The sequence below is a fragment of the Nothoprocta perdicaria genome, unplaced genomic scaffold (genome assembly GCF_003342845.1).
Source record: "Nothoprocta perdicaria isolate Ctin4 unplaced genomic scaffold, notPer1 scaffold_52, whole genome shotgun sequence".
In the NCBI taxonomy this organism is placed as follows: domain Eukaryota; kingdom Metazoa; phylum Chordata; class Aves; order Tinamiformes; family Tinamidae; genus Nothoprocta; species Nothoprocta perdicaria.
The window spans coordinates 2,529,740-2,663,105 of NW_020455777.1; the positions used below are offsets into that span (position 1 = coordinate 2,529,740).

Genomic DNA, 133,366 nt, shown 5'->3' on the forward strand with positions numbered 1-133,366 from the left:
GTCCGTTATCCCTCCCCGCACAGAGGGAATAAGTAACCGCCCCGGGAAACACGCACCCCGGCGTGATGGCCGGCAGGGGCCCCGGCTTTATCGCTGTGCTCTGCGGGGTTCGTAGCTGTGTGGTGCCACCGCGGCAGCGACCGGTKTCAGCTCGGCCTCCAGACCAACACATTTCCTGAGAGTTCTGGAAAGAAAAAAAAAAATGTCGATTACTCAGAAACTAAAGTTTTCTGGTATGTTGCTGCTGCACAACTCACGTGGATAGACCGTATCGGCTCCTCTAAATGTCATTTTAAAGCAGTGCGGGCACAAGGTTGTTCAGGCAGGTCTGAGCAGGGCGAAAGCTGCGGTGCCTCCGGTTAGTGTTTTTGCCAGGCTGATTCATGGGTATTTATGTGGTAATAAGGCTTTTAAGTTATACTGGCTGGCTGTTTTTGAATAAAGTGCTTAATTTTCATGAATACAAATAGACTCCTCTTTGGTGTCACATCCATCCTTAGTAAGTAGGGCCAAATGCTTGGGTGTTAYTTTGCACTATAAGTCTGGCTTAAACCCTTCTCAAGAAGTAGAGATATTTACAAATACTTAACAAGAAACTTACAAGTAAAACCCAAGGTGTCCCATCGTGGTGACTGCTCTCATCTAACCATCTGAACCCATTTATTTTAGTCATTTGACGATTACATTTGCTTTTTGCAATAGTGGAAAAGATGAGGTGTTTGTTTCATTAAAATTTTTAAGTGCACAATTATATTCCATCTGTATTCTGAGACAGAGTCACATTCTGTAATGACCCTAATTGGGTAGGGGATTTGTCACTTACTGTCATATAACTGAACAAAATACGTACACTCTTTTTCTCTGTGCTTCTCTATAGTGTGTCATGTTGACTTTTTTTTTTCTCTAGTAGCAGTTAATGAAATAAGTTTTCCTGAATTATGTGCTGTGTGCTGTTTGACGTAGAAAGCACCTCTATTACATACATCAAAATCTAGCTATTGTAAAGACAACAGCACCTTGATGAATTGGGAAAACATATTTATAAATAAAGATGAATTATTAGAGAGGAGCAAATTAGATATTTTCAGAAAGGTATCTAGTAAATTCTTGGATGCTTTGGCTCCATGATTTTGTTTTGCTGGCTATTGATGGCTGGAATATACCACATTCCAAGAAACATTGCCTTATATTAGCTAACAAAAAAAAAAAAAAAAGGAAGTGATCATGCAAAAAATATTGTTTAACAGATGCACCTCAATGATAATTGAATTTATTCTGATTGGAGTAGTGTGATTGCTGAACTTGTAAGATTAAATCTCTCCTATTTTAGGATGAGATTATACAGATCAGACACGCTAGTTCTTACCCGTGTTGATTAATGGACTATATTTAYACAAATTCTAGTTGCCTTAATGCCCAGTGTCAAAAGTGATGTAATTCCAGCTTGGAAATATGCTGGAAATATCAGTTCTATGATAGGACTTGATAGATAAATTCTCCTGCTGAATCAAGACAGGTAAATATATAGTGTCGAACTCGATGGTGAATTTTGTAAATCAGTGCATTTTACAGAGAATACTGGTAGAGATGAGATGAACAAAGCCTTTGCAAATGTATTTGTAAGCAATAATATCTGCAAAATTAGTTTGCCAGTTGTTTTTTGTTTGTTAGTTTAATATGCACAATATAAGTACATGCTTCACAATGCTGTTTTGTATTGTTTCTCATATTARGAAAATACTTATTTTTAGACTGTACTGTATGCCTGATTTAAGGCATGCTAATTTATTATCAAGAATGAGTGAGGTAAGATCTTCAATTTACAGTATCAAGTCTGTGGACCAGTTTGTTGATTAAAGGTGTTAATTGCTTTAAATAGGATGATGAATTCAGAGGAAGAAGCGGGTAGTGTGTTGAACTACTATTAATTCAGAACTGAAAATGCCAGCAGGTAAGATTATTTGTGTTGATTTCTAATATGTATTTTATAATCAGGACTAGATGCAAGTGATAGGAATTACTTCTGACTATAAGTTTGTAATATTACATTGGCTTAGTTTTGAGACAGTATTATAAGCTAATTTTTAAGGTGTGTTTAATTTCTTTGGGAGAGCATGGGGAGGAGGAGGAATTTTGCTTCCAATAGTAGACATGTAATAGCTGAAGATTCAGGAGCCATTTTTAGCAATACACAAAGTTACATTTTTCCTTTCTTTGGCTCCGGGAGGAGCCGGAGTGCTTCCCACTTGAAGCATTGGCCCCGTGCTCATGGCAGCCTCACGATCCCCTTGCCTGAGCTCCGGCTAAGGCCGAGTCTGTGGGCGCCCCTGCCCGTTCCTGCCCTGTCTCCGGGAGCGGCCGCTGCCCCTCTCCTCTGCCTTGCAGCCCTGCCARGAGCCCCGCGCTGCCCTTGCCAGCCTGGAGCCCTCACCTCCAGCAGCGCTGTTTGCGTGCTGGCTTTGCCCAGTGTTGTGCCTGAGTTATTCTCCTGAAGCTTGCTTACACTGCCACGGAAAATTCTTGACGGAGTTCAAAATGAATTTCTTAGTATTTTTTTCCTAATAAAGTAATTGTGGTATATTTCAGTTTTAAAGCATGGTTAGGCACTGGTTTAACTGTCGTAATTATTCAGCAGTCAATCACAGTCTAGCTTCTTTTTACAGTTGAAAGTGAGGCAAAGGCAAAAACCAAAGTTCGCTTTGAGGAAATTTTCAGAAGCCATGCTGGCCTAACGGAGAAAAAGAAATCAAAGAAAAAGAAGTTTAACTCTCAAGAGGACATTGTGGTGAGTTTGGACACATCTAAATTTTGTTTGGGAACATTTTTGGAAATGTTTGGCAATATTCAGGAAAAATATTTTTGTAAACATTTACAAAAATAAAATATAAAGTATTCATATGCACATCATTTATTGTCAGTGTGGTTTTTATTTTTATTTTTTTATTTTTTGTTCAATAGAAAGACATCCTGGTATTTCGGAGGTATGCCAGAGTTATTCAGAGTATAATGTTAGTAAAGAGTAAACGGCGCATGCAGGTTTGTGCATATTAAGTCTGTAACCATGAGCTTCGGTACATCTCTTAAAGTTACTGGGATAAGAACAAGAATTTACAAACCTTATTAAACAACATCTGGAGCTATATGCTTTTTTATTATTTATTTTGATCTCAGCATTATTATACACGTGTTAATTTTTGTTGGTCCCATTGTGGTTAAATGTGTACTTAGGCAATACCCCTCTCTGAAGAGTTGTTCCAAAKATTTGGTCTGCAGTGTATTAACTTGCCGGTTAGACATGATTATATGAATCTGACTTTATATCATTAGATTTCTGTTTGTGCTTTGTCTCAGATTAAAAGAGCCCCAAATGTGTCCTACAGTATGGTTCATCTTTCTCTTGAGCACAAGAATAACTGTTTAGTAAGATCTCTAATGGTGATTCATAATATTTGAGATTAAAAAAGATTACTTGACAAATGGACTTTTTTATTTTCCTCCTGTTAATATTTATATTTTCAATCTTTTCTTTGTTACATCTATACATGATATTGGAAGAGAATATACATTTTATTATCTAATGTTTGCTTAAGACCCAGAGTTACATTTTCTATAACATCAGAAATTAACATTTTATTACATACAGCTGCATTTGCATAGTTGCAAAATACTTCTTAGTGTTGTACCTGATATTAACTTGAGCTAGAGAATTCTAAGTTGATATTTGCCTCAATATCTTTTCTTTTAATTTTGTATGTCTTTCAGTATGCAACATAATGTCCAAAATACATAATGTCCAAAATACAGCATAAAAAAAGTCAAAGGTTTTCTTGTTGTTGTTGTTATTGCTTTGCTGGCATATATGTAAGTACAGGGATAAATTCCTCCATAGTTAGATTTATTTCTTTGTTGAAACATGCATTTTTAATCTATTTTTTTTAAGTATGATGTAAATGTCTTTGAACATATAATTGCATGTTCATATCCAACTGCATATCACTCAGATCTGAACATTACTTTGGTTTTAAAACTGGCTTTCCAGAAGAGACTTTCATTTGAAGTCGTGGTGAACGGAATCAAAAGTGAATGATGAGCACACACATGAAGAATTGTTCTGGAATTTGCATTAGTCAGTATGGAGGCCTAACTTTTATTCCGGTTTTGTTGTAGCTGTAGATTTATTACAATTAAAACATTAAAACCTCAAGAACTTAGAAATTGTCTGCATTGAAACCTGATGCTTCCCATTTGGAACATTTAATTAAAGTCTGGCAAAATTGTCATACGTACGGTTGATACTTTCTATGTGGGTGTTTACATTCCAGTAGGAATTTCAGAAAAAGTTTAAGCGAGGATGTAAGAAAGTGCTTAAGCATTTCTTAGTCGTAACTAAACGTTGCGTGTGGGAGGAGATGATGGTGTCTTGCTGATTCTGTTTTGGTTTGATCATATAGTTCAGTTGATTCATATAGTTCAGACTCTGTAGTGTTTCACACACCTTGAAAATACCTGAAATCTCTCGGTAATGGTTGTCCTCATGTCCCATGCACACGTCTAGCCTTGCTTAAATTAACAAGTGTTCCCCRTCATGGTCCATCAGCAACTTCAAACCTGATTCTGGAAGTGCAGGAGCTCACTCTGATTCTAAACTACGAGAGTGGGAGTAATGGGGCTGCGCTCCCTGCGTCCTAGCCTGGAGAGAAAGGAGGTGACCTTGCTCCAGCTGGGAAAGGCTGCAGCTGATACCAGTGCGGCAGCAGGAGCGTCAAGTCACCACAGCTAAGGATGAAGGGGTTATAGAGAGCAGAGATGGTGATAGCCAGCAGTTGTTGCAGGTAAAGGACCTGGTTTGTCATTCAATAGTCAGAGGTGCAGTGGCTTTGTGGRCTCAGCATGGCTGAAAGGAGCTTTTCCTTTTGACAAGCAGTGTCAAAAGAGCAGACAAAACCCAAGCAGTGGCATGCGGTCAGACAGGGAAATTGTCAATATCTCTTCTAAAGACAACAATGTATTTATTTTTTTTCACACCTGTACATCCTCTTATTAGATTAGCCTCAAATTAACATCTCTAAAGTCAGTGTTAAAATGAGTTAGCTTATTTCTGTATAAATTTCATATTAGAAAAGAGATTTTATTTATTTTGAAGCAAGAAAATGTCAGTGATGGTCTCTACCAAGTAAAAAGGCAAGAAAGTTGTTCCCAGATTGCGGCCTGGCCAGCTTACACAATTGAACGGGCGTATGCTGATAACAAAGGTTTAGTTTTTGAGACAGGACTTTACCCATGGGTTTATCCATTTGAAACTTTTTTCTTCCTACCTCACTGAATCCACTGTTTCCCTTTCTTCATAAGGTCTTAAACGACAGTGGAGTTTTGAGTGTGATGGGGGTACCRATAACAAGAGTCTATGTCGTGACTTGAAAATTCTTGCAAATTTTCTTTGAGAAAACATGGGCGTTTTGTATTTTTTTATTCAGGCTAATTCTGGCCTTTAGCTTCTGCTTTAGGTGTAAGAAATCCTTGCTGAACTTTGAGACCATAGAGGTTTCTCAGGTCTATTTTATAGTGTATATTTTTCCATGGACTGACGTTCATTGAATAATTATGGAAATTGAACAAATTTTATTTGCTGCATTTTGTGATAGTGTTTTATTTCATTATAAGGATTTTTTTTTTCTAAAAATAAATATATTGTAACTAAGTATAGGCTGCTGTTATTCATGTTGGGTATTTGTGGACGAATGTGTTTGTAGATATGCTAGTGTGTCAGTAAATATTTTGAGCAAGACTTTGCAAAAGAACTTTCTTTGAAGAAATGATTCTTACATATTAGAATTAATCTAGAAACATAGTTTTTACTTTCTGTATATGCTGTTTATTCAAAAAATGCCTATGATGATCTCCTTGTGCAGTGTTTGTGGGAGAATGAAATGAAAGTATGAGAGGAGTCTGCTTCTTTGCTTTTTTAACACATCTCTTGAAATGGAAGAAGTATCTCAGGTAGATTGGGAAGACATGTTGATTGAGGGAGGAAAAAGATCTTGCCAAGAAAAAGAYTGAATGCAGATACACTCAGAATAAAAACATAGTTTTGTTTTGTTTTTTAATTGTTAATGTTTTAAAGCCTTTCTATTATGGCCCTTCATCTCAGCACTCCAGAGAGTTTAAGACAACAGAGTAAGTAAACCTAGGTGACCTAAGCTGTGAAGCAGAGATCTATGTGTCAAGCTCTTTCTAGAATCCAGTCTTAGCTTTTGTGTTTTTGTGTTGTTTTGACATTGGAGTAATTGGAGAAACAAACCTGTAAAGAAGGAGGAAAATTTACAATTTGTTTTCTTAAAAAAACACAAAAAATGGGCTGAAGACAAATGTACTGACTCAGAAGAATTATCTTTTTTTTTTTTTAAATAGATTGGCTTTGGCTTACAATTGAATACTTTTGTCAGTCTACTAAGAAAAATGTATTTTTCAGCATTTTTTTTTAAGAAAATGACTTTAAAGAATTTTTTTTTTTTTTATTTTAACAGTTTTCAGATAGATTTCAGTGTCAAACTTTGGCAGCCCACTTTCAGTAGAGTCCAAATAACTTAACCTGGAGTCAGCCTCTAACTTGCATTTTAAATGGATGTAAATATTTATTTTGGTACCTTATGTTATTTTGAAGTCTTCCGTAGTGTGAAACATTGGCATATCTTTATGAAGTAGATTTGTGTTCTTATTGGATGTAAATATATATATATATATATATACACACACACACATTTTTTTTTTTTTTTTACACAGCAAAGCAATAGTCAGGATGGGTTAACATAATTAATGTTTGATTTTGTTTTACTTCATGTAAGGTTTAAAGAAATGGCATTTACAGTACTATAATTATCCTTAAAATGTATTTTTTAGTATCAAGTATGTTTTCTATTCTTATTTATAGCTTGACACCTTTAGAAGTAATGTTGATCTAGCTGAAGGAAGTGGGAATGATGAAGTAATTATAAACAACACATATAATCCCGAAGRAAAGAGTTCCCGATTTACAAAAAATAGACTGAGAGAGAAAGCCTCAGTTGCAGAGAAAATAAACAATGATGTTGTTAGTGCAGAAGAGAACAAGCAGACGAAGTTTATCAAGAAGAAAAAGAAATCACTGTTACAAGAACAATTTAATGAGGAGGAAAATTTATATGAAGTTAATTTGGAGAGTTTTGAAAAAAACACTAATGATTTTCCAAAGAAAAAAACGAAAAGTAAATCACAAACAGGTGTACCTCATCAAGAAGGTGATAGAAAGATTAAAAATACCTCGACTGAAGGGAGAAATGTAAGTGAATTACAGGAGGAAGAAGAGCTAATTCAAGCCTATCAGATGCATGTAGCTGAGGATGAGGCAAATGCAATTAAAAAGAAAATAAGAATGAAACTTAAAGAACAGATGTCTGAATTTACCTCCACTGTTCAAAGCCATGAAGTTGTATTGGATGATGAAGTGGGCAAAAAGAAGAAAAAGAAAAAAGAAACGCCAGTTTTATGTGAAGCTGAAACAAGGTACAGTGATAAACAGTAATCAACATGAGTTWAAGTCTTTAGCTTAAAAAGCTTAAAGTGTTTAATATTATATTAAGATGGGCAAAAGTTCTCTAGTAAATTGTATATATTTTCTAAGTGATAAAATAACTGGATGATTTTACTGTGGAAAAAATACTACCTAATATCAGTTCAGAATGCAGCTGAGGTTCATATTTAACTTTAAAGATTATTTTAAACTTAAATATATATCCTCCATTACTATTTGACATTTATTTTCTGTGGAATCATCTCTTGACTAATTTAAAATAATTTTATGCATGTTTTACTGTTGATGAGTGATGGCCCAAGTTCAGCAAAATACAGTTGGCTGCAAGAATGGTTCTAGAACTGTCTGACAATTAATGGGAAACAAGGTGGGGAAAGAAATGAGAAGTGAGGGGTTGCACTTTGAAGATTCCCAGGTGCTGAGCTGGAGATGTAAAGAGGAAGTTTCACCTGGATTAGTAATGGTAATGAGTAATTGTATCCATATTTGTAGTAGAACATAACCGCTGATAGTCATCTCTTACATTGCAGTGCGATGTCCCTCTCGGAGCTGCAGCAATACCCYGCAGCAGATGATAATGAAAATCAGTCCCTGGAAAGACAGTTTACATCAGAAGAGCAGAAACTGGAGGCAGGCTTGGAAAAACAAAAAACGAAAGCAAAGAAAGTTAAAAGGAAAGCTATAAAAGGTTCGCCATCAAAATGTTAGAATGGTGTGTTTTACTATGCAGGACTTTTGTCCTTCTTTTCATTTCCAAGATGTTTTAATATAGTAATAAAACAGAAATAACTGAGGCTACTCTTGAAATTATTTATGTTTTGTTTACTTGATTGTATTTTTGTGCTTCCCAAAAGCACAAAATTTTTGTCTTGAGGTTAATTTCTAAGGAAGTCAATTGGATTTTCTTTTCATGATATACTTGTCAATCATGAGAATTCATTTTGACCTTGAGAAATAGTCTAAAMTCGGGAGTGGCATAATATATATTATGCTAATAAATTCTAGCTTTACAGAATAGTACTTAGATGTCTATTCTGATAGTGCTTTTATTATTTCTGCATTTTTAGTTTTAAAATGCACTGTTTTAACTTGGTGCTCAATTCAAACATAAAAAATATTTTTCCTGCAACACATAGTCAAATTTTGTAGTTCATTTCCTCCAAATGCTGTGAAAGCCAAAATAAATGGGTTCAGAAAAGTAATGGGTTCACAAAGTAATGAAGGATATGTCTATTTATTACAATTTGGATAGTGGTAGCAATCCTGAATTGCTACCTGAATCCTGAATATGATCCTGAATAAAGGAAGTTAGGAAGGAACTTCAGGAAGTTCTTTAAGCAATGTTTGGTGTAGGTTCAGGGAAGATACACTAGGAAAAATATGAGTTGATGCATACCTTGTTTCTTACATTCTCCTTAGGAAACTGTTATAGGCTACTGTCTGTAGAAAGATATTGAACTAGCTGGCTTTTAATTCATCACACTTGAGAATATCCTATATCAGTCAAGGGAAAGAGCTTGAATTTTAAATTAAAAAAAAACCAAAAACAGAACTCAGTAGAAATACATTGTGTGAATGAATGGATACCCATATAAATTTATCCGTGTATAAAATGCTGCAAATTTGTTGATTTTATTTTAACCTATTAATGAAGACATGAAATACTATTTTTTTTTAACTGTTGGATTGCTGAAAGAATGCTTTTTAACTGTCAGCAACAGAACATAGTAGCCTCGAGGTTTACTTTGTTCCTTATTCTAGAAGAAAACACAGAAGTTGCTGCAGAAAATGTAGAGGAAACGAGCAGTTCAGAAATTTCAAATCAGTCTAAATCTAGTTTCGATGATGATCGTGTTTTGGGCGTTTATATCCATCGAACTGATCGACTTAAAACAGATCTCCTCGTATCTCATCCTATGGTTAAAATTCATATTGTTGACCAGAGAACTGGCTTGTATTGCAAGAAGAATCATAGGTGAGTTTTTTTAATAAACTGGTTTTGTTGTGAGTGTTTCTTAGAATACGTTGATTCGTGCCTAGAAAATGAAATATAAAAATAAAAATAGTGCTAAATTTTAAGTTTGCAAGGTCATTTGCTAGGTTTTACACCTCTCGATGCATATCTAAGAGAAAACTAGAGTGATAGTCTTTTCTTCTTGGCCATTATAAAGACTCTTTGTTGCAAAATTGCTCTCAAGGTTGACATTTTTACAGTCTGATTGGTTCTATCTTATTTCTAGACAGAAAAAAAACCCAAATCTCAAAATATTTAGGAGTCAAGATGAGAATAAATAAGCAAAATTCATGTGGCAAAGTAGCATAGTGTTTGCCCCTTCCTTTGTTCTGTCTGTCTGTAGGATTAGTACAGACTTGTCCTAAGGACAAGGATTTTGTACTTAAGCCTTTCTTTTTTCTACATGCATGGTCAATTGCCTTATATTTTGTGTAATATGAAGTGAATGAATTTGCTTGTTTGTTTGTTTTCAGTAACTGCACTACTGTTTTGTTTGAGGTTTTTCTTTTGTTTTAAGGCATTGTAACAAATGTAACCGTTTGGAAATTTTCAAACAGTGAGAGGAAAGTTTCATCTTACTACGAGCAAGAGGGAATTGAGCACATTCTTCCTATTATGACACAGCCATATGATTTCAAACAGTTTAGATCAACGCTTCCGGAGTGGGAGGAGCAAGTCATATTTAATGAGTGTTTTAGTTACTTTATTCAAAATACTGAAGAAAGCCCTAGGGTAATCCTGTTCTTTGAGGTAAGSATTAAATATTTTACATCAGGTTTTTGCATGTTATGATTTTCTGGCTATGCTTCTTCAACAGAATATGCTTAAGTGACTGCATTTTCTTTTTCAGTTATATAGGATTAACAACATAGCCTTAAAATAAAGCCCTGTGTGGAAATAGCAGGTGTTAGATAATACTAATAACCATTATTTATGAGCTGAGAAAATTACTATGAATTGTTTTGGTGATAGAAAGGAAGATGGACCATTCTAATTGATTCAGTTGAGAAACTTCTCAGAAATGCTGCTAATATTATGCCAGAGCAACAGCAGCACACAGAAAGGTTAAAACGTAACCTATTTCAAGTTTTTGAAATACAAAAAATACAAAAAATATCAGCAGCTCAAAGATRGAGCTTGCCTGTAGCGACACCTCTTTGCTCTTGTACCGATGAGCAAACTTGTGTACTGCTTTCCATTAACATTAGAGACTTCTGCTTTTCCTCTCCTATTCTTTGCACAATAATTATTACTTCAGCTCCGATTAAATTTGTGCTTATGGGAGAAAATGTAAGGTTTTCAACACACTTTTGAGCTTTGAGTATTGCAGTATTTATAAAGAATGTATACAAGAGAATTTCTCTAGTGTTAAAGATGGAAGCAGAGTACAGTAAATAGGTTTTCATTCTATGTTAGTTATCTTTCAAATAGATCGCATATACAGTATTGCCAGATGTTTTTTTACATTCCTTGATACTCTTAAATGAATACATTTATAGAATTCATATTAGTCCCTGGTTGCTTAGCACAAAAGTAATTATGGTTGTGTAGAAGAATCTTCCTGGAAATAATACTAATGTTGGGACCAAAAGTGTGACTGCACTGAAAGCCTGTTATTTCACTTGGCGTGGTTTTTAAAATGCAGATTTGGATATGTAATGATTCCAAATTTTTATATACCATATAAACTATCAGGAATGGCTAAATATCAGAAGAGTCCTGTTACAGATGTGAAAAAATCAAAAAAACATGTTCATAATTTATGAGCTTGAAGGAAAAGTAACTCTTTACTTAGTTAAGTAAATATATAGTTGTTTTTGGTGAACTGTAAAGGATTTATGAAATTTGCATATGAAATCAGTGAATGATGATTAGAATGATATTCTATCAACTTTTTCCCATTTTTAATGATAAAATGGCAAACATGATTTTTTAAAGAATTGCATTATGTTTTTAATAGATTATAAGCAGCCATCAAATGAATGCAATGTTATTTCTAGTTCTGTCCTTTAGTGGAATAACTGTTGCTTTTGTAATTACCTAGAACTGCAATCTGCTTAACTTAGTGAATCAAATCTAGAGAATTTAAGTAGTATTTTTTATTATCATGAAGCTATATATTAGAAATATGTTTATATTTTCACTAATGCTTGCAGATTCTTGATTTTCTAAGTATGAATGAAGTAAGAGCCAACTCTGAAGTACGAATTCAGGAATGTGGTTTCCGAAAAATCTGTTGGGCGTTTCTAAAGGTACTGTGAATGTTAAAGAAACAAAAATTACAAACAATTCTGTAAATTGTATTTGTATTTATATATATTATACATATATATTTAGAAATTTTGATTTTCTATAGAAGCTGTTTGACTGTTTGTTCTCTCCTGCTCCTACCCTTCCTCCATAAAGTTCAATGGTATAGAAAGTAAGTTTGACAGGAAAGAATGTATGTTTTTCAAAGAAACATTAGAAGTGTAAGATATTTTTGGTTCGGTGAGTGTAGAACTCATTAGAAAATTAGCAGATACATTGATAAATRTAATCAGTTGATATATTAAATATCATGAAGTTTTTCTTCGTGTGTTCCTGAGACTGTCTCTTCAAAGGAAAGGACAAATTTGCTGATATCTGTACCTCAGCTATTTGGTATTTTAGCACCACTTTTAGTTAACTAGTCTTTGAAAAGACTCCCAGGCCTAATTAGAAAAGGCTTGTCATTTGCAGTTGCAGAGTTTGAAATGATCCAACAGTGTGATACAGGCAGCTTAGCCTGTATCGTGAACCTTTTCCCCCTTTTAGAGAGGCTTGGATGTGCCAGATGATTTGCCTTTGGGAGCTGATGAGGTATTACTTGCTTTAGCTTGCCCGGGGGTGGGTTGTTTTTACCTGCCCTTCTGGAGAGCAGAACTTGACAAGCACTGACCAGTCCAAATCAGGAAATGTACCAAAGAGGCTGGCCCTGAGCTTTTGGGAAGGAGAGGGACCTGCAGAACCTCACAGGCAGAGTCGCTCCTCGTTTCCAGTCAGGATGAATCTGCCTGAGTCAGGGAATGGGAATCCCCACTCTGGGTGTGTATTGATGGGAATTGTACATCTGGATGTTCAACACAGCCTACACCTGAACACTGGAATGATTTTTCCAATTCACAAATACAAATAAAATAATGGCTTCTTGTTCATTGCTATTGCATCAGTTTTTGTGTTATCTTTTTGCCTATGTCATGCAAATAAACAGTGGTTGTTGTTAATGTCAATAGGTATGAGGGAATACTTATAGAATAGAATGAGGGAGCATAAGCACTAATGTATATCTTCTTCTAATCCATAACTTAGTTTTAAAAACATAATAGCAATTCATTCTTCTAATTCCATTAGTTGAATAGAACTCTATTTCCTGTCAGGTTAGAAAGGCTGCTGCTTTGCTCTGTCTGAAACAAAGCCTTTGGTTCAGGGACCTTTGTTGCAGCATTCAAAATAATGTGGAGGTGGAGGCAGGTTTGGAAGATCATCTTCATGGGATTGGCAGTCCCCTAAGATTTTGGTGATTCCAGGAGGTATTGATTAAATAAAAAATATATATATACATTGAATTGGTGGATATGAAGTGTGTTTCAAAAATAGGCTGTGTTCTGAGCTTTCATCTTAGTGGCTTATTCATGAGAATGGATATTTAGTGCACACCTACTTCATTACCACTTTTAGGAATAGTATATTGCCCCAGTGGGAAGTGTATGTTAGAATTTAGACTGCAGTTGTTTGATTTAGTAATAATAAATGACTTTTATTAGTTTTGTGTCAAAGCATCTTTTTTTCTCTCTCTTTTAATGGTCCTTTCAGTTGGTAGGTGCAAATGGAGTTCTCAACGTTGATGGAAAACTGCGTCTGCAGTTGTATTACCCACCTCCGAGGCCTCCAAGGACCAGTTCACATTCAAATGTTGTTGAGGTTTATGAGTGGTGGGCAAAATGCCCTAGAAATCGCTACCCATCAACTTTATATGTAACCATAAGARGCATAAAACTGCCAAAGCATGTAAGTTAAGTATGTATAAATGTGATTCTTCTGTAATGCTGATAATTCTAGCCCCTGTGTATGTCTATATGTGTATATGTATGTATACAACAGCTGTACATAAATGTAGGGGATATGGGATAGCTAGTATGTAACTAGCTTTTTACAGRTCCTGTCCCCTGCCGCTTTTCCTGAAGGGCCAAAGTCTTCCCTATCTCCTGCATGGGTTGGTATGTSAGAGTACCTTATATGAAAGCAGATACTTATGTGTGGGCAGCTGAATTGCTTTCTGCTTGGGTAGTAGGCATCACTTGTTAGTGAAACTTGGAGTAATTAACCCTACAGTGTACACCTAGATAGTGTCAGCCTGAAATAAAACAATCAGAATGGTTAATTCTGCCTGATTTTTCCAAAAAGACTTTATGTGAAAGTGAGCTGCCAGTGCTCAGTGGCCTTTCTGCCTGACAGCCAGGCTGCTRCTGTGTTATTTGAGAACATTCTGTTTCTACGTGTTAAAGCTTTCCTTAAATCTCTGCTGATATTTAGTAAGCAAACTTTCCAGGATATTGGAAAGCATATATGCTTCACCAACAAATAAATGAAAAATGTTATCAATCCTGTTCTGTTTTGACAACAGTGGCACATAGTTTGTTGAATACACAAAGCTAGTAATGTCTTCAGGTATCCTGAATGCATTTCACTACTTAAGCAGAGTCTTTGATTTGAATGCAAAAAAAATAATGTCACTGAAACCGTTTACATGCCCAAGTACCTTTGTCCATATCTTTGCCAGGTGCTAAAGCATTACTAATTGTTACAAAGAAAGATAGTTACAGGAAATAGAAAAGTATTAATTATTTGAAAAAAGCTTTAATATGATCTGATTGAGACAACTTTGGGTTTACTTTCTGACTTGTTGGTTACATTAAATGCATATGTAAAGCTTTTTTCCAATCTGTTTTTCAGTTGGAAAAAAAAGGAAATGTGTTTCATTTTATATGCAAAGCCCTTTTAATTTTTTTTCAAACACCACAGTGTTCATTTTAAAAAGTATTTTTTTCCTAATGTTTCCTCTTATTCACCTGAAGGTTAATCCTTCTTCCCGTTCTATGATGGCTGTTCAGCAGGAGCAGGGTAGTGCCACATTCTGTGAGCTACAGAATGAGGGATCTAAAAAAATAAGTGAACCTCTTCCCGAGGAGAAGAAAGAGCAATTTAAGTGGACAAGATTGCCTGGACAGGTAAAGCATTTTGCTTTTGCTTTTTTTATTTTTTATTTTTTAGTAACTTTTTTTTAAGTAACAAAGATCTATAATGTTTGTAAATTTCTGTTTCTGATGTAAATTTTGTGAGGCAAGATTATAAGAATGTTGACTTGCCATTGTAAAAATAAAATTTGGTAGCACGTTTATTCTCACACTAACCCATGCACACACTGGAGAACTGGGTAGCAGTGATGATACGTCTTGTTGGGTGCTGTCGTGTGAACAAGTTTCGGTAAGGTTAGCGTGATGTTGCATATGTTTTGCTTCCAAGGAACATTAAAGCATATATTTCTGTTCAAAAATGAATAATAACTCAAAATTATTTCCTTTATACACATTATAGCAACTGTTTTATGTTGCTCTAAAGGATAAATTGTTGTTTAAAGAATCACTGTATATTGAGACTCTGCTGTCTCGCTATTCATAGATAGATACAGATAGGTAGATGACATGTTATTTTCCCAAGACGTGTTATTTTCCCAAGATTCTGTACAGAATTATGAATTAATATATGAATTTATTTTAAAGTGATTTTATATATGATTTATAGCTAAGTGACTTTTAAGTAAAAGAAGTCTGTTCTAAGCTGAAATTGATTCAATGTTAAAATGTTTTATTTTAGAGGTGTTTAGAGATGCACTAGGTGCTTTAGAGGTGCTTTTAGAGGTGCACTATGGTGCTTAATTGTATATGTAGTTTCCAACTAAATGGATTTACATAGATCTACTTGTACATTTTGAAGGCTTGCTATTTACTTAATAATGTAATTCTTATGAAATTTAGATTAAATAATAAAATAATTGCATTGGATAATTTAATTTCCCTTCGAACTTTGTATTCTTTTAGGGAAAAAAACAGTGAAAATGTTTCATGTCCAGTTATTTGTGAGGGTGAAAAAAAAGGAATTGAAATTTAGATGAAAAATGCCAAAGGTGATCTAATAAAAGAATATGTTGTCTGCATGTAGTTACTTTTCTGATTTTACAGTTCAATAAGAAGCTTTGAATTTGTTTGGCTTAGAATACTTAGACTTATGATCTAGCTTTACAGTTTAAATGAGCATAGTTGTTTTTAAAAATCTCTTAAAATTAAGGAAATCACTTTGGTTTTAGATTTTTAGAAATTATTATTTGTTAGAAATAAAATCTAATAGGACAGAAATTAATGCAAACTAAATGGGACCTATGTTCTATTACACAACTGTCTGCATGGATGACTGGATGGATTTTTTGCTTTAAATTTGCTTAGGATATTAGTAGCTCTCTAAAACCTATGCATGCCAAGAGCTGCAAATGTGGTTTAATCATTGGATAATTAGTGTTCAGAACTGACTGAAGTCACCATTCTTACCTGCAAAACTAGGTTTGTCGCATACCAAACAAGCACCTGTTTTCCCTGCGAGGAGGAGATATGGGCTGTTTCTGTATTCGTTTTGCTCCTGATGGGAGAACACTGGCAGCAGCATGTGCAGGAAGGAACGGCTATCCCATCATTTGTGAGTTAGACACATTCTCCTTCCCTCTGCCCCCAGTAACTCATGTACGTTGGAATTAAAGGGAAAATGGTATTTTTAAAAAATAGTTTAGACATTTTGTAATTTCATTTAATATTTTTCTCTATGCATTAAACATTCTTCAGAAAAATGTTCTTGTTTGAACAATTGGCTTTTGTGGATGATAATATACACACAATTTAAATATACACATAGTTTAAGGACACAGAAATCCTATCCCTTCTCCACAGAGTTCTCATGGAAATAGAAAGTCAGATTGTGCACAAAAAAAAAAAAAAATCATATTTGCTGATAATGAGGTTTTAAGGGCCATATTTCTTCAGTAACATGCTCCACCTGCATGAGATTTATGTAAAGTTTTTTAGATGTCTTATTTTGAATGTGCCTATTTGAAGCCAGGATACCTGGGCATACTGACATCTCCAGAGAGAGTCCTGGAGGCTGCCMTTTCCCATGTCCCGGACAGTTTATATGGAACTGTGGTTATTCCATGTTATTTAAACTGGGACTGCTTCCAACAGATACCTGAACTACATAGTATGGGACCCAACATAAGAGTTCTGAGTTTTATTATAGAGAACAATATTTTGATTGCATGAGAATAAATGTTTAAATGCAAGGTGCTGTATATTTATGTTGCTTTACTAYACAGCAACAGAAAATGGTCTCCATGTTAATATTTTTCTAAGACTGTTCAGGTAGCAGTYGAAAAACCTCTGTAATCTGATTTAAACCAGGTTGAGCCAATTTCTTAAGGGTTAATATGTTAGTGACAAGCTGGTACCACTAGGTGGAAGTATGTGCTTGCTCTGCATGCATATCTAGCAAGTACTTGATGTCTGAAAATGAGGAGTTGGAGGAAAAAGTTGGAGGAAAGTAGTTGACTTATGTTTACTGATGGTAAATAATTGTTTATTTGTTTAAATTTTCACTAGTGTATGAAATTCCTTCTGGACAATACCTGAGAGAATTTTATGGTCATCTTAACATAGTGTATGATCTTTGTTGGTCAAAAGATAATCAATACCTTCTTACTGCATCTTCTGATTGCACTGTCAGGTCAGTATGACTGAAATGTTCTGGAAAATAGTGTCATAATCTCACACACACACACACACACACACACACACACACACACACACACACACACACATAAAATCACTCTGTGGTGTGTTCCTGGAAGTGACTACTACTACTACTGTGCTGGGAGCTTTTAATTAAAAATTCTTGCCGTGTGACTTTTACAGCAGTTGTGCTATATTTACTATACTAATCTTTAGTGTATATATGTTTGAGAGTGAAGTTTTTCTAGTAACTGTAGGATCTAATTTGATGGCACAGAACAGCACCAAAATTAATCACTTTATCCTGCTGATTTCTTGAAACATGTATGATTGAAGAAATTATTGTATTATGAATGCACTATTGGTTTACAAATTTAAACATGAGAAAGAATATTATAAACAAAGATTCCTATAATATGTTTAAATTGGATGCATTATATGTGTGTATGTAGCTTATTGGATATTGGAATATACAGCTAAGTAATTCAAGTTAAATTAACGTTATGGTGTTAGTTTTGAGAGTAAATGTTTATCATTTTTTCTGTATAATCAAGAAGTGTACTTTAATGCACTGTTAATGTTGAAAATCTAGTTTGTTTGAGGTTTAAAAGAAAATACTCCAAAGTATAGAGGGAAAAAAAAAAAAGAAAAATATGGTTATAGCATCACACAATTTCATTAAGAACACTTGATAGCTTTTCATAGGGTTTTTTTTTTTTTTTTTGAGGTCTTCAGATCCTATCTCTGTTGCTTCTGTTATGCAACTTGTAATGCTACAGGCAATTGCATAATTAAAATGCCAGAGGAGTTGTTAAATGATACATTCTATGTGTGGAACTGTTTTGTTTTTATTTTTGTTTTTCCCACTGATTACTGCTTGCATGTGATAATAAAAAGGAGTATTTTGAGTGTTTATATATGTTTTTAATATTAGTTTTGCTGTAGATGCTGACTAAACAAGAAYTGTTGATACTGGAAATAATACCAATTCAAATCTGTCATAAATATATATATATACACACATATACATAGAGACACGCACATACACATATATAGYGTATATATACATGCAGAGAGAGAGAGAAGGAGAGGCAGCCTGAATGTTCCTCACAGTTTGTGGGAGCAAGCTGCAGCTTTACTGGCCTGCCGGCCTTTCAGCGCGCTAGGCATCGTCCCAGTGTGATTTGTTGGTTCCTGTATTTCTTGTGCTTAGTCTGAAAGGCTTTCTTTAAAAAAGAAGTTCAGGCAAGATATTTCTATCCTACTCGCTGTTGTTTTGGCGCAGAAGCATGGCAGAACTGGAGGGCTGGTGCCAAAGGCAGCCCAATCTTCTAAAGCCACGTCTGTTTCTTTCCTGTCGTCTCTGCCCTGGAATTCTGAGGCGACTGGGAGGCAAGGGAGATTTGCCAAGTTTTGCGAGTCCTTTCTATGGACATGGACATACATGGACAGTGTTACCTTGGAGCCTCTTCTGATCCCAAATCCAAACTTGTCCCCCATTTTCTGTTTACCATTTAATTTGGTAACCTCTAAACTGACACTTTAAGCAATGATAAACTTTTTTATGGTCAGAGAAAAAACAATTTAAAAGACTGGTAGACTGTCTGTGACTTTTGTGTATGAAGTTGCAATTTAATCACTATCTTTTTAGAGACTGTGTTTACGGTAATTTTGTAATGAACACTTTTGTGTTTTAATCCACCTCCAGTTAGACTTAAAATTCTTCCACTGTCACCAAAAGCAAAGCTTAGAAGGACAGCAGTGAGAGTTACCTTCCCTAGGGTAGGTGTGTGCTGTCCACCCACTTTCCATGATCTGGGCACCATTCTTTATGAACTCTTCTGGTGGGAGGGCTCCATGATAAAATGCATAGGATCAAAGAAAATAATACTTCCTAAGAAAAATATTAGCTTATGGCTATGGGTGTGAATGATAGGAAATTCATAGGAAATAGATAAACAAATTCAGAACTGAAGAAAATATCCTGGAGATCATAATCAGTTTTTGGTGGGTAACTGTTCTTTGAGATCCTCTCAGTTTTTATATATATTTAGTGATTTTAAATATCCCTTAGGGATTTTTTTAGGCAATATCGCAATTCTTGTTAGAAAATGCCATATTAAAAGATAGATTGTAAAAATAATGGTAGGATTTGGTAGTTGCCACTGAGTGTTTCCATGCATTTGTCTCTATATGTTAGCCTCTAGCATTTGCATTTAGGCATTACTTATGTGTTRCTGGGGCTGTGATTGCGTTATACAGTAACTATTCCAAATTCCTTTCCTTTTAGAATGTGGAAAATTGAAACCCAGGCTGCATCTGCTGTAAGAGTTTTCCCTCATCCTTCGTTTGTTTATACTGCCAAGTACCACCCAACGGCAAACTCTTTGGTTGTGACAGGATGTTACGACTCTGTGATTAGAGTTTGGAATGCAAAAGTGAAAGACATCCATGGGCAACTGCTACAGGAGCTGGATGGACACAAAACCTTCATCAACACACTCTGTTTTGATGCAGAAGGTATTTTCTCAGTGTTACTTCTTTATTGCTTTTTTCTCATTTCTGTTGGAAAGTAACTTAAGCGTTACTAGGTAGCTTTATTTCATAGAGGTGGCATAAAATACTAGAAAAAAATAGAATAGCTTTATCTGTGTTTGCAATGAATGGATTAGTTCACTGCCTTATTTGGGACTACTCTTTAAGCAAACACAAAGGGACGTATAAACCCTGATATAAATTAAGAATATTCTGAAATAAAAATGACAAGCAAAGAAAAAGCATAGTTATTGAGCAGTGATGTCTGGGCAAGTTTTGACAGTATTTTAGGTTCCATTGGCCCTGTAAACAGTTTTTATTAGTAGCTAATGTTTTGGACATGTTATAGCAAAAATAAGCAGAAAATAAAGCCTAGAAGCTACTGTTCAGGGAACAAAAATGCATCAGGGTGCAGGTGGAAAGCCTAGCAGTTATTGTAGAAATAAGCTGTGCAAAAAGGCAAATTTGGATAAATGGGAGAAAATACTAGGAAGAGGAGTGTGGTACTTTTTATAAAGGGATAAATATTTCTGTGTAATATAACACTTTTTAGATGTTTAGAATGTGGGATATATGTGGAAAAGAGTATTTGTTCTTGTTCAAGATGCTCTCAGTGAGTGTATTCAATGCATACATAAGCACTAGAATATAATATAAAACTGAGGTAAACATTCCTATTTTTCATGGCTCCCAGAAGATGAGAAAAAGTGAAGAAATTTAATAAAATATTCTGCATCCTAGTATTTGACTTATTACCAGCTAAATCCACATTCACGGTATCAGCTTTTGTCGTGCTGCATGAACAAAACGTATTTACACTGAATATATCATAGGAAGGGAGGAAAAAAATTATGTTTGCCTGTTTGCAGTGTAATAGAAGTTGTTTCTTGTTCATGCATCCCTGTCCTTTGTTTGCTCTTTTGTTTGGCATTCTTTTGGTTGTATGAAGTTGTTATTTTCCAGGGCTCCACATGTTCTCAGGAGATAGTTCGGGATTGGTTGTAGTTTGGGATACTTTCGTCAAAGGAAGTTCTCCACATCTGTTCCAACACTGGAGCATTAATAAGGTATACGCATTCCTTGAATTAGCTTTGTAATTTTTAAGTGACCTCATTTGCAACAATACACTTAATTCACATTCAGTTATTTTTGTATGTTATTCTTTATTCTATGTATTCTTGAAAGGTGTTCACAGAGGTAGGATTTCTGGATTTTCTTGTCATTTTCATGTATAGAAAACACAAAAAAATGCTCAAACTTTAATAATATAATATTAGCAGATGACAATGTGTTAGGTTTATTCTTGAATGTTCAATCAGCCTTTCTATCATAAAGGATGTTTCAGAAGTTCATAGACATAATACAATCTGTCTTGTGGTTGTGAAATTTGATTGCTTAGGATATAGTGCCTTATTCTAGAAACAAACTGTTTCTTAAACAGCGAGGAAAGAGGGAAAAAATAATGCAAGACTACAATGAATGAAAGGATTCAAGCATGAGTTTTAAAACAAAAATTTAAATTTGTACTGTGTTTTCTTTTTTTTACTGTTTTCCTTTCTTTTTTTTTTTTTTCCTTAAACTAATGATACCTTGGAATAGAATTTATTATTTTATTGCCTTATATTTTTTTAGGAAATAAAAGAAAATGACATTAAAGGAACTCCAATAAATCATTTGGAGGTACACCCAAATGGAAGACGTTTATTAATCCATGCCAAAGACAGTACTCTGAGAATTATGGATCTCAGAATGTAAGTAGATTTTGGTAGCAGTGCATAACTTCTTCTGTTTTGAAAACTACTTAGCAAAGATATAAGGTGCCATAAAATTATTAATGGAGGAGAAAGTGTAGAGGAAAAAAAGATGTACTAATAATTAAGGATAGCAATATCCTTAGGTTAGGAAATAATTTCAAAGCCCTGCTGTATTACAAACCTTTTGTGTGATGTTGGGAAAATCATTTCAGATGGATAGAGTATCAAAAAATGCCTGGATAACTTGGGAATTGAAGAGAGAGTGAAAATGAAGGCTTTAGCCTGCTAAAGAGTAATTTATCCATTACAAGGTGTAATCTGGGCCTGAAATAGCTCTGACATCATAACATTTATTTATTCATGTTTTAGTTCCTCATTGGTTAGACTCTAAAAAGTGTCTTTTAATATCATCATGATGTTAAAGAATACTTGCATTGAATATGCCAGTTATKCTGTATTGCTTAGGTGGGGAGATATTTTAACCTGATTGTTGATGATTTTCTCATTCCTAMAAGTACAAAGACTTCTGCAGGTTGTGTAGTGCAACATGTCTGTTCAAAGCAGAGGCACCTAGAGCAGGTTGCTCAGGATGTTGTCCAGTTGGGTTTTTAAGTATCTCTTTGGACAGAGAGTCCCTAAGAACTCTGGTCAGCTTCACAGGAAAAATGGCTTTTCTTGTATTTAAATGGCATTTCCTCCATTTCAGTTTGTGCCTGTGGCCACTTGCCCTTTCACTGGGTACCTCTGAGAAGAGTCTGCCTCTATCTTCTTTACTCCTCACTATCAATAATTTAAATACGCGGGAAATATGTTGTCAAACCTTCCCTTCTGCAATGTCATGTTAAAGATATGAAAACTCTTTGTAAATGATTCATCCTGAATTTCACGTCTCCCTCTCCCTGCACACACACAGACAATGAAAGGCCCCTGGTGTCCTACATAAAATTGCCCCGGGGAAATACCTTTTAGACTCCGATAGCACCAGAAWCTATTTTCTTTTAGAATCCACACGTATACACTCTTTCAGGAAATCTCATTCTTAAAACAGTGTGTGGATTGGGTGTTTGAACTAGCTGAAGACTTTCCAGTCTTACAGTCCATTTTTCAGCTTTACAATAAATAATAAATTAGAATGATAATGGTAGAAGGCCAAACTATCCACACAGTCCAGGAATGAAATGTATGGATTAACAGAGGGATTATGTGTTTTTTGTTTTTKAAGCTGATGGTCTTCGATCACTGCTATTCCAGAGGAGTACAGAGAGTTGCAGTTTGTGAGAGAAAAATGGAGATAAGATGGAAAACCCTCTAAGAAAGAGTTAACTTTTTATAAGTTCCTTTATTATTTTACGCCAGCCTCTTAATAGGGTCCCCAGCTCTTCTTCACCTCATCTCCCACACCTTTGGCCTTATATTCCCAACACTTCTGCCCTATCAGCTCTAGAGATCTTGTGGTACAGAGTTAAGTCAGATCCATGAAATGATCTGACAAAAAAATCAGCCTAAAAAACAAGTGATTAGTCCTCAGTTGAATCAATTATCTGATCCAGCTCATCTGATAGCTGCCGAAATGCTAGAGAAGAAATAAGGGAGAGCCTGGGAAAATAAGGGTGGAGAGGACAGCAGAAGGATGGCTGCTTAGACCACAAGCCACAGCTGCATTGGCTTAAGCCTATCGATAAACCATGGGGTCGGATGCCCAGCAGTGATAATTTTACACGTCAGCATTGACTGTTCTTTCCCTGCATGAGAAAAGAGGGGGTGGAGGTCACAGATCAGCATAATTTACTTTGAGTGGCAACTAGTTGTTCTTAATTGTCCTCTTTCAACTTCCTTTTTTGATCTCTCTGGATAATGTTAGTGTCCTGTCACTCAGGTATGCGATCAGGGATTTGGTTTTGGTTCAGACTTCTTAGATACTCTTATGCAAGTTAGGCTGACATCTTGTAGATTTGTTCTACACGACATCTCAAAGATATTATCTTTACTACTCATTCAACTGAACTGAAACAGTTATTTGAGCTAATACAGTCTTGTACAGTGATCATTAAGGTATCCTTTTCTCTTGCTTGTCGAGTAATGTGCTTTCCCCAACATCACTGTTATTTCTGTGGCATCAATCACATTTTAAAAATTACCTTCTTCCTTTGAGGACTGTCATGGTCTGTCCCTGTTCCCCTGCCTCAAACTCCATTCTATTACTCCTGAACTAGCCTCCGTTTTGATTGTGATATTTCTTTCCAAATTGCTCYCCATGCTTGAGACAGCTTTTATAAGCTACCTAGCTTACATTTTTTTTTTCCTTTAAATGTGATTGCAAATTTTGTTACCTGATTCCTGCAAAATGTTTAACAGCAGTTAGGTCTATGCTGACCAGTAGTATATCTGAAAAGGACTGGGATTCCTAAGTAGCAAAATAATATTAACAATAGCAATGTTAATTGTAAAGTAATTACTATTACTGCCTGAAGTGTGTTGATTGTATTMCTGTATTTGTAGTCAAGGAGACATTAGACTGAAGAGTTAAGAAGTGCTTCTGGATAAATTTGAGCACTACTGATATTTAATCAAGCTCAGGAAGCATAATGAATTTTTTTGGCAGAGCCTGGAATGATAGTGCCAATTTGCCTGTTTTCTCCAAAGCCAAGAATCAAGACGGTGCAAATAACTATAGCCGTGCTTTAAATCTGAATACTTCCTTACTGTAGCCAAAAGCAAAGGTATATGTTGTGATATGTAATTTCAGGCACGTCGTAAAAGCCAGGGAAAAGGAAGGGTGAACAACTGCAGTCTGCAAAAAGTGACACTGCATTATCGGTTTTGGGTGCAAGGTGTATTTATTTTTTTTCTGATATGCAGAAGGAAAGATTGATAGATAAAATGCTTGATTGTTATGAAAATATTTGCCACAATTGTAAACTCTCCATTATCTTTAGCTTGGCTACAAAGAAATATATAGGTGCCACAAATTACAGAGARAAGATTCACAGCACCTTGACGCCATGTGGTTCATTCCTTTTTTCGGGAAGTGAGGATGGAAAGGCCTATGTTTGGAATCCAGAAACAGGTAACTGTTTTGTGGTATTAAGTGGGGCTGTCAAGGCTGAAGGGGATAGATTTTGGTAAGCTTTCCTGAAATGTACTTGGTATGGAAGAAATTTTCAGTAAGATGTTCTGACCTCCTTAAACCTTTACTCCACCTTTTTRAAGACCTATTGTTAATCCTCTCCTCTAAGATCTGATTGATAAAATTCTCTAGAGGAGATAAATAAATAGACAGAAGTAGCATCTGTTATATCCAGCAGAAATGGAGTGCCTTAGGCACAGCTCCTTGTGTATTGCTGTCTTTTTATATATGGATGAGAATCTTGGAACGCACAAAAATGTTTTAAATTAAATCTGACTTTCTATTATTTTAGGGGGAGAAGGGGAGGATTWGAGAGTTAGGCACTTGTTGAGAACAACTTTCTCCTTCCCAAGGACTTTGGAGTACAAAGTTTCTTCATAAATTATGCCAGAAGAATACCTGAACTGAATAGTTTTCAAGTAACTATCAAAGTCTTCCTGGAAAAATATTAAGCAAAACATATATAGATAAGGTAAAGAGAGTTGTAGTCTTGTTTGACAGTAAGGTACAAGGGGCAAAATTGACTGCAGAAGGTGATAGAAACACTGTCTGATTTTTGATGACATTATATTGTCTTCAGTTGCAGTCTAAATATTTTTTTTAAGTAAGAATACCTAGCTATTTTAAAAATAAATAAGAGTCCTGGGTTGAATTTCTTTTCATGTTCCCAACTAAATTAACATACATATATGCCACTGCACAATTTGTCTAAAACATTTAGGAGAAAATGTATGAAGTGAGGCTTCATTTTTTTTTTTAAATAGGCTCTGGGTCTTGCTTGCACACTGAACTTCATTCATAATGCTGTCAAGTTAAGAAGTTTTTTTTAATAATAATATTTTGCTCAACTTTCACTACTCTTGCCAATGTTGTATTATGGGAATCTACTGCTAAGATCACTATCTCCTGGCAAAATGCAGGGGTAAACAAATACTGTGGAACACCACCTTTCGGGAACCTGCTTATCAGGACAGCACAACTCAGCTAACCTGATGCATCCTCTGGGTTTTCCTGCAGTTGTTGCAACTGCAGTAATTTCTCTGACTTAATACTGACTTTTAGATCATGGAATATTGCCTTAAGTACTTGAATTCTGCCATATTGCAGTTAAGTGTCATTTATGTAGTGTTGTGGTGTGTCTTTGGCCTTTTAGGTAGAGGAGCACTCTGCCTTCATGGGGAGAAGAAAAAGAATTTCAAAAGCATTGTCTATTTCAAAAACTAAATAAACCTAAACTAAAGGTTTAATTAGGCAATTTCAATTTAAAGGTAAATAGATGACTTCAAAAGCATTGTCTATTTTAAAAACTAAATAAACCTAAAAATTAAATAGACCTTTCCTCTAATGCTTTTTCACTCTACAAATTGTTGCAATTAGTCAACTGCATCAAATACATTTTCATGGAGTTAATGGCTGTACTTCACTTCTGTAGGTGATCAGGTGGCCATATATTCTGAACTATCCTTCACATCTCCACTTCGTGATGTTGCCTTTCACCCACATGAACACATGGTGTCATTTTGTGCCTTTGGTCAAAACCAGCCAATACTTGTGTACATTTATGATTATAAAGGTACAGTAGAAATGTTTTTGATTTGACCATAAATATTTATTTTTTTAGAAGTGATTTGCTAATGTTTTTGTTTCTTTTGAAGGAAAAACAAAATGTAATAATATATATCTCCAAGCATGGAGATCTCAAAACCCCATTGGACGAGATTGTGAGCAACCTCCTCTAGGTTACTCGGTTGTGGGCTGAGGGTTGGACAAYACAGTGTCCAGGGGTCTCTTCCAACTTCAAAGATTATTTTATAATTTACACAGAAATCTCTAAAAACAGTGTAAAATTTTATTTATCACTGACTTTGAATTTGCTTGGCTGAGACTGGTCTTCCAAATCATGGCTTTAGATCTGTTATTGTATTGATGCTTACAGCAGTTTATAGTAAATAGGCAGTGCTACATGAATGCCTGGAATCCCCTTTTCAGTATCAAGGTGGCTTATGGAGACAGACAATATGATTGTTTTGGAAATTAATGAATAGCTTGATGGAAATCTCAGCATTTTGTAGCAGTGAGATGTAGTATTCTGACTACCTTACAAGTAATTTTGAGGAGCTATATGAAAGTGAATGCATGTCAATGCAACATGATGAAGTATACTTGTTTGCTTATTTTTCTAGGTAGATGTTCTCTATATAGATAAGTCTCTGCTGTGATTATGTGCCAGATAGATTTATCCCGCACGTTATCTGTATATTAGAGATGGTGATAAACTGTGCCTTTGCATTTTTGGTTTGCAAAATAAAATCCAGAAGGTCCTTTGCAAGCTTCTCTGGTTTTGTGTTTTTGTGGTTTGATTTAGCAGTGTCATTCTTTCAATTAGGGGCATAGTTTCAGAGTTGGTACTATATCTTGATGGTAGATAGTGTTACTATGATTTATACAGCAAATTGTAAGTGTGAATTACAGCTAGGTATATATTTATGCAGTGAAGTATATCTAATTCTTTTATTTGCAGCATACATCTGTTTGTAAAGTCAGAGTCGTCTTTATTATACCTTGCCTTTTCAAATAACGTGTACTAAAGAGATTACTCGTGAAATTTCATAGTTTAGGATACTTCTGTATTGAACTATATGACTTGTACAGGAAAATAAAGTGGAATGATTTCATAGTTAATACATAGTGCTAAACTTTAGCCCAGTAAGGTATCTGCACTCTTTAGTTGCTGTATTAGAGAGCAATGGAACATTTGGTTCACACTAATACAACAGTTGGCTTTTTTTTTTCCTTTCCTCCAAACTTTGTGTAATAGTGAATCTTTAAAAAACTAATAGGTTATTTTAATATGTATGTGTTTATATTTAGAGATCACACTGGTAGTTATTTCTGTTGTCTGACTTTTTAATGAAGTCACTGATGACAGTAAGACTTTGTGTAGGTTGTGGTCTTTTCTCTGTTGCCTGTACTAACTTTTTGTTCCTTTTTTGGTTAAAAGCACACTCTTTCAGAAGATGCTCTTACTGCGCTAGAGTTGGAAGAGTTAATCATATAGTAATACTAAGTTTAGTCACTGGCACAGTTTTTAAGGCTCTAGTGGTAACAATGTTCTGCATAGATCAAAGCTTTATAAATATCCTAGGCAAAACTTATGTGAAGAATCCTGTTAACCTTTGTTGGCCTAAGACCAAAAAATAAAAGTTGTTAAATCAAGATGTTGTTTAAATGAGAGCAAGATAACCATCATCAGAAGTATCCTCTTCAGGGAGTTAGGCYGCCTCCCGAGGAGGACTCTTGTGCCTGTATATTTATTTAGCACCATTTGAGTTTTTCAAGTATAGTAAGCTCCTGAACTAGGCTGAAAAAAGTTGTAGCTCATGGAGAGCAGCAATGTTTATCAGCAGTACAATAACATCAATTCATTCTGAGCATTCACTGAACACAAATTAATGGAGGGAAGGCATCGTTATTGTGAGGAGTTAGGATTGCCCAGCGTRTCATTCTGAAGTTCTCCCAGTAGTGCTGCTACACATTGATAGTCTTTCTGTAAAGACATGTCTGACTATGACAGTGACCATTCAAATTAGTTGTTTTCTWTTTGTTGTTGCAGTTGTTTATCTTTTTAATAACATTTAAGGTTTCATCTGACATGAATATTRTTTATTTCTACAGTTGCACAGCTGGAAGCTGAAATTGTAAAAGATCTTAGTTCAACAGTTACAACAGCTGCACCAAGAGGGCCACAAATTTTTAGCAGTTTTTCTGAAATTCCTACACAACAGAGTTCAACAATTTCTCCAGCAGATCAGTTTGTCAACGTTGCAAGAGCATCAATGAGAATGAGGAAGGTGAAACAAAAACTTGATTCTGTTACAGTAAGTGATTTTTTTTTTTTCTTTTTTTTTTCTTTTTTTTTTTTCCTCTCTTTTCAAGGAACATGTCATTTCCTTAGTCACTGCTGATATTCTGGGACAGCTGGCCATAACACTGTGTACATACATACATATATATATATATACACACACACACACATATACATAGTATTTGTTCTGGAAATGGTGTGTGTCTCACTAGTACTAATGCACTTAAAAGTGCCTGTTCTGAAGAGATTAATGACATAAAGCTAAGTTACTTTAGTTTACCAGGTTTCAGTGACAGGGGATTCTTTCATTGATTCCTCTTTCCATTTATATGATGTACTACCCAGACCATTACCACTAAGCTTAATAAATTACATCTTTTTTTTGTCTATTCACCTTTAAAATGCAGAATATTCCTGAATTGCTCTCTGCAGGTGTTAATTGCTGGTTAGAGTGACATGCACTATGTTTGATTTTGTGCTTATTATTTTTCATTTTTTAAGTTCTTTAGAGCATATATTAATTTCAGGTAGCTTTAGATTCTCTCTGTGTTAATAATTAACAAAGCTCAAAAGATTAGTAGATGAAAGCAGTTGTTGCTGTGGACCTGTAGCTACACTCATCAGGCTCCCAGGATTTTGCTTTGAACTAGGTCTAGTCTCATTGCCTGACCTGAAAATCCCAACTATGTGTGTGGTTTGAAATGATCTAAAGCTAATCCAGAGCTGAGGAGTTTGAAGGGAGCAAGTTCACTGTGGGCAGAATCCTCATCAAGGTCTCCGACACAGTCTTCCAAAGCCTCTTCTCACAGACCACGTGTATGGGAGACGTTAGAAAGGAGTCTCTCCCCTACGACGGCCTTTGAAGTGGGGGAAGTGGAGCTCTAGCACGTGCTCAGGGAGTGTAGACAGGAAGGTTGGTGYTAGGCAGTGAAAATGGAAAGGGCAGAAGACATTTCTTGTGGTAAAGTCTATTCCTTGCTTGTTTTTCCAGCCTCTACTGAATGCAGTGTGTTTATCTGCATTCCCATCTCGCGCTGTTATGATACATGCTGCAGACTCATAGTGTCTGAGCTGTGGTAGGGCATCCCTTTCCATCCTCTCTGGGGTACCTGATGTGCAGCTGATACCACGTGTATTGGTACCCCACTGAAACCAGGAATAAAAGGAGCTCAGTACCCACAAACCCCTGCCTGCCTAAACCCAGACCAACCTGGAGCAGCAGAAGTAGCAGCAGAATCACAAAGATTTGAGGGCTGATGGATGCAAAGGTACAAATGCCATTAGCTCTTCGTAGAGTATAACGAGTGCTTCAGGGTGCAAGGGAATGCTTGATAGTTCAGGAGCATTTGTGCTCACAGGAATATTTCATGGTGGGGCAGCCCGCTCATTGGTCTGGATTCTTATGCCCCTGATAAGGATCAGGTTGCATCAGAGGTGCACACCTGGGGGTTCTCATATGCAAGAACTGGGTTTCCTCTGGATAAAACCAAACAGAAGAACTACTCTGCGGTGCAAAGCAGTGCACAGTAAATGAGAATGACTATAGGATGCCCTTGAAAGATGTGTTACTTCTCCATGTTAAAATGCTAACGTAGATAGATGTATCCTTACTTTCCTTTTCCTGGAAAGATAACACATGGCAAAATTGCCGATGGATTGAAATATTGCTTAATGCTGTTCCACCTGGAAATGTTTTACAACGTGACTTTTCAGTGAATCACAGTTGGTGCTTCTGTCTTGCCTTGCAGGCACAATGCAGGAGTAATATTTTTCTTTCGCAGTGGAATTTTTGTGAAAGGTTTAACGCCGCTGCACTTTGCAACTAACAGTAATCATACTTCCACTTCACGTTTACTTAATCCAATCTGCCCAGCTGGGAATAGTTAAACAAAAACAATTATGTGACTGTTGTTTTTTGAGAATCGCACACCTAACTTTGTGCCTTCAGAATTCCAGTGGAGTGGCACAACTTGAATGAGAAAGCAGTGTACTTAAAGTTAAACTAGTAATTCCATGTGTAGCAGAACATACAAAGTTTGATTTTCTGCAGTTTTCATTTGTGTCTTTTTTTTTTTTGGACTTGGTAATACTTAGCAAAGTTTGTCTGCCAGATTTTGCCAACTTTTCTGTTAATGTAGAGACTCATTTAGTTTTTGTTTTCTAGTTTACTGTTTGTTTTAAGGAAGTTTTAAAGGACATCATACTTTTGAGACCTATTTTTTTCTGTTCAGATAGAGTGAAATTCAAATGGAAAGGTTTAAAGTGTCCTGGGGATTGAGAAGCAATCAATGTGAGTACAGAAACCTCATTTTGTTAGGAACTCCAGGATAAATGTTGACTGTGAAGTACTTACAAGGGAAATTAATAAAAACATACACATATTGCCAATAACATTACTTCCCAAACTAAACACTGTAGTTATTTCAGGACCAGTTTTAATAAGCTTGCAATTACATGTTTTGACCTTAATCAGCATATTTAAATGTTTCGTGTTTGATATGCTCTTTGACTATGCTCCATTTGTAAAGACATTTATAAGCTCACATAGCAAGTACTAGTTCAAAAATGCTGTTATTTAAAAATACTATCTTTTTTTTGATATCTTTTTAATTTTAAAAATGGGCTCAACTTTTTAAAATTTAAAACACTTTTCCATATAGATTTTTTTAATCTCTTCCTTTGTTATCATTAATTTAAATTTGAAGAATTTTATGTTTGAGTGTSAAACCAAGAACAGTAGTTATGCGTAATTTTTCCCTGACATCTATCCTACATGATTTGATGACAAAAATCCATGGCAACATGATCATGTTAAATCATTCAAATCCTGAAAATATATCAACTGAATATATCTTGAAAAATATAAAAATCCTGAAAATATATCAACTTCAAAGTGTAATTTTTCTACTCATGTCTAATATGGATTCTCACGCCTGGGCCTTGTCACAGACACACAGGGATCACCCTTTGCAGCAAGCAGGTTGTGGGGACATAACCCGGTAGACAGTAAGTGTGGCCTGAGTCAAGCCTGGGCACGTGTTCTATGAGATGAAGGTATTGGAGTGAAGGTATTGAAACAGCAGAGAGGTCTTAGTGTGTAATATATATATATAATATATATGTATGTATGTGTATATATATATATATATATACACACTTAGCAGCAGTAGCCAGTGGCTATAGAAATAACTTGCAAGTGCCACATTTGGAAATCTGCACCTTAGACGTCTAAGTGCCTCCTTTCCAGGTATTTTAAAAGTAATCTCTTTGTTTTTCTTCTTGCTACCTAAACAGGAGCCTTGATGAATGATAGAGAAGTTCCTCCTCTGTTATGATGTTCCCATTCTTGCCCAGAAAATATGCAATTAGGGCAAAGATTTGAGTACTGGGCTAAAGCTGTAGCAGTTCACTATAGCTGCTGCATTTTGCTGCATTCCAACCTGTGTATTCAAAGTTTACTGGTGTCGTATTTGATTCTTTATGAAATTCTTTATAAAACTAGAATGGAGAGTTGGCTTCTTGGCCCTATACAGGGCTTCTTGGCCCTGACAGCTATAGTCAATCTTGGCAGCAGTTATTATTTGCCTCTGCCTCAAGGAACTAATGGTAATATATGCTCTGTTCATAATGGTTTTTAATAGGAAAGCACTTAACCCACAAGTGTACACTTAACATCTCTAGTCATCAGAAGAACTCCTAAATGGTTTTCATTCCGTGTTGCTATTTATATATTTAAAATTTCACTTCCATCTAGCAGTCAAAGTACCTGGTTATAACTTTTCMTAATGAGAAGGTAATACATATTACATAGTTATAGGGATGTTTAAAGGTGTAACATCCTAGCTGTGATGTTATACTTTTTAAATATTAAAACTGTCAAGCAATAAACTAAAAAATGCTTTTTAGAATTTAAGAACAAAAGCTATATACACTCTGTACTACTCATGGTACTTGTCTCTCTAATATGTGAATACTTCAAAATAATTAAAATGTTTTTTTTTCGAGCCCTATGTAGAGTGCCTTTCTTTATGGCTTTGGACTAGAGTCTCATAGTTTTTTGTTGTTCTTGTCCTTTATGAACTTTCTACTCTGAGCATTCAAAGTCAYGACAGAAAACAGATAAAATCAAAGTGTATATATTGACACCTGATTTGCAAGTTTTCAAGCGATGCATATCTGTCAATTTTCAGCAGGTGGGATTTGATCTATAACATTTATTATATGTAACTGTACAATTTGCAGACCTGTAAACGGATACTTTTCCACTATGTGCATACTTGTATAAAAGCAGTTATTAAAATAGTATTCTTTTCAGAATGCTAGCTGCAGATGAGGCCAGTAGGATTGGTTGATTTTCTGGATTTTGAATGCTTGCTRTTTTTYCTTTTTCTTTAATGAAGCACTAGCCAAACAATGTGGGAAGGAAGATCGTGTCTTGTTACTTAGGAAATCCAGGCTCAACCCATGTATTGAACACAGTAATTCGCTACGGCCAATAGTAATAAGTAATTAGTTAATTATTTCTGAACAAGAATCTGGTCAAATTAAAAGTAATTTAAACAAGAGCAGACAGATCTTAGGAGGTACGAAAAAACTTGAATAGAAGGAGGCTGTGCTGGTYACAGCTCTCAGCTTTGCAAGAAGGATAGGTGGATTTGACTGAGATGGGAAGTGTGATTAGAAAATACAGAAAATCATTAATAATATGTGGAAAAAATGTTTTTTTTCTGTTTCTCACAAATGAAATGAGGGCAAATATGATAAGTTAGGGAGTTTGAAGTTTTGGATAAGTTTGAGTTGTTAATCCATTAATTTTGTCAACTTTAATTCCAAGACCTACAATTACACATCATTCTACTACAATTACACATCATTCTAAATTGCAGATAGATAATGTTTCCTGTGCTAGGAAAGGCAAAAATATTTCTTTGTGACAATATTCCTAATTTAGCAAAATTTTAGTCTAAGCATTCTTCATTTTAGCAGGCATTAGATGACATATAGAACAACACAGAGACATGAAAGAAAAGAAATCTTTATTTTGTAGATGAGGAATCTTTGGCACAAATGTGACAGGAGTAGCTATGTAAGTCCTGTCTTCATATTAATTTGTATAGACTTGCAATAATTTGTTACTCTGCAGTAACTGCTGGTGAGCAGTTACCTCGGGCCAGGTAACACGTTCTCAGCAAGCGCTGCGGCTTGGTGGTAGTGGTCTGATCCTCAGCGACACTAAGGTCTCTAATTAGAACTCTGAAATCTCACTTYGCTAACGATGTAGCTAATGGACTAAAATGTCTCTTTATTGATATGTCTGTACTTTCAAATATTGGGTTATGGAGATACTTCTGAATTCATTGAATACATAATTTATGTGTAATTATGTAATTATCATTACATATTATTATGTAATATGTAATATGTAGTATGTAATATAATACATAGTATATATATGTATCATATTATGTTATATAGTAATAATAATATTATGATTATATAATAAGGGTTTTTTCCTCTCTATGRACCTTTTTAGCCTTAGCGATAGATGCGGGATTCCCCATTTGAAGCTATTTCTGTATTATTTGTCAAGGTCTTTAATGTTAAAAGTTAAGGAGGAGCTGTGTTAACCTTTTGGATACACAAATTCCTGTTACACGCTGCACATGATTCTGCTRCAGGCTGAGGTTGCCTGTTTTGGTGCGACTCATGCCTTTGCATCCATGTGCTCACGGCCTTTACTCAAGGGACGGGGGTGGCCTGGAGGAATCTAGGTGTTATCCTAGGTGCTGCCCTAGTCCAGGGTTACCCTTTCAGCTGTGCTGTAGTCACAAGGTACCAACTTCTAATTCTTGCTGGCAGCATTATTCATACAGAGGTCTAATTGAATGCTAGTAAAGTACAGCTAGTTGAGACGGAAGATTTAGTTCCACTACTTATAGTGGTAATTCTCTGTTCTCTCTTCATAGCCATCTATTTTGCTCATGTTTTCTATAGAAAACATGTTATGAGGAATGTGTTGCACTAATTTTCAGCAAAAATATGTAGCCATTACAGTTATTTTACTGGAGGATAAAATAAAATTATGTAGTCATTTAATAAAACATGTATGGACTTTGCTGATCAGTCCTTCAATTCTGTTTCCTGTTTCTCTTAGTCTTCTCTCTGTGGATGTTTGCACAGGGTTAAGGAAAAGTTACTCACTGTTTGTTTTTTTTCTCTGCCGAACAAAATAAATAGGGATATCTGAGTAATGCTGTGTTTGCTCATATCATAGAGCAGAAAAAGCTAGATTCGCTCACGCTGGTGAAAGAAAACAATTTTATATCATCTTGTGCCAGCTGGCTTGCGGTCGCCAAGGTGTGAGGAAAGCAGCTTTCATTAACAAGACGGAGCTAAATGAACTTTCAGTGCAAGAATTACCTTAAACACACACTGATTCAGCTCACCTCAGAGCACTGTTGGACCGCAGTAAATGTATTACGGGACGATGGGTGCAGAAGGGAACGTTCTCCCTTGGCTGCACCATCCTTGCATGAATTCCCTCATGGCCCGAGTAAGGTGCTGTAGACTGAGAGGAAAAGAAGCGTAGGCAGATTTTTAAAAWGGGGTTTTAATAAGTTTCCACAGATTCCTTTTGCTTTTTATTAGATGAGCAGTTTGTTTCTCATTCAAAAAAAAAAAAAAAAGGGGGGCTAAGTTGATATAGTTTCATGCCAAACTGCTGCTTATTCTGATGCAATATGGTCAGTTTTTTTATAGCTGCCTCTCTTTATTATTATGTTAGAGTTAAGATGTAGAATAATCAAATTAGGACTTCTCAGTATAAGAAATTAGATTACATTTTGTCTTTATACACATCATTTTTCAATCAATTCAGTGAGTGCCAACCTGCTTATAGAAAGTCACTTTTTTGTTCATGATAATAATAATGATAATAATAATGTTCAGAAAACTTACCTAGAGAGGATCTTATATGATGGGAAAAGACTAGACTGAAAAAAAAGTGGAGGTGGAAGAAGGAGGAGAAATTGTTATGCTCACATTGTTAAGTCTTGCAGTTTTCCCTGTTTTTTTAATCTCATGAAATTCACTTTTAATGTGAAAACTAGTTCCACTGAAAATGTATATTTGCATAATTTGCATAGAGCTGCTCTATCAGACAAAAAATGAAAATGCAAATCAGCTTTGCTTAAACTTGGCAAAAACATGCAGTTTTTTTCTTCTTGTTTCTGCAAAAACTACATTAATTTTATAACTTAGTTTTACCCAATTTTTGATGGTAGTAAACCATGTCTTTAATAAAGATGTGGTTTTTGCATGAAGCAAGCAAAGTCTGTTGTGAAAAATAAGTGGATTGATGGCTGGCTCTCTTAGCCAACTTTGCTCGTTGTTGTAAAGGTATTTAGCAATCCCTTCCCACAGCATGAATTTCAAAAATACCGATTACTTCACTCTGTCTCTTCTGTAGGTAGCYTTGTATGTGTCTGTTGTAGGAAAATTTATTACTTCTCATAGCTAGTAATATCTCTTTTGGAAGCAGTCCTGCTAAACCATTCATCCTCAACTGTTAGCTGGATGCTTCCTTCCTCTCCTACAGTGGTGCACTTTTCTCTTTGGTCCTTTTAGAATTTTAAATAATATTTAAGAGCTAGTGCCGAGAAGATCTTAGAAACGCTGAGCCTGCATTTACTCCACACAGGCAGGCTTTTATGGCTGAGCTTCACTGCCTTTAAAGAGGAATGAGTCACTCGTGTGAGACTTCTTAAATTTAAAACTTTTCAAACTTCATTTGAATATCTCTTTTATAAAAGCCTTTTTTGGCTTATTATTTTAAGGGCTTGGAAAGGAAGGAAGGATAGTAAGATAGAACTTGGTTTGCATTTTAAAAGGGCTGATTTTCTTAAAGGGAAAACTTCAGGAACCTATTTAATCTTCTAATGTACACTTCTGTTTGGCATGTATAATGAGTGTATTTGAGTACTACAGCAGGAAGATAGAAGTGAATTAAATTCTGTACAGATATAATTTACATACAGATTTTCATATCTCTCTGCTCAAGTACCATAATCAAGACAAGTTTCTCCTGATTTTTTCTTCTAGGGCGATTCAGAAAAAGTATCTGCAAGTGCTGGTCTTGAATAGTTTGCTGTGCTGGGTTTAGCTTGATTTCCAAAGGCTGATAGATTCCAACCTTCCTCATTCCATAGTAATTTCTGAATCAATGGATTGATAACAAACAAATTTGAACATAAATTGCAGGACCTTTCATGGGGTGGCTTCCCCGGACGATATACACGGGTTTCACTCATTGAGGAAGAAAATATATCAGTCGTCCAGAAATTCATGCAGGAGGGGGGTCTTTCACAATACAGTTAACAGTCAGTAAAAGAAGATGAAACATTGGAAAATGAGGATTGACGGGTTTTCTGCACTTTAGTAAGCATCTAAACTCAGAATAGCTTTCTACCTTATTTGTTCAAACCAAAGAAAACTTACATATGTAACATAAAAAGCGCCTGAGTAAACATAAAATATAAAAATATTGTTTTTATTCAGAAACACAATCCTCTCTATTCTGCCTACATTTCACAATTACTATTTTTAACATTCAGTTGAGTTCATGCACTCCAGTAAAGTCCAGCTGTTATACTTTTGTATCATGTTCAGAGCTTAATCTGATTTTCTGTTTTGCTTTTCCTTGTCAGTTTGGGAAAATAGCTCATTACAGTTGCATGCGATTGCTGAGACAGTACTCCATTTTACGGAGTAAAAAGACAATTCTTATCACATACTTTTCAGTAGAAATACATACTATTGCATGAAAACCACATACAGTAAGATGAAGGTCTAGTGTAGTAATAATTTAACATATATATGTTAAATATATATAATTATAGCCATAATTATAATTAATTTATGGATAATATTGCCCTAAAAATGTGTGGTGTAACCTGCAAAGGTTTTTGAGATAATGGACAGTCACTTACCTGAAAGTTTGCATCAAGCTTTGATTAAATATTAGTATTGAGGTCCAAGGGATGTAAGCACACATGCAAGTATACTTATATTTAAACATGTGTAAGTGTGTATATTTTGGCATTATTCAAGCCTGTTGAATTGCTTTATGTCTCTTATATGACCAAATTGTTGTATATAAATTATACAACCTTTGGAAAAGGGTTATTGTTTCACTTTATTTTCACTCTGTCCGTTTCTTTAAATGAAAGTTAGACTCCAGTAAGTTAGAAACTCATCGTTGTTATAGTTTGGCTCCCAGCTATGGCTGGAAAGTCTGAAATAAAGCCAAAAGACTGTTCCACTGAGTGTGGGCTTTCACATGGATTAAGCGGCACATTTCTTCTAAATTACAGAATAAGTTTGATTTCCTTTTTAAGGATTATTGTGTAAATCACTATTTAAAAAGCTTTTGCATATAAATTTGTCTTAAAGATAATTAAGAATATTTAAAATCTCTTTTCCTTTCCTTGTGGATATATTATGAAGGCAGCCAATAAAATACAGTTAACAAGCACTATAAGTCTGCAACTGATCATGTAAAAAACTTCAGATTGTCATAACATATTATCCTAGAGGGTCTGTGAAAAAAAGGATAAGTCTTGTTTCTACTTTGTGATAGCTGCATGTGTGCAAAGAACTTCTTAGCAAATTTTATTTTATCCATCTTTGTTATTATGGAAATAAGGACATGTACTGCAGGTGCCTTTTGTGTAGCTTGCATAAAGAAAGTGCCTGGTGTTTTGGTGTCYGAATGCTATATTAGTTTGCACAAATCAATTTTGACATAGGATGGGTTTAACCTTTTTCATTTGCTCTAGTACAAAATTATCTATTAGATGCAGTAGTGTACAAATGCTGAATTGAGAAGCTATTCTGTTTGTGACCATATGAAGTTGCCAATTCATTTTTTTCAGTTGTTTTCACTGCTTGCTATTTTCAATGTCCAGATGTAAACATGGAATTCTATTTATAGTGCTGGCATTTTTTTTAATATATGTATTCAAATATTCTACAAAAAAAGTGAAAATTTTTGCCATCTATTTGWCTCTGTTTTTTCTCCTCCTTCCCTAGAATCTAATACTTATTTAGAGTAAACAAATATTTCTCTTTTAGCTGTTGCATCAGCAAGTAACCCAGGAAATTACACTTCATCTTCTGATTTGCCTTTCCTCTTACAGGCAAGCTCAAATCTCTTGCTTCCTGCGCCATCGTTGCTGTCTCCAGACTCCAAGTTAGGACTGTCAGGTGCCCTGAGCTCTCCACTGAATCCKCTGCAGCCTTTCTCTACGAAAAGTGGTGAGCTGCTTTTTTCATTTGACAGCTCTCTAGGTAATAACTTTTGAGATTAATTTTTCTCATTTAGGTAAATTTAGCTGTGAATCTCTCTTGTGGAGTGGCCAGGTGCTGTATGTGCCATTGTTTATACAGTGTACTGTCATACAATATTGATATTTCTTCCTTTTTTTTCAGTTTTTTTCTTTTAAATTCAAGCTCTACACTTACTTATTAATATTTTAAGCTCTTAAAGCAATATGTAATTACCAGCTTTTCTTAATTTAATATTTTGATTTTAAGTATATTGAACACAGCGCCAAAAAAAAAAAACTTTTTAAAAGCATTACACTTTGCAATTGTTTTAAATGTATTTTAGAGTTTGGTGTTTTGTAGTTATGAGAAAAAACTAAGCAATGAAATCATGCTCTTTTATGATACTTGTTTGTTTTGACAGTATCTTGTTAATCAAAATATTTAATAACAAAATAGATAATTTTATGTCTTTTGGGGGTTGCCTGTAAGAGATAAAATTATTTGCTTTGTTTCCCACTGTTTTCATTTTGTATCCCAGGGCAGAGTGGAAAGTAGTGGTGGGGAAACAAAAATATAAACTAAATATATTAATAGAGATTTAAAGCACAGATGGTAAAAATGGGAATTGTCTGTGTAATTAAAGTAAGATAATTTTCTTCATAAATGAAGTTGTAATTACTGTGTAAAAAAAAAAAAAAAGGTATGGGCTAAAAGACTGATTACTCTCAGAATCACTCTTATCACTAATTCACTAGTGACCAACTACTATTTAACCTCTTTATTTCCATTTTTCTGTCTTAAAAGGAGAGTTGTTAAAGCCTTAATCTCACAACAGATGCTCACTATTTCCAGAGCATGAAAATCCTACAGGAACAGTAGAATAACTTTTCTATGACTATTTAAAGTCAGTGGACTATCCCTTTAAAGAAAATTAACACTGACCTTACGTTGTTGTAAGTGTTTATATCCAGTGTGTGCATTGTTTTGAGCAATATTATTTTCTTAATTTTTACTCTAGATAGAAGCACAGATAAATATRCAAATGGAGCCTTCTAATAGCATAATCAAACTTAAATATAGGCTGTTTGTGTGTGTTTCCTACAATGTTGCCTGAACATTTTAGCCCATTCTTCAAGCCCAGGTGGTTCCCAGCCTGTGCTGATGCATGGAGCGTTTCTTCCCCTGGTGCCAGACTTTCCCTTTCCCTTTGCACTTCATGCTATTCCTATCAACTCTTTGCTCCAGCCTGAGGTTCAGGGCAAGCATTTGATGCACGAGCCACTCCTCCCGACTTTGTATCATCCACAGACTTGCCGAGGGGAGGCCTTCCCTCCCTGCATCCCGGTCCTTACTGAAGATGCTAAGCAGTCCTGGCCCCGGTATTGACCCCTGGAGTCCAGCACTGGTGGTTAGCCTCCAGCTAGATTTTGTGGCACTGATTGCACCCCTYTGAGCCCTGCGGTCAATCCACCTCACTCTCTACTTATGCAGTCCATATGTCATCAGTTTATCTATGAGAACGTTATGGGAGACTGTTTTGAAAGCTTTGGTGAAATCATGATTAGCAACATACGCTGCTCTCCCCTGAATGCTGTGCAGTGCTGTGCAAGAGGTAGGTCATTAGATATATCAGGAGTGTGGTTAGAATTACTAGAAGTTACGTATTATTAGAAAAAGAAAAGTTGTAAGAGTTTCACAAATCATTATTACTGAAGTAGGTACCACAAAGCAGACACAAGACTTGCAGCTGAGTTAGGTTTTTTTTTGTATGTTAAATTCTGTGCATTTCATTAGTTAGATTTCCTTAAATCTAACAAAATTCTTTTAATTAAAGAAACTGATTTTTCTGGCCTGCCTTCTCACAAAGATCTTGTTAGGTTTGAGTGTGTTGTTTTTCTTAGTGATCATCCTGGTAGCCCATTAGGTCACCCAGACCTTTTCTGCAGGACCATAATTCTTTTTCTGTATCATATTTTCTTGTGCTGTTGCCTCAGTAATGCTGCACCTGAAACAGCTGATAGCCATCTCCAGGCTCTGTAAAGATTGCTAGATGTGTGGTTTTTGGAAAAAAATGATTTCTACTAAGTCTTATATTTTGTAATTTGGATTCTTGAAGTCTTGTGGTTGATCTTACACTTGACTTTCCTAAGTTTTTTTCCTCTGTCATATAAGAGATAGTTACTCAGTCCTTGGAAGTGGAATGTTGAACAAGTCCTAGGGAAGCTCTCCTAAAAATRCGGAATATTTAAGTTTCTGAAATAAGTTTCTTTTGGAAAATGTGTTTAATAGCTACCTGTAGTAGCCACAGTTGATGTTTTATCCTCCCCGCGCTGCATAGCTCAGCTCTTGCTTGTGTTTCAGGCTTATTTTCTCATATGCATCCCGTGGCAGTGCTCTGCAGCTCTGCACTGGGACACCATCCAGTATCCTCTCTCAGCCATTCCTGTCTTCTCCTGTTCTCATCTTTTGACCTTCTTTCAGGATAACCTGTTTCCTGGTTGTCAGGTTTCAAACAAATACTGAAGTAGCAAAAGCTCCAGCTTTCATTCTTCTGTTCTCTGAGAGATTTTAAAATTTGTACTGTTTTTTATCTTTTTCTTCCTTTGCCTTCCTCACGAAAATCCCAAGTGTCTTTGCACAGTGAAATCACCTCTTTACAACCTCCTATACTATTTTGCACTTCTGTGACGTGGCATGAAAGAATTGTCCACCTTTTTAGGCTTATTCAGCAGTCACTTTGGAGTTCAGTAACTCCGGGCAAGTTTTCTAAACTATATTTTAGCTTTCAAATAGTTACAATTAGCAGTGACTCTAATGGTTAACTGTATTGGAGACTGCAGTTTGGCTATAAATATTTGACAGGCTTTTTCACTAAAATTTTCACTTCAATAAAGCCAGGTAATTAAACTTGCTCTTAAAATTAATTATGTATGTGCTATAAACGTGATGGTTCTTGTATCTTAAAAAAATCTCAAAAACAAAAAACACACCACTTTGGCAAGGCTGAGCACAATTAGAAAGTTTCTCCCCATTAATGCAACTGACAGGCAAAGGTGTTTTCCACCTATAAAGTGAAAGTTTCAAAGGACTCTTTCCCACCCTTTGAACACMTTAACAAAATCGAGCATTGCTGTGCAGTGCTCCAATATGCTGGATAGACTATTTAAAATCCTTTTTTCAGGCCCAAGCAAACAGTGAAATCAAAAGTAGTGTATCAAAATATCAAAAGTATTTATGATTATCAAAAGCTAGGTAATCTCAAAATACCATACTGTCTCTCATTTTATTTTTTATTTTATTTTATTTTATTTTATTTGGAGAAAAAGGAAATAAACAAAATCCATATTTGTGCAGAGATGCTGCAGAAACGTTGTTAAAAAATAAACCCTCATATGCCTGCTAGTGTCATTGATTACTGCAGTATTATTAGTTTCGAGGCAACTTTTTTGAATGTTTTGTACAGCCTTCCCATCACTRTAATATCTATCTTTTGTGTGGACGTCATAGTCTGTGGAGGATTTAAAGGGGTTTTAATTTGCCAAACTATTATTTTGAGGATTTTTTTATAATGTTGTACTAATATTATGTGGAGTTATGAATTAGTGTCATTTCATGGGTTTCCTGTGTAGAAAAGCGTTATGACTTGATTATCAAAGCTGTTATGCCGAGTTTGTCCTCAGTTTGGGTGATTGCATGAGAAGTTAACATTTGGATATTAATGAAAGATAACTTTTCACCAGCTTTCAGTAAGGACTGCTTGAATAAACATTAGCCCCAACAACTTAAAAGTCTCCTCCATAAAAAAAAGGTCTGAACTTACTTTAAAAAACTAGTTCGCATCTAGGAAAATCGTTCGAATTCATTCTTCTGAATATTTGGACTTCACAGATTTACAACCAAACACTGATTCTTATGATACACAAGCTTTAAAAAGACAGAGTGAAGCTCAATTTCTGTTTTTATGGAATTAGATTTAAGATGTTGCAACTTACCAGAGGGTGACCAGCACCATTCCATCAATTTGCAAAGCAGATAAATTTTTACATGTTGTCACTTGCCAAGAAACATTAGATCTTCTGCTAGAGCTCACGTGTGTACAAGTAACATCAAACCTTGAGAAAGAATGGAAGCAAATTTTATATTACCTTTGAAACTGCCCGGTACTGGTATCAGCTGGAGTTCCAGCACAGTTTTGGTGGGATGGCAAGGGGACTGGAGGGAACTCCAAGTTGTTCTTAGTTATTCTGAGGTATCTAGAGCCCCAATTAGATTGTATGTGTTCTGATTATGGTTTGTATGTGTTCTGATTATGGCTCTTTTCCTTGACTTAGGTCTCCTTTATGGACTGAGCAAGACTAACAAAATATTGAGCTGGTCAAAGAGGAGAAAACGAGGCCATTGTGGCCTAATCATTTGAATCTCTTGTTATTAAGAGAATGTAGGAAAACTAAAGGAAAAATAAATAAATAAAAAAGCCTTGTTATACAAACTGCCATTGAAAATGTTATGTATAAAATGAACAAATAAATAAATTTTTTTAGTATTAGAATAGCGTCCTTTGAAAATGCACAGTAATAAAATACCCTAAAGACCTTCGAGAGTTAAGGTATTGAAAGAGATGACAATGTAGATATTAACTAGGCTGTGAGTGTATGTGGTGCATATATTCCAAGTATAACATGAAACACAGTATTTGTAACGTACCACTGGCTGTGTTTGGATACAGGTTGGTGAGGCTTTCAAAGGTGGCAAAAAGAATTAAYTGACAGACAGATGACTAAGAGAAAGCATTCGGTCTATCCAGCAGCACTGCAGCCTTTCCCACACTGCTGTATTTAAGTTATATAATACTGACCTTGAGGGTTTTTTTTTTTTTTGAAATGGGAGTGCCACTTGGATAAACCTGTTTACTGGGACCCGATTCATGCAAGCGAATTGAACAGCACACAGATCACTGAATATACCCATTTGTAATTTTTGATCCTAGTATAGTACTGCAAATGCTGTATCTTACCAAGTTTAAATAGGACTGAAATCCCTTTCTTTTCATTTTTAGGGGAGATCACTCTGCTCGGCTATGTGTTTTAAATGGGTGTGTGTAAAGTAGAAGGTAAAGAAAAGGCCTTTCAGTTTTGTCTTGAAAAATCTGTGAACATCCATTCACTGCTAATCTTGAATTTGTACTGCTTCCCAGACTCACCCAGCAGTTTAATTCAGATTTGATGTGAAGGGGAAAGCAGTTAAGCCTGCAAAGCTGTACAGACTGGAGCTTTAGAAATACAGTAGCATTTGCCATAATGTCTAATTTCTGCTGAGAGGACTTTCTGAGTCATTTGAGACATTCCCTTTCAGCCTTGCGCTTTCTTAACGTTGGGCAGGAGCACAGTGTGGTCAAATACATACGTAAGAGTGATTCAAAACCACCCTCTTGCTTGAAAATGGTCTGAGGGTAGTGCAAGATGCTAGGAAATGACAGTGATGGAAGCTAATTTGTATTGCTATTCTTATTCTCTGGAATCCTTTGAAAGGGGAAATAGGTAATGTTTAAGATAAATTACTCTTAAAAATTTATTAATATTGGTGAGTCTGCTGTGTTTTGTGATACTTATTAAGAAAATAATTAAATTAAATTATGATGCCTACACAAAAGAATTTAAGTACTTGTGATTTTATCCAGTGTTCTGATCTCTTGTTTGTCCTCACTGCTACAGAGGGAGAGCTTTGAGTTTGTTGTTCACGGTGGAGCTTGGATAATAACCTCCATTTTATTAGGCAATCTAGTGGTGAAAATCTCTTTAATTAGCATTCTGCTAAAACCTGACACACAGGAAGTTCCATATGAGCTTGAGGAAAAACATCTTTACAGGTTGCCCAGAGAGGTAGTGGAATTTGTGTCTTGGAGCTGTTCAGAAGCCRCCTGCACAGGATCCAGTGTGACCCTGTGTGAGCAGAGGGGTTGCGGTAAGTGGTCCAGGGGTCCCTTCCAGCCTCAGCCCTTCYGTGATTACGGAATGTGTTAGTTTGAATGGGCCCTGTACTGCGGAAAATGATCACTCCTTTCAAAGAATCCTTGTCTCTCACCTTTCATTTTGGGAAAAAGTACAAGAGAAAAGAGAGTAAGAAAAGAAAGTAAACTTTTTAAGCTTCTGCTGATTTGTTTTGGGGCAGAAATAATGAAAAGTTTAAAACATTTTTATCAAAGTTATTTTTCTTTGATGCAGACATTGCAGGATCCTGCTTATGGTTCCATTGCAACCTATTTTGCTCTACCATTTGAAGGCAAAGGACTTCAGTCTAGTGTCTCCCTTCCTTCCCTGCAAGTAAATCCCGGAGACACAGTTGTCACCCACAGCCAACCTCCGTACTCAGCTCCTTGGTCTTAGTGCTTCTCTTCAGGCACTAGAGCAACCTCCAGGATGCTCCATATTATACCTGGCCTGTGCAGTGAATAGGGGCTCAGAGGATCAAGCCAGGGCTCTGTCCCTTTGGTGGCCTTTTGGCCACGTGGGCAGACCTTGCGTGGGGCTCCGTGACCCTCTCGTGCTGGGGCCACCAGCACTGAGTGCCTGGGTCAGAGCTTTGGCCCAAGGCCCACGTGCATGGCCCTGTTCTAAGTGTTTGGTGTTTATATTTAGAAAATGAATAGAAAAAAATGAATTTTTAATTTGAAAACAAAAGATGGATAAATAGGCTCATCTAACCACAAAAATGTTCCAGCAGAGATGGTAAAGGCAGAGACAAAACCATTAACATTAATGACAATCTAGTTCTTCTATTTTAAAGGGCTGGTTATCCAGTTTCCTCTATCTGATTGATAAGCTGTTATAAATGTCAAAGAGTTTGTATTTTCTATTTCAACTTGCTAGAATTGTTTATACTGAGATCAAAGATACACATGTTCCTTTATTATATGTTCTTTTTCATGTTTCTTCTAGGCAAGTTAATTAAAATATTTCACTAAAAATTACACTAAATATAGAGCACAATAACAGATTCCAAGGACTTTATCAAAAGAACACCATTTATATTTACTTGAAATTGGTGTATGCTAGGGTAATTACTGCGCTGCCTTCAGGGTAAAGGAAGTGCTCTCAGCCAAATTATACAAGGGTGTGGATTAAATGAAGCATTACTCTCTGCTTGGCAGCAGTGGATGTAGATTGCAAAATCAGGGTGTGACGTAGCACTGTAGGAAGCCTCTGCCAAAAGTGATTTGGCCTGAGTGTGCCCTTAGTTTTTCAATTATGAGCTATCCTAAAACAACTAAATCTAATTAATTCCTAAGTAGAGAGGTCCTGTTAACCGTTTTCAGCCGGAGCTTGTTTGTACTTCCCAACAAAGCTTGCCTGTGTTTTTTGAGCTGCAGAGCCACAAACAGCAAAGGCTGACAACAGTGCACACCTAAATGCAATTCCAGCTGCTTTTGGAGGTGAAAGCGTGCGCCGCTCCTGCCCGAGGCCTGTGCAGTAAAACGACAACAAATAATTCCGGCAGAAAGCTCAGGTCAGCGAGGGGGCTCCCTGTGTAGCAACCAGCCTGGGTGAATAAGGTGAGCAAATTGATTCTCTGCGTTGCTCCAGTCCTCCTGGCCTTGTCATTCCCCAAGGAGATGGGAGAAGTGCAGAAAAGAGACCTTGTAGCTGCCACCGTGCCAGGAGGGAGGTTTCCTCCACCCTCCCAAACACGACTTCGATCCTTGAATTTCATTCCTACTTTTGAAAAATGAGCAAATACCAACACTGAGTTTTTAAGGTACATTATCCTTCCTTGTTTTGGTATGCATGCATGTATATTTTTTTAAATATTTTGAAATTTTCAGAAAGCTTTATTTTATAGAAATATTTTTCTTCTGTGTGAAACAGCTGGTTTTATAGGGATTCAAACACAATTTCTRTTCTACTTGCTAAAGCACCACGTTGGATGAAGAGCCAGCTTTTCTCACACAATTCATTCTGCTAGCTTAACTCATTTAAAATTAACTTTGGATGTTTTCTTYAATTTAACATTAACTTTAGGTGTTTAGCCTATTTAATATATGCATGTACAGTGGTAGCAAGTCATCTCATAGTAACTTGGTACTGATTCCGTTGATCCTCCAGAAACTGGTGGTAGAGGATCGTTGCTTGGGAAAACATTAAGAAAACAAAAGACATGCACAGAGAAATGAAGGATCTTATGGATGCCTGACTCAAATATTTCTATTGTCAAACAACGTTGTGACTTGATAACATTCTCAGGACTGCCCTCCCAGTAAGTTGCTTTGCTCCAACTGAGATGAGGGTTTCGTCAGCGCCCGCCTGTTCCCTGGTGGGGTTTGTTCTTGGTCCCAGGAGCTTGCAAGGAACAGTGGCTTTGTGGCCCACTGACCCCAAATGAGGTGGCCTTGGACCTGACATGTCACGGACGTGTCACTCCTTCAAGCTTTTCTTTGGGAGTTCTCCACACTCTTGAGACACTCAGTGAAAGAACCAACTGTGCAGATTCCTTCCTTTATCTTTCTCTTCACTAACCAGGCTCAGTCTCCGCAGTTTTTACTTCCTTGGCCAGAGAAAAGGATCAGATTGACATACAGACAATTAAAAAAAGAAAAAAATGGAGAATTAAAAAAAGAAACACTCTTTAGAGTATTCCTGCTCTGGGCCACTGTCTGTACTTTAGCTGGCTATGCTACCTTCTGGTGCCTAATTACTTGAGGTTTTTCCAGAGTTACTAAAGCACATGGCAATTACAGATCTTGATATAAGTCTTCCTGGAATCCGTTCAGAGCCTGACAGGCAGCAGACAGCTGCAGCTAATATGTCAATATATATAAACATGCTGTTTACTTAATACTAAATTGTGAGCATTTTTTCGTGCAATAAATCTCCTAGTACCAAAAGATATTCTGAAGATTCTTTCCTCTTCTACCATATTTCTGGTTTTTGCTGTTGCTATCCAGTACTAAAGCGTAAGAAGCAATTCCCCATTTTTTCCCTTGGCAAAATCTATAAATGCTTAGACTTGCTTTATAAGATGACATGTTTTTGTACTATTTTTTCAAGTGCCTGTTTTTCTGCTCCTTACATCTCCTTACATCTTTTTTTTTTTTYCCCCTTCATTTTGGATAACCACACTTAAGCAGAGCTCTCTTCTCTAATAAAAAAAAGGGCCTTCTTATCTTTTATTTTTTTGCCGTAGGCTGTCTTGATTCAGAGGAGATAGCAGGGAGGTTTGTCACCTCCTGTGTTTATTCAGAAGAATCTATTGTAACAGAGCTCTTGATAACTTCCATATGATGCTCATTGCTATTTGAAGAACTTTTCTTGTGGGCTGACTTCTCTTAAGAGCTAAAACTGACTTGGAGTCCTGAAAGGAGGTAAATACCAAGTCACGCTGAGGTCTTCAAATTTTTCATCCTAGAAAGGAATACATTCAAACTTTAAAATATTCATTTTGAACTACCTATCTCTTAATTAGTAGTAAGTAACTTTTCAACTTTCATGTCCAGCAGCTTGATCTACCAGTGTGTTCAATCCAAATGTATTTGTTCCAAATTTAGCTGCTTTAGAATAAAAGGTAGGAGAAGAAAGAATCACTCTGCTGCTGTTTGGGTGAATCTGAAATGTGGTGCCCACTTCATGTGTATGCGTGATGTACCATACTGTGGACCACACGATAGCAGCACTTGATGCCAATTGATAACAGTACTTTTAATATAAACTTCTTTTGCCTGTGCTAAAGATCATAAAAGGCTAAAAGGCATTTCTATCTTTTACATGTATGAATAGCCAAAAAAAAAAAAAAAAGCGTCTTTGGAAACTGCATTTACAGTTTGAAATAAGATTCTTCCTTTAAATCAGACTTTCTTCTTATCCAAAGAAATCCTTTCCAGGGTAAGTTCCAAGAATTTTGCATAGAGAACAAGGTGTATCCAAAGTTTTGTCTGTTTTGTCTGGGTCACTAGCGTTTGAATTAATAGTTTGGTATATGTTGATGTACAAAACCATCTAGGAAGGTTTAACACCTGTGTGCTTTGATGTGAACAAATCTACTTTAGGACTCTTTAAAACATATCCCTAACTTTGATAGTGTTACTAGAAAGTCTTGTATGTTTTGTACATTTGCGTGGTCCTACTGAAAGCATAAAACCAATATTTGTGTTATAGCTATTGAAACTAGGTTTAAATAAAGGCAGATTAAATAATCCTTCACAATGCATGATGTATAGAAACAGGTTACTTCCATGGCAGGGTGTGAGGGAGAACTTGCCATTGAATGTTCAGAATGCCATTTCTCTTACAGATGAGTATGAAAACTTAGCAGTCACTGCTTCTGTACCAATTTGTATTATTGGCCATGCAATATGAGCCATAATCAGCAGTTATTTTAACTAGTGGTGTTAATCAAACCAGAGAGTATGGAGGCTGTGTTAAAATACAGCACGTTATTTTGGCACACACCACCTTGTGAAGATGCAAATAAAGCCCTCATGATTCTACACTGACAAGTATTTAGCTGTACTGCATTTCATGATACTATAATAAATAGTTCAATTGTATTTCTGTGTTGTTTTAAAATTTAAGCTTTTTAAATAATTTTGTTTATGCCTTTAGACTTTCTATGCAAAAACTCATTTTTATAAAGTTGTTACACAAATAAGAAACAGATTAATTGGAGAGAACTTTATAACTTGCCGGCTCACTGCTGAGGCAGTACAAAGTCTGTCTTTTCACACCAGATGCAGTGATTTCAGCTGCTGATCAAACCTTAATGAGAAGTGAATTCTTTCCAGGATACTCAGAGTTCTGGCTATATAGTTTTACCCTGGAGTGGAGCTGCACACGGATCATCTTTATGAAGCCTCTGTCCCTGTTTTACTACTWCTGTGGATCCTCAGATCAGGTGCTAGTCTGTAAAAGAAAAGGGAGTATTGCCTCTTAATGATGCTTGTTACAGTTTCCTCCCCATGCTTATGATTTGCATATCATACACCTACAGAAAATTGTTGTCTATATCAAATTGCTTTTCAGCTCTCTGTCAAGTAATAACATGAATAATTTTAAAATAGGATTTTTTACCAGGATTTTTTACCGAAGGTGCTACCAGCTATACTTTTATTTCCATGTACAGATGGAAAGAAACTGGAAAGAACTTATCTATTCGTATGCATTCTAATCACTCATAAGCTGCTTTTGGAATAATTTATTTATAAATTATCTGAAAACCAGAAAGTGTATGCATGCACAAAAAAAAAAAAAAACGATGGAACATGAGCTCACAACACACATGTTCTCATTAAATACCYGACCAGTGTAGTTTTTAAGCTACAAAATAATTTTTGGATTGTATTTTAAATGTAAAGTCTGTTCCTGAGACTGCACTACGTGTGTCTGCTATGCACAAATTTTTATTACYCCATTAATTTTAGACAGTACTAAAGCTAATATGGTTTCCTGATTTAGTTTCTGCCTATGATCCTGCATTTTTCAGGCTTAGTATTATATATGGATTGTTTGGCAATGTCATAGAATTTCACGGTAACATTTTCTGAAAATTAGTATTCTGTACTGGCTGAAAGTGCTCGCTGAATAGAGAATAGGCGGGTACAAACCTGTGACTACTGTGTTCATGGTCAACACCTGACAGATCAAGCTGATTATTTTTTTTCCAGCATATTGCAATATTGGATGGGGGGATAGTGTTGTTATCGTTCTTTTTTCCCCCCCCCCCTATTTTCTTCTTCACTCCTCTTTTCCTTTTCTCTTTTTTTCTTTTTGTGCAGGGGACGGTGACTGATGTTATCGTTTTCTTACTGACCTTTTCTTACCTTTCTTGACTTTCATAACTTTATTTTCTCTGAGAAAACTATGTATTGCAAAATTGTTAATGGGCAATATTTGAAAGTGTTTATGATATTTATAGATACCTGAGGGGAGAATGTAGAGAGAATGGGGCCAAGCTCTTCTCAGTGGTGGCCAGTGATGGGACAAGGGACAATGGGTATAAATTGCAACACAGGCAGTTCCATCTCCATGTGAGGAGAAACTTCTTCAGACAGAGATGACAGGGTGCCAGAGCCCTGGCACAAGCTGCCCAGGGAGGTTGTGGAGTCTCCTTCTCTGGATGTCTTCCAAACCCGCCTGGATGCCCCGTGCTCTGGGTGTCCCTGCTGGAGCGGGGAGGTTGGACTGGACGATCTCTAGGGTCCCTTTCAACCTCAGTTGCTTTGTGATTCTGTGATATTCTAAGCACATTTCTTACAGTTTTTCATTTGCAGACCTGTATGCCAATTCGCTGTGTTTTGTGCAATGGTATACTACTAGTGGCAATTGTTGAAGATTTTTTTACAATTGTTAGAGGGACCATGCATAATCTCCTTTCTATGTCTTTTCGTCCTATTAAAGTATGGTTCTTGACCACATGGGTAGACCTCATGTCAATAGGTAGAAGTCAATAGGTACTTGTCTTTTAGAGTTACAGATATAGTGAAGCTCTGTGCTTGATAATGACTGTCATCACATGTTTTTTCTAAGTATAAAGCATAAATACTGCTTAAGTGGTCCATTTCCTCTGGGTTAAGGAGGTAAAGTTAATGCAGCACAACGAAAGAAAAACTATTGCCAAACTCACATGGGAAGGCTATTACTTTAGCTTTGGGCATCCACAAACTACAGGACTGCAGGTTTAGTGGTATCTATTTCTCAAATGTATTTTTCCACAGAGTAGCACCACAAACTTTATTTATTATAATGCAAAGCAAGATTTTATTTTTTTCAAATCTATTTTATTTTTGCTTTTACATAGTCTTGATGAGCTTAGCAAAAACAATAATGGCTCTCAGGATATCAGCAGCGCTGGAAGAAAAATAAATCTTATTAATGCAAGATATGTGTCATTTTCCTTAAATCATTTTATCTACGACCTAGGACTTGCAAATACTATTGCCAATCTGATTGCAGAGCAGTGATGATACCTGGGCAGGCATATTGATGTTTGCTGTGTAGTTGCTTTCCACTCTCTGCAGTGGAGGAAGAAACAACCGTGTCCTATAACCCCTGTTGCTTTTCGGTTGTATCTCATTCCGTTGTGATGTAACATTAGAGGCTGTCGTAAGTTAGCACGCTCCTAATTAGCATGAATTCAATATAGAGGCTTTACTTCAAAAGAAGGCTTTGGACACGTGCTACTACTTGCATTGTTTATATATGGTACTGCAGAAACTTAGCATTTGCAAGAAAAATGTAAGAAGATGATTTGATAAGATTACTCAGAAATAATTAGGTGGGTGTGTAGGCTGCTAAATGTATTTGATTGTAATCTCTAATTAAAAAGTTGGGATTTTTTATTGTTTTTGTGATGCAATAGTTTTACTTTATTATGCCTTGTATAAAAAGGGGCCAAATTCAGCCTGCATAAACACTGGGTAAGTGTATTTGTTTGAAATAGTCAGCCTTCTCAATGCCACTGGAGGGCTACCTCCCAAATTCCCTTTGGAGGGTTATTCTGAGATTCAGACTGAATACCTGTCAGTGCCCAGGGCGCCTTGAACCAGCAGTGACAGTGGCGTCTAACCCCTGGCACAGCTGCCTCTGCGCGTCCTCTCGGCCGCCTGTGGGCACGGTTGTTTTGTGGGATACGGCAGTGCCGGAGCACAGTGTTTTTGTGACGGCGCTGCCCGACTCCGCGAGCTGTTCCCTGGGYGCTGCAGCACATCCCTGCGCCGCCCCGGCCTCGTCATCCCTCCGCGCTGCCCTCCTGGGGCTGCGGCTCGGGGACAGGCGTGTGCAGCAGCCGCGGGCCTCGCGGGCGGCCCCTTCGCGCGAGGCCTCCGCTTGGGCACGAGCGCCCGAGAGCTGCCGCCCCTCGCGGCCTGCGGCAAGGCGGCCGCCTCGGGGTTTAGACGCCTGAGTTTTCCCAGCTTCTGGAGTTGGCGCAGCTGCTAGGAAATAACTGGGTCGGGAAGGAGCAGCAGCACTGTGTGCGTAGTGCAGAATTGTATAAGTCTCTGGAGTTCTTATTAATACTTTCTAGATGAGTTATTAATGCCAATATTTGTTAAACAGTTAAAAAGTAAATGTCGACGTATTTCTGTGTAATGTTTTAAAAGTCGATCGCAGTCTGATCTGTTGATGTAAGCTCTCTTTTTTTTTTTTTTAATTTATTTTGTTTGTTTAAAATTCTCATAGGGATAATGGGCATTGGGAAAGGAAATGGATGAGAAGCTGCACTTTGCCCTTCTCTACCTTTGTTGGTCCTGCATTGGCTTAGGTGATTTTTCTCTCTGTTGCCTTCCAGATGAGTGTCCCGGCACTGCTGCCTGGAGCAGTGACACCTGGCAGCAGTAGAGCTAAGGCGTCTCTCATGTCTTTTACTATACAGCATAAGAGCAGTTCTCATTTCTGGCTGGTAAAATGGAGTGGAAGTTCTTTCAGTGGAAGCTTCTTTGTATATTTTATACAAGTTAGGTCAATAAGCAGAGAGGAATTTTATTTCTCCTTTAGTTTTGTGCTTTTTTTTCTCATGTGGATGATATACATAACAAGGTAGAACCTCTTTTAGAAAATGAGAACTAAATTAATGATAGTTCTTTTGCAAATGTCTGGAGAAGAAAGAAAGAAGAATTTTTGCAAATGTCTGGAGAAGAAGAAAGAAGAAATAAGACAAACGGGTAATTGAATGAATTGACCTGTCACGGAGCAAACTTCTGCAGAATATACTGCAATGCATGGATGTTGTTAGCAGACTTTTTCATTCTGTAGTGATGCCATCTCAACACTTACGTGTGTGTGTGTATATATATATGTGTATATATATGTGTATATATATATATATATACACCCAAGCATACGTGCTGGGGACTGTCTGTTGAGAGGATATAGGCTTTAAGTGGCTCACAAGACACAGACTCTCACAGGAGTTAACGGTTTCCTTTGGCCTTATGTTAGTTACTAAGCGTAGCCTGTTCCTAGATTCTGAGCTGCTTTGGAACATGGTTTTCCTGCTGCACAGCTTGAGCCAAATGTCTTCAAAATTAGCTTTTATAAAAGCTTGGGTATGTGTTAAACTCTGTTGAAACAGTCTTCAATGCGTTTTGGTCCTGTCTGTTCTCCTCTTCAGTTTGAAATATGCTCAAGATCAGAGGAGCTCAACTGAATCACGTTTATAGCAGCTTTTGAAACAGGTTTTCTTCCACAGAAATGGATGTTAGTAAAACTTGTATTTTTCTGTGGTAAAATAAAGTGGTAGGTCTGTGTTAAGTGGGTACCTCTGTTTTTTTGTATGAACTTAATCTGAAAATGTTTGCAGCATATTTTGATAGTATTTGTGATTTTGAGTAAAGGAAAACAGTTTCCTATCCAGTATATAAACTCTTTTTTTTATTATTATTATTTTTTAATGAATTCTGTTTGATCTGTTACAGCATAATTGTGAGAATAAARCCTCTGAGGGAAGATTAAATATATATGTAGACATTACAAAAGAATCTCCTTTCTCTAATGCTATACCTACCTGAAAAATAAGCAATTGATACTGCTCTGAAAGCATTTATTTTAAAAGATCTTTTCCTCTGAAACATGATTTAGACCCTATATTGCATATTAAAAGCTATTTTGCTGCAAAAGTGATAGTTCTGAATAGATGACCTTACTGAAAACATAATTTTGTTTACTTGGGATAGTTTTAAAGCCAAGAAGGATGGGTAATGGAGGGGTAATTTGAACACAAATACTCATCTCCTATCTTGGTTCACTTTTTTTCCCTGTGTTGTTTGTTTATGAGGATCAGTATTAATTACGCTGTGTTGCAGGAGACGGTGTTATAAATTAAAAGACACGTGTCTACAATTAGACAAGCTATTTCCTAGAAACATAGTTAATCTTCTTATATTTCAAGGGATGTTTTTCTGATGCATTATTAATATAAACTTCAAAGTAAAAATCATTTAAGAATAAAATCATACTGAACTGGAATAGATGTAAGAAAAAAATGTTTTTTTTTTTTCATTGTGCTTTAGAGGAGTTCATCACAGAAGTGAGTCTGGATATTAGCTTTCCTCAGTTCTTTTATTTATTGGTTTATATTTCATTTATATTTTATGAATTCCTGAAGATTTTCTGTAAACTTTTGACTGATTTCACAGGTGWCTGTAGACTCCCTTACATTGGAATTTTTGGAGATTTGACATGTAACAAATACCTTATAATTAATTAACAGAAAATTAGGAGAATTTTGTGGAAGAAGAAATAGAAGAAACAGTTTATCTTGTAATGTAAAATTCCATGTCAAGGGGACCACTGAAGAATCAGTGCAGTGTAATATAAAATAGAGCAAATTCAAATGTTAATACTTTCATAGAGAAGATTAGCTTCCCAGCAGTTACGAGGGCTTGAAGGTGAAGGTAGAAAAAGCTGTGAAGAGAAGAAGGTTGTTGGGAGAGTTCATGTAGATCCGCTGGTCCAGCAAGGATGCATCCCTATGAATCCTAAGCATCCATAAGATAATACATTCGAGATTAACCTCGTTTKGTTTGGTTTGGTTTGGTTTTCTGAGTTTAACRTTACAAGAATTGAACAACTTCTATATAAGCTTAGGYTAAATGAAGGTCCCYGTGGGTCATAATGTCCTGCAAACCTCATTTTTGGATGGGGTGGAACCATCCTCCCCCAATCCTGACCTGATTTTCGGTAGCTGCCAGCAGCAGTGGGGAAGTTAGCACGGGCTGGGTCGGGAGCAACCCGGGTACCGCGCCGGGTCACGTCCGTGCTGGGGCAAGCAGGGAGGCGAGTCCAGCCGAGAGCTCCGCCAAACTGCTGCAAAACTGCACTGCGTCGTGTGAGAAGGGACATGGATGTCCCCCTGCGTGCTCAGCTGGCCTTGTTTTGTGAAGGAGTAAGGTTAGCACCTKTTTAAATCAGTATTCTGAACACAGGAGCTAATAAAAGAATACTGGATAAATGGAAAAAGATGACAACACTCAAGAAGAGTTTGAGGTAACCAAGGAAAACAGTTAATTTAGGAAAAATGAAACAGCTACAGTTATACCAAGCATGATGGATATGAACAAACAGCATTGGATCAGTGGAGCACTGAATATYGATTGGATAAGTGGGCTGTGGACTAATTTATTGTTTCCACCTCAACCAAAGAAACAAGAAAATCCTGATTATTTTGGAAGAAAACTGCTTTGCTTGGGGGAAGCACAAAGTGAAAACCACTGCGGTTGAAACTCAGTGCAGCAGTCCTTAATCTTGGAGTTAATGAGAGCTTGCCCACTCTCTCCTGTGCTTGCAGCAGAGGTCTGCACTGCTCTTTATTCAGCCTTGAGAGGGTTTGTCAGTCTATAACCAGGAAGTTTTCACCTGATAAGATGCTGCACCTCGAGACTGCACACAAGCACCCACCTGCTTAAACACACACTGCTGAAGTGACAGGAAAATGCATCTTTTTCCTAGGAGAATGAGAATTTTTTTGATGAAATTACTGACCAAAAATATGTTAAAGTCTGAAGAATTTTTCATGCAGGGAATTGTTTCACCATGCATTTTATGCAGCCTTCATCTTGACAATTAAAAGAGATTGAGTTTCAGTGTGTTTGTATTCCTGTGTGCAAGCACAACAGTACAATGCCAAAATAGAAAATCCTACAGTGAAATGTTTAATAATCTAAAGATTTTTGTGTATGTGTGATGATAGTTTATTGGTCTTGAATTTGAAGGYTTTTCTTTGTTTAATCAGAGAGCTGACAAGTGACATCTGTATGTAATAGTATATCAGCATATAGTGCCATCTCTGCAGCAGCTTATATTACAGCTATATTACTGTTTAGATAACATAAATAGGATTAAATTCCTGTTGACTTTTGGTGTTAGTGCTATACAGGTGTTTTGGCAAGTAGCTTATGTGAAAAAAGTAAGGTTCACATCCACCGYCATAGGTTGGAATTTAGAAATAATTTCAATCCCCATCGCTTTTCCTCTTTCGAAAAAGTAATTTGAAAAAATAATAAAATACCAAAATAAGCCTTTCAAAATCAAGCATTTCTGAATTTGTACAAGCTTCTTTTAAAAATGATACAGAGCATACTTTTTTAATTTGTACACCAGAAAAAGAAAAATTAAGTATTGTACTTCTCATTTAGGTTTTCTCACAAGTGCAGAGTTGCTTACGTGCAGGTTTGCAGGAGCACGGCTTAGCTAACAGTGACTGAGCTTGCACTTTTTATTATATTTAGAAATATCAAAATATCTTAACGATTAAGCATCTACAAGTAAATGTCCTGTGAAAGTCTAAACCACCAAGCTTTAGACAAGTATACTGTAGGTGGAGTTGTGCAAGCTTCCTTAAGGATCTGTGCCAGAACATGGGAGTTGGAATCTGAAGAAAAATCCTCTTTATTCRGATACTGGCTTCCTCAAAAGCAAATTTTTTGAAGCGGTGAATGAAGATGAGATTTCCGAACTTATTCCTGTTTGAAAGTGAACTTGTTTCAAATCTAGTGYCTGACAAAGAAAATCCAGTAGGCTTAACTCTGTGTTGTCTGGTGTCCACCTCCTTGAAAATGAGAAAGGTCAAACCTTTCTTCATTCAAGCAGTAGTGTTTTTCACTGTAATCTTCAACAATTTTTAGATTTCTGTATCTTTTTAAGATGCTCTATTAAGCATACAGCGAAGGAAGCCAGTAGGAAAAGATAAATGCACAGACAATGATTTTCCTGAGCTTGGTAGTTAATGTAATAGTTTGAAAAGGAAACAATTTACAAGTACTTGTTCAAATGTGCTATGTAGAAAGCGAATAAAATAAACAGCGAGATGTGTTGTGATAGGAACTCAGATGATCAAAGGGAGCTACTGAATAGACATAGTTATTCTTTCAGATAAAATAAGGAAGTAATTCCTTTGAGAGGTTTTGTGATCATTTCTGTTGGAAAACTTTATATGCATTACTCRGAAATTCAATGAAAAGAAAAGCAATGCAGCCTAGATAATAGTGTCAGCTCTGAGCACGAGGTGGTGGCATGTGGACATAGCCTGAGCTATTTCTCCAAATCATTTGAATGGAAATATTGGATTAGTTAACCTTGTGTCAGGTCTGTTAGTTAAATAAACCTTCCAACTGTTCCTGACTGAGGGATGCATAGTTATGACTGAAAGATGCTGCTGCTTTTCATTAGAATTTTGTCAAACATATCCTGCTAACATAATGATTTTAAAAGAAAATGGTTTATTCGATGGAAAAGGATAACAAGCAAAAAATTCACAGCCTTTTCTTTTCACAGGGTGTTTCAGCCCAGTAGGAAATCCTCTTAGCCTAACACTATTGGGCAGACTACAGACGGTAAGGAGTTTTATCTTTGCATTTTTTTAAAAATTGATGTTTAACTATAAATGCTTTTATTCACAAGCTCTTATTGTAGAGAAGCTTTTTTTTTCTTTCTTGCTATTTTTTTTAAACCTATCTTTATTCTCAAAAGAAGTATCTTCAAGCAAATTGCCTGCATGGGCAAATAAGCTCTTCTTGCGGCCAGCTGGTAAAGAGGTCAGAGATCTGTAAATTAAAACTTTATTTTTTTCACTGTTTACTTTTTGTTGATATGAAATAAATAAGCCAAAATCACAGGCAGTGTCACTGATTCTTACTGAGAATACAAGCACTGATAAGTGGGGAGAGAAAATTGGAGTCATAACTTCAATTTGAATCCTATTTGCAGTGCCAAGTTTCCTCATATTTCACTTGCTTATAACAAGTGAAATCACAGCTATCCCTCTATCCATCTTTATGTAACTATTAATTGGAAACTTCTAGCAATGATATTTATTCCTTTCTTTGTTACATTTCTCATTTCCTGATCACTGTAATGAAAACCATCAGAATCTAYGCACCTGTTTGAACAAACACAAAATATAGAGGGGAACTAGTCCTTGAAGAGTGGGTGGTGTTCTGAGTACTGGCCCTAGAAGTCTGGGCCTGTTGTACTGAAGATGTTAAATCCAGTCTCCTATATTGAGAATAGCATGAGTTAATATTCTGGGTTAACTGCCTGCCTCTTGTGTTTTTTCAGAGAATAGTTAGAAAGGGCCATAAATTACATTGGATCCTTTGTACTATAAAGCTGTTTTGAAGTTTGGGGGTTTTTGCACCTTTAGTGTAACTTTAATAGACTCTGTTTAATGGAGTTTGTGTAAGGCCGATATGATAAATTTGATTTATTGAGAAATTTCAAAAGTTTTTTTTTCTTGCTTTTTTTTTTTTAGTGATTCAGTATTTGTTTTTTTCACTTTCAAAATTTTCCCATTTTTAATTATCAGTATGTAGGGATTAGAAAATACTGCAAATTCTTCACTCTTCATTTAAGAGTCCTGCATCACATAAAGACTTATAAACATTTATAAGAGCAACTGCTTTGGAGGATATTGCGTAGCAGTTATTTTAATTTATTATTATTATTATTTTTGCCAGAATAAGGGCGGTTAAATGAAACTTTWAAATTTTTTTATTTCAGTTATTTTTGATTCTGTTGTTATAAATGCATTAAGTAAATAAGTGTTAAATGCATATAAACTGAGTTCTTTAAATCAAGAAAGTAGCTTATTTCCAAAAGACAAAGTAGTTGAAGAGTTTTTGAATAACTTTAGAAACTGAAGTATATCACACACTTCTAAATTGATCCCCCMMYTTTTTTWWAATTTTTTAATCCCCATAGGCTTTSCTGCAGCAGCTGTGTTTGCATTTCTATTTTCTGTTTGTACATTGCTGGTTTCAATAAAGTGCAGCCTGGCACTTTTTTTTTATTCCTCTGGGCAGATTATCGATTCCCATGCACATTAAATATTGAAGGACTGTAGGCAAATAAGGACTGTAGTCATCTGAAGACTAAGAAAGTAACTGTGCAGTAGTTTCATGAGAGCAGACAGATTAATTAACACCAAGGAAAGTACATTTTTCTTAGCAGTTAATRCTTTCAGAATCATTTTAATTCAGCTTTTAATACTATCCTTGTACTTCTGTTTTCTGTGCACTAAATTTGTATGGTTAGGTAGCCTGAGGTAGGTATGTGTTGACAGTTAATTGGGCCAGGTAACAAGAACAGAATTAAAACAATTTCCAGTTATTTTATGCTAAGTATCAGCTTATTTTGTGTTTCATTTAAAACTGGGTATTAAAACTGGTATTGCAGGCCATTCTTRGGGAAGGATAACAGTAAGTACACATCCTCACATTTATGAAGAAAATGGAGCTCAAAATTATTCTATCTACTTTAAAAGCAGTTAAAATACACTCTCATCTTTAAGACAATCCCCCCCTCTTTTTTTTTTTTGAATACTGTAAATCCATATCTCATTTTGACACTTTAAAAAAATCTTAGTAGGCTCAGAACCTAGGCCATTATACACTCAGGAGCAGATTTGTTGGCAAGACTAGGGGAGCTTTAACTCTCATTTCCTGAGTCCTTATGAGAGCGCTTGCACCAGTCACTCTCCAAGTTTCATTCCTGCCCTGGCACTTACGAGGCACAGAAAGGTGGAGAGAGGCTGTGTCACTGTGGAGCATCCAAGCAACAGATGTTTGTCCAACAGGAACAGGAGGGAGGGGGTTTTGCCCCTGTATGCACACACCTCARTGTGTGCATGTAGTGTCTGCATAAGTTTATTTACTGTAAGTGTATGCAGAAGCATCTGCAAGGGTAGTTTTTGAGAGCTGATGACTAATTAGAAGTTGAACATTATCTGCACCTGTATTCTGTTGTCTTGAAGAATCGATTTACCTATAAGAAGCATATGAAGCCCGTAGTAGAATGATAACTTTTTTCCTTTAAACATTGATATTATGTTATTAAAAGTGTGTTTTTTGGGTAGTAGGAATAAAATGTCAAAATCAGTACGGAAAAGAAGGCAGTAACGTATTGCTTGCTTTTGGTCAGTGCTGCCTTTCCTAGGGCAATGAGCTCTATCTAATGCTGAAATCTTGTTGGCCAGCGCAGTATATAGGGAGATGAGTAAAAGCAAAGGCTCCATTACCACAGTCACTGAAATAGCCTAATAAAGAAGTCATAAATGTTTTAATTAGTATTTTTATCGGGAATYGGTAGCATTTGATATAACAACATTATTATCTCTTGATTCTGGCTGGTAACACTCTCTTTTGCCTTCATTTTTTAGAGTTTTTATTTTTCCATTTGAAATATCAAAGTTAACTTAGAGAGTTACAAACAACCAGTGTAATATTCCAGTCTAGGACTCTAAATCAGCTGCTGAATCTTCTGAGAATACCCGCTAAGCTGAAAGTTTTTAGCAGTTTTGTTCAACCAAAACCTGTGTGACACAGCAGGCTTTTTCAGCAGGCCTTTTCTTCCTGTTTCTCACAGATGGTCTGGCTATAGGTCCCACATCTGTTCCAGATGCAACAAAATGGTTAACTACTTTTCATCTTGCATGGAGAAAGACAGTAACACGGTCTTAAGAGTTACACATTCGGAAGCTTCTCTGTGTCTGTAGCTATTTTGAAATTCTGAAAATGTGGCTGAATCTCATGCCACTATTAAAAAAATAAATAAAAATAAATAAGAAATGGAAAAGCTGGTAATTTTTCCTGGCAGTTACTTGCAGCATAACTGGTAGTCACCCCAGTTTCAGGAATTACCCAGCACAGGACTGCTGCTCTGCAGTAAGGACCGTGCATGATGAGCGCCCCGCTTGGCCCGGCAGGCCCTGGGCGGGAGTTGGGGGGTTCACGCAGTCCCTGACGCCCCCCTGTGCCCCTCTGGAGCTGGAAACTCCTTGGACTGTAGCATGAAAAGTTCTGCACGGTGCCTGAGAACATGCAGCATAGTCTCAGGATGACTCATGGATTTCAGCTTGTTATTTCCAAACAGCTCACTCTCTTCAACTTCTTCTTATGTTTTAGAGTATATAAATACTTTATTAAAAAGAGAGAGGCTGATTGAGACACAGTAATGGGGCAATATGAGTACCTGAACTAGATACCTAAATAATAGCGCTAATAATTCTGATGAATCATTTTTGAGCAACAGGAGGCACTCCCATCCCACGGGCTAAGCACATTGCCTAAACGATTCTSTTGAACTCGCGAGTGGAAAATGAGAATTCGCTGAAACCTCCAAGGCGCTGCTGGCTGCTCATAGCCCACTGCACAAGCCACACGCCCTGGGCTGCGATTCCACCACTCGGCCTGCAAAATTTGTTTGTCAAATCAGGTTGCTGTGTTTCACCCTGGGCATATGCTGCTCATAGGTATTGAGAACACTTTAGGTGGCATGTGTAGATGTTCTTCTACATGACAAGAACTAAAAGCAAGTGTGCAGCTTTTTTTACTCCATCCACCTACTATAAATATCTATAACTACTGTAGCACATCCTAAGCAATCTGGAGCAGATGAAACACTGCTGGAGTGGTCTTCAGGATCAGTGGTAATTTCTTTCCTGTCTGAGATAAGCCTTGCTGAGTTAGGAAAACAACATGTAGAGCAGGGCAAACGATCTCGTATTCTGGAAAACACCATTAATTCTGCCAAAGATTGCTGTAATTATATTCCTTGGATCACCCTAATAAAACAATAGAGAATGAAAAGAGCAGTACATTTCAGATAGATGCTTAGGAAAGTGAGAGAACCTGTGCCAAAGATAGTTAAATGGACTGTAATTTAAAAAAAAAAAAAAAAAAAAAAAAAAAAAGAGCAGCAATATGCTAAATAGAAATGCTCAAATTTAAGAGTAGTTTATACTGTTGTACAATCTGTTATGGATGGCAGCAGCTGAGTCAGAATGCTCACATTGGCTTCTTATCCTAAAATGGTCTAATTGCCTGGACCCTGGTTTTATGTTGGCACTCGACTGCCTAATCTTTCTGTCCCGCTTTGTATAATTACTTTGGCGCAGGCAGCATCTTGGCCAAAGTAGTTTTGCCCTTTGTTAAAACAGGCCATTGAAAAATAAATTAATGCCAACAAAGAACTGTCATCTCTTCTGTTGTTATAATTTATTGCTCCTCTGTTAATTTTCAAAATTGTCCAGTTTTTAAATCTTTCAAGTGAATAATTTTGACGGAAAGAARATTTTGTGGGCACATCTGAATTATTCACATCCAGCATTGTTTTGAGTTGTATCGGTTATTAGGACTAATAATTTTCATTATATAATGTAATATATATGCATATACATGTAAATTACTTCTTTTGCACTAAGGTTCAGAGGTGAAGTTCACTGCGAAACTCTACAATAATGTTTGCAAACAGATAAGCTTAGGCTGTTACAATGGTCAATCCACTGTCTTCCGACTTGTTTTTAGTGTAGTGTGCCTACTTAAAAAAGTCCCTTGATAAATACCTTCCAAATATCCAGAGAGCCAATATTACTCAATGTTGTTTAATATAATTTCTACTTTTTCATTTAAAAAAAAAGTATGTATTTGTTACAGATTCTTAACTTTCATGTTAAAAGTGGATGTGTCAAATATGGATAAATTTCAAAATTATAATGCATGAAAATACTTCATATTTAAATTAAAAATAATTCCTTCCTCTAGAGTAGTGACTGCCTGACTGCACTGGGGGTGAGAAGAGGAAGTAGTTCTCCTCTAGGGCAAGAGACAGTGAGTACTGTTTTTTTTCAGTATCCCTATAGCTGTTTCACTGTATCTGTGCTTTTGAAAACATTTTCTCTTCTTTCAGCTTGATATCTTTGCAGCTACAGATTTTGGAATTCTTACTCTGCTGTTTCTGCGTCAGCCTTAAAAATCACTTCATAAAATTTTGATAGATACAGATTTTTATTTTGCTTGAATGTGAGCCTAGAAAACATTTACAAAAACCTGAAGYGGGATCAGAAGACATTCCATTGCCGTGGTCATAATTTTAAATCTCTTTGTGAGTGACTTTGTTCTTGAGGTGCATTTCCTGTGTCCCTTCATAATCATCTTTCTGATTATATTTCTCCAATGAGTATAATGACAATTCCATTTTCCTTTTTTTTAATTATCAAATTTGCTAACCAGTCATATTGCAGGACATACTGAATTTGAATTCTTATTTTGCGAGGCAGCTAGGTTATGGGTCTTGACTTGGTCATTTGTTCTGTTTATTGGCAGTGTTTCCATATTACTGAATTTTTATAATTTTTTCCAAATGGCAAAACATTTATACTCACCCTACCCTATAAAAGACACCACAAAAGACAAGTACGTGCAGCTCTGTCTTTCACTGCTCTCTGTAGTGCCAGTAGTTACATTCCCTCCTCACCTCAGAGGACCTCACAAGCTCCCCTGCTCCTTGGCTCTGAGGAGACCTTTGCCCTTGGCTGAAGTGGGCGCTGTTGGAGCTCTCCTCACTGTGCAAGACCCGGGAAGCTTCTGGCTCCGTGGTGCTTCTGCCCTCTCTTCTGCACTGCCTGTTAAGTCAGTATTAACCACTCTGTGATCCCTGCTCCTACGTTGTCACCGTCACCCCTTGTTAATGCACTAGCTTTTTGAATGCCCAGAACAGTTCTGGTGGAGGATGCTCCTTCATTTCTTAGCTGCTCCATGGAAGTTCATCGTTAGGGAATATATGCTTCGATAAAATCCCTGTCTGTTGAGRGCTAAGCTAATCTTAACTCTTTGTTGCTGGCCAGCCTGTGAGCTGCCACACAGAATTTACAATGCTGGGAGCATTTCCATCTTTTCCCAGTCATAACTGATTTAATGTGTCTTATCCATGGCATGCAAATACGAGAAATAAAGCAACATTAACTATATCTTTATAGCTGTAGCTCATAAATAATCATACTGAAGTCAAAATATGAAAATCTTTGTGTGTTTCATCAGCCTTAAGGTAGACGTGCATGCATAGGCAACAAAAAGTTTATCCCTGACTTCTTAATAACTTGGGAGTCTTTTAACCCCTAATGAGAAGTGCCCTTCTCTCACTCCCTAACAATCCCTATATCTAACCTCTTTACATACAATTTCATGGAGCAGTATCATGTGACAATTATATAAATGAGAATAGTATATGTATGTGTAGTGTAATATGTAAAATATTTTTTACTCATTTATGATGAGTGAAGTTCCCTTAATTTTTCAGTTCACATGTTTTGAGGCTGTTCTGTATTAGTTGAGATAGATTTTTGATTGCAGATGGTAGAGAGTGAATAAGAAATTCTATGTGATATTTTTATATTTAGGTAGCAAGCAGGCTTCTGGCAGAAGGTAATGTCCTTTACGTAGTGAGCATGGTGCTGACCACCATTGGTATTTCCATCTGGCATATGCTGATGCATTGTATTTCCCTGTGACTTTATTATGTGGAGTATACAGCTATTTTTGCAGATACTTATAAAGCTGCGTATGTAAATACTTATTTCTAAACAAAAAAAAGTTTGTGAAGGAATCAGTTCAAAACTTTGCAATGACATTTTTCCTCTAGAATTTTCCTTCTAGTACAGCTATCACGCTACTGAAATATTTATTCAACCGCATATGCTACACACACGCACACATAGAATGGGATCTGAAGGTGGTGTAACAATTCTGAGAAAGTGAATGTATGAAGTGCCTTTTTTTTTTCTTTTGCTTCACAAGTAAATTGCTTATAAAACTAACAGCTGCTGTTTTGAAGCTAATCTTAGAGAATTGAATGTTCTTAACCATTTCTACAATCCCACAGTCCTTTATCTCGCCTCTCCTGCTGCTTTCCCACCACCCCTGATCCCATTAGCAAAACTTGAGAGAGCCTCAGCTTTTACCAAAGTGCAGCTTTGGTTTCAGCTGCCTTTCTGCAAGAGGAAGTGAATGTTGCGCTTTTTTCTCTGTGGCATGGTTGTGATAAAGCTGTGGTGCTCTTATCTCTCTTTTAGGTAGTGGCTCTTTATGACTACACAGCGCATCGATCAGATGAGCTAACCATCCATCGCAGTGACATTATCCAAGTGTTATACAAAGATAATGATAACTGGTGGTTTGGCAGCCTAGCAAATGGACAGCAAGGCTATTTTCCAGCTAATTATGTGGCTGGTGAAAGTAAGTTTACTGCTCTCTTCCTGGTATACCGGTGTGGGTTTAACTGATGGTCCAAAATTTTTAGCATGCTGTACTGCAGATTGCTCTGAAGATATGAATTTATTTAGCACGCATATGGCATAATGATTACTTAATGCAATGCAAAAATTGTGTCAAATTAGCTAACCTCTTAGCAAGTTGACATATCTAACTTCAGAAGCTGTTGGCACTTAGTAAAACATTCTAGGATTAGCTTATATAAGCCATGGGCTTGTTTGTCAGTCAACTGGTTTGACTCCTCTTACCTTCTTACATATCACCACCTCCTCATACTCTGCCTTGGCAGTGCTTTAGGATAKATCCAAGCATTTCACAGGCATCTTAGACTTTTCTTAGCTCTAACCATTTACCTTTAGAAAAACTCTGTTTATTCTCCTACTCTAGCAAGGAATGTTCAGTTCCCAAATAAGTGGAGTTCACTCCACTTATGAAGCTTTAAAAGCATGGTGATGATTGAGTCTCCAGTCTGAGAGATTACTACCAGGTCCTTGTCATTAAAACAGTTTTGATTAAACTACTACAGCCAAATGTAAAATCAATAACTAAAACCAATTTGAAATCTGATTCAATAATACAGGAAGTATTCTACTGAGTCAATGAATGTACTAATCCTCAGTGTCATGCCAGTTCTGAATATTCAATTTATAGACACAGTATGTGGTCTCATGCTACAGGAAATTCATGCGCTTTCTAAACTATCAATTATACTGGTGTTTAGAAATCTCTTAACCCAACATTTCTCAAGATGTTTTCCCCCATTTTCTACTTCCTCCCTCCGTCTTCCAAGTGAACAGCTTAGTGTTTCTGCCTCTTCTCTGAAAAGCTTGGACACAATATTGTGTGAACTTGATGAAGCTATTTGAAATAAGCTTAAATGCTTTCTGTACTGTCCTCCCCTCATGTATCCTGTACATTTTCTCCTTCCTCTCCACCTTGCAAAACTTGCAAAGTGAGCCAGAGGGCAGCTTGTAGGAACAGTCTTCAGTGAAGGCCTGTCCTTGAGAAGACTTAAAAAAAAAAAAAAAAAAAAAAAAAAGTTTGAGACAGTTGGCCAACTATGCAAAAAACCCACAATGTATATTTTATTTCAGTCAGTGAATGTCCTGTTACATATTCTATTATTCAATAGAAATTCTGTTATTCAATAGAAAGAAGTGTCCATGAAATGTTTGATAAGCTTCAATTTTATTGCTATTTATATTGATTAATTGTAATGTAATTGTAATGTAATTGTAATGTAATTGCCTGCAAAGTTAGAGGTAAGCTTACTAGAGGTAAGCTTACTAGTATAAATGAAACAGCTAATAGGGAAATTCTGATAAATTATCATACAAAATTTGACTTCAAGCCTTTTTAACTAGTTTTAGTTCAATCCCAGTGTCATCTAGATCATAATACACAGACACTTTTATAAATCTTTAATGGTGTGCACAATGATGAATTATGGACCATATTTTCAGAAGAATATGAAGACCAGCCTTCAGGATCAGTACCAGATACTGCTCCTCTCCTACCTCAGGAACAAACAGAAGCAGAGGAAGGCTCTCCACCACTGCGTAAGGTAATTAATTGTGAAGAAGGGATTCTGTAAATAGTAGAGTACTCTATGTATAAAATACAGTACTTTTCCCTTCTTTTCTTCTTTTTTCAAATTTCTAATGTCTAGACCTCATTCCAGGCAAGCAGGTATATTTTCAGATGATGGCTAATGTATATTTTTCTGTGRATCTAACTATTTTGATATGTGCTAATCAAATACTCATTCACTCTTGCACCATTGAAATGTGTAGCAATGCTCTCTGATTCTAAGGTTGACAGAAGCATCTCTCACAGCTACCTGGGTTAAATAGCTGCTGAAGCAATAGCATGGATTTGTCAAAAACAGATATACTTTCTGATGCTCAAATGTCAGTCTTGGAACATGCAGTGCCCACAAGTTCTGCAAATTTTCTTCATTAAAGTGTCCTTATGCATTAAGTTGCTAACACAAATTTGATTGTTTTTCTCTGGAGAGTTTGTTAGTCCATGTAATAATTTGCTATTTAAATACACTGTGTGATGACAAAGTCTCATAACCAGGCTATGCAATGTGCTGCCTCGGAACCCACTTACTTGGCAATGAATGTTTCTGTTTAAAGCTACTGATGGTCCTCTGATGAATGATAGCACCCTTCCTGTGGGTTGTTCAGGAGGATATACTATCTGGTTTGGAGGAGCAGAGTGAAGAGATACCAAGAAACTTGAACGTAAAAAGTATGAGTTTTGTTGTTGTTGTCTCCACCCCTTTTTCTTAATGCCTAATGTAATTATTTTTCGTGGGTAATACATAATACATTATTGAAATAGGACRTCTAGATGTTGTCTGTTTAGTTAGTTATTTTTATCRTTAAAACAAGTTCTCACTAAATAAATCTGGTGTGTTTACCAGCCGGTGTCCATATGCTCCCCTGTTGGTGCTCAGCAAGGCTTTTGTGTTGACTGTGTCTGCATCTCACTACTATACCACAGCATGCACACATTGCATGACAATTGTTTATTCTATTGTGGTGGTGGTGGTATATAAATAYCACATACTATATGGTATGTTTATGAGACATTCCTGCTTCCACAACATCAGTTAGGCATCAGATTGCAGCATATGCAGGAGAAAAAAAGAAACTGCAGCGGGGCTTTAGTCAGGTAGAGCAAATGTCCTGTATATGAGGAGGGGAGGGGAAAAGGGGTTGATTTTTTTTTCTTCCAGATATTTAGGGATACAGCAATGTGCARAGCAGAATGCACAACTCTCACTTCTCCAGACAAACGGGGATTAGAAACTTTGCAAAGCTAATGTTCCCCTCCTGCAAAATCAGAATGGTTGTCTCAAACCATAGGATGTTTTGCAGGCAAAGAAAGTCATAGAAGCAAGTCCAACAACAGCCTGTAAGAATTATTCAAATGTTTGTGGTCCTCTTCATGCTTTCCACAGCTATTCAGTTAGTCAAATATCACTAACATTATTTATTTTTTTTCAAAATTCTTTCAAATGACTTCTCCATGTGTTTTCTAATTTYTGTGATTTTGTATTTTGTCTGATGTGCAGGACTTGACTGCTGTGTGACTTAGTTACTATTTTTTCTGTTCAGATAATTTATCTAAGCTTTAACACAAAATATATATTGTAATATTCAAGGTTACACAAAAACACTTCAATTCACATGTCTTATCTAACTTTTTTTATATAGGTGAATAGAGAGGTCATATTCAATAGATTAGTTTAAATTACTTTTCTAACAGYAGTTTCTGAATTACCAGTAACACTTTTGATAACACTTCATTTCAGCAATATTTCAGGGAAAGTTTCTCTAATACAGTACTACTGGCTCTTTGAATTAAATTGACTAAATTGCTAATGTTGCTTTGAATTTTATAGTAAAGATTATTTGGTACATAAAGAAATTCCAAAGATGAAATTATTAAAGTACTCAGTAATAGCCCGAAAACAAATAGATATTCAATCTATTGCTTTTTGATACTGCTTTAGATATCATATTGATAAAGGATTTCACTTTTTATTTTGGACTTCATCCAAGGGCACTGCAAAATGATAAGGGGCTCAGAAACAAAGTAATGAAAGTTTTTGAAGTCCTSGAAAAATGCTACAAGATACACTGAAAAAAACAAACAGGGAAAGAAGAAACAATGTATATAAACTAATATATAGTGTAGAGAGAGTGCCAAGAGAACATTAGACTGAAAATGAATGCATCTAATATCCGTAGAAGGAAGTATTTGTTTACACCATGCTTAGTTAACCTGGTGAACTTGCTACCACAAGACACCTACGTGCTCAGGGATTAATTTTTTAAATACAAATTTTAGGCCGAGGTAGTGGCTGAGGCTCCAGCAGCAGCACCCAAACGCCTGGCAAACAAATCTCGCCGGTTTTCCCTTCACAGAGGCGCTGGTATCACTTCACACAGGGAGAGAGTTGAAGCTCCAGCAAATGAATCAAATCCCTGGGCAAGACGTGGCATGGCTTAAGCCTAATGGTTTTATAGATGCCACTTAATACTACTAATAGTATTAATGAATAAAATGAAACACATTGTTGTTCAGCTGTTTGTTGTAGCCCAGGGCAGTTCTGCAGTGCTTTGGCTCCAGGCAATAGCAGATACTTCCAAGGCAAAGCTGCGAGGAGGGCCGCTGTGGGGGCTCATCAGTTATGGCAGTTCCTGTGTTGCAGCAATGATAGAGCAACGTTGCTTTCCTATCCCTTCCATTTTTTTTTTTTTGTGAACTTTGCAAAATATATTAGTTTTAGAGCCGACCAAAAGAAATACTTTTTTTTTTAAMATGGGAAATAGGGAAAATCTTCAGTTTGAAATATCTTGTGTTTATTTCTGCTCTGACAGAAAATACATGGCTTTCTTTAAAAATCCAAAAATATTTATTGAATAATGCATTAACTTTTTGCTTAAATTTTTACCTACAGACAGGAAAATATAGTCTTTTTTAACTTTTTTTTTTAAACACAAAAAGCATTTTGCTTCTCCAAACAATTACTTCTGGATCTGCTGTATGCTGGTGGTTTTTTTTTTTTTTTTTTTTTTTTTTTTTTTTGTGAAATACATGAATGTTTAGATGTGTTGAGACTGAAAAAATAACATAAATGTAAAAAAAAAATAGAAGTTATTCATGAGGTTATGACACCACACTAGACTGAACAAGGCGCTTAAAATGTAGATAAATAATAATACAATTTGAATCGCTAAAAATTCCCTGTAGTCTTATCTAGAAATAATTTTCCCTGGCTGCAAATATTATAAATAGGGAATTAGCTGGCTAATCCTCAGAATTTTCTGATGAGTGAATAAAATGGAGTTGTTTGCATTAGAAGGACACATAATACTTGGAATTCAGTATTAATCCTTGCAAATGTGGATCGTTCTGTTTTCATTCAAAGAACCTGTTTCAAAAATGATTTCTACCATGAGCTTCGTATTCATAACATAATAATTTTATGCAAACTTTGTTTTCCTGCCTTGTGAGTTACTTAACTTCTGAACCACAAAGTTATGTCATAATCATCTTTAATTACAACACATGTCTAAACTGCCAATAGAAATTTCGTGGCGTGAAGTTCTCATTGAGCACATGCGGAATCCCAAGAGGTAGGGCCAGACCCACCACCTGGCTGCTTCAGGAAACTGCTGTCTGCAAGTTCCTCAAATTGGAGGCAGAAAAGGCAGGAATTCAGACACGTTGCTGTTAGAAACTAGCACATGAGTTAGGCAAAATTTTACTTATTTGGCCAAAGATGTTCTGCTATCTCTGAGTTCTTGTGACTCTGCTTTATAATTAAGGGTCAGCATTTGGTCAGCTTAATGGTCAGCATTTAAAATGCATCTCATTGGATTCCAAATGGTAAGAAGGTCAGTTCTTCATTATATGAAAACAGTGGGAAGAAACAGTGGGAAAAAAAAAAAAAAAAAAACATGGTAATATAAAATGTTTGTAAAGGGTGTAAGATACTCTTTTCTGGTACATTTATGCTTGAAAAAAAAGTGAAGCTGAAGTAGATAATGAGGTTGTAGTCATGAAGAAAAGGGATAGTTTCTAGAACTACATTATTATTKCACAATGTGGATAATCTTGCCAGAGATCACCAAGAGTTGATTCTACATGTATTTAACCAAAGACTGGGATTGTCGTTATGTTCAAGTTCTCTCCTTCCTTTCTCCAGGGTAGGTTATTGTCAGGAACTTTCTGAAGTCTTAGCCTAACATGTATGAAAAACTGAGCTGCTGAGCTACTGAGGCTTCGTCCCTGGGCTTATGAATATTTTCTGAGCTCAGAATTAATTTATTAAGCATATTAAGCATATTAAGCTTATAAAACCTACTGAAAAATACTTTTTAAAATGCTAACTAGATTTTTTTTTCCTAGTAATTTTACCAAGCACGTTAATTCTGTAGGTTGTGCAGTTTCTGTTTTCTCTTTTATAAGTGCCTTTCTTCATGTTGCTGGGAAATACCTCAGTGAATGAATATCTATTAGGAAACGCAAGGACTAGGGAGATATGAGAATATATATGAGGTAAACATGATAGGATTAATATGATGGAATTCAAATAAATTAAATGAGTTAAAGCCTTTTAACATGTTGCAACTATGTTCATTTATTTTGAAGGCTCTGAAAGGTTACGGACCCACAAAAATGTAGTTATCCCAAGACAGTCAGTTCAATGAGAGTCTATTATGGTGAAGTTTATTATTCTAGGGTTCATTCTTCCCTAGTGTGATTAAAGATTTGTTCTTCTAAAGGCATTGGCACCTCATGGGCTTGAAAGAAACTTTGCTTTTCTAGAATCAAAGCCTGATTGTAGTCTTCCCATACAAACAGACATTAAAAATATATACCTCTTTGCAAATCATTTTCTTGAAATAGTAAGTACTTCAGTTCTGGAAGAAACCCCTCTTCTCAAGGAAAAGTTGCTACATTACCATCTAGAAAAAACAGCCTATTTTCCTTAAATGTTATCTGGCCTTAGCATATACCACCTTTAAGTTTGGGATCTGCAGTTTTCTGGCTTTGGATATTTATTTTCCTTTTGAAGTGGAGTTTTTACTCTTCATGTTGAATTACCCTGTATTAAGCATGTACATTGCTACTTTATTTGTAAACTGGCAATTCTTCCTTCTGTTATTCCCAAACTAGTTGCTGCAGTTCCTGCAATGAGTTCTGTCTCATAAGTCTTAGTACCTGTGTCTGTAGTATTATGTGTCATGGAACGAAATGACATCTGGTTTAAGAKCAAATCACTATTAGATAGGGGGAAAAATGGCAAAAATGATATGTCTTCAATAGCCATTCACTGTAAATGACTGAAATTCAAATGATATAATTAAAGATAACAAAAATTAGGCTGAGCCACTGAGTTATTGAAGCAGAACTCAAAATATTATTGAGGAGCTTCCTCATCATTAAGATGGCTCTTGGGGACAAGCTTTCTCTCTTCCCCATTGTTTTTTTTTCCTTGAGCCCTAACAGCCTGTTTCTGAGCAGGATTGAACTATTTTTATGCAAATTTTAATGCAAATCTGTAACCACAGATAAATTCCCAGAGGTAAAGACTTTGAGACTGAAAGCAACTGTTCTAAGCCATAGTACTTCAGTCTGAAGTTTCTTGTCTCCACTCTTCCTCCTCTTTTTACTCCCTCTCACACAGTCTTCCAGTTGGTTGGATTTCTAAGGTGCAGTATGTGTCAGCATTCAGCAATGTTAGCCAAGATTATGGATTTCATCCACGAGTCTTCCTTCGTGCTCTCCTCATTGTCCTTGACAAGCCCAGAATTCTGTATTTTCAAAGGAGAAGGCAAATTCTCTCTCAGCCTGTTTGTTCTATCTAGCATTCATGGATGAAAWAAACTAGTGAGTGTCAGCTTAGTCCTGAATGTTTCAGTGGGTTAATTTCTTTTTACATCAAGGAATCAGATTCATTTCTCTTGTATATAGAGCCCTAGTTCTGCTACATACTCAGAACTGAATTAGTAGTATTAGACATAAAGGGACATAAAGTGTCCCAGATTCAGATAGATTTGTACTTTTARAACATTAGAGAACTTAAAAAAGTAAGTGCATTTCAGATAGGGAGATCAGAGGAAAAGAAATCTATGAGATTCCCTCGCCAGGCTTCYCGCCAGATGTCCATTGTGGAGGGGGACGGAACAGGAAGAGGGAAGGGTAATGAGCGGGGTGTGGTGCCATGGCATCTCTCCCAAACTTGACTCATGAGAGCAGTTTTGACAGAAGACATCAACAGAGTTGGGGGGAGCAAAGGTATATTGGCATTAAGTCATTTGAACCAGGGACTATTTGGTACAAAACAAAATGTGAACTTAATACAGAAAGTGTTTAATGTCGTAAAGACTCGGCTGAAAACGGGCGTGTTGATTCTTGCTCTCTCTGATCCAATGAATCTTTAATTAAATCAAGATGTGTAGCAATAGCTGCTTTGGGAAAGTTCCCTGCACACAGTAGATGATGTAGTAAGGGCATTTCTACTCAGGGATTGAATCACTTTAGTGGAGGAAGGAAGTCCTTTCAAATTGCACTGTTCCATTCTGTCCATCTACTTCTTAACCTGGCAGGTGCCTCTCCAGATCTTCAGTCTTCGAGGTAACTTTTCACRGCCTAGAAGAAAGTACTGCCAAAAATCTAGGTTTAAGAGGAAAAGTCATCTTTGATATTACGTTTGGATGACTCTGCTTCAGGTTTTGCCATGTTGTGCATTCTGATGCATTTGATTTTTTCCGTGCATTGCATAGGGAGGGTTAAGTTCCTAATTTATGGCTGCGGATTCTGTTGACAGGTTCAGGAACTGAAATACTTTTGTGCCTTCAATTCTTTTTTTTTTTTTTTCCTTAGTTGCTTAATTGTCATAGTTTAATCTCTTACCTATAAAACAGGGATGATTTTCTGTGTACAGATACTGAAGTATATGAAAGTATTTTAAAACTCAGTCCATTTTTGATACAAGATGTCAATTTTCTGTAATCCTCCACATCCTCCCACATTGAGGAGGGTTCTACCAGAATGTGCTTTGGAAAGGTCTGTGCTTGGTTACAGTATCAGTACAATGCAGAGATTCGATTATCAAGGTTATTTTTAAAAGTTATATTAGCTCAAAAAGGAAAGTGACAAGTCTAATTCAGCATTATTTCATCACATAAAACTRCTTGATTAATATTACTGTATGAATAAAGATTTTGTGTGTAAATGGAGATTTTCTGTAACCTTGTTTTATTCTAAAACTGTGATTTTTGTCTAAACCAATCCAGTGAACTGTGTTATTTCAGCAGAATTATTCTAATGRCTAATGTTTGAACATGGTTCTTGTGAACAATGTGCTTATAAAACTGCAGGAAGTCATTYGGAGCTTGTTCCTGTTCCCTTTAAGTCATCAGTAAAATAATATTCAACTKGTAAAATAAGGAAGCAGGAAAATAATAATAAAGTAAGAATTCCATACAAACAATAATATTGCCTTTTTTTATTAATTCCATCCTGAATTTCAGAAAGTGATTAAATTGTATCTGTTTAAAGCTTAGAAAGCTTTGGGACGTAAGAGATCAGTTTCCAATCTACGTTTAATTTATGTGTGCAAGGCAATTACCTCACTTGACCCTGGATTAAAATTGGGCACTACTTGTTGACAAAGGAATTTTAAGTTTTGTTCATTAAAAGTTTTTATAAAACTTTGTTCATARAAGTTTTTATAAAAAGCTTTTATAAGTTCCATATGGCAGGGCAATGCTGTCCCCTCCCTGCCAGGCCGCACAACATGAAATGAATAGTTAGGAAACTAGAGGGTCAAGAACTGTCTTTTTTTCCCTCCCATTTCTGTGTTGCTTTCAGAAAATTTTCATTGGTTTTATAATTACTGCTTTTAGCAGCTATAAGGCACTTCAGAGCTTCTGAATGATAGTCCTTAATACTGCTGAGTTGTAACGGGGATTTTGGAGACAGCGATGTCAATAACTGGCCATTTCCTGCAGCAATGTAGGGTGATATCAGATTATTAAACATCTCATTTRCAAGCAGATGAATATCTCTGTGCATGGCAGACCTGGATAGACTAATCTTTTTTAGCACAAGACCTATTTGAGAAAATAAGGAAAAAAAAAAAAAAATAATGGGCTTGGCTTTAGGCTGGCTATAATTCTGAAACTGAACTAACWGTCTTATACCTTTGGCAACATTTATGGTTTTTTGAGAGCTGAGTTAGTTTCAAGCCCATCCTTCTCCTTTGCTCCRTGGAAAAAAGATCTTACTTTTTTGGAAAGTACCAGATCTAATCTCCCCCTCTCTTCTCTGGCCTAGAGCTCCAGTATCCTGACAGTGACCTTTTCTGCAGCTTCCCAGGATCTTCCTAGGAGCCGGTCCCCACGCTTACGATGCCGCCTGCATATGACTTCTGCTTTTCTCTTACATGTGCCATGCCAGACAGACACATACAGAATGTAGTAGTCCTGTCAACCTGAAACAGAGGAGAAGGAAAAAAAACTGTTTAATTTTGGACCTAGCTCTGAAACCAGAGTCTTCTGGCTCCTTTCCACAGCTTCTCCAGTTGGTTGTGGGGATGTTCAAGACTGTATGAGTAGCGTAGACGGGATTCCAGAGAGCTTCTGAGTGAGACAGCAGATCTGTCAACTGTGTTGGCTTCTCACCTCTGTGAAAASGAAACCGTAGTGAGCATTTGTGAGCAGGCTGGTTAGGAGAAGGCAGAGCAAACAGCCTGTCCCTAAAGGCAGTAAACTCAGGAAGGCCGCTCCCCATTTCTTTAGGGGAACCCTTGCAGTCCTGTTAGTATTAGAAAGGGTCCGTGTTTTTAAAAGGCAAATTGGTATGAACCCACTAATTATACTGGAAACTAGAGAATTATACTCACTTTTGAAATGCTGTCAGTTTGTACTTTTGAGCCTGGAATTATGAGTAGCCTGGAGAGTTTTGAAACACGTTTGAATAAAACTTGCAGGGTTAGATTAGTTGAGAGAAATAGGTATGTTTCCTATTGCAGTCAGTAAAACTTTGCAATAAAATGGCTTTTTGTCATGCCCTATTTGTTCATTCAGTAGCACAAATAGCTTTATTTTGAGACAGCCTGTGTATTTTAAGCATATTTCAAGCAGATTCATAACCTCTTGTTTTTACCTACACCTGAAAACTGCCTTGTATTTGCAAGTAGCATGGTTTTTTTTTTTTTTTTTTTTTTTTTTTTTAAAGCAGGAGTGCTGTTTCCTTGTTTTTAACCGCATAGGAGTTAACATTTCATGGCTGATAGACATTCTTTTTCAAACGAGGTATATTCTCTCCTTATTCAGGAAGCTGGTGGGTTTTCAATGTACATGTGTTGGCCCCATTGTCTGTCTGTCTTCTTACCTTCCTGCTTTTTCTTTTTCTTTCTTTTTTTTTTTTTTAAACAGATGTCACCAGTCATCACTAGGTCAGAAGACCTGAAATTTATCTCAGAGTGTAACACAGAAACAGCCTCACCTGCAGCAACACAGTAAGCAAGAAATATTTAAACCATTTGCAGTGTTATTTCTGCAAGTGCTGGTTAGAAAATGTGAGAAATGTTGGGGGATATACTTTGTTTTAGCAAGCAGAACAAGAAATTAGCTTCAGGATAATTATTCAAAGGGATTGTTTGACACCCAGCGTGAAGGAAATACTGGTTTATATGTATAGGTACATACACACACTCACATGTGTGTGTGCACACACACACACACACACCCCAAAGAGAATCAAAAGTGTAGTCTAGAGATACTGGTTTGCCCTGTGGCATCCCTTAGCTCTGTWTTAATATTTAGTGCTACAACCTGGAAACTACTTTTGCACTTTCTAAAAATGAATTAAGCTAAGTTGAAAGAGTGTCACGTACAGAGAAGATGAGCAAGTTATGACATCTTTGATGGCGACGCTTGTATTTTTTAAAATTTGTGTATTCCTGTTGTGAAAATTGGAAGCAGATAACATCTCAGCATTTTGAACGTGAACTTCACGACATCTTTAGCTTGTTGCAACCATTTTTATTCGAAAAATACAAGTGGAARTTCTTTTGTTTGCCAGTATAGGCATCTGTCATCTAAACAAAGTTATTTCACTGATCATTTTCCAGACTGGTCCTGCCTACAGATGCCTAGTTTCAACATTTTTTTTAGATCCTAATTTTCTATCTCAAGCCATATCTGCATTTGAAAATGAATGTGAGTCGGGGGCTTAACATGCAAGTTTGAGGAGGAAGAGATTGTAAACTGCAAACTGACAGAAGTCAGGGCTGAAATATTCTAATAGAATTTACATTAAGAAACAAAATGTGCTGCAGTGGAATTACTGTAACAGTTAATACAGCCTGTCAAAAGACAGGATCCAAAATTTTATATGATTCAACTGCATTTGTGGAACCTAAGCAAAAACTTCTCTTGCTTGACCTTTCCTGGGTAACTACTGAAGAATGTGGGACCACAAATTTAAAATGTTGAATTACTTAAATTTGATTAAATTCTTTTTATCTTGAGTGTTATGAAATACAAAGTACTTGTTTTGATGGAAACTAACCTGAGTTACACTAAGCTGAACTGGCATGCTGAATATGCAAAGGCCAAAASCCTTTTCACTTGCAAGATCAAAAAAGGCACCTGGAATGTACTCCCTCCTCCTGAGCAGTRGGAACACCACGGACGTGGCCATCTAAACATGAACATCATGCTTCATGYCCCTGCTGTGTACAAGGTGGGCACGCCTCAGGGTACCAAGTCATTTCGGTGCTTAGCAGTGAGGGAGAGCCTAAGGCAGTGTCTGCTGCAGTGGTGGGACACTGTGCCTAGGCAGGAGAGAGCCAATTTGAAATGCAGGGGCTATGTCAGTATATCATAGTGTGTCAGCAATATGCTGTGTTTTTCTTCCATGCTCCAGGATATTCTAGAGGTTACATTTTTGTTGCTTCTGTTTTTCTTTCATCATGATTTGACTCTCTGTGGAGCAAAGAGACAGCTGCTTTCACTGAATTTTTAAGATAATGCAGGTCCTGATCTAAAACTCGGATCTGCAGGCATAGACTTTTTGAGTTATTCCACGATCTAGAGCACAGTAAAATGGGATCCATTCATCTGTGTGATTTTAGGTGCAGTGACTGCACATATAAAGCTATTTCAGAAGAGATTTTGCCTTATTCAGAAAGCTGAGAGGAGCATCTTCTATGCATCTTCTGCACAGTTATCTGTACAGTGCAGATTACATAGTAAAACATTTTAGAATAATGCCTGCAGATACATCATTAAGTTTCTCACTTCTTTTTATCTAAAACCTTTTCTTGTTTGCCGCAATTAGTGAGTCTTGAAATATCCTAGAAAACAATGTGCTTGCAAATAGGAAGTTTTTAACTGGAAAAGGTTTCTATTTTAGCATCCATTAGCAGCATCACRTGACTTGAGATACAGTCTCATCTGTACTTAAATACTTGCTTCGCCTAAAACTTTAATTTTCTTCCTATTTTCTGTGGAAATGCACTCAATACTTGTGTCACATGCTAATTATGCAGTAAATAAATTTTTGAAAAGTCAAGTGAGATGTAATTGCCAAGTACAGAGTTTCATTATGGAGAAGTGAAACTACTTTAGCAACTGCACAACTCATTATACCTTGCTTTGAGCCTGAAGATGAATGCTTGCTATTTTACCTATTAAAATAGCACTCATTATGGCTGCAACATTTCCTGCAAAATAGAGAGAACTGCAAGACCTTATGGCATACTCACCCTTCAGAAGAGTTAATCTATCTTCTCCAGTTTTTAGAAAAAGTAGGGGAATGTCCATGTCTTAGATGCTATGTGAACTAAGGTTTTGTCTAAGGAGGCTTGAGTATCACCACAAATGATACTCAAAATCATAAAAAGATGAAAACTACTATTCAGAYTTTGAGTAGGTGAGGTTTAATACTGAAAACATGCATATTAACATCACCTTTCTGATATTAATGATTAGATCTCATTTGTCAGTACAGACAAAATCTCCTCAGATATATTTTCATGGTACAGTTTTGTTGAGCTATGCTAGGGAGAACTCACTCTGTAAATTTACAAATGATTATGCATTAGGCCCAGCTACATGCATAGTTTGGTAGATTGGAACATAAATTACTCTTTAATTATGTTTCCGTGCCCTGCTTTCCTCAGACAGCTGTACTTCTCAAATGATTCCAGAAATCCTAAAGCAGAGGATCTTCAACTCCAGAACTGTTTTTTGGGGATGTTCCACTACTAGAGCTGCAGCAATTTCCATATTTCAAGAATACACAGTTTATTTCTTAAAAAAAAAAAAAAATAGGCAAATAGCTATTCTTGTTACTACTAATTCCTATAGTAATTCCATTAATAATGCTGATGCATAAAGGGTTTCATCTGTAAAATTTTACTACATTTGAACAATATCACTAGAGTTCTTGGTTCTTGCATCAACATTTTTGGGGTAACGGCACTTACTTCATTATTATCGTAGTCTTCCAAACCCAGACCTGTTTGTGCTTTGGCCAGAACATATTTTAAACAGTGACAGCACTTGTCCTTGAAAGATTGCACTCTAMGAACTACTGCTTATTCACATTTAATAAAGTTACAACTTCTGCTAAGAATGGGAATTCATGGTAGAAGTGGTGTGAACTGTTCATTATCCCTGGCATCAGCAACAATACCAGTCTAATCCCATTTTTAAATGGCACTAACTGGGAAAGGTAAAGAGGATGTGGGCTGCATTGTTGCTTTTGGTATTGTATGAAGTGTGATGAGCATATATTGATGTTAAATTGGCTTCTGATTCATAAATGTGTCCTACTTCAGGTAAGTTAAAATGAGCAGATTAGTGTGTTCCACTCTACCTGTCTGACTTTATTACAGTAGTTGAATAAATAAATCAGAAATCTCTCTCCAGTTTTAAGAATGTTGGCGTTTGAGCTTAGAAAAAACAAAGTGCAGTGACTTTTATGAGATGAGGTTGGTAATTTTTTATTACATCTGCTGATTATTAATCAAGGCTTCAGCTGATATTTAAGAACATGGGCAGTTATTTATCAAGCAGCACAAGGACATGCACTGAAAGGCAGACTAATGGATTTGGAATGGTCTCTTATATTTTGTCCTCATTTTTTTTCTGTTTTTGTTCTGCAATAGAACAGTAATTTTTATAGCTGTTTCAGCATTGTGCTCAAGAGGGACAGGCAAGCAATTGTTTTAACATGTCAGGTGTGGGTGGAAAAAGCTCTAAACTTGAATTAACTTCATGTGTTTCTTTTGCTGTTTTTATTTCCACCTTCCTCTAGAGGTACAAAGAAAAAGAAGAAAAGGATACAGAAGAATGAGACAGAAGATCAGAGCAACTTAATGGGTCTTGATACTCCTGTATCATCAATAACAGCTAATGGTGTTGAAAATGAACCTACAGCCCATGGGGTGGAATTGAAGAAGAAGAAAAGAGCAGGGAGAGGCTCAAACTCCAGCACAAATGGAAAGGCAAATATTGCCTTTGAACCTGAATGCTATGATGTGTAGCCATAATTTAATTCCAGACATTGGTGTGACATTCACATTCATATGCACAAAACCAGATCTGAATGTTGCAATTATGATCTCCCTTCTGCGGTTATCAAGAAATAAAAGCCCCCTCCCCAAAAAAAAGAAAAAAARAAGAAATGAGAAATTAAGAAAAGGTGCCAGTTGTGACTTACCAAGGGTGGATGGCCATTTCAGAATAATTTCCACCCCCTAGAGCCGCCTCATTTCCTCGAAATCAACAGAACTCAATTATTGAACTCCTCGCTGAACCTGTAAAATCTGAAATTTGTTTGGACAGGTATTCCCTGACAACTCTGCTGACAAAGGCAATTTGAAAGAATTTAAGATCTGTTTAGCCCCCTAGCGTAAGCTAAGCAGGCATTTCAGTTGAGTTCTGATGAGGATGGGAAGTGTGAAATCTGCAGACCAATCCATTGTGAGCAGGGAATTGAGTCGAAAAGTGTCAGCTACAACAAAAGAAGCCCAGCCACGACAGAAGTTATTAAATTAGCGGTTCAAAATTTGTTGCACATCAATTAAAGCAGTGTTCAGAATGGTGACATTCCAAAGGAAGTCTAACACTACAGTGTACCTGACAAAGTAAGCTATGTAAAAATATTTTCCTCACATCAGATACTCACTTGGACTGCATTTTGCAGCTTTTGAGCAAATTGTTGAGTACAAACCTATGCAACTAAATTGACTTCAGTGGATTCCTGATGCTTACCAATCAAAGTAAGTATTGCAAAGTGTAGCCATTGCTGTTTGTAGATGAGGGTTTTATGTATATAATGAATGTGCAATGTTAGACTTTCTGGCTGCTTTGGCAGCAGTATTGCCAAATACACTCTCTTTTGTCTAAATGAAATTTATTTTTTATCAAACTGTGTTGTTTGTTTTACTTTTTTGTGTAGCCATTCACTTGTGTGTCATTAATCTGTTTTTAATCGAGTGTTTTCTGGTGAACTTTTATTCATGATTTCACTCATTATCTGCAGTTCTGAATAATTTACATTTTATATTAAATGAAACACTTTCTATCAGTTACTGTTGGTATTTTTTCTGGCTGATAATGTCCAGTTTATTTTTACTCTGCTAGGAAATTCTTCCTCCTCCCCCTCTGAAGCAATAAATAACATAAATTTAGAAAGCCCTTATTTAGTAGACAGGGCACTTGATTCCATTAAAAAAAGAAGTGAGAATAACAATGTTGGGCACTGATGTGTGAAATGCAGCCAGATGCAGAGCACTAGTTGCTATATATTGTAATACCTTCTCTGCACATGGTTTAAAGTTAGAAGAAACGTTTCTTTTTGAGTAAAACACCCTAGAAAATACTCTTTTTGGCCCCATGGATAAGTGTTTCTTTGCTAACAACCCATGTTCTGCTGTGGCTGGTGCCCATGCGTGCCCTAAATGCAACTTAGACCCATGTGGTGCCACGTTCTGGTTTGTCTCCCTTGTCTTATGCGGTGTCAAACTGTTAGTCCTGGCACTGCCTAATTGCAGCTAGGCTTAGGGCTTCTTACCTCTCAGCTTTGGAAATATACACATATTTCTATGTCATTTGCAGGTTTTATAAGAGAGAAAAATTTCATCATCTCACGTCTTTAAACATGGCCAGAGTCCCATTTAAAATAAGGGCAGGGCATGACATCAGGCTCCACACCAGGCGAGGCTGAGCAGTAGCCAAGACGTGGAAGCTCATTGGGAAGCTTTGTAAAATGTTAATTTGGCACGCTGGACACTGAAGACAGAAATAACACTTGAGATAAACACCACGGAGCGGTGGTAGCTCTAATCAAAGGCACAGCACCTCCTTTCATGCTGGCGAACTAGGGCTCCAATTATGTGCACTGCTCTGAAGCTGAATAGAGCTGCTTTGCCACACTTTCCAAATTGAGAGGAGAGGCAGCAGTCGTGTCTTCCACGGCACTGTTCCAAATAACAATTAAGCAGAAGAAATCAGATAAGAGCCCAGACATGAAAATGCATGGAGTTGAAAATAAACTTTTTTCTTTTCNTTTTTTTTTTTTTTTTTTTTTTTTTGCTTCTGTAATTGCAGTGTCTTTTGTTTTCATAATTTTTCCTCCCAGCCTCCTGGTTGGTGAGATTCTTCTATAGTTTTCTACTAATTCACTGCACTGTCAGAGGTTTCTACACGTGTTTAGCAGAAAATGCCTTTTTTTTTTCATTAAAAGTAATAACATTTCTAAGTGTTCTTTTTTTTTAGAATCAAAATATCCAGACTACTTCTTTACATCGTATTATTGTTACACATAAAGTTTACCTTCTATTTAGAAGCATGGCTAATACATTCATTTTAAGGTAAATACATTGTTTTTCTCTTCAATGATGGTGGGTTCTGAGTATACCTACCTACCTTCATCCTTCAGGCACTGCTGTTGGGATTTTAAAACTTGCAGGAAAAAAATGAAACTTTAAATGATTTGGAATAGAGTGATTGTTTTAAAAAAATAGAGATTTTAATCCCTTATTTCTGTTTTTATGTTAATGCAAAATGATTTTTCAAATCACTGTAAAATGTGCATTGCCCACATCTTCTCAAAGTTCTCCARGTATCTGAAGGAGTTAAATTTGAATTTTAAGAAATCAATTCCAAAAGGCTTCAGATTCCCTGCTGAAAAGAAGTCCTCCTTTCATGTAATTAAAGGAGAACTACATTAAGTATCCTRAAGTACATTGCAAAATTGCTGCCCACTTCATGACTTGAAAGAGCAGAGCTGCAAACTCCCGTCCAAGGAGGTTCCACAGGCTGAAGTCAGTGCCATTCCCCAGTAATGCTATTTCAGTGCTGGGACAAAGCAGGTACAAATCTGTATGGTAAAAAAATAAAATAATAAGTACTAGATATTTTCAAGTGTGTCATGCTAGCAGCCAAGCACTCAGTCTGTCATTGCTTGGAGTTTTGGCGTCATGGGGAGCTTGTGGGGTTGCAGCTCCTGCTACTGCGTCTCTGTCATTTGCTGGAGAGCTCACCAAGAACCTGCAAGCTAACAAAATAGGAAAGAGGTGGCACGTTTTTTCCTGGTGTTTCTCAATAGCCATCAGCCTGCATTTAGTTTTTTTCCCTCAAAATAATTTGAGGAGCAGACATCATAAAACGCATAAGAAAGCGTGTTTGTAGCATCACTTAATTCAGGAGGCAACAGGGGCCGGATCACAGTCRAGCAAGGGCTAATGAGACCACAGAGGAACATGACAACCGAAAGTCTCTGTTGACTAGTGAACTAAATCTGCCGGCTGGACCCGATTGTCTGCGGGAGAATTGGATGTCAGGATCACTTAGGGTTAACAAAGGCCCAGGACAAGCAGGAGCAGACAGCCATGGAAAGGAGCYGGCATGGTAGCCGTTCTGCAGGGAGCGCGGATACAAACTTGGTAATGAGGCACTTCATTCACCACATCCTTCTGCTCTAATTGCGAAGGTGAATAGGAAATACTTCGTTTCGGGCGGGAACAGACTCAAGCGAAAACACTTGTTTGGTAAACACAAAGAGTGGTGGGGGATTTTAATGATCTTTTTCCAGCACGTATGAAATTAGTATGTACGCACCACAGCCCTGTCTCTGAATGTGGGAGCAAACTGGGAGAAAAACAAGTATTTTCTGAATAGTGAAGCAAGCCTGGAAAGATGCATGTACACATCTGTAGTGTGTTTTCGTCGCCTTAGCAATCTGTCTAATAGCTCTCCAAAGTGTTGTAGAGGAATTAAGTTATGGATATGCACCTGCGCCTGTAAAAACATATCGTATCAGTTCAACGGAGGTTATTGCTTGAAATATAAAATATCTATGTTGGAAGCAAAACTACTGTACATAAGGAATAGAAACGAGAGGAGGCCCAAGAGAGGGAAATAAGCAACTTCACAAAACTGGTGTCAGGCAGGAGACTTGCAAGAATGTGGAAATTAGAAATTGGAACTTAAGAAGAAGGAACAGAAGACAGCGGGAAGGCGCGTTAGAGCAGAGCTTTGGTGGCTTCAGTCATGTTTTTGAGGCTTTAGAAATTAGTTGTTTAACCACTTCACCTTTTAATATGTTTTGTGCCATTTACAGGAGCCTTTTTGGATGAACTCTTAGAACCCACAGGGAAGTTTCTCATATCTCTCCAGCAGTTCCTAACTTTGCACTTTCCTAATCCCGTTGCAGAAGGTCCACATCATGCACAGCCTGTAGTACTGTCCAGCATTGCTGAAGCTTTGGGCTATAATTCTTCTGGCAGAAGTCTTGGGAGGCCTTCATGGATGCCTGCTGCAACATGGCCCTCTGCGTAGATCCACGCAACTCCAGACTCTTCATCTGGTATAAAATAGAGTGGAGATTGGGATTTCACACCAAGCTTCTAGCTGCTGCTATTTTGAACGTTAGGTTTTGTGTGATCCTTTTCTTACGTGGCACTTAGTAGGGCCTTTATGTTTGCTCTCATGATTTTGGCAAGAGTGTTCCTCTTGGTTCTGCCTGTTGAATGCCCCTTGGTTGCTGCCTTCCCCTTACGCATGGCCCGTGTTGCAGCAGGGCCATGTGTACAGCAGAGTCCCAGGCCCACAGGCTGCTCAAAATAGACCCCTATACCGAAGGAAAGCCACAGCAAAGTCAGCAAGGTCTAGGCTTTCAGTAGCAACATCAAGGCTGTAGTTTATCCATTAATCTACATTACCTGAAACATCTACAAAATGCTGGTTTAGTTTGCTCTCCTAAATGAAAGCGATTGCTCTGCATTTCACTTACAACTCCATCCACCTGCCTTCTTGTGAGGCCTTGCTCAAGCCAAATGATTTTGCACTGTGTCAGGCTGTGGCAAACAAGTTTTACAATTCCTGTCTAAGGCTCAGATGCAAATACTCAGAAGAAACTGCAGATGCCACTTTTAGCGGAAAAATGTTTCCACACCGGTAAAGCAGTATCAGTAAAATCTATGCACTAAGAAGACATCAAATTCTTGTTGCACTTATATCGCCTGCACAGGCAGGGAGTATAATAAACTAGTGTGTAGCAGCTGTAAATTTTCTGAGGATTTATCTAACCACAAATACATCGAAATGGGGAAATGGGGCTATATTAAACTGTGCAAGATGCTGCTGGAACTCAGCCATTTCTGCAACATCCTGTAATTAATTTATTATGACAGGTCTGGCAAACTGAAACACCCAATACACTTGCGACAGACTGTTATGATATAGCTGTTTGAAAGCACTGTAGTCACGTAAAATGCAGGTATAGCTGGAACGGRGAGAAAAAGAGTGGGACAGAAAGARCAGTATCACCAATATTTCTCCAAGTCTAGAAATAACTCCCAGACCCAAATTCGCTAACACCCTGGAATGCGCGTGGCAAAGTCAGCGCCTACAGGGGTACTAGCCGGAAAGGAAATGGTTGCAGAATATATTGGCTTAGATCCTGCTCTGCTGGGAGTCAGAAAGACAGTTAATGGTTATTGGTGCTCTGTGGACATGTTCAGCAGAGGAACCTCGTTTCACACATTTTGTGAGTCACTGCATGTTTTTCTGGTGATGAAAGTAAGACTTGGAGCCGAAACGCTCTGGGTTGGTGAACCTTTCTTCTTGATCAGCTCATGTTTGTGCTTTTCTGCCATTGTAAACCGCACACAGTTTTGTTTAATACTGAGAGAGTTCCAGTGAAGTGGGCTATGAGTTGAAAAGAAAATCAGAAAAATATTCTCTCAAAACACTTTTTTTTTTTTTCCAGAAGTCTCTTATTGCTCCATTCTTAGGAAGATAATCACCATAGTAGACCCTCTATGTATTCAACTGCATATCCTAAAGTCTCTGCCTCTGGTCTCTGTTAAAATAAAGACACCCTGAATTTCATCTTTTTCTGGGGTTACCTTCAGACTTGCATTATCCTGATATTAATCCACATCTAAACATAGCCCATTCTGCACTGCACTTCTTGGCAAYTTGAGGACTATTCCTCTTTCGCCTCTCTCAAATTTTCATGAGCAAAACAGGCTGTTTTGCTTCCTTGCTCTAGGTTTTTAATGTGCAACAGTCYCTGTAACTTAGCCATTGCTGCCAGTGAAAGTGCACTGCCTTGTAAATGCAGCTTGTTAACACTGCCACCTGTTTTATGTTATTCACCTGGCACTGGTTATTTAGTATGGGCAGTAAGTGTTCTTTTAGTTCCACTCAGACRTTTCTTTTGCCATTGCACCATCAGCCATCTTTTCTATGTATATATCATCAATATTCTTACAGCTTTGCATAGACACTGGCTAAAGCAGCTTGGGTTTATATCCTGTGTTAATTTTAACAGTTAATGGGGATATACAGTCATGGCTGTAATATTGACATCAGCCCCAGGCTCGTTAAAAGAAATGCCATCTAAAGCCAAGCTCCAGCAGCCTGCATAAGCCTATAATAAGCTTATATGGGGGTGGTTAATCCCCTTTGTGCTTTGGTATAATGTAATGAGAAAGTGTTATCGGAAAAAGGGCAGAAGGGGCAGCAAACGTGCTGGGCGCTGCGTCGGCCGCACGGCCGGGGCCGCTGCGTCCTGCTGCCCGGCCAGCAGTGGCATCAGAGCCGTCGGCGGCCGCGCTCGTCATCAACCGCGGCGGAGGGACGCGGCTGCCCCTGCACGCGCGGCTCCCGTTTCAGACCCCAGGACTCCTGCTCACAGAATCACAGAACATTCAAGGTTGGAAGGGACCTCTAGAAATCATCTAGTCCAACCTTCCTGCTCAAGCAGGCACACCTAGAGCATGTGGCACAGGGCGGCATCCAGGCAGGTTTGGAAGATCTCCAGAGAAGGAGACTCCACAACCTCCCTGGGCAGCCTGTKCCAGTGCTCGGTGCTTTGAGCCCAAACCAAAGGCACTGGTCAGCGGGCAGAGCCCCAAGCCCTGAGCTGAAGGACGAGCGGACCCTGTTGAAGTKTGTAGAGCTGTGTAGACATAGTCTAGCCTGCAATTTCCTGCCTCCTGCTCCAAGACCCACATCCCAAACCCAACAAATTAGCTTGCACTATCATGTAGCAACAGTTTGATTCAGTCTGGTTCATCGGGAGAGCTATTGCTCTAGCATTTGCTGGAACTTTTTCATGCTGCTAAAACAGGAGGATGCAATAAAGGCTGTTGCTGGTCAGCTCATACCATTACCAATGAAGATTGTTCCTGGGCCATGAAAAGCTGGGAGGTTTGGAGGAGAACACTTAAAGGATAAAATCCCTTTTAGCCTGAGCGATAAGTGCACTTAGACTGGGCCTGCCGCCAAAGGCTATAAACCTGGTATTTAGCTCAGGTTACTTATTCTAGGAACAAGTTTTGCTGGGAGAGGAAGGAGTGTGACTTGAGGTGACAGACCGGTCAAACACTGTCAAGGCTCAATCTTTTTGCAGGCTGAGGTTGCTTCCCTGCTGTCAGTCAAACCCTGCTGGTTTCCCCCACTAAGAATCTAGCACTCTTAACACCTGCAAGTGTTTGGGGTGTCTTTTTTGTTTTGTTCTTTTTTTTATATGTGTGGGAATATGTATTGTAGGGTTTTGTAGAGCTTGATCACAGACCGACCCAGCTTCCAGATTTGCACACATGTGTATTTGTGCCCAAAGCCTCAGTTCAGGCTTAACCTCTCTGCTGACTTGCATGTTGTTGCTCATAGGAGTGCATTTTGCAGGATCAGCTTGAATCCCATGTGCTGAGGAAGAGTTTAGTGAGGCAGAGAGAGAGAGAATTTACTTCTGAAGTGCCGTTACCTCGCACCCGCGCCGGGAGTCCGTGCAGAATCGGTGCGGTGGTCCTTGCCGGCCGGGCGCTGCCGGCTGCGTGGCGAAGCAGGTGGAAAACAGGCCCCGCGGTGCGCGTGCTTGTCCGCGGTGGGCCATGTCACACACGATTAAGGGCTCCCGGGAGGATGCAGGGCTGGCGGCGCGGCGCCCGGGCCCCCTCACAACTGCTCTCGCTTCCCGCCGCGGCCTCCCGCCCTCCGCCGCGGCAGGGCCCGGCTGAAATGGAGAAACGCGAGGGTGGCAGCGCGCCAGATGTCCCAGCGCCACCCCCAGCCGCCCGCTCGTGCCTCTCCTCGCGCAGAGGGCTCCTTCTCCCCCGGCTGCGCTCGGGCATGTAGCGATACAGCTGCCTGCTCTGGCGCTGCGCTTTGGCGAAGGCGCTTTTTGTGCTTGTTGTTGTTCTTCGGGCTGCTCGGCCACTTATTTACCACGGCCCTTGTAGCTGTCTTGGGCTAGATGGGCGCGAATAGGAGGGTTCGTGCTGCTGCTGCCCTAAGGCTCTGGGGWATCTGCTCTAGGAAGAAAAGCAGGGGGCCAAATTAAGTTTGAAGCTCTGATCTAGGATCGCAGTGCTGTCTGAAAACGGGGGAAAAAAGCTTTCAGAAAACAAGCTGAAATGATGACATTTGCTTCCATTTTACTGGGTTTAATCTAGATCTGCTTTTTTCATGATTTTTTTTCACACTATTTTTACCCGGATTTTTAATCCCTGAAACTGAAACTTTTGTTGAAATAGACATTGACCTAATTAATGATCCTAGGTAGATTTATTTGTTTAAGAAAGACATCAGCAGTGATTTTACAGTATTCCAGAAACAGTAGTAACTAAAATATCACAGAAAATGTTGCTAACACTCAGAGTTTTTCACAGAGAAGTTYTGTCCTTATTTAAAAGCCATTTTTTAAGAAAAATCCTTGTATGAAAAACACCAACAATGAATGAATTTTAATYGATTTTTTAAGGAATTTGCTTCTATGGCAGTGTACCTGGACTGAATCAATAAAGATGCATAATAGGAGTGATACATTTTGACTTTGGTAAGATATTTGATGCTGYCCCACATGATATTTTTAATAAACGAAGTAAGGAAATATAATTTCCTGGATCAAGAGTTGATGCATAACTAATAAAAAATAAAAACCTGCATTCAAACTTACCAAAATTTAGTTATAATACTAGGGAGATGCTGCAAGGAAGGTCCCTGAGGTCAGCTCTGTGTCACTTCTCTTCACCATTTCCCCTAACGACTTGGAAGATGTGGTAGTACTTATAAAGCTCAGACATGACACCCCAAGTTTATAGGCTCTTTGCAGGACATGATCAGAGTTAAAACTGTTTTTGGAGATGGGTGCAAGTCAGCAAAGGAGCAGCCAGTAAGATTTGTGCAAAGTACAGGAAGAAGGAAGCAGAGGCAAAAATACAAAATGCCTTGTCACTTTTATGGCAGAAAAATGTCGGGGCAATAGGTTCAGACACAAACTGAGTGCATCAAGAGTGCACTGCAACTTCAGGAAACACTGCTGAAACTGTATCTCATCCCAGTCTTGACATTAACAGGAATGGGGGGTGGCCCACACAGAGATTATTTCTTCACAAGTTGGGCTGCTGAAGCTTCAGCAGGAACACTTTCCAGCACCACACAGTGAACCCTGTGGACAAACTGAAGAGAATCCAGATGACAAGACAKTTATGGACATATGCAGGAAAGTCAAGGAATTGAATTTGTTAGTCTAGAAAAGAGATAAGTAATGGAAACCGTAATAGCAGTACTTAAATGCTTATATGTATAGGGTTTTATAGAGAAAACAGGTTAGATGGTCCTCTGCTCCACACAATGTATAAGTGATTTTGTTGCAAATCATGTTTTTTTTTTTTTTTTTCTCTCTCTCTCTCTCTTATGGACAGGCTTAGTGTTACCTGATGGCAACGTGACAGAGTAAAAAATGATGTGTTTATGCGACCGTTTACATTTTCACAGAATCACAGAATCACAGAATATTTAAGGTTGGAAGGGACCTCTAGAGATCATCTAGTCCAACCTTCCTGCTCAAGCAGGCACAACTACAGCACGGGGCACAGGGCGGCATCCAGGCGAGTTTTGARGACCTCCAGAGAAGGAGACTCCACAGCCTCCCTGGGCAGCCTGTGCCAGTGCTCTGTCACCCTCACAGTAAGGAAGTTGCTCCTCACCTGGAGACGGAACTTCCTGTGCTCCAGCTTGTGGCCATTACCCCTCGTCCTATCGCTGGCCACCAGTGAAAACAGCTTGTCCCCTTTCTCCCTGCATTTTATGGTCATATATTTTCTTTCTTTCTGTGTTGTACATACTATTACTAGTTTCATTTTTTTTCCTCTAAAGTAGCATCTGTAAGACCTACTCGATCGGTGTTGGTGCCTAACAGCTGTTCTTAAGAGCAATGACAGCGAAAGTGTTTTATTCATTACTTTCTGTGCCATAAATCTCTAACTGGAGCAAAATCCTGACCCTGAATCTTACTCCAGAGCTCATGAACCCATGGCTATTCAGCTTTAATCATGCTGTTTCAATGATTTATGGCATGACCTTGGGTAAATTGAACCTCAGCCTCAATTTCCCTGACWTAAGCTGCAGATACTAATATTTCTGCTGGAGAGAGTCTGAGAGCTAATCTGTATATGAATGCCCTGATAGTCACTTGTCTTAGCAGAATCTTGAAAGTTGCTGCCACACACCTCTGTGACTCAGTAAGCAGTCTGCAAATAGACCATATAAATTATGAGACTCCGTTTTGGGGGCTGTTTTGTGTACTTTTGTAAAGTCCTGATGTCCAGTCATCTGGCTCAGATAGGCATTTCTAATGACTTTATTTGGGGGGCTGGCAATAGCAGGCAGAAGATGAAGAAGCTCTCAGAAAGCCCTTTTTTTTTTGTAAAGGTGGTTTATTCAGCTGTAGTTGGAGACCGTAACTTATCACAACACAATCATCTCCCCTGGCAGCATAATAGACTGCAGAGCAAGCCCCAGTGGAGCTCCAGAAATCTGGGATGGAGTCTGGCCAGGAAATCTCAAAGCCTTGAAGTATTTTCCATGGCAAGGAAAGAGAGGTTACTTTTCCCCCTCGGGTTTCTTGCATTCATAAGTGATAATTGCCATCAAAACAGAGAGAGAGAGATAAATGCTGGATAAGCTGGCAAGGAACGGACACGAGTTGTTGTCCCCCAGAAATGGGAATGCCTACCTACTATGGGGACTGAAGCACTGATTTCATAACAAAACCTATATATTAAAATCATTTGAGGAGATGGTGCTTATTTCACAGTCCAACCAGTATGTGAAATAATGCAGCATCATAAGATTTGCAGGTCAAGTTAAAATAAATACCTCAGTCCAGTTGCAAATATTACATTGCTGGAGAACTGGGTTTTTTTCATGTTTACTCTTCTTCTTCAATGACTTGTATCAGTGAAAAGTTTGTAATGATCTCATATTTTTTCTTTATGGATGATTCCATCCCTACAACTCAGAATTACAGGAAATGGTATAGCAGATAAATACAACCTTTTAGGAGAAAGAAGGGAAATAATAGTCATGAAATTAGCTGTGCCATATTTTGGCTGGTTTATTTTCTCCACCCTTTCCAATTCCCAAAGAAACATCTAAAGGTGTCAAATCTCTTCTGAATATTAGTGTAAGAGACCATTTTTTTCTTGCAAGCAAAACGTGTTCAGCTATATTTTAGTTTTATGCTACACTGGGTACATATGGTTTTGAATAAGACAAGCAGCCATTAAAACAATTTGGTGGCAAACAGCAGGGCCAGGCACTGCTTCTAATGGGAGTGATGTATAGCTATAAGTGCCCTTGACCAACATCTTTTATTGTCCGCATATTTGGCCCAGGGAAGGCTCCTCTATGGTCTGCACTGAAGTGCTGGGGCAGCCTTGGTGGTTACCTTCCACTTCCAGGCCATTACCTAGGCTGGGCTCCTCTTAACTTGAAAGCGTGGAGGTTCCTACGGCATAAATATTTACATGGTTCTTTGCTGGGCAGGTCCTGCTGAAGTCCGTGGGAGCTGCTTGGCTTTTCTACTCCGTGGTATTTTTAAGAAAGACTCTGGTTCACACCCTTATGTGTGTTTTATCAGAGGCTTCAAGGGCAGCCTGATTTGGACGGTCTAAATCAGAATGGGGAGACTAACTACTTATGGCCTAAATGACCCTGGCCCCCAAGTCTAGCTTTCTGCTAACGTGTCATTTCTTGAAGATCTTCTATTTACGTGCCATCTGTACTGAAAGAGCGTGTAGCTCCTGACTAGGGGTTCTCAGTTGCTGGTACCTCGTATAGGTCACGTTGACAGCACCTATTGTTCCGAAGCACTTGAAGGGCATCCAAGTTTTGGCATCATYAGATTATTGCCATGGTGCTAGGGCTGCAGATCCTGCACAAGAAAGGAGTTTTACTTTATGTTCAGTCASTGTGAGCTGTTATCTGTGGCTTTCATCTAGTCTCCATTAATGAAAGAACAAATCATTCCAGGGACAAAATAGATGTTTGACCATTCAAATATATGCAAAGTGATATGATTTATGAATGGGAGGAAGTAATTTTGCAAGCTTAGAATTCCTTTCATTCTGGAATTTCAATTTAACAGTGTGAATCCAGTTAAATCCAGAAATACTAGAGTTAAGAGCCCTTCACAGCGAGAGAACATGTTTTGTCATACTGCATTACTAAGCTGTTCTGCCCTTCAGCTCAAGATTTCTAATGACTTATATTTCTAAATCTCATTCCATTTCATTAGATAAATGATTATTTATTAATATTAATTATTTACATTGCCGCAAAGAAGGAAATAACAAACTGTTCTTGATGCTTCCTGCCAGTTTAGAATAAATAAATAAATACATAAAAGACCTGGATTTAAATTACAGCAAGGAAGACTCAGGTAAAAGAAACCGAGGATGGAGAAGGATGGAGAGATGTGAAGATGGTTGCCCTAAAGAAACTGTGACATCTTCACCACTGAAATTGCTGAAGATGAGGTGAAACAAACCTATTCCAGGTTTAGGCAGATTAATCCTGCCTAAAAAAGAAAAAAAGTGAGAATTAACATAGCAAGCTGCTGCAGTGCCTGTGTTTTCTGTTTTGATAGAGAATAAAATGTCCAAGATTGCTGTTATGCTGCATTGGCAAGGCAGGYGGTTTTCCTTTCGCCGAGTCTGTGCGTGGCAAGACGAGGGATACAGCCCTGCCAGGGAATTGCGTCAGGGCCMTGCCTGCTTTCCAGGGTGGCAGCCGTCCACGTGCCGCATCCAGAGGCAGCGCTTTCCTGGCCGCCACTGCTGGGAAGCCAGCGGGATGGGGATTCTGCTGCGGCGGAGGAATCCCAAGCTCCAGCCTGGCAGGATGGGCTAGACTGGCTCGCTCAGAGCGAGCGGGCTCCTGTGCCAGAGCTGAGCTCACGCTGTGCCGCTTTACGGCACRTTTCCCCTTTTTGCAGCCTGTCTCGTCCTCCCCATCCCCATCCAGTGAATTATTCCCCTTTTGCCACGACCGCCTGATTTACAGCCATGGGGGCTTTGCTGGGACTGAACTTGGGACAGACTCCACAAAAAGCAGGAAATGCCAGGCACAGCAAAGAGTATCTATCTCCTTTGTTTTTTTCTTTATCCTCCTGCCTCTTTTCCTAGCTTTAGCTTTCCTAGCTAAAGAGTGAAGGTAAAAAGAGCCCCAAATATTTTGCACTTTTCCATTGCAGTGAGGAAGCTGTCAGCTATATTAGTATTTGTGAGAAATCAGAAATGTGGTTGGATCATAAACCAGGCTGTTGTGGAAATCTTGATGAAGGGGGAAAAAAGTAATCTGGACCAAATATACTTTCTATAAGGGAAGAAAGTCTCTGATTGTGAAGTTAGACATATGCTCATCATATGACCAGAGAAGAAAAGCGAGAGAAAGAAAAATGAAAAAAAAAAAAAAAAGAAAAAGTTTTTTTAGCCCATTTTGGGCTATTCTGAGCTGACTGCATTGAGGTATCAGATGATTGTGATGCGGGGCTGACTGCCAGAGATTTTGAGAGAACTATCTATACTTTGGCTTAGTGACAGCCATTTAGCTAGAAAGGACGTGAACAAGAGATAAATATTTGAAACATAAATAGCAATGATGGATGTTTTCTGTTTAATGGGGGAAGCATAAACAGCAAGAATGAGATGAAAATGAGAAGCAAAACTTAGGCTACATGTAAATGGCAAAATCCTAAGATTGAAAATGTGGAATAATCTCCCCAGGGAAGTAGTAGGAGCCTATAGTTTAGGACTTGAGCAACCAGGCAGAGAAGTAGTTAGGAAGAAGTTTAGAAACTGCATCATAGAGAAATATCCTGCTTTTTGCACAACACTTTTGCATTTCTCCCACCTTTTTTGAACAAGAAAGTAGAAAAATCATAGGACCTCTTGGCTACTTCTCCTTTAAGATCCAAAGAAATGTTTAATGTTGCGGTTTCAGCTGCAATGGAGCTTTGGGAATTCTTATCCATCCCCAAATTCTTATCTTTATTTTCAGTTGTTTATATTTCCTGAGTTCCTGTCTACAGTGCTTATCCAAGCCGATTGCTTAGTTCTAGTATTCCTTGTTTAACAAGTGCTCCTTTACGCTCCAGAGCTGGCCGTACTTCCGCAGTAGGTGATTTCTCTGCTTATCTTTCCCACCTCACTCAGGTACTCAGGTGTTAGAAGTAACAGGCAAATGCTTGGAACAGTCTCTGCCACTCCAAATTGTCCCAAAACTTTTGCTGGTTCTTTTTTGCTTTTGCATCAATCTTTTAATTCACAGCACAGTTTTGAACTAGATGTGATTATTTCATGTCCGTACTTACATAATTTTAGCTTGATTTTTTTCTTGATTTGTTGTTTTCTTGTCCATTTTCTGACCCATCCTAGGCAAAAAAAGGGTTAATTAGTCTCAGTAAAACATTGACAGTCACTAGGGACTGCTGCAACTGAGATGAAAAACAAGACTGCACCTGTATGCTGGCAACTTCAGATAGATTCTGGTCAACTATTTTTCTCTCGTGCTTTGTTCTGCCAGCTGCCTCAGTTCTCTGGATGCAGGTGGAAGGATGGACTTTGTTATCCATAAAAAAATTTAATGGTAAAGGACCAACCTCCGCTTCACCTCTCGGGGGATCAAAGTTGTTGTATTGCTACATAACACGGCAAAGCACAAAACAGGCAACTGGCTGCACGTGCCTAGTGACTGCGTGGAGTTCTCGACTTGAAAGAAGTAACGTGAGATTTTTCTCTCCCTTTTCTGTCTTCTTTCTTTCTTGTTTCGCTTTCCTTCTTTCCTTCTTTCTTTCTTTCTTGTTTTTTTTTTTTTTTTTTTTTTTTAGTAGGACACAATGAATGCATGGAAGGAATCCCAACCTGAACAACCCTATGCAGATGGGACAAACAGTCTCTTTATAATTCATGCCATGCAGTTTTGTTAGGGTACTGCCTTGACAGAGGAGCTGTTATATTTGTTCCAATAATGCCACACAAGGCAAAGAACTGCTCTGGAGCACTAACTGTACAGCTTGATGCGTCCTCACAAAAGAAGTTCTCACAGAAACCCTATATTTATGTCATAATGTGCGAGTGTACGATGGAAATAAAGAGCCTCACCTGCCTGTGGAGGTGTCTTCATTGCCAGCAGCAGAGCAGCAGATAACACGTGGCTCTTTGAAGGCGCTACAACTATTCTCATGACAATACAATACTCTTAAATAAGTCTTGCAAAAGAGGATTCTGCTTGACACAATGGGAACTTTCTGGGGCCATGTTACATTGTACCGTACAATAAGGCTCTCCTTGATATCTTCAACTGCAGTTGTAATAGAAAAAAAATAAATAGTCTGATAGCAGTGTTAGAGCGGAGATATTTAAATGTGAGTGAAACATAAGACTTGCAGGATAACAGTCTCCATAAGAGGACCTTTAGCAGGGGGGAAAAAAACATCCCATGGAAAAGTTAAATGTTAAATAACTTTGCACTGTCTGTGTGGGTTTTCGAAAGTGCTAATAGAAGCAAAGAACATATGCTTTTTTTCCCTCTTTTATTTTTCCAATGGTATGAACAGATACTTAATTTAGGTTGTTTTCTAACATTGTTGTTTTACATCACTGCTCTATAAACCCACGCCTTCAAAGTGCCATAAAAAGAGGAAAAAATACAGAAGTTGCTAAATGGAGATCAACAAGTTGCAAGAGCTGAAAATAGCTCCTAGGTACATTGTGCCGAAATATGCRGGGGCTTTGGAGAGGTAGGATTTTTTTTTTCTTATTTTATTTTCAGCTGCCTATTACCTTCCAACACTACTCTGTCTGGTAAGCAGTGTATTTATGCATATAACTGACCACTGAATAAAATCTGATGTTAAGAAAGATTGACAAAATCTCGCATTTCAAGACGTGTTGTACCCAAAGAAAGAACTCCTTTCCCTTTCCTCCACCTGCAGGGAACATATTTAGCTGTTTTATAGGTGGGTCACATCTGTCCCTTCAGCAACATCTATTGCATACAGCAAAATACGCTACCAGCTGGACCAAGGATCTTACCTCCTTGTTACATGTTCCCAGATCTCCTGTGCATTTTGGTAGAGTTTGGACTTTCTAATATGGTCACATATAACTTTATGTAAGAGGGACTTGTCAAGGTTCATTTTACAACAGCAGCTTCCTATGCAGATACGGGACAACACTTTTGTCCCATGTGTCTCCTTGGCAATGAAGGCTGTGGTAGCTGTGACTGTAGGGACGCATGTGAGATGCTGGTATCTGCTGGAGGTACAAGCAAAGAAACTATTGGTCTAAGAAGCTGTATCTGTTAGACTAATAAAAATATTGCTCTACCTTTAGACCTCAACTTACTCTGTTACAGAATGGCTCAATTTACTGTAACGTTTGCAGTCTATATCTCTTAAATGGGGGCTATGTGTAAATAGGCTCTTTTCTATAGTTGTGGATTGATATGTGGCATCATTTCAAATTGTCCTCCCAGTGCACACACACACATACTGTGTCAGTATTTACAGTGTGTACAAAACAGTGGAGTGTAGACCTGACATACTCTATTCCATTAGCAAATATTAGTAAATTAATAGTGACCAATATCACATGCGTGTGCAACTTTTTAAGCTCAATTCAAGTGATCCCAAATGGCAAACACAGCTTTCTGAAGAGGACTTTTCATTTAGATATATGCGAGCCAAGTTAGTGGAGAAAGGCTAAGGTAAATGCTATGCTGGAAAACAGGAAAAACTGTTTTTTAGCTAGGGTTAATCATATTGCACAGGTTTGTATGTGATGGTATGCTGGGAATGGCATCTGATCGCATATGTTTTGTAGTGTGAATACAGATGTGTTCTTGATAGACRGGTGGTACCAGACATGTCTGATGTCAGGGAGGAGTTTGGTACTTTGCTTACTGAGCAAGCTGATAGGTTCCTGTGTTCCTCATACCTTTATACTGTTCAGTTTGTATCTCCTGTGAAAACATTACATTTCCTACAGACAGAAAYCCCCAGGATCCTCATGTACATCCTTCCATACTGCAAATTGTCCATTCAATCCTGGGTCCCATCAAGGTAGCACAAACACATGCAAGACACTGTGAATAATGAAATATCTAGTTAACTTATAAAAATAGAACTACATTCAGGAATATCCAAATCCATGGAAGCATAGGAGCCTCCTAATGCTGATTTTCAAAGGTAGGAATTACATAATGGATCTTGATATTGAGCTATGATAAAGAATGCTRTCACCTAAAATAAGATCAAACGAAAGCACAGTGTCATTTGCCTTGCCAAAGATTGATTTTGGCTATCAGAAGCAAACACTGCACAATGATTGCACTTTCTTTTCAACACTATTCACCTCAGGTTGTCTTTAGTGTGGAAAATGAATACTTGTGAGCCTAAATTATATGGAATTGTGTTTCCTTTCAGTGTTAGATGTTCTCAAATAGATGTTTCTGAAGGAGTTTCACAGCTTCCATTTGTGTCTTTGATCCATCTGTATTTCTCTTCTAAAAATATTAACCTATTCCRGGAGCAAAATTAACCTATTCCAGGAAGTATGCAGAAAGAATGCTGATCTTCATGATGTACTAAGTGCCTAAAATAAAATAACACTGTGGTTAATGAAGCTTTGCCTATATTAATGTGCTTATTCACTTTACCTCTACTTAGCTCAGAAGTGCGTTCTGCATATCTTTTCATTAAATGCATTTGCATCTTTTCAATTACTTTTCTTTGCTTGAATGTAAAGCGTTGGTGTAAAATGTTGCCCATCTTTTTGGAATAATCAAAAGGAAAATTATCATTTAAAGTATAAATTAAAAGATCATTAAGGCTTGGGAGTGCAGTACTTCAAAGTTAGGAGAGTCAGCACTGAGGTTCTCCATGCAATTAGTTTACCCTCCTCTCACTCCCCACCTTTCTGCATATGCACTATAATCCTAATCTTAATTGCCCAGTCACATTTATGTGCATGCATACTCTGATGCCCACATTTACATGTGTGTCCTCACCAGTACCTCCCATTGCTTCCAGATTGCCGCTTCACACCACATCCCTCTGCATTTGCGTCAGAARGTTCCCTCGCGGTGCTCAGCAGGTGATGGCAGGTGAAGCATCTACAGRCTGGGGACGAGGAGGAACTACTGACCAACCCCACACCAGCCCAGCAGCACGCTCAGACAGAGCCCATTGCAGCCCCCCAGCCTGAAGGGGAGATCACTCTTTGCCAGGATATCTGCCCATGTGCAGTGGGGCTCTACGACTCTATGAAATTTTCAGAGGTCARCTTGGTCAAATTTGTGTGAATCTTCATGGGAGTAAGAGCAAATAATACTCCTTTACAAATTTTCCTGTCCCTGCTGCATGGCATGGAAGCAGTGGGTTCTTAATTGAAAGGGATGTAAAGTAGTTAAACAGTGTGTCGTGATTTCAGACTGAATGACYGTGTAGAGACTAAGTTGTTTTGGATACCAAACCTTATTAATCACTGATACATAATTTAAAACAAAAGTTCATGCGTTTATGGTAACAGCTTTGCTAACTAGGTCTTACAGGGCTAGGAAAAAATAATATATCTCAACCTCATTCTCAGAAAGAGGGCTAAACTGTTTTTTGCTAAACCTTTTTTTTTTTTTTTTTTTTTTACTTTGACGATTCTCTCTGTCTTCCAGCCTAGAATGTGCATTCTAGTCATTCTCTTACCTGTGGTTAGTGTTATTCAAAGAAGACACACTCTAAATGAAACTTTGAGTCCCTTGCAGCTAATCCTGAACCACCTTGCTTGACTGAAAATCCTGAAAATACTTAAAACAAATATCCTGTTTTTCAAGGTGGAGAAGCATGCCTTTTTAAAAAGAGAGCAAGAAGATGAAATCTTACCTAAGAAGAGACTGGCTTGTCATCAGAATTTAGCATATGGCTAACTAACAGGGAATGTATTGATAATTTGAATAAATATTTTTCTATTAAATCACACCTGCCAGATGCGTATTTGGTCGAATATCATCAATTTAATGTAGAAGTACTGTTGTGTAAGGCATGCAGTAAGATGATGATGATCCACCCTCCCTCAAGCGTTATAGGAATATGTGGCTGCAATGTCATGTCTGCAGTACAAGCTATGTTGTTGTTGTTTCACACCTTAGCTGTAACTTTGGCAAGCCTAAAAGAAGCAGGACTTAGACTATCCATATTTTGTACTTAACAGTTAATAAGCAGCCTATGTGTGCTTTTTTACACAATCTTGACGAAAAATATGTGAATAATAGAGCAAGCTATGTATTAGATCACATCAATCACAATGAAATTGCTGCAGTTCTGGAGTTTTGAAGCCCAGGGATAGCAGAACCTCTACCAGATGCCAGACTTTCTAGGATACTACAGAGCCCATGGTTTTCTCAGTCAGATTTTTCTAAATCCTCCTGATGAGGATGGCTGCAACACGAGTTGCCCGGGCATCCTGTCAGATCAGCATGGACAGCTGTGGCTTCCAACAATGACTGGCTTTGTTAGGTCAATCTTAAAGTAGGTCCTTAAAGTTAATGTGATTATGCAAATGTCCTCCTAACTACCAGAGCTGTCTTATATCCTTCACAACTGAATGCATTGTCACTTTTCATTATGTGCATACAGTCCTGGAGGTTTGGTGGTATCATTCGATCTCTCGGAAATGGACCATGTAAAGGCCATTCACTGTTGGCACCGCATTGTGCTCTTCCCCAGGCAGACCAACCTTGACCCACAAACGAGGGTAGGAAGGATTTGCAGGCCCAATCCTGCTTGTCTTATTCACATGATTACTCCCATTGACACTGGAACTTCTTGCGTCAGGCATGCGGGAATTAGGTTAAAACACAAGTGTGAAATTAAGTCCAGGCCACTCCAAAATGCAGTGCATCTGGACAAACCTCTGCCAGCCTACCTTCAGATATAAATATCTTTGTCTGACATCACTTGCAACATAATTGTTAAATAAAAAAAAAAAAGTTGATATCCACTGGGAGGAAGAAAATGATTTGGACAACTTTGGGAAATGTCTTTTATTATCCTGGAATAGTTACCGCTGTTATTATTATTGATTTCATTTCAACCACGAAATATCCTTTCACAGAAATCTGCAGTCACAAATGAGGAAGCTGAGAAAACTCAAGATCCATGAGTTCTTGAAGATGGCATCTTTCAGACRACTCATCAGTTAGGAGACATGACTGATTTCAAACTCTTGGTTGCATTGCTTTCAATGAAAACCAATGACTTGCAGTTTCAGTTCTCATCACAGAAAATGTTCTCACAGCAATCTCATTTGGATTGTTTTCGCTTTTTTATGACAGTTGCCTTATTTTTTATTTTCCTTTGTAACATTTGTCTTGCTGGCCAAGAGTCTCCATGATGCAAGCATGCTATATACAACCTATGACAGATTCTGCCCACTKTTTGGGATTTGAATGTCTTTGGTAAAATGTCTTTGCTGCTTTTAATAGTACAAGTAGGTGTCTATATAGCTATATATATAGTCATATACAGCTATACAGCCATATGGATTATAGGCACTTGTATATACACTTTATATGCATTTATATAAACACATATATGTAAGGAAACATAAAGGAACACAATCACCTTCTGCAGCAAGTCAGTGCTTCTCCTTTGCTGACTTGCTGCAGTTCTCCAAAGAATGCAAACTTCCTCAGGAGATCTAGGKACTTCAGTAGCAGACTTTCAGAACAGATCTGGAAACAACACACTCTGCTACTCTATTGTTTATTCTCTGTGTAGCTCATAACACACTGGTTGTTGTGGTACTTGAACCTTGCTCCACAACGAGGTTAACCTGCCCTATGCCAACCACTGTGTGTGACTAATCAAAAGCAAGTCCAAATGCAAGTAAAAAGTTAAGCTCTCCCTTTTCCCATAAGCTTGGTTCTACTGGGAAGTTTGGATTACGATGCAAATACATGCTTGATATAGGAAGTCTGAGGTTTTAACACCATCAGTATCACCTTCAAGAGAATATGTAAGAGACTGGCACTTTAGAGTATTCTGGACAACTTCCTCTCCTTTTAAGCAAAAGCTGATTTCTGTTATTGGAAATCCTTTGAAAAAAAAAAGTCAGTTATGGGGGTTAAAGAGGAAGGAAGAAGAGCTTGTACCATTCTGGCAGTTAGGAAGGCAAACCATTTTAAATTTTGCATTCTAACCATTCAACCTGTCATATAAAAAAGTGAGTTGCTCCATTGATCCCCTGCCAGTGAGGATGGTAACAGGTATTTTTGGATGTCAGAGAGACAGTACAGCAGACCTCAGAAGTGACAACTTAACAATAGGAGAAAAAAATCCAGCAGCTTATTTTAATCATCAGGTGGGTGAACACGCTGCAACATGGTGCCTGTGGCAACATCATGGGGCAGGTGTGTCAGCTTTGCCCCTTTCTTGTCACAATGGGATTTTTCTGGAGATTCAGAGATCTAGTTTTGTCTGTTGGATGTGATGAAAATGTGATCTGGAAAACATTGTCTTTTAGAGTGCTCATGAAGGGATGTCTACCACACCAGGCCTGTGAATGAGTGCTGTTTGAGCTCAGATTGCAGGAAGCCACCCCAGCAGACTGGGGCYCCACTCATGCCCCAGTGTGAAGTTTTGACGTGCTGTTGGGAGCTGATCCAAGGTCAGTCAGGAAAGGCAAGCCCCTGAGCTGGTGGACAACACAACACCAYAGTGAGTGCATTGCTACTACTGCTATTGAGTTGCTATGATCTCAGTGCACTGAGATCATTGAAGCCAAATAGGCTTTTTGCTCAATTTCCAGCAGGATTCAAGCCCAACTCCTGAGTACCCATGTAACACAGAGGAAGCACCAGCTGGGAAGGCAAGAGCTTGAAACAGCAGCACAGAGGTCTGTGCTTTGCTGTCAGCAGCGCATGTGTCGCACCGCACGCACCTTTATCCGCACAGGAAGGCCCAGCCAGCGCTGCCRGGCTCCCCATCTAGCGCTATTAGGAAGAGAGAGATTGAAAACCCCATCTCTCAGATTGCTACTGCTTGCCGTCAAGTATAGATAACCCTCGTATCGATATACGCTGATGGGAGTGCTGATGAAACGTTAGAGGCAGCAAATAGAGATATGGGCACATATTAAAGCACACCTGCATCCAGCCTTTCAAGGCTCTGCCTTTGTCGGGGCTCCAGAGGCCGCCTCGCAGCTGAGCCGGCAGCAGCCAGGAGAGGCAGCGCTGGTTGCGATGGTTGATGTAGAAATCTGTCTGCAGAGAGTTTCCCGGAGCTTTCTTCTTTGCTGCTTGTGAACATGAGCTGACAGATGTGCACCAAGAGCGAGTTTTGGATCTAGAGTGATGACTGGTGACTCAATCAAGTAGTAAAAGTTGCTTCCCCATGAAATGAAATGTCCTTAGGCGTAACCAAACAAGTCCCTAAGTGTGAATACATCCGGTCTGAGAAGCAAAGACTAAAACAAACAAAATAAAAGAATTCAGCAACTGTTCCAATACCCAAGTGAACTCAGAAAATGCTTTGCAGAAATGCAGTAGGAGAGACTCAAAAAAAATCATGAGCAATGTACAGACAAATAATAATGGACTAGATGCATTTTACACTTTTTAACAGTGAGTTGTATAACTTGTGCCAGCTTGCAAGCATGCCTTGAGACTGAATTTGGACCTTTTTGAGCTGTCTGCACTATCTTACCCTCAAAAGACAGTCACCAAGAGAAGAAAGTCACAGATGAGTTTTTGCTGCTACCGGAGTCTTCAGTGACAACTGCTGAGAAAGCTAAGTTGAGGTCAAAGAAAAGATCAAATGAGAGCTTCAGTTCAAATTGAGATGTTATGCTAGTGATTGTAAGATATGGTCAATAGGACTCCATTTTATTTTATTTTTGCTTTTTTTTTTGCTGACTACGTAAAATACTACTGCATTTATCCCGCCAATGTTTAGGACACCAACTGACTCCACCTGCAAGAATGAATGAGAAGCCAAGCAAGATGTGGAACAGAATCATCATCAAAATCATTCTTTCTTCCTCAAACCGAAATATTTTAATAGTGTCTTTTTACTTTGTTTGTTTGCTTGTTGCATATTTTAAAGTGTTTCTGAGGAACAAATTTCCTTCTGACCTTTGTCGTCACTCCTCCCTCAAATCAGAGGTGATGTACCAGGACTAAGGAAAGGTGAAGACTGGTATCAACTTTGCAAAGCATCGTTTGCTTGTGTGACTTACTGCCTGGACTTGAAGGAGGGTTGGTCGCCATTGGTTTAGCTGGCCTGAGTGAAGCTCAAGATTGTAAAAACTGCGAATAAATGTTTTCTTCTTGTTTTATGACTTTTTCTGTCTTTTTCTGTCTAGGTCGATAGCTGTTGGAGAGACAGGACTTGTGGAGTTTAAATTCCTGGGTCTCTCCACACAGTGTAGGTTTTATTCAGGAGCAGTGTGCTGAGGTGAGCTAGATATAGTCTAGCTGAGAAACATCTCACACTCGGGTATTTTCCTTTCTTTTTTTCATCGGTTCCTTTGCCTCTTCACTTTTAATTAGGGGCGCATGCTGAAATAGTAATTCAAATTCTTCTCAGAAATCAAAAGAATTCCCACTGACAATATTATTAAGTTATAACTGCAGTGAAGAAAAATTTTAACAGGATTTTGAGCCAAATATCTATTCTCCATTAACTGAAAACTTGCCTGAACGTGTTTTTCCTTCATTTTGTTAGGTTACTATGGCATTAAACGAATCTGAGATGATAGGCACATGTACAAAGGGCCAATGCAAGGCCAAATAATCCTTGTCAAGACCATTTACTCAGACCTGTTGGAAGACAGGTCTTGCCTAGCCTGTACTCTAGATACAATTTAACAGACACGCAGGACTGCTCTTGGACCTTGTAAAGATGTGTATTTTAAACTGTAAGCAGAGTACATTTGTGTGGGGCTATTTGTGTGAGAAAGACACGTAGGAGGGGGTGGCACTTTGTTGCAAAGGAAACTTACTGAGTATGGGTGGGAAAAAATGATCAGGTTCCTGGACTGCCAAGTTCAGACAAAGCCTCCTGCTTCGTTCACGGAGAGCCACATGCATGCAGGATCATATGCAAAGCAGGCCTAATCTACCCAGTGCTTTGCATTTTCGATGTAATGAGAGGGGGGAAAAGAAACATTTTCCTCTGCAGTAGCTGTTAAGCGTGCCCATCAAGAAGACACTTATTAAAATGGTTTTGCATGTTAAAATGAGGCTTAAAGCACCTAAAGGTGTACAGAAAAACACAAATAGCTCCTCACACTGGGCACCTGCAGGGTGAGCCTCCCTGTGTCCCGGCACAGCTCGGCACTGCRTGCTAGACAGATACCCATCTGCTTCAAACCAGCCACACTTTATGCAGTTACAGAGCAAGGCAAGATCTTTGCCTCTGAGACCCGCTGGTGTTTCTTTTTTCCTTTTTTATTATTTTTTCTTTCTTTTAAGCTGTAACACGTTGCTTAAACTGTGGCATGCCTCAAAGACAGAACTTTCCCTCTTCCCAAGTTGCATACCRTGAAATCCTGCAGTCCGCTCTCGCATCTTGCTCAAGCATCTTTTTATGGCTTAAGCCTGCAACCTTTGCACACACACAAGTGCTCCCACAAACTTCCTGTTTTCTGTAATCCAGACCCAGCTCCTGGGTCCAGCTCAAGATAACCGCTGTGAAAAACCCTCGGGGCTGACTCCCCCCTGACCTTGACAGCGGAGGCGGCTGCTGCAGGCACCAGCCCCTGCTTGCCCTGGCAGCTGGGATCGAGGAGCACCCAGAAGACCATGCAGAAGGTGAAAGAGCTCCTTTTTGGGACACAGAGAGACAGACAGCATGTGGCATGGACARGGAGCACCGCACTGGCCATGGGGAATTACTTAAGCGGTCTGGTAGCCACCACAGTGGCTAGTAGCCACAACACCTCACAATGAGGTGGCCCTGGCAGGTAAGGAACAAACAGTTCCTCCATCTCCACTTGCAGACCTGGGCAGCTCTGGAGCCCCTCTCCAAAAGGGTCTCTTTCCTTGGTATTCCGCAAAATAAAAAGAACAGGAGTCCATCAGCAGCAGTGTAATGGTCCTGTGCTGACATGGCCCTCCAGGACCCTGGGCAAAACCTCTGACAGGTTCATTTATCAGTCCATCTACCACAGTTCAGCTGCAGGGACTCTCCCATGAAAGGCTACAAGTCTTTYACACTGCTGTCACTCTCACCACTGGTGTTTAGAGTTATTTGGACTGACCTTGAGTTATGATGAATTATTTCATTCAGAGAGCTCAAAGAACTCTCAAGAACATCAGTATGTCTTTTKCATAACTGCAGCAGCTTAAACTTCAGCAAAGGATGCATTTTCAAGCTAGTATTTTTTTTCTGGCACTTTGCATYATTTTCTTTTTAAGAAGACAATTGCTTTTACTGTCTTGGGCTTTGGTGTCACTGTAGATCATGGCTGGAGCCTACAGTGTGCTAAGCACCTACCATTTTGGGCTGTGCTCCTTCAACCCCTATAGCAATCACAGAGAATTGAGGCTGTTGAGGCTGCTTGTGCCATGCAAAATTCTATGCCTTACTTTTCTGAGTGTGCTGGTCAAAACACTTCTTGGCTTGATTATTGCTTATAACAACAGTGTCAAAACATTAAGGACAATCAGGAGACCATATRGGTTTAAGTAAAAAAGAACACACTTTATTTATCTACAAGGCAGTACATTGTCGTATAAAAAATTAAGTGCAGATGAAGCTGCACCAAATGCTATTAAGGCAGCAAAGTCAGAGGCTTTTTATTAAAAAAAATTAAAAAAAATAAAAAATAAAATCAGTGTTTTGCCATATTGATAAAGATTTGGTATGGCAGTACAAAGAACCATGTATTTCTAAGAACCTGATTCAGTACACAAGACCCAAGTTAGGGAACAACAAGCTAGACATGGAACAGAACAGACAACACGAACAAGACAGTGTTCTCCCAAACATATGAAGGTGCAATGCATGCTGTTACAAATCAATGGAAACAAAACAATACATYCACACACACACACACAAAAATCTCCCAGGAACAGTGTTCAAAAATATTGTTTATAAAAAAAAGGAAAAATTATAAATGATATAAAAAATTAAAATAAAAATGTCTGAAATGCTAGTGCATAGTCAAATTAGCTAACATCAACATTTGCTTTCTTTCCATATAAAGCCCTACTGCTCCTTTTACACTAGCAGCATGTCTACACGCTAAGGTCTGTAGCAGCAAAACACAGTATTCATTTGGCATTTACAAAATTAAATTACTGAATAAAAATATATTTTTTTTCTCATAAATCTATGTTTCATACAGTAATATTTTTTTAAAGCAAGCTAATTAAAAAATCCCCCCCCCAACAGAAACACACAATGCATAATGGTCTAGAACCATAACAGAACAAAGGAGTATTTCAAGCGGCATTCACGATCTTGATCAGTTTTCCCTCTTTGCACAGACTAGCGTTTGTAGTAATGCTTTTCACTTCAGTATTTTACACCAATGCATTTTGTTCAGTGATTCAAAATAAATCTGTTTGAGTACCTGCTCTTTTATTATAAAAAAAAAAATAAAAAAGAAACAAACAACCCCCTACCCCTGGATAGCACATCACTGAAATAACAATACTGGTGTATTAAGTCTGCTTGATCTTAAGAAGTACAAAAAAATTACCATTATTATAAGTCTGCATTTAAGATCATTAATAACTGATTAAAACTTTTAATACCTAATAATTTAGGCAAGTATCATTTATTCAAAAAAAAAAAATCCTCTTAAGTTGGGTGAAATCCAACGAGAATATATATGCTCAGTGACTAAATGCACTTGGTGCTGCTCCCAACTGTTGTACCACAACAAAGATAGGCTCTTCTCCCATTCATGAAAAGTCTTCATGCAGAGGAACAGTAATTTCCCAGGGAAGGTGAAGTGTTCTGAAATCCATAATGCTTCTCCGTAGACCCGTTTACATCACCAGAGTCCGGGTTGGGAACGCGGTCATGTACTTGCGTGCCTGATCAGTGAGGGCCATYTGATCCTCTATCTTTCCACAGGACGCAGACTCCCAAGTGTTGTTCAAGTGCTGAGTTAAAAACAGACAGAGAGATTTGGGGTGAAGATCACGGGATTTATTTCGCGCTTGTGAGCCTCTACGCTCCCATTTAGAGTGTTGCTTTTTTCCCAAGGCCGTATTTATAGCCTTGCCTTTAAACTTTCTTTTCCATGAAACAGCTAAGAAGAGAATTTATTTGCAGGTCGACTTTACAGTCAACAGGCCACAGACAGGTTCAAACCCTTGGTGCTACAACCACACACAAATGTGCTGAGCCTCCACTGCAGAAATATAGCTGCTCTGCCTCTGTGTCCCCTATACAGACCTGACAATCTTGGCGGCGTGACCACAGCTAACAGCAAGGCCCCCGCGTGAAGCTGCTTTCACCTGCGTGCACCGATTAGCACATGCCCATCAGCAGAGCTCCTTTGGCAAAGGAGAAGATGTGCCGGCGGGGAAAAACTCTCGGCAGCAACAACATTTTAATTATCATGCAAGCCATTTTGCTTCTTGTGGTATTTATGGAGGTTAGAGACACCATTTAGTATAATGTTAGAATGAGATAAACATATCTGCACCGAGGGCCGTGCACACTGTATTTATTTACTAGCTACACAAGCGAAATGTTTCTCATTGCCTTGAGCTATAAGCAGTATTGAAATTTCAAAGCTTCTGGAATTTAACAGTACACACACTTAGTACACATACTTTTGTGTTTTCTCTTGAACTCTTCCAATTACTCATTATGTCTGCTTTTCCACATCAAGTTTTTCACTGAACTCAGAATAAAAACTGTATTATTAGGGACAGCTAATAACATGAATAACCAGCATTCCAAAAAACACAACTGTGTTCAACTACAAGCTGTCTGCCAAGAAGGGGATCACCATACTCCTGAAGATTAGTAAGGTCTAAGCCCAAGATCCATCAGCAAACACAATTCAGGAGAAACTCATCTCTTTTCTTCCTCTGTTTTTGACAAATTGACAAGAAAAGAAAAGATCTGTATTACTTGSGTACTACTCAACCAGATGGCCAAAGTCTTCTCAGCATCTAAGACACTGGGTGAAACTAAGTGCTTGACTGTAAACTGTCTGCTAAGACATCTGTCCTGGTGTGGGCAGTCATTGGGCTACTTAGCCACGGCTCTTTCTGCTGCTTCTTCCATTTGCCAACTGTGTAAGAGGAACCTTATGTTATTCTTTAGCCTGAATATACAGAAAACATCATTGTTCTTATGGGAAGCAGTGGTAGCTGAGACACATGTAGTCTAAGAGGTTGGATGACATACTAAATAGAGAGAATTTTTCAAAATAACACCCTAGTCATGGTCGTGGTATGAATGTTTGCTGCCCTGGAGGTTTATAGTCTAAAGGAGACAGACACAATGAGCGTGTAAGCAAAGTGACCAAGACAAGAGCAAGCACACTGCTTTCTTTCCCGTACATACAAGCTCTAAATATCTCTCCTCTAGATGCCTTTTTGCAGATGAAACTCCTGCTGAGTTTTGAAAGAGCTCCCCGTGGGGAAGGAGGATGAGGTCACGCCTTGAATCAATGGGTTCTGCAGCTCTTTGTGGGACAGCAGCATCTTTGAAGTCAATAAACATTCTATAGATTTTCTTCTCACATATGTTCGACCTGTTGTGGCTGTACACCTTGTGTGGTGGCTCTGCCTCGGGTGTGCACGGGAGCCAAAGAGCAGGTGTGACACACTTTTCATGTGCCACAGACATGCATGAGATGTGCCACAGCTTCTTTCATGGTTTGGTTACACAGCTTCCAGGGTAACCTTCTCAAAGGCCCCTAGGTCAGCTGGAAGTCTACAATCCCCTGTTGATCCTCAGCTGGATGTAGGCACCTGTGAATATTTTACGCTATTATTTTAGAGGCACTTGCATCAGGGACCAAATTAATCTCTGGTCCAGTGCCATTGGTTTTACTTAGAAGTCAAGCTTAGTCTATAAAAACTTAGAAGCAGGTGGCAGCTCCAGAACATCCATCATTTCAAATGTGTCCAAAATTCCCTGTGATCTTCCAAAGCTTCAATACACTAGTCTTAGAAAAGCAGGTTCAACAGTACCCTAAAGAGCTRAAAACATTAAGCAAGCAAAAGCCATCTGTCACAGTATGTCATTTTTTTTTGAATGGACCTAAATTCAGGCAAAGATTGTCCCAATTTCATAAACTCATCTTAATTGTTAGTATCTACACTGGGGTCTTTGTATTAATCGCCATGTGTCTATAAAAAAGGAAAAAAAAAAAAACCTGTATCCTGGTATCTCCAACATCTCAGCAGGCTGCTACATGTCACTCACTCCACTTAGAGCCTGGTCTTCATTTAACCTGATGTCAGATCAGCAGAATCTCCCTCTGCCCTCTCTTTGGTGTCAGCTGTCTCCAGCGCCCCAGGGAAGCAGAGTGGAGYGGACAGAGGAACTACAGGAGAAGCAACTGCATCGGTAACAGGACTCTTTTGAAACCAACTCACTCAAGCTTTGCTGCAGAGACACTGTGGGAGAAGCTACTCAACAGAATTTTCACCCTTATATTTTTTCAAGACATACATTACACTCCCTCTTCTTTCTCCTATGATAGTTTATAAAACAAGACTAATTTTTCAGTCTCACTGAAGTTGATAGGAGTTTTGCTCTGGGAAAGAATATAGAATTGGGCCCAAAGCAGCAGTATCACTACTAATAAAGTTTCAAATTCGTCCTTGGGATCTCAGATAACATTTAYACTAGGCATTCTGAACAAATATTTTCCTTGTAAAGCCTTGGCTCTCAGCAGCGAGCCGTAACAAAGCACAATGCCTCAGCCGTGCCAGCCCCGCCGTGCAGCGCTAGAGGCACGTGTGAAAGGCATCCGAACTCCAGAAATTCTCCTTCCACTCTTGGCACGGAGCGCTGGCTCTCACGACCCAGGCTGAGCGCGTTTCCGGGTCTGAGCACACACGTCTAAGGAGTCACTGAGCAAAAAAAGGGAAGGTGAAATGCAGGCTGAGGTGCACAATGCCCCTTGCCCTGCCAGCCTCTCAGGGCTTGGCTACAGGAAARCGTCGGCACCCTGCGGAAAGTGGAGCTTACCAAGCACGCCCAAAAAGAAAAGGAACATGAAGAGAGTCAAGCAAAAAGCAGGAAAGCAGCTCAGGACCAAATACTGAAATGCTCCTTTTTGAGAATGCTTATTATATCCCCTATATTGTGGCCCTCATTTAAAGGTCCAATTCTGCAAGTCAGTGGTCGAAATGACAAAAGCMTTGTAGTTAGGAGTCAAAACTCGCTGGAATTGATGGGCATGTTTTCATTCATGCGCTGGATTCGTTCCACTTTTAACTGCAGCCATCTAGGCATGAGGTGCTCATTTTCCAAATCTCCAGTAAGTTTGGAAGAAAAGGGATCCCCATGGCACGATTCCCTCCTCGCAACAGACAAAAGGATTTAACTCTTAGTTTAACTTTTTAATTAAAAGAATTTAAAATTCTATTGTTGGAATTYCCATAGCTGTATTTTTTGCGCAGTTGTTTTCTGTCTAAATTAAAATTGAGGGTAGGTAAGGTAATAAGAGTTCCCATAGCATAAAACTCTAGAGCCGTGGTACAATTCCAGCTATGCCATTCCCCTGCTGCTTGTTAAATTATTATTTTTTTTCCACTAGTAATCCTACTAGCACATCCTTCTCCTGGCAACAAAACTACCTCACTTATCCTGTAACGTGCCTTCAATTGCCCTTGGGCAGATGTGAACTGTAAACAAACTGTCAAAGCTGTAACTGGGATATCCAGTTAAAGCACTTTCAATAAAAACTTGGGCCATCTAGAGAAAACAGACAAGAGTAAGGAAAGAAAAGACTGTGCAAAGGTGCTTTTCCAACAGAACTAGTCCTTCTGCCCTCGCATCATGGGCTGCCTTTTTCATGTGCTGTCTGCAGGGCTTAAGAAAGTTCCTGCATTACGACACCCAGCCTGTTAGCAGGGGATACGAAAACCAAACATTGCTGCAGCCTTAGTACAGAGCTCTCACCCAGATCCAAGGGCAGCAAAAATCCTTGTGCAAAGAACTCTTTTAGAAAATAGATCTCCAGCTCCTGAGGAGCAACTTTCATCTCAGCTCTGCTGACAGAAATCTTCTGCAGCTCCAGCAAAGCTATTGGTGTTACACACATTTGCATGCACTTAGATTAATTGTACCRACATTTAAAAATAAAATAGCCAAAAATTTTAAAATATTCAGGCTACTAAAAGGTATCTTACCCTGTTWCTCTACCCAAGAAGCAGCCCTTCATGCCAGTTTTCCCTTAGCATTGCATGGCATGGATAATTGCAGAACATTCCATTGAAAAGAAGGCTTAAGACAGAAATGCAATGCTCTTTTTTAAGCAGCAATGGGATCAATGCCATAAACAAAGCATTTTCCTAGCAGAAAAGATTATTAACAAACTCAAGCAACCAAAAACCATTTCTACTTTATCCGCTGAAACAGGGTACTGTTTCTGCTCACATCGCTAGTTCCCACCAGGGACATGGGGCAGCTTTTCCCTAAACTCTATGGTCTCTCCAGTTGTTCAGATATGCAGTTTGCTAAATGTGAGAGAATACGATGGCCTGACTTCTCAGCTTTTATATTAAGTCTGATACTAATGCTGGAATAAGGTATTTTGTGGCGCTTTTAAGAGCTTAACCCTGCAGCCCTGACTCAGACAAAACTTCTATTTGAGATGCATGAGCTTTCCAAGCAAGATTAMTGAGAGAGATACGGAAATGTACTGAGCACCTGCAACTCACACTAGGATATCGAGCACCTCTGTGAGTTTTGTCCGTGAGTTATTCTTCTACTCCGGGTCCAAACACACTGCTGTCAATGGCTCAGTGTCAAGCTGCCACTTTCCCTCAACTGCAGCCTCTGAAAGCCGAGAGACTTTTATCTACTCGGGGCAGCAACAACTTCTGATCTGTTTGCAACCCGAATTCTGCCGCTCGGGGAGGGAGGAGACTGACCTTAACTTCCCACCTCTTCCTGCTTCCCTCAAGCCTGCAGAGCCCAACACACGTCCAGCTCAGCACGGGGAGGGAACCAGTAGCTCTGGAGAGAAAAGCACTGGGCTGCCTTGCACAGCTGTGCAGGATTGCCCTGCGTCCCCCTGCACACTTGACCAAGGGAACAAGAACATGAGACTTTGTGATCTTCTTGTCCCCCAAAAAGCTGTGGAGGAAAAGCACAGAGGGGCTCCTCCCAAAGACGGCTGCCTTGCCCATGTGTTGTGTCTTGTGCAAGCTCAACTCCACGTTGTACTTTGTAAAGTGGAGAAAATTAAGCTTAATGTCAGCTCCCGGTCTTGAAAAAAAGTTTACTGGGTAGCAATTTCTTTTAAAATCCTTTAAACTTGCTCTTTAAAGAAAATGAAGATGCTTACACAAACCACTGAAAGTCAGGAAATTCGAGCTGAGATGTGTCAGTCTGTGGTTAAAAAATGGAAAGTGACAGGAGCTAGGGGTTTAAGAACACTCTCTTTAGCTTGCAGGGCTTTTACCTTATGTTATTTCCTTTGTTACCGGGAGAAGAAGATATCAAAGCAGTGCTATTTTCTTAAAAGGTTCCATTTCATGGTGTCTTTTGATAGCCTGCAGGGTTAGGTGGATGGGCTATGATCTTTTCTATCTAAAATGTACTTGTTAGAGTAGTTTGTTTTATATACTGTTCCTTATTTGATTGGCTACAGAATATAATATGAAATAAAGCATGACTTTTACACAGGAAAGACCAAAAGTATAGATTTTACTCAACCACCTCTTATCAGGAGCTATTCAACCACATGCTCAATGCAGATAATTGGTCTGGCTCAATAAGGGCTTCACACATTATCCCAAAATCTTAACCCTTCCAAGTTGCTGCCGAGGCCAAACTCACCCTGCCATGAAATCGGGTATTGTTTGAGTGACAACAATATAGGATCTTGGTTGTCACCAACTGCTGCGTYGTTGAGACTGCCAAATGGGGAAGATGGCTTGGCTGCCTCCCATCACTCAGGCTGTGCCTGCTGACGTGGGAGATGAACAACATGCAGCTGGCACAATCCCCATCCAGCCCTGCTCTGAAGCTYTGCTATGTGACACACTCTACCTCCTGAGTGATACTGATTCACACTGTGCTACCTGAGATGATCGTCAACTACCGTCTGCCAAGCTGCGTGAAGGTGTATCCAAAATGCAGTGAAAAAAACGATCCTTCGGTCCTTTGACGTTGCTCTAAATATTTGTTACTCTTGCCTACTTTGGAGGTGAACAGGCAAAAGGGCAAATCATCAGACACTGCCCTGCATTTAATGCCAGCCAAGTATCTTTTCCTTCAAGTAAACACGGTGGAAACTATTAAAGCAATGAAAAATACTGCAAGTTGATAATGTACTATTTCCCTTTTAGGTAAATTTAAATTTAAAAGAAAAAATAATTTTAGAAGCTTTGTACCTAGCATATTAAAAATAATAAAGTTTTGAGTTTGCGGTGGCAAACTCTTTCTCTTCCCTCTCCATGCACACATCCAAGGTGCAAATTTCTCTATAATCCTTACTTGGACTGAAGTCAGTGAAAATTTGCCTAGGTAAGAGCTACTGGATCAGGCCCAAAATAATAACAGCAGCAATGTAAACATATGCAGATACAATTAAATTTCACCCAGATGAGTTCCACACTGTTTCATTTCGGCCTGCTGGGATTCAGCAGCTATAACTGTGTTTGTGTGCACATGGAACAAAACAYACAACGTACATGCAGGCATAGGGTGATGGCACTCTAAAAACTGGTTAGAAAGGGAAAATCAAGAACAAATGGYAACATTTCCAATTTCTCCACACCCGTCAGACACAGCCTGTCCTAACAACACACATGTGCTCCCAGCGCAGGGACACACTCCTACCACCATGAAGCCAATCCATGCATTTACCCTACGTGCTTCTGGAGCAGCAGATGCCAAACACTCCTCTCAGTGAGCTCAAGCAGACTTACCAGGGGATGAAGCAGATTTACCCCTTGCACTAAGTCCAAATCAGACTGTGCACTGATCAGCACTCGGTACTGCACTGCTATAAAGCGCCTGCATTTCACCCTGAAGAAAGTAATCCATGCCCAAGCATAGACATCTCTAGTCTCATTCCTCATTTACAACTATATTTTATCTGGAGCATCCAACAGTTCTTGACCAGCAGGGAGGACCAGCAGTCTGAGTCCAAGGTGCTGCCTGCCAAATACTTTTTGAGGCTTTTTACTACTGCTGCTTCCTTCAGTCTAACAGGTTGTAAGTACTGAGACAAACTGCAAAGTCCTTTTTATTCATTTCCTACTTAAGGAAAAATCCTCTTTAGACCAACAATGGGAATAACTGACTTTCAACTTCAAGCAAAATTATAAAGGCTTTTCCTGACCCAAGGACTGAAGAATGGGCTCCAGAATGGCCCACAAATTGACTGTGTAAACTTCCTGACCAGAATCAGCACGAGTAGGGTGAGAAGGTTAAAGAAGTCCTTTCATTTATAGTGGCTTGTAAAATTATTTTTAGATAATAGGAAACCTAACATATTGTTATGCCAGAGATCAAACGATCCTATTTTATAGGTGCCTCAAACACTTCATTTCTATTACAAGCAGAATGCAGGCAACTGCCATTAGCAGGGCAATCCTCAGCATAATTCCAGTTAGCTGCCAGGAAATTCCTCCCTACCCCTATGGATGTGCTGGAATTCAGGCACTGGCCATGCTGATGGGGCCGCTGTGCCAAGCAGGCAGAGGGAGTAGGGAGATAGAGGGGAAAGCACGAATCTTCAAACCTTCCCCATGGATGTGCGCCACAACACAGCTAAAACACAGAGATTTGTGAGCCTGGGAAGAGCCAGAAGCAGCAGGGAGTGCGGATTTTTGGCCCAGACACTGCAGAGATTTTGATGCCAGACTTTCCAAAGCTGCATTTCAATCACATGATCTGGTGATGCAAAATATAAACCTACTCCTTTGCAAATTCTGTAACACATCTTCTGAAACTGTTTATTTTTAATGTCAGAATATTTTACTCATATTTCTAAGAAAAAACAGGTGAAGGAATTGAGGAATTCTTATAGTTACATTTCTAACACAGCTTTGCTACTGACATCACCAAATATTATTGGTGTTTGAAATGCAAAAACAGGGACAGGTGTAAAATTTCAATATATTGCTTTATGGTGCTAGACTAGGGATGCATAACCAAACACGGATTTTAAACACTTTGTTTTACTGCAAATAACCAATATTTCTCCTAATATAAATTCTGAAAAGAGGGAAGAGATAAAGGACTAGCTGAAAACTTGTTCAAAAGTCAGAAACTGTGGAGTTATTATTTCCTCTGTGACAGTGACTCACTGTAAAGAATGACCGTCTTCAACTCAAGTGGCCCATGTGGAGAAGGGATATAAAATTACTTACTCATGTGTCTCAAATATAAGGATTTCAGTGGAAACACAATTAATCACTATCTGTATTGCTATGGACCTGATCTGAAATCCACRTGAATTGAGGAAAAGGCTGCTAAAAACTTCATTACTTTACATTATTTCATTGGGCTATGGATCAGGCCCTATATAATAGTTATTTACTTGCTAAAATTGACAGCAAGCGTGTGTATTTGTGAACACCTAAGAAAAGCCTAAGTACCTAAAATACAACCTAATTGCTGGATTAAAACAACCACACATTTACTTCAGTTAAGAGATCCTGAGACATAAAGTTGGGCCTAAATGTTATGGAACCATTTCAGACAATAAATGACAAGAGTATTCCTGGCACRATGTTCTCCTGAGCTCCAGGGAAGATCAGCTTGGCTGTTTCCCTCCGCTGTAGGATTTGGTTTGACAGCTGCTGGCTGGTAGCACCAGCTACATCTGTGCCTGCAACAGCAGCCGCTGCCAGAGTCTGCCCYGGAGCCTGAGGCCAACCGACATGCCCTGGCTGGAGAGGCACCATCAGACTCCCTGCTCTGCAAAGCAAAAGCTGCATCCAAGAARTCTACAGGCAAAGGCCTCTGGACCACGTTGACTCCTGTGCCGGGCCTGCGACTCGCTTTGGGGCATGAGGTTGGCTCTGGGCGAACACATGCCAGGGACTATCCCACCAATTTGCTTGGGCAGTCAAGTGAGATGCAATTCCCCACACAAGGGTTGTAGCCAAATTTAATTTCCTGGCACAGTTGTAGCCACCGTGTCCTTGTGCTATGCAGATGAAGCGAGATCCTGCATTACGGGCTACTCGCCTTAATGTTTCATTCTTCCCTACTTGAAAACTTAAGATCAGCCTGTGAGAGAGTGCTGGGCATCTGCAGAACGCRCTTTGACTGAAGAATGGTTTTTGATGGAGGGGAGGTTACCTGCAGCGGGTTAGGTAGTGGCCTGTTCCTAGGGACCGCAAACGGCCTGTGATAACCACTGTCCTCTTCTGACACTGGCATCTTTAAAATGGAGCTGGTAAGGAGATTCTGAACAAATGAACAAGAAAAAAAAGAAAAAAAAAAGTTTTTTAACATCTCAACAAAACACAAAAAGAAACTGTATCTGAATGTCTTAGAAGCAGATCCAGCCCATCGTCTTACATCAGGCACTGTCACGAATGGAGCTGCCAGCCTGGGTTCACACCAGAGCCTGCAGGTCCCAGGCTTGACTTTGGAGGAGTTTTATCATGTGCAAGGGTTTCACCCTGTGACTCTCCTAAGCACACGAGTGACAGTAACAAAACTGAGCAGTYCCAGGGAAGCACAATGCCATCACGTGCATGCTGGAGCACCTTTGCACAAAATAACCTTTTATTTTTTATTTTTTAAACAGTTTTAGCTCTGTAACCTAGTCATTTTTATGCACAGATGCAGATGTCCTGTAAGTGCATTCTCTTCATGGRCTGCACAGCAGCCGTAGCTTCTACTAACTTCTATAGGCTGTGCAATGATCTAATTGAGAGAGAGGTATCTGCCTCTTATCTGCTGTGTATAGGAAAGCAGTGTGAAAATAGTGAATAATGCCTTCTAGTTAGGAAGGTTATACGTAAGCTATTCTCTCTGTTGCATTTAAGAACTGAACGGGATGTGAAACTGAAAAATCATTTGGTGGTGTGGAAGCTTGTACTTACTGGCACATCTTGCATAGTAGATGCATGTGTAAAGAGCTGAGTGTTCAGGTGTTCTCCTTCCCAGTGGTTTGAGCAAAAAAAAAGTCCAGCTTTATCTGTTGGAGACTCCACCTGAAAGCAAGAAAGGCACTGTGAAAAAGAAAAGCAGTATCTRACTGATCAAAAGGAGATTTGTCTGCCAAATTTTTAACAGGCTGAATAAATATTCTTCAAAGTTGTGCATAACACAGATTTACAGGGTAATCTTTTACAGCAACCTTGCTCTTTGCAGAAAAAAAATGTTCAAGGTTCTCAAAAGAACACCATCTAATAAAACTTTGAATACTTGCACTCAGCTCTCTGTCAGTATTCAAGAGTTTAATCCCCTAAAGGAGATGGAGAACGTATGTATTTTTGGAACTTTAGTGACAAAGTAATATAATGCAGTGTCCTCAAATCCTCAGGTTTCTATGTCACTCCATGTAGCTTGGTCCCTGTGGGGTTCTTCTATAGTTTTCACCAATATTAGAAGGACTCAATCCAAATTCCTGTCTAATTTCTTTCTCTTTTTAAGTTTCAAATGAAAACCGCATTAGAACAGTCCAAGCAAACCCCTGCTGAAAACAGCAGAAAGACTTCTATGGAAATCAATGGGGGCTGAATTAGGCATGCCTAGTACACTATACAGAACCGGCACTAAGATCTTGGGGCTCACATAAAAGAAAAACAGACATTGCTATTTAACAGAAAAGGTATTGCTATAAGTTTCATAGCAAAGAGCTCCGAATTAAATTGCCTCAGGTAAGTTTGCAATTTACCTCTTGTTTGATTTTCTTCAGCAAAGGGGGTCCACTTTCATGTAGCCCAGCCATGATTGCAGTCTCTTCAGATTCCTGCTTGATAACATCCTGCAGATCTTCTACAAGATGAGTCGGAGTTTGAGGCTGAAAGGAAGAAATGTTATAGATGAGTGCCAGAACATCCCTCCGCACTAATATCAAAGCAACTTTTATCATTGTTTCCTTCTTACCAGCATTTTCAAAGGACCATATTTGATTTCCTGAGCTGCAAGTGCGTTTTTGAATGGAGTGGGTGTTCTTGGAGAGCTCTCTAATATCGACCTCTTGATTGCCGGAGTTCTGAAACTTTAAAAAAAGGCAGAAAAACTTTAAAAGGATGCGTTTGGAAATAGCAGCCCACTGCAAAAATACGTGCATGAAGATAATGACTGCTCTAAGACTTTGATAAATGTTTTCCTGCAATCATATAATACATACACAAATTGACGTCTTGTTTTTACAGAAGAATATCTATTGCAATATTAGAAGGCAGAATGGCTTTATTCAAGAAACGGCAAGTCTATATGCACAATTACTCTTTATTAATTAGCTACCCTGGTAGTTATAAAATGGAAGCATTATTCTGCAGCAAGAAGAATCTGAGTGTACTAGCAAACAGCTCAGCAGGAAGCACACAGTCACCCAGCCTTTTGCTTTGGTTGTGTCCAAAACTGACAAAGCAAACCCTCATGAATCTGACAATACAATGCTGGAAGAGGCTTACAAATGATGATTTTCCTTCTGTGTCCGGAAAGGCTGGTCCCGGTGGAATGGTGTTGTAACAGCCATCTTATGGCCACACACTGGAGTGGAAGTTAAAGCGGGGTTGTCTAGGCTCAGGTTTTCATGATTGGTGGAGGTGTTTAAAAACTGTAAATAGGGAAAGAGAAAATCAGTTGGAACTTCCAGATGACTAGACTGATTTTTAAGTGCAATGAAAAAAAAAAGAAAAGAAAAGAAAAGAAAAGAAAAGAAAAAGAAAAGAAAGAAGAATAAATCACTTTCTTTTCGGTGACAACATAAGTGGTTTTCCTGAACCTACAGGTGGGTGCACAGGGGGTACCTGACTATGTGGAGGGAAAAAAAAATAAAACAAGTTCAATGAGCAGTTTCGTTTGGGCATTTAGGAAGCAAAATCTATCGTCTCTAGAATGGGAACTTATAAACAGGATGATACTCCATTCCAGTGAGAAAAATTCTGCAGCACTTAGAGAGCCAAATCTTAAAAGCCCAATGTGGGTTTTCTGCAAATAAATTACAACTAATATTAAGAGCAGTGTGCCTGCTGAGCACTGAGCGAAAATGAAGAAGGGATGTTTCAGGAATAAACCCACAGGAAATGGGCCTAAGTTCCATGAAAGTTATCACTAGAATCTAGGTACTTGAAATAAAGTGTTTATGACTGGAAAATAAATTTCCTATCATTGTGGTCCAAACAAAGTGTTCCATTTTTACAGAATAAGATGAAAACTATGGTCCTTGAGGGGTGTGTGAAGTGCTCTGCAATGGAAATCTCTGACTGCAAAGGAGGCAGTGGTATTGAGCGGGGGGAATTACTTTTGCAGGAATTCCACTTAGTAACCTAAAATATTGTTCCCACTTCTAATATMTATGAATCTGTTAGTGTAGTAGCTCTATCCTTTATTCTGATAAAGGGTTGCTGTAAGATCTATTATCTTCTGGACTTGCTTGTATCCCATTAAGGTGTTTTTTTCAATAGCATGACATATATGAAAATACAGATCTCATTGGATAAATAATATATGCCTAAGTGGAGATAGAGTGGGAGACCATTACATGCAATCTTTTAATAACCTTCAATGAAAAAGTGTTTTTCTGACTTTAAGATCAAAGCCAAACCAAAGACTAAACCAGCAAAAATACACAGGCAAACAAAAAAAAACCCCAACATGTTTAAATAGTGCTGCAGCTGTGAAACAAAGCAACAAACAATAAGAACTTCAATGGGCAGATCAGACAATTTTAACAGGCCAATTTTCTCTTCATTCCTCTTCCACCCCACCCCACATGGCTTGAGTTAAGGATGGGGAGCCACGATTTGAATTTGCTGGTTGTTGTTAGTTTGTCTCACAACCTGAATGCTATTTAAATACAGTTTGGGGTTTTCTAGGTCAATGAATCATACTGTGAGTGGACAGAGATGGAAAGTATTACAAATGATCAGAAATGTTAAACTCTAGTTAGCTGAAGGAGTTAACAGCAAGAACAAAGCAAGCAATCACATTCCCCTACAAATATGATCCAAATGAAAAAAAAACAAAAAACAAAAAAACCACACACATGAATTTGAAATAAGAGAATCAACAGTTAGCTTGCTGATCATCTAAACCCAGTGGTGAAGACTTAAGAGCAGTGAGAAGATTCAAACATGGAGTGAAATCAGCAAGCACAACGGCAATTAGTCATTTGTTCCAAGGGATTAGTTTCTAAATTGTTAACACTGYGGTGACTTTTGAGAATTAGTAACATCTGTGCAGAAGTCTTGGTCTACCTGCGAGGGAGAGAAGGGCAGGCTTTTGACAGGGGAGCGCTTAGGAGTTGAGCTGCTGTCGTCAGCTAGTACCAAGGCGCTACCGTGGCTCCTGGCTAAGGGGCTGCAGAGCCCTCTCCTTTTGCGAAGAAGGAGCCACGGAGCCGCGCTGCACTGCGAGGCGCATAAGGACTTGGGCGAGCCGGGAGGGCCCTGACTCGACACGATTTTGCTCAAGTATGTGATGGGGTGTCCGGGAGGTCTACAAGCACTGGCCCCTCTTTGCTGAAGCTGCGCGGCTCTGCCTGAGGGAGCTTTGCTAGCCGAAGTGTCTGTGTCTTCAAAGAATTCAAAACTGCTGAGATCACCCCGTGATGAAGGATCCTGAAACAACGTGGGAGGCACGGAGCTATAAGACAGTGTATAGTGCCACCTCATGAAAATACAGCGCTAAGATATGCTTGTAATCAACAATAAAAACAATATTTCCCAAATCAAGGCAGCTTGACCCTGTTTACTTGAGTAATACTATGAATGCTTATTTGCGTTTTTAATGTATACCCTCAGGGTACCGAGCTGTCCAACACCTCAGTGTTGCTGGCAACTCGGTTCCTGCAATGAGTCAAATGATGTCCTTACGACTTCACCAGTATTTGCTGCTCTGGGTGCAGACTGTGCCTTTCATTGCAGAAAAAGGGCCAGTGCTGGACTCTGAGCTAAGTCCGTTTCCTCTTAACCAGCACGACTGCTCAAGACCTGTCAAGTGGGATGTGGCACACGCTGTTGCTGCTCAAGTAGGATGCCACCACCAAAGGCATTTCAATGCGCTACTTATGTTACATACAGCGTTTGAGTGACCATAACAATAAAAAGGCCAGCAGTGATGCCAGTCAGTTGCTTGGTATTCATATACAGCATTTCCAGTTTTTTAGATTCAATAGGTGAGCTCCTTAAACTTTGAGAAGCAGCTATTGATGCCACATGGAAAACCTTTAGAAAACAACACAGATAAATCAACAGCCTCACATGAAACTAGAGCATAKGTCTCTTCTGATACAAACAAGCATCATCTAACTCTTTAAAATGTTTGTTGGTGTCTCTGATTTTATTCTAAGAAGACTTCATGTAGTAAGAAACTGTTTTAAACTCCTATTTTGCAGTATGCTAAAAATCCCACTTGCATACCGAGATGCAGCAAGGAAGGGAGAAACCCCCAAAGAGGACACGTATCTGCACTCAAGGGCTTCATTTATGAACAACCATGTGTGGCTATTTCACAAGGCAAGCTTCAGCTCTTGAAGCAATTAGAAGCTACTCAGAAAAAAAAAAGAAACAGCTTTAGGACGCTCCCAGCTCCTCTCCCCTCAGTCCTTGACCACACGCAAAGTCACCTGAGGTGACGGTTCTACTTACGGAGTCTATTAACTGGAGTGTTTCTGCAAATTCTAAGAGATTCTTAACATTGTCCAGGATGTTGCTCTGGTGGACAATCATGCACCTCGCGGGGGATGCACTTTCCTCAGGTAAGCAACCATGGTCCACCGGTGGGGAGGGAGTGCAGTGGTGATGTTCCCCCAAACAGGAAACAGGCGCACTGTCACCACTCGTCCTGGCACCGTCAGCGATTGCGGTGCTGTGCCAGCCTGTGTAGTTTGATGTGTGGTTCTGTGTCTAAAGGAAGAAGAAGAAGAAGAGAAAAAGAGGGGGGAAAAGGCAAAAGGAACTTAGCAATGAAATTGCACAAGGTGTCAGATGCCTCTGGAGGAAAGATAAAAGCAGTTGCATCACCATCTAAAAACTTATGCCCAAGAAATAATTGTCAAGATGTTTCCTTTCATCAGCACAAGATCTCATTTTAAGTAATAGCRGCACTGTATTTGTTATCCCAGAGTTACCTCAGTATTGATTTCCAGGATTATAAGCATATATCATCATTAATATACAAGTAAGTCATACTGCATTACTCCAAAAAGCTCAAAGTGACTGTAAGTCATTTTCTGTGAGAAGCAAGAAATGGCAGGAGTTCCCTACTGAGCGCTCAGCACTGTAACAGGCTACAGAGTTTAAGAGTTAGAGTTGCTTTTGTTTGCTTATCTCCTTTTCTTCTTCTGTCCCTGTCTAATGCTACAGCTTACACCAATGCAATGAAGAGGCTGTCAAATCAACACGGTTAGGAAAGCAGAAGAACAAATTAACAGAAGTTTCTTTCCAGTGTGATCATGCAACAGAAGAAATTGCAAAACATTAACTAAAGTTAAAAAAGTGGCCAAACTAACGTATCATGCATGCAGTTGTTTTACTATTAATTTAAATATTACCCAAAAAAAAAAAAAGAATCTGCTGGCTATCACCTATCTTCTAAGATGATTTGGGCATCCTTGGTTTTGGTGATAGTGGTAAGTAATTACATCAGGGTTTTCACATTTTAACATCCAATGGCTTGTACAGCAAAGCATAAGAATACAGTAATAGCCAGCATTTGTTTCACACATGCAGTTATGAAGGATCTAACATTATTCAGATAAGTAAAACAAACTGTCAATCATGCACCAAGTCTGAAGCTTACGAAGTGTGTAATACACAGCTGAAGAAAAGAATACAACAGAGAAGAAAAATCGGATGTACAGGCACTATATGAACCTTTCATCATATGAACCATTGCACACTTTCAGAAATGCAGATCCTGCTGATTTAAGATCCGTGGGATTTTTCATTTTAGGATTATCAKCAAATTTACGTAACATGACAGAGCCCAGCCCTGCTCCCACTTTTCAAAAGCAAAATAACTGCAATTTCTTTTATAAAAGAATTCACAAAAGCAAATGCGGACAATATATGTGCTATGTTTCATGCTTTTAAAACGGAAATATAGGGCCTTGATTAGTACYAAAGGCAAAGGGGGAATAAAAAGTTAGAAAGACAAGCACTGGGGTAATGCTGCTATCCCTCCATCCAAGCACACAGTGACAGTCTTACTGGTAATGCCTGCTGCCCTTTCAGTTCATTCTCAGTCGACATTAGTAGCAACTCTAATTCCTTTATTCGTTTTTCTTTCTCAGGGTCTTCATCATTATAGTGTCTCTGAAATTAAGAGTTAAGGGAAAAGAAAAGATAAAGGTCTGATAGGATGTAGCAACTAAAATGCTTATGGCTTGCCGTCCTGTGGTTTTAATAGCCAAATTAGAYTCCAAGATGAAACAAACATCAACTGGGCTTTCCACTATCAAAGTCCCTGCTGAATTTCAGTAAAAACATTTGAAATGAAGAAAGTGAAAGCTAGCACACCAGATGTCAACTATTGTGTCTTAAATTCACTTCAGAAGAAGCAATCATTAGCCATACCAGAACTCCCCCTCCTTCCCCATTTTCGCTCTTCATACTTATTACGTTAAAATCCTCAATGCAAAATCTCCACATTTTAACTTGCATATCAAACATTTAACAAATTGGATCTTGAAAAGAGGTTCAAATTATCTACCTGAATAGCTGCAGCAGCTGGCTGAGGAACATTGAGAATATTTACATGCAGTGCTACCGGATACGGGATCTGACCAGGGACCTAGGCCAAAAAGCAAAAGACACTAAAAGTTACTATTTCTATCACATTAACTGATCTGCATTGTGAATTTGCATTAAAGATATATTTGGGTTTAGGTTCGTAACATTTATCATCTACAGAGACGAAAGAGCAAGAAAAAGCAAAAAAAAAATAAATGTTTAAAAGAAAAAAGGAAGAAAGAAAATTCATATATGAAGTATCTACCCTTCCTGAACGAGAAAAGATGAATAATTTATAGATGCATTTGTACAATTTTCTACATTGAAAATACTAAAGATGCATTTGATTATAATCTAAAACTCTATAATGTAGCTGATCAGCCTATTTCATTATTAATCATTAATAGAAAAGATTAAAAACAATACTTGTTTACTTAGTTCTGACAGGTCATCYGCAAACAGGTTACTAAAGCAGATTCACCCAGATTCAACTGATTTTCAACATGGATAAAATTAACCGCTGTAAGAAATGGTACTCAGTGCCTTGTGTTAAAAGCACTGCATCCCGTTTCATCCCTGCAATGCCAGTAACCAACTTGAAATGCACACATATTTATGCCTGTTTTGGCCAACGAAGACCTCGCCTAACATCGAGGACCTACGAATCCTGCTGAGTAGCGACCCAAAGGGCTTACTAACCTTTTCAACCATGCACCCAAGCTGGCAAAAAAGACCATCCACCCGCTCCCCCAAGCCAAGCGGGTGAAAGCTCTTGCAGGAGCTTACATTTTGTGGCTCCGGAAGGTGGTAATAGGAATAGTCATTGCCCAGCGGGGGCTGGCCAGCTACTGGGAGCTGGGCAGAAGGTGCTCCGTGGGCAAAGCCCATCAAGTGAGCGCTCTTCTGGTAGCCGACGGCCGCYGACGCCAGGCTGCCTTTGGAGGACTCCTGCAGATACCCCTCCTGCTCGACCTTGCGGCGCATGGTAGAATTCCAGTGGTTCTTGATGGCGTTATCGGTTCTGCAACGGGATAATGCACGTATTTGAAGAGCTTTACAAAATAAAATGTACATTCAAGCTGAAATCAAGYGACAGGGAACTTTTGTGAGTGTTTCTGATCAAAACCTAGTGCTTTCCTCTGTCTGCCTGCCCCTCTACCTTTGAAAATATGACTTCTCAAGAAAAATGCTTACTATAAACAATAGGGGAAAAAAATGGGTGGGCTGCTGTTATTTAAAACCTTTTTGGAGCAACCTCGACCCCTTGTCTCAAGTTTGCAGAGTGCAAGAAATTAAGAACTTTGGCTTCACCGCATTCTCATAGGACAAGGTGACAGTGAGGACTAAGTCTCTCCTTGAGACAACCCTAAGGACTGACTACATTGCATTTGTAACTCTTAATAGTTCAGTGGAACTTTATTGGTATCTCCTTGCTTGAAAGAAAGAAAACAGCTGTGAAGAAAGTCTTCCAGACAACTTGCCAGTGGGCCACCTAAACAGTGATACCATCGCGCTATACACACGCATGTATATATTCATTCAGTGAACAAAACTGGTATGTTTTTTCTCAGCTGTAGAAAAACTGCAAAACAAATTCTCAAATATATGAGTCAGAAAAAGCTTATAAAAACTTGCTATCAAGTTTGTGAGATTTTAAGAGCACTCTTAGAAGTAACTCCTCTATTAGAAAAACCTCACCATCACACAATACTGTTGAAAGAAATATCTGTGATATGTGGAAGCTACAGAAAACCTTCCCAAGCAGCAGTCCATTTCTTGTTTTCTTCTACAAAGAAACTTATTTCTTTGGAATTCTAAGGAATGCCCACTTAGAAACATATCGCAGTCTTAGGCACTGCATTCAGTATTTCACCAAACAACAAGAATAAAACTGAGAAGGGAAAAAAAATGTTTGTTTATATTATGCGCTCAATTACATTTTATGTTGAGTCACTTTTACTGCAAACTGAATAGAGACACCGAATCTCTAAATTCATATGCAAGCCGTAAACTTTGAATGAGACAAAGGATTGCAACTAGAGGAAGTTAACCTCTTCTATTTTATATATCGGTTTTTACAGGTCAAAATTGTCTGACTGGCTCGGGAGCAATTACAAATGCTGAGGCAGCCTTCTTGTTAAAACACTCTGAATAAACAGACTATGTTGAAGGCATACCCTTAATTGAATGCAAATTATGTTCCACCTGTAGAGCCTGATCCTTCACTGTTCAATGAATTTAAATGTAGTCTGTTATTTCAAGCACAAGTAAGTTTACACATATATTTAGGAAAATGTTACGGTCTTGATCTAGTTATTGATTTTTTTACCTACAACAAACATTAAAAGCATGTATAAACAGCATATTATTCCACATACTGACCAAACAGAACAGTTCCCCACTAGGAAAAATGCACACTGATGTCATCAGCTTTCCAGGATGTGAGCCCCAAATTTTTGATTCACACTGTGCAGCCCCAGGCAACTGAAACAGAGTGCTCAGGCCTGTAGCTTTTTCCTTCTTTCCTATTTAAGAGCTAAAGGTATATGTCATTACCGTCCAGGCAGCAACTTTGCAATTTCTGCCCATCTGTTTCCCAGTCTCTTGTGTGCCTGGTAAATAATTCTATCTTCCTCTTCTGTCCAGGAGGTTTTCTTCACTTCTGGATTCAAATGGTTGTGCCACCTCTCCCTGCACTGTTTTCCAATCCTTCCCTTCAAATGCTTAGCAATGACAGACCAGCGCTTTGGACCGTATTTCTGCACGAGTTCTATTACCTTCAAAGAAGGACATAAAAACTGCCTGTATTTAACGATGCATAATGAATCAATGCAATTTTTCTATAGTGGAGCAATATTTTCAAAGACATTTCTCAAAATTGCCACTGCAAAGCTAATACACAGTTAAAGCTTCCCATGCCCCCTTTATATTTTTACCCAAAAGGAAAAGTCTGGTCATAATAAAGACAATCCAGACTGCATTTCTACAACATAGAACACTGCGATCAGGGTTGGAAATCAACATGAATTAATTTGTGTAGAATGCTTAGAAAACCACATACATATATTAAGCATTGATATTACAGGATCAGTCCTGTCTCAGGCCATATCAGTGTCGACATCATGGAAATTTCCAGTAGTTTTCTCCCGATACATTAAATCCACTTTTAAGGTATTAATCAGATGGAATGGAAAACTGCTCACCCTTTGATCCTCCTCTTTAGTCCATGGGCCTTTGATAAGTTCTGGGTTTAATACCTTCTGCCATCGGTGCTGGCACTGAACATCTGTCCGATTCTAATGAAACGCGAGATATGCAAAGTAAATAATTCTTTAAAAAGATGAACATCGAACGATATTGCTCTTATCAAGGTACACTTACTTCACTAAATCTCACCGCCAATTACTGTTATTAAATTACATGGCAGTGATACAGTGGGTCTGAATAGGAGGTGCCCAACTACCAAGTTGCTCACTGAGCTAGACAAATTCCTACATTTCTGCAGTTTCTGCAGTTATGACTGTAGCACTAAAACTACAAAAATTCCTCCACCATCTGGCATAATAGCTGTCCTTTTTAAAAAGAGCTTTAAGAGCTTTCACGTGCAGTATTTCTACGAGAGCTGAAGAACTCAAAAAAAAAATTTTTTGAACTGCACTTGCAGTTCAGCAAAGCTMTTTTTCCTCTGCGCCAAGACATTTTGTTTCAGTATCGTATCTACCGCATCTACTGCCAACACTCCTGCACCCTCTGTTCTTTGCTTGTTTGATRTTTTCCAACCCTTCCTGAGAAGTGAAAGGAAAATTAAGGTAAGGGCTTCCAGAGTGCGCTAACTAAATGAACTGCTGAGCTCTCAACCTATGGAGGTTTTATATCTTCTTCGAAAACTGAACTATGAAACAGCCACTCCCCTTTCCTTTCCTTGGAACCCTCTGATAAAGAGTTGTCACTAGAACTGGAAACAGAAACCAAGATCCACTTACAGGAAGAAAATTGGCAATGACTTTCCAGTCTTCGGTGCCATTCTGCTCCACAAGCTTCTTCAGCTTCTCATCCTGAATCATTAAGAGAAGCAAACAGAAACGATAATGCACCCCCAAAATCCCCAAATTTATACTAGTATCTTTGTATGCATTTGCTTCTTTGTGTGATCATATCCTGATATTAAGGAAGGGAATCTGTATTCTTCTTTTGTTTTTAATTGACTAAACCAGGAGGGTTTTTTCCCTTACCGGTGGATTTGGCAAGTTCTTTAAAGGTGCTGCAGGAGAAAGCCCGACTTTTAGGGCTTCTGTGTGACTCAACTGATCCATTCCCATTTTACTGCTCAGAGCAATGAGTGTTGTTCTTGAATGGGACTTACAGGAGTGCATGGATGTTTAGTTGTCAGGCACGTGAGTAACAGGGGAATTCAATAAAYACTCAGGCACCCAGCTGTCTTTGGACCACTAAAAATCACAGTCTGGAACTTCAAATGTCTTGAAAGCATTGGAAGTCCCAATAATTTGCTCATCCCCTGTCAGGGTGCAGTGAAAGCCCCATTTCAGTAACAGCCCCTTTTTGCTGCTGATCATTGCGAGCGGGCTCTGCATGTTCTCTTATGATTAAATTAAAAAAAAAAAAAAAAAAGACCTTACAAGAGGTGACCTGTCGCTATTTATATGTCAATAGAACTTGGTAGAGGAAAGAAAGTCAAAACATAATTTAGTAATTGTATTAATATACTTCACAATAAACTTAAAGCAATTAAACGGTCATAGGATATCTACGTGGCAGAAGACCTGATATCAGAATTCATCTGAAAAGTCAACACAAGGGTACTAAAATATATTCTGACCTTAAAAAGTTAAATAAATCTTGAATGTCCAATTTTGGTAGATTTGTTAAGATTCCTTCTTCTAGCTTTTACTTTTTTTTCCATTCAGAATCATAATGCTGCAATGAAAGTGCCCGTTGCGAATGGCACCARGGGGCTGCAGCAGTTTCTGCCACAGTTGTTTGCTGCTGTGGGACACCGAGCACACGTCAGCTCTCACATAGCAACCATTTTCAAACAAAAAGAGGCAGCACTAACAACCAAACACTGCTGCTGGTGACTCTTAATCTGTGTCTCCAACTGGGATAACAGAGAGACTCGAGTATCTGATAGGTAGACCTTGCTGGACGTAAAACCTGCTGTTTATGCACTTCATCTAAAAGACATGAATGGTCCTCAAAGTTAAGTAAAACACTGAATATAGCTAATGGGTCAAAATCATTGTCCTTATTCATATGATGGGATTGTGGATGAAGCCATTGGGTAGATAGAAATTTGGACCATGCTTGGTCTTTCCACATRCACTAGAGAAGGAGATGAATTAACTCATATTTACCTCTTCACGGGTCCACCTGGTTTTTCCCAAATGGCGTTTTCCAGCTTTAGGGAGCAGACCATCATAATCATGATCATACAYCTCAACATCTTCTTCATCATCATCACTGCTGTATATGCTGCAGAAGGAAACACAACGAGACATGGAGTGGAACATGAGGACTCGAGCTACTTAACTGCAAAGCAGACAAAAAACACTACAATCTTTCCAAAGGTTACACAGATAAAAGTTTTAAAACTTGCACAACAAGATTTTGTTCTGCATTCTGTTGTTCTAGTATTCTGAACTGGTTCTGCTGTTTTTGGTATCCACAGATACAAGCAAAGGGCTGGCAACCTTCTTATTACTCTGCATGTTTAGACCTGCTCATGCTGTTAGATCAGCAGTGAATTACACTTTTGGCAAGCTTTCAACCAATGAAGGTTTCAAATTAAAATACAATGTTTGGGACAATGAAGAGAACAAGAGGCTGGGTCCACTCCACAAATGCACRCTCCAAATCTTTAATTCATGCCATACACTTTGAAAACTACTCRCTTTGTGCATTTAGTAGAACAAATAGCTCCCAAATGAGACGGACTGTGTATAAATGAAAAAAAAAGCTTGCCAATGACAGCCTTAGTAGAGACTATTTTTATGATACTGATATGTACAGGCAGAAGTTTCTATAATTGACTTAAGTAAAGCCAGTAAATGGTAGCATTAACATGCAATAAACTCTAACATGAAACGTGCCTGCCATTCATAGAAAGGGTTGAGGACAAGTATATTTAATCACCTGCAACTAACAAATAAATGATTGAACCATTTTACACAACATATTTTCCTAGCTTATGACTTTATTACCTCTTTATTTACCTCCACTCCATTTCTGAATACCTCATAGTGTTTTTGAAATACTCTGCTACTCAATACATGACTAAGGGATTTCCCCGGAGGCAAAAATGGGCAAAAAAAGAGATCTATTATTGTTTCTCACAGGCAGCACTTGCTTTATCGAGTTAGCTAAAATTAAAACTGTRTGTTCTGCACCAGGAGATGTCTTTCTGGTGGCTAATATTTTATTTTCAACCTTAAGATATAAACAGAAGTTTTGGAACTTTAGCTAAGGGATAATAACCACAGTTATTATCTGTGGGCAATGTCACAGTGTGAGACTAATAACTGTGATATATCTGAAGTGCTGAAGTATGAGTAAAACATTCAGATGAAAAGGGTTTTTTTTTTTTTTCTTGGTAATAAAGCAAGCAACCTGAATAGTTACTTATTAGATACTGTTTTTCCTGTGAACCTAGTTTCAGGGAATCGCTTTTTAAGCSAAGCATACAGACTATTAGGCAAGATGCAAACACCTCCCAAATGCAAGYAGTTGAACACATATTATTTTAAAGCACAGTAGGCTGAACCTCCAAGTCTTTTTTTTTCTGGCCTGTGGCATGTGCCATGAAAAAATATACTGGAGGTAAGAAGTTCTGCAGAACTCTGCAATGAGGTGCACGGTCTCCTCCAAGCCACTGGTGGGTGGCCCATCTCCTCCATCCGCAACTTTCCAGCACAATGTCTCATTCCTAGGACTTGCCAGGTCCCACAAGTCTCTCCCTGTGCCCACTCCCCTCAACTTGTGCCCCAGTGAGTCATTCTAAGCAGGGTCCTGTTGGCCACCGTGGTCCCCAGACTTGAATGGCGCTAGTGGTTGGAGCAAAGCTCCTGGTCTTCTCCTGGCATGGGCTCCATCCCCTGCTGCTGTTCGAGGTAGAGGCACTTCTCTAAGTGACACCCGGAGCCAGCTGCGTGACTGCCCTATATCAAAGTTTAGTGGCTTGGTCTCCAAGTATCATTCTGAAAACTGATTTTGCCGATAGTAAAAGCACCAGGTAACGCATCCAACGGAATGACACTTCCTGTGCCGTRAAATGCTGCAGGCACATCAAAGAAGCGCCGCACTGATGCAGGAGGAGAACGTTAGCATCGAAAAGGTTAAAAGCATTTAAATGTGATGCCAGTAATGTAAATGATTTATTTAAACAGCCCAGGCCTTGTTGTTGCACTGCACAGCTATGAGTAAGTCCCCGTGTATTACCCGGGCTCTCCAGCAGGAGAAAGGGGCCTCGGGATTTTAGGACGGCCGCTCGGGAGCTCCCTCTGGGCTCTGCTCTCAACTTTATTCCCCCTCCGTCCGCGGTCCCTYGTGTCGCCAGCGCAGCAGAGCCCGGCGGGCGCCGCGACGCCCGCGAGACCCGCCAGCCACGCGCCGCCTTTTGCCGGGACAGCCGAGTCGGGCAGAGGCACCGGGGGCGTGTGTGTGTGCCGGGGGGAGGATAAAAATAAATAAATAAATAAATAAAATAAGGAAATAGAAGAAAAAGAGGGCGGCGGGAGGAAACAACTCGCCGGTGATGCCGTGCCTGGAGGAACTGGTGCACGGCGGCGCCGGTCCCGCTCCGCGCCCAGCGGTGCCGCCGGCTGCGATGCGCGCTGCGGAGCGGTGCGGAGCGG

The 133,366-nt window shown here is 38.5% G+C and overlaps 2 protein-coding genes across 2 annotated transcripts; one reads left to right on the plus strand and one right to left on the minus strand.

Annotated features, from left to right (window-relative positions):
- The first annotated feature begins 1,833 nt into the window (after nt 1–1,833).
- AHI1 (Abelson helper integration site 1) lies at nt 1,834–81,193 on the plus strand. Its single transcript, XM_026048222.1, has 24 exons — nt 1,834–1,951; nt 2,664–2,785; nt 6,929–7,539; nt 8,098–8,255; nt 9,329–9,542; nt 10,139–10,331; nt 11,738–11,833; nt 13,416–13,610; nt 14,678–14,830; nt 16,217–16,349; nt 17,303–17,426; nt 19,722–19,951; nt 20,930–21,033; nt 21,599–21,717; nt 24,657–24,787; nt 26,280–26,420; nt 28,523–28,725; nt 38,909–39,026; nt 58,295–58,353; nt 63,559–63,624; nt 65,865–66,027; nt 67,527–67,627; nt 77,034–77,116; nt 80,926–81,193. The coding sequence occupies exons 1-24, from the start codon at nt 1,942–1,944 to the stop codon at nt 81,152–81,154; spliced, it is 3,756 nt and encodes a 1,251-aa protein (XP_025904007.1). The 5' UTR covers nt 1,834–1,941; the 3' UTR covers nt 81,155–81,193.
- Nucleotides 81,194–108,351: 27,158 nt separating this feature from the next.
- MYB (MYB proto-oncogene, transcription factor) lies at nt 108,352–131,026 on the minus strand. Its single transcript, XM_026048211.1, has 14 exons — nt 130,871–131,026; nt 129,482–129,553; nt 128,702–128,794; nt 128,055–128,275; nt 126,285–126,519; nt 125,479–125,559; nt 124,977–125,081; nt 123,414–123,671; nt 120,234–120,379; nt 119,701–119,815; nt 119,489–119,614; nt 118,692–118,802; nt 117,940–118,047; nt 108,352–108,581 (listed from the first exon to the last, which is right to left on the minus strand). Exons 1-14 carry the CDS (start codon nt 131,024–131,026, stop codon nt 108,465–108,467), a joined length of 1,944 nt encoding a protein of 647 aa, XP_025903996.1. The 3' UTR covers nt 108,352–108,464.
- Nucleotides 131,027–133,366: the final 2,340 nt, after the last annotated feature.